The 144179-nt window shown below is 42.1% G+C and overlaps 2 protein-coding genes across 10 annotated transcripts; both read left to right on the forward strand.

Moving 5' to 3' along the window:
* The first annotated feature begins 6457 nt into the window (after positions 1–6457).
* On the forward strand, positions 6458–17911 carry KBTBD8 (kelch repeat and BTB domain containing 8). The gene is made up of 4 exons (XM_069865429.1): positions 6458–6586; positions 9759–9969; positions 10606–11720; positions 14256–17911. Exons 1-4 carry the CDS (start codon positions 6571–6573, stop codon positions 14717–14719), a joined length of 1806 nt encoding a protein of 601 aa, XP_069721530.1. The 5' UTR covers positions 6458–6570; the 3' UTR covers positions 14720–17911.
* A 6681-nt stretch (positions 17912–24592) lies between these two features.
* On the forward strand, positions 24593–68698 carry LOC138725137 (monocarboxylate transporter 2-like). Of its 9 annotated transcripts, none has more exons than XM_069865731.1 (6): positions 24593–24736; positions 29673–29935; positions 30160–30417; positions 57355–57498; positions 62713–63588; positions 66365–68697. In XM_069865731.1, the coding sequence occupies exons 3-6, from the start codon at positions 30201–30203 to the stop codon at positions 66655–66657; spliced, it is 1530 nt and encodes a 509-aa protein (XP_069721832.1). In that variant the 5' UTR covers positions 24593–24736; positions 29673–29935; positions 30160–30200; the 3' UTR covers positions 66658–68697. The 9 variants fall into 9 exon arrangements, with proteins under 9 accessions (XP_069721832.1, XP_069721831.1, XP_069721830.1 ...); XM_069865730.1 differs by having other exon boundaries at positions 24607–24740; positions 29670–29935; XM_069865729.1 differs by having other exon boundaries at positions 24610–24736; positions 29391–29935.
* The last annotated feature ends 75481 nt before the right edge of the window (positions 68699–144179 follow it).

A 144179-nucleotide genomic window follows, 5' to 3' on the forward strand; every position in this document is an offset into this window, starting at 1 on the left:
AAGCTAGTTTGCTCTTAACATTCTTGGCTTGTTACAGGTGCAAGACGTACTTTGTTTTGCTCTCCTCTGTCTCTAACTATCTGTGCTCTTTGGGAAGGGTCCATACCTTTCCTGCAGTTGAATCACATTCTGGTTAGCAGCTGGATTAGTTTACATGTACAGTGGTGCATTAAGGTCCTGGCTCTTAATTGCTGGAGCTGGCTACGCCATCAGCGACCTTTTCCCTTAGAGGTCTGTATGGGGTTTTCCACGCAAGCTGCAGTGTTTTAATACAATGCAAAAGTAGGTAGAAGCAAAAATGGATGGAGGAGAGAAGGGGCAGCAAGAAGTCATTATTCTGTTCTGTTTTTACCTCCTCCACCACCTCAGGTGGCTGTTTGATGTGGGCCCTCTGGAAGCAGAGAGGATATAGTCAGAAGGGTTTGGAGATGAAACTACTTATTGAAATCCCATGCTGGAGACAAGGTTAGAAACATACCTCTTCCTACTCTGCAAGGGGCATATGCCCCATTTCCGTGTGGTTTGTTTTCAGAGCTGCCAAGAAGCCTGGTGCATACGGGTCATGCTTGCTGACAAGGGAGATTTCAGAAGCTCCAGGTTTGATATGTGCTTTTTGATTCGAATAGCTGGGAAGGCAGTTATTTTTTAAGTGATGCTTTTATGAATAAGAAATTAAACATGCACAGATGTCAATGGAACACCAACAGGAATACTTTACCTCCAAAGATGCTAGAGGTAATTCAGTCTCAGTGAATGCTCTGTTGGCAGCCGGGGCTCTGATGCACATCTCTAACAGCCAAGAGATGCTTAGGGGTCCTGGCATATTAAGGAGGGATCACTATAACAATACGATTAGAGACTTGACAAACTGGAACAGGGCTCATATTCTAGCCTGCTGTAACCCAAACGGTGCTGTTTCCTTTGAGAAGGCTGTTGGGTTATACCTGCTGAAAAATGAGGTTTCACTGGGACCAAATTTGCTGTATCTCCTCTTTTGGGCCCCTGTGTTGATCAAATCCAGCAGAGCACAGATTTCTCATCTCTGCGCAGGTACCAAGCCTTCTGTGTTGGGCTCTTAGGAATTGAAGACTGCTCTAGCGAAACTGTATGTTGACAATGAATGAATGGGTATTTTGTTCTGAAGTGACTGCTCCAGAATACATCACTGTCACCTAAACAACGCCACTCACCCAGAGTTTCAGTAGCTGCTGGGACTTGTTAAAAACAGCTGAGCTTGTCATTCTGAGATTAAGGAGGGATTAGCTGTGTGATTTCAGTCAGCCTTAAGAAGAAGGTTAAACACTTTGGAAGGAGGAAGTACGTGTGCGTGTGTGTGTGCACATGTGTCTTCCAAAACAACAGATGGTTTCAATAAAGTTGCTCCTGCTGCTAGGAAGTGGCACTTCTCGACATTAGCAGAGCCATATCTCATCAGGGTTCTTGTTTCTACCAGCCTGTCTCAGCAAGGCCAAATCCACTGTACAGTATGGGGTAATCAGAAAAGGCACTCCAGTATCAGCCCTATTAATTGCCCCCTGCCAGCCTTCCCTCTATCCTGAAGTAATGCCCACTGTGCTCAGCGTGGCAGGATCGATCAGCTTTGAAGGGCAACTCCCCCTAATGATCTGCAATTCCCCCAACTTGAACCTCAGCAAGAATGGTCTTTTTAAAGATTCTGCAAGAAACGTGTGATTTTTTGGAACCACTAAACAAAAGCCTCTCTGCTTCAATCAATGTATCGATGTATTAAATTATTGTGCAACTAAATTAATGTGCCTCTTGGTGACAGAATTCCAGAAAATGAGCTGTGTCTTATGCACTAAAGACAAACTGGTAAAAGATTGTTTCCCAAGGACAGATTGTTCCACAGTGAATATCAAGATTTTTCCAATTAAAATACAGGGGGCTTTCAGAGTACAGTAGTATCAACTGCACTTTCACAGATTCACAGTACGAACTAACACATACAAATAACCGAAGAATGGCAAATATTAGTAATTCAGACCTCTTTGGGAGCTAGCAAGTAATATAATTTTTTTTTTACTACTATTGTATTTAAATTTCATAGTTAAACAATTTTACTGGAAATTAATGTGTTTGTGTGTGCATTTTAGTTTTTTTTTTTGAAAAAATCCCACACCTTCAAGACATTAATAAAAAATGGTAACCATTCAAAATGTTACTATGAAAAACTAAGAAGTCTTGTCAAGCTTCTGCAAACCCTACTTTCCTCTCTTTATGCGGCTGTCCCTCCCCTTCCTGATGCCCTCCACTATTCAGTGAAAAAACACCACACAGGGAATGTCCAAGAAGCAGAGGAAAAAAAAAAAAAAGACTACAATGATCTTTTCATCTCTTCCTACAATTTAAAAGTAAACATGAAATGCAAAATGAAAATAGAAATATTAATGGGGTTTAAAATTATTCCCTTTTAAAGATGCTTCAATGAACCCCTATTCACATTTTTCTTCAAATTTTGGTTCAGTTGCATTTATTATCATCATTTTTCTTGCAGGAGAAATCATTAAAAGTCCTGCCCAATATTGTGTAGCACGAGAGGGAGCCTCCAGAAATGCTCTGTGCTTCATCTTTTCTGCATCAGAAGCAACGGTGATGGTTTGGGCAGTTCCCCACCAGATGATCTAAACCAACAATTTGCCAGAGATCTGATGCTCTCTTGGTCCCCACATTGAAGGCAGATGAGCCACAGTTTTCTAATTAACTTGTTCTGTAGGTGTAGTACAGGAGGGAAACATTTTCAATAGATTCATTGTTTGCCCAGACATTTTTTTTCTAGTATTTTCTAAGTTCTCAAATATCTGAAAAACTGTAATTTTGTTTTCTTTCTTTTCCCTATTTTCTTGCTTTGCCTCATGACAAAGACACTCATTATTCTGAAGGCAAGAATCCCAGAATGAGCAGTGCCAGTTCTGAGTTCATAAGGGGGGGACAATGTTTCTAATCACTTATAAAGTATATATGTGGACTTTGTGTTCCTTCTCAGATGTTATTAGTCCATCTTTATTTTTGAACTTTTGGAATATCAAATGAGAAAGACTACTTTCTCCATCAACGGTTTTCAATTTTTTTTTTTCCAAGCTCCACCTGCAGAAATGATAAATTAGGTGTGAAATTAAACCATAAACGAAAGCACCCCAGTCCCTCAATAACCAGGACATTTTGGATTCTAGCAAAATCTTAAAATGGTATCATCAGCTTCAGTGCATCGCTGGGCAGAAGAAGAAAACAATAACCCAACAAACCCACACTACCAGAAATTATTACCATACTGATAAAGGAATTTAGATCAATAAGTCTCCAAGGGCTTCACAGCTCCTCATTTTCTCCTAGAAAGGCAAAATCCATGAAATCAAATGATTTCATCAACAGTATGCAGTAAATTAGCGCCAGCGCCAAGACAAAAACCCAGTTCTCTGACTTCTAGTTCTATACTCAAATACTGGGCCTGCATTGCTTCCCATGCAAAACAAAGACAGAAGAGAGAAAGAAAAGCAGGAGCCAAAATGAAACGGAGCTGGAACTTGCTAAGCATCTTGTACTCTCTGAAAGAACTGGTTCTAACGTTTTTGTGCAATGCAAGTGCCATTTAGAACACCCAGCTTTAACATGTGCAGTGACTGCCATGGATTTCAGAGCAACATGCTTTTCATTCTGCACCTGAAAGATCCCACAAACAACATGCAAAGCAAGGTGAACAAGCCTGGTCCCTGGACTTCCATGGGAGTGCAATGCTGTGCTAAATGTCCCGAGTGCCAGGGAGTGCTCATGAAGGTTCACAGAGAGGAGAGCCAGTGGCAGTGTTTTACATTTGAGAGACTTCAGACTAAGAGAAAGTGCTGATATCAATGCCTCCTAAAGAATATTTAAATGTGTTCATATGGTAATTTACTTGCTTCACCAAAAATCTTACAGAGGTAAGCTACTTCAAGAAAAGCTATTGCTCCAAAATACTGGTTCAATGCGGTATCTGTATTTAGAAACATTCTCCATTTTTTTTTCTGCATTTTGAATGCTAGTACAACCCCAACCTAAGTGTCAACACCAAAGGAAATTAACTGTATCAGGCAATGTCATTTGCTAAAAGGTAACAGTGGAGGTACTCTCCTTCCCTTCGTTTTAGATTTCTAGGGACAATTTCACAGGCCATGCCATTGCTGAATGGGGAAATTGGAAAACTGCAGAATCGATTTGCAGACGTGAACTTCTATTTTCTTTTACACCTCCTTCATCAGAGTCTCTATCGTTCCTATGCTGTGTGGCATTATTATCGGCAGCAGTGGGGACACCACTGATAATTGCTGAACTAGGGAAAAGCTACGCCTTTCAAGCGAAAGGAAAACCACATAAGTAACAGTCAGAGGACATGGAGTGGTACTATGCTTGCCTTTCAATTCTTCTGCTTTTGAGCATTGGTAATGGATCCATACTACATTATTTCTGAGAGCTAAAAGGTGTATTTTTAAAACCCATTTTAAATTGGGCTTTTGTTTGCATTTTTTAACAAAATAAAATTCTGTGAAAAAAAGCTGTACTAAATCTATTTTGATTAAAACCAGAAAAATAGACTGGACTTCTGAATGCTTCTGGTATTTGTTAATTATTCTTTCATTAATTCTACTTCATGAAGGAGGGAAAAAAAAACCCTCCCACAGTATACTTCTGGTAATGACTCCATTACCAGGTATGAGACCAGTGGCTTGTTGCTACAGAGAACTGGAAAAGCTGGTGACTATCGGCCATTTAATCTCTCGGGTGGAAAGAGAAAAACATGTTTTGTGATGGTAAAGGTCATTGGCAATGAAATGGTTGCTTTGCCTTGCTTTGCCTGCTGGCATTACTCAGCTGCTCTCTGCGTAGGGCTGGTACGGCTGATCCAGCTGGTCAGTGTGCTGGCGGGTACAACACTGGAAAACCAAAAAGAACACCCAGCATGACAAACTTGCAGACCAAGAAGCTGATTACAGGTTTGTCATTAAAAGTTAATCCAGCTTTGCACAGTTCTGGGTATGACATTCAGACCCTGCCCTGCCCCAAACATGTCCTTGCAGCACCAGCATGGTAGCAGGCATTTTCTTTCCTGCCTTTTCTAGTGTTTTTCCAGTGGCAGCCATAGTGTTGTCCTCAGTCTTCACAGAATAGAATCATATAATCACTCGCTTGGAAAAGACCTTTGAAATCACTAAGTACAACTATACCCTGTCCACTATTAAACCATAACCCTAAGTACCTCATGCACCCATCTTTTAAATCCCTCCAGGGATGATGATTCAATCATATCCCTGGGAAGCTGTTCCGGTGCCTAAGAACCCTTTCACTGAAGACATTTTTCCTAATGCCCAATCTGACCTCCCCTGGTGCAACTTGAGGCAATTTCCTGTCACTTGGGAGAAGAGACCAACACCCACCTCACTATAACCTCCTTGCAAAGAGCTGTAGACAGTGATAAGGTTTCCCCCAGCCTCCTTTTCTCCAGGCTGAACAACCCTAGTTCTCTAAGCCACTTCTCATAAGACTTGTCTCCAGCCCTTTTGCCAGCTCTGTTGTCCTTCTCTGGATGTGCTCCAGCCCCTCAATATCTTTCTTGTAGTGAGGGGCCCAGAACTGAACACAGCCTTTGAGGTACGGCCTCACCAGTGCCAAGCGCAGGGGCAGAATCACTTCCCTGCCCTGCTGGCCATGCTGTTCCTACCACAGCCCAGGATGCCACTGGCCTTCTTGGCCACCTGGGCACACTGCTGGCTCCTAGCAGACAGGCTGTGGGGAAGCTCTGATCACCCTAGGAGCTTGGGGGGCAGGAGATCCAGGTCACTGTGGGTGGAAGCGAGGCAGTGCAAGGCTTGATAAAGCAGGAACTGGAGGTATTATACAGAGAGGCCATTTCTGCGGGATCCCCCTGGAGAGCACTTTCATAGAATACAGAATGGTTTGGGTTGGAAGTCACCTCAAAGCCCATCCAGTTCCAACCCCGTGCCACGGGCAGGGACACCTCCCACCAGACCAGGCTGCTCAAAGTCCTATCCAGCTTGGCCTTGAACCCCTCCAGGGAGGGGACAGCCACAGCTACCCTGAGCAACCTGTGCCAGTGCCTCTCCACCCTCATTGTTAAGAATTTCTTCCTCATGCCTAACCTAAATTTTTCCCTCTTCCAATTTAACACCAGTCCCCCAAGCCCTTGTAAAAATCCCCTCCCCAGCTTTCTTGCAGGCCCCGCTTTGGCTCAAGGTACTGGAGCCGCGTACAGGTCCCTGCCCTAGGGCCCCAAAATGGCCGCCGCCCCCGAGGCGCCCGCCTCCTCGTTGCTCAGCGACAGGCGGGGCCCGCCCCAGGCAGCCACGGCACGCGAACTACAACTCCCATGAGGCTCCGCGGCGGGCACTACAGCTCCCAGCATGCCCCGGCACTACATTTCCCGGCAGGCAGCGCGGGCGGCGGCCAATCGGCGCGGCCCGGGTCGGTCGGTGCGGGGAGCGGGCGGCGCAGGGGAAGCGGTGCCGGTGACATTTCCTTTCGGGCCGCCCCCTCTCCCGCCGCCGGAGCGGGGCCCCGAGAATGGCAGCGTTAGGAGGTCGGTACGGCCAGGCCGCGGGGGCGGGCGGGCGGGAGCGGTCCGGGAGGGGTCGCTGCTGAGGGCGCCGGGCCCGGGTGCTGAGGGGCCCGCGGGGCCCGTGTGAGGGAGGGGATCGGGGATAGCTGGGCCCGGGGGGGCGAGGGGTTTGCGGGGTAGGGGGTCGAATGCCTGAGCGGTGGCCGTGGGGCTGGGGTTAGGGCCGTAGGTGAGGGCCTGTGTATGGGGAGAGGGCAGGGGTGTGTGAGAGGGGCAGGTGTGGGGCCTGAGTGAGTGTGGGGAGAGGGCAGAGGGGTGTGGGGCCTGAGTGAGTGTGGGGAGAGGGCAGAGGGGTGTGGGGCCTGGGTGAGTGTGGGGAGAGGGCAAGGGTGTGTGGGGCCTGGGTGAGTGTGGGGAGAGGGCAAGGGTGTGTGGGGCCTGGGTGAGTGTGGGGAGAGGGCAAGGGTGTGTGGGGCCTGGGTGAGTGTGGGGAGAGGGCAGAGGGGTGTGGGGCCTGGGTGAGTGTGGGGAGAGGGCAGAGTGGTGTGGGGCCTGGGTGAGTGTGGGGAGAGGGCAAGGGTGTGTGGGGCCTGGGTGAGTGTGGGGAGAGGGCAGGGGTGTGTGGGGCCTGGGTGAGTGTGGGGAGAGGGCAAGGGTGTGTGGGGCCTGGGTGAGTGTGGGGAGAGGGCAAGGGTGTGTGGGGCCTGGGTGAGTGTGGGGAGAGGGCAGAGGGGTGTGAGGCCTGGGTGAGTGTGGGGAGAGGGCAGAGGGGTGTGGGGCCTGGGTGAGTGTGGGGAGAGGGCAGAGAGGTGTGGGGCCTGAGTGAGTGTGGGGAGAGGGCAAGGGTGTGTGGGGCCTGGGTGAGTGTGGGGAGAGGGCAGAGGGGTGTGGGGCCTGGGTGAGTGTGGGGAGAGGGCAGAGGGCTGTGGGGCCTGGGTGAGTGTGGGGAGAGGGCAGAGGGGTGTGGGGCCTGGGTGAGTGTGGGGAGAGGGCAGAGGGGTGTGGGGCCTGGGTGAGTGTGGGGAGAGGGCAAGGGTGTGTGGGGCCTGGGTGAGTGTGGGGAGAGGGCAAGGGTGTGTGGGGCCTGGGTGAGTGTGGGGAGAGGGCAGAGGGGTGTGGGGCCTGGGTGAGTGTGGGGAAGAGGGTAAGGGGTCTGTGGGGCCTGAGTGAGTGTTGGGAGAGAGGGTAAGGGGTCTGTGGGGCTGGAGTGAATGTTGGGAGAGAGGGTAAGGGGTCTGTGGGGCCTGAGTGAGTGTGGGAAGAGGGCAAGAGGGTGTGGGGAGAGGGTGGGGCCGTGTGGAGTCTGAGTGCCACCTGTCTGTGGGGCTGGGGTTAGGGCTGTGGATGAGGGCTTGTATTGTGGAGAGAGAGCAGGGAAATGAAGGGCCTGTGGTGTAGGGTGCCTGGGAGGTGCCTGTGGGGCTGGGGTTAGGGCTGTGGGTGAAGGCCTTTGTGTGAGGAGAGAGCAGAGGGGTGAGGTGTGGTGCTGGGCTTTGTTAAGATGGAAGGAGGGATATCCCTCACCCTGGTCTGTGTGAGGAGAGCTGAGCAGGAGGAGTGAGGTTATCTGTGGTAAAGGACTTCCATGAAGGTGGGTACGTGGGAGTTGGCAAGGCAGATGTGTCCGAGAAATTAATGGGAAAAGTATTTTGGGGTGGTGTCTGGGAGGAACAGTTAAAATTTTGAGGTGGCAATGAGGGGAATATTAAGAGAGGAGAAAGCTGCTTTTGATGGGAAGGAGAAAGTGGAATTGACTGGGAAGGTTTTGTGGGGTGAAAGCTGTAATGTGGATTGTGTCAAGGATTAAATAGAAAAACTGGAATACAGGACTGAGTATCTATCCGGGCACTGCAAGCTGCCTTGATTGCATGTGCTCATTGCCTGAGTGACTGGCAGGGTCAGAGAAGAACTATTTTGCATCTTTTTGACTGTTAGGAAGTAGATGAAACTCTTCTGCAGTGGTAGCTACATCAAAGTTTTCTTGTACATCAAACCTTTTCTGTGTAGGAAGCTGTGGAAACGATCTAGCCAAGTATTACTTATTTGGAATTTGCTAGTGATTAACATTGTTTCCAAACAGGCAGAGATAACAAATTCTCCCTTCCTTAACGATTGCTTGGTTTTGAATGTTCTGGCTGAGTACTGTGATAAATGCCCCTGTTGTAGATCTTACCTTCAAGTATTTACTACTGTATTTGGAACAAAAAAAAAAAAAAAAGTATTTTGAAGACTTTTCCTGACAATGCTTTGAAGAGACATTGCCAATATTTGGCCCCCAGCCTGCCATGGGAAATGTGTGCCCAGTAGCAGATCCTGAACAGTTTAATTGTGGCTGCTCTGTGCCTGTCTGAATTCTGAGTATGAGCTATCATAACCGCTACATATTGTCATGAGTCAGAATTTAAATCTCCTATTCACCATCAACATTGCTATTTGCTGTCCTCTTTGCCCCTTTTTGTTGCCCAAAATTTGTTGGAAGCATTCTCTGTTGTAGTCAGCAGCTTTACCTGAACTGCAGCTCTTAGCACCTAATGTTTTTCTTTTGAGCACTCCTTGGTAGTTGTTGCGAAAAAATTTTGCTGCTGTTACGAAACAGATTTTTGTGCTTGAGATATTGCTCAATTTTCACTCTGGGATTTACTTCATCAGGCATATCACACGTTACTCAGAAGCATATGCACCACTTTGTATGTTTTCACAATGATATGCAAGCTCCTCCCGAGTAATTTTAAATGGCAATATTATTTTATTTGTAAAGAAAAACATGTAACTGTAGATACACATTTGTGTGAATTTAAGTTTGTTGCCCAACATATTTACTGTAGAGCTGTTACCTCGTGAGTCTACGCCATTAACCATCCCTTGTGTAAGTTAGGGACCAGTTCCTCTTTCAGTGTAAAGTTAAGTTCATACACATAGACTCTTATAATGCTGATGGGAGAATAGGTGAAATTATTATATTATATGATTTTATTCTTCTGCATTGGGAAAAGAAAAAAAGTAATTAAAGTATCTTTGTCTTTACTCAGCCTGGAAAATGTTAGACTTGCTATTGATGGATGGTGACAGTGAGGAAGTAAGGAATATTAATTTGTGCCAGTTCTTGTTTGTGCATGGGTTTGTTTAGAATGTGTGTTTTTTGGGGTTTGTTTAGGATTTTTTTTTATTGAACAGTTTCAATTTTGCTTTTTAGAACCAAGTAAGTTTTCACAAACACTGAACGGAATTCCTTCTTCAAGTACAGTTAGCAATGGAATAGACCCTTTCCATGCTTGTAGTATTCTTCAACAGCTTAAAACCATGTATGATGAAGGACAATTGACAGATATCGTAGTGGAAGTGGATCATGGGAAAACATTCTCCTGTCATAGGAATGTTCTTGCTGCAATCAGTCCTTATTTCAGGTACAGTAGTAGACCATTGTTCTAATGATTAAAAGCAGAATTGTAAAAATCAAAATTGAAAATCACAGTTATGCTGATGTTTTGTGTAACCGTCCATAACATAGTGCTCCTAGTAAGTAGGGATTATTGTTCTCTTAACCTCAATGAACTGTCAGAGTCTGTTTATCAAAGGGGAGTTTTGTTGGAGAAAATGTCACATACTTAAACAACAAAGCAACAAAATATGCCTTTAGGATTGAGAGCATCTTGGATACAGTAACAGTGTATTGAAACTACTTGTCTCATTTTAAAGTTATATATTCTAACCTGCTAGAATATGCGTATGAAATAACATGTTGAAAGTTGAGAGCAGAGGCTCATGGATATGTCAAGAGCCTTGCTTGTAAACTGAGTGAATTTTAATATGGGGTTTATGAGCTGAGTGGCAGGCTGGGATTTCTTGTTAAATTTTGTTTCAGTAAGGCTAGAACTGATCTTTTATTTAGGTACCCAAACAGGACAGTGTAACATCAGTGATAAATGTATTTGTGCTGATATAAGGGCAAATGCATTTGGATTAGTTGTTTAGTATAACTTCATTTCTTATACCTGTAGATAGAAGGTAATTACAAACTGCTAAATGTTTTTCTTTTGTAGATCTATGTTCACTAGCGGCCTTACAGAGAGCACCCAGAAGGAAGTTCGTATAGTTGGTGTTGAAGCAGAGTCAATGCATTTGGTGTTGAACTATGCATATACCTCCAGAGTAATGCTGACAGAGGCCAACGTTCAAGCTTTGTTCACTGCAGCTAGTATCTTCCAGATCCCTTCCATACAAGACCAGTGTGCTAAATATATGATCAGTCACTTGGACCCACAGAACTCCATTGGGGTGTTTATCTTTGCTGATCACTATGGTCATCAGGAACTCAAAGACAGATCACAAGACTACATTCGTAAAAAGTTTCTGAGTGTCACCAAAGAGCAAGAATTTCTTCAGTTGAGAAAAGACCAACTGATAAGTATACTCGACAGTGACGATTTAAATGTAGACAAAGAAGAACATGTTTATGACAGCATTATAAGGTGGTTTGAGCATGAACAAAGTAAGAGAGAAGTGCACCTTCCAGAAATATTTGCCAAATGCATCCGTATGCCACTGTTGGAAGAGACATTTTTAGAGAAAATCCCTCCCATGTTTGCACAGGCTATGGCCAAAAGCTGTGTACAAAAGGGACAACATAGTGCCAATGGCTACACACAGCGGCTTGGAATGACAGCTTCTGAAATGATCATATGCTTTGATGCTGCCCACAAACACTCAGGAAAGAAGCAAACAGTGCCTTGTTTAGATTCGGTCACAGGGAGAGTGTTTAAACTATGCAAGCCACCAAATGACTTGAGGGAGGTTGGAATTCTTGTATCTCCTGATAATGATATTTATATTGCGGGTGGTTACAGACCAAGCAGCAGCGAGGTCTCCATTGACCACAGAGCAGAGAGTGATTTTTGGATGTATGATCACTCTGGCAATAGGTGGATTCCGAAAGCTCCTTTGTTGCGAGCCAGAATAGGCTGCAAATTGGTTCATTGCTGTGGTAAACTGTATGCAATAGGTGGTCGCGTTTATGAAGGAGACGGGCGAAACTCACTCAAGTCTGTGGAGTGTTATGACAGCCGAGAGAACTGTTGGACAGCTGTCTGTCCAATGCCAGTAGCAATGGAGTTTCATAGTGCTGTGGAATATAAGGATAACATCTATGTTTTAGAGGGTAAGGTGGTTTGACTATATGGTGTTTTATTGGATTTGGGGATTGTTCAGTCCAACTGCACTCTCTTGAGCACTTTGGAAAACCCAAGTTATCTGAATATTTAAAGAGTGTCCTGGGACCATGGGCTGGAAGAAAGATGGGGAAAGCAGTAGGTGCAGAAGAGCTGCTTGAGTTCTCATGTCCTGGGAATGTGTCAGTAAGTTGTAGTATTGAGTTATTGCACAAATGGCACTTTTGGTAGTATTCTTAGTCAACAGGATAGTATTTAAATTTTGCTGTGCAAATTCTTTATCTGGGTGAACTGCACTAATGCTGAAGAAAATACATTGTCCTATGAAAAAGAACTTCACGTTTTATTTAGCTAAGCCTGGTGCCTGTATTCTTGGTGACTTGTAAGAGCCAATTAACCACCATAGGCTTTTGTTTCCTCCTACCCTGCTTTTTGTAGTAGTCCTGGTAATAAGAAAGATGATTTATCTCTTTCTAGTTCACTCTGTTTCTTTGGACAGTAATTATAGTACTACCTTTACCTCCTTCCTTCTAGTAAATCATCAGACTCATTGGTGTGTTAGATAGTACTTCTTAAATGAGTAAAAATGATCATTATGGGAGTGGATCAAATAATTTATTCTTTCTTTTTTTTAATTTATGAAGATCTTGTATAAGACTTATACGTGTATGTATGCATGAGCCGTGGAGCAGTCAATAGTTAAAAGTGCAGAGACTGCTCTATGAAACTGTAGTAGGAGTCCCAAGAAGTGGAAAGAAAGGAAGGATGTGTGTCTGGCTTATGTTTTGCTAAGGGTCACCTCTGTAAACACCTACAGAAGCTGGAGTCTTAGATCCATACCAGCTCTTTCCTTGGGTCTCTCTCCATACAAAGCTGGACCACAGGAAAGAAATGGGATTGAGGTTGTCCTAAGGTCATTCTTATTTACCAGAAGAACTCAACCTGATTTCTTGACTGCATTCCTGTCATTCAGTGTGGTTGTTGGGCTTCCATGCAATTTACAGGATTTTCTTCCACTTTTTCTGTATCAGGTTTGACTCTTGTTGGTTATGGCTTTAAATAATTCTGTTACACCAGCAAGTTTTCTCAATCTCCGTCTTCTATGGGATCAGCCGTCTGCTTTAGGTGGTTAAAAAGAAATGCTGAAGAATATTTAACTTGGTAGAGTATTTGTTCATGCTTTAAATGTTTCTTAGAACTACTAAAAAGTGGGTATTATATTCTATAGAAAAGAGTGCACCTTGTTTACAAGTTTTAGCTGTGCTAATTCTGTGTTTTAGTGATTTAAATGACAACTTGATTCTCACATAAATAAGCAAGCTACTTCACTGTGCTAATTAGCAAATAGTAAAGATTCATGTTACAGAAAATAGGCAACTTTTCTGTTTGAGCGTGGTAGATAAAACCTTGGTTGAGTTGCACTGAAGTAGTATAAAAAAGTTAACTCTCAATTTTTCTAGAGGAAGCTCGTAAGTTTGAAGTAGTCAGTAAGGATTGATAGAGTGTTAAAATGCCAATGGAACACAAGTGTCAGTCATAGGAGATTACACTGCAGAACAAAAGAGAATAATCAAAAAATGTATTATCTGTAAGACTTGATCTTCAGCTATGATTTTACTGTATTATTTCTCTATTCCTGCTTATCCTTGAGGTGTTTGGTTATACAGCAGCTTGGTTAGAATTCTTAAAATAGCCATGTGAAATTACATATAATCTGATTTATACTAACATTTGGCGATTGTTAGACTTTTCTTCCCTAGGCTTTTCAAAAGACAAGGTGGTCTTTATCCATGTTCTTTTAACCAAAATAAGATGAACGTGAGCTCATGTGCTTGAGCTTTCAGTCAGCTGAACTTCTGTTACGTACAGTCTGTAGATGCTACTCTGAGTGGTTGCCAGAAGAGGTTTTATAATCTAATCACAAAACTAACGATGAATCAGTAGCTTCATGCAAGTATTCACCTGGCATCCTTTTAAGCAAATCAACCTGAATGTGTAACCCAGTCACCTGAGAAAAGTAGCTTCAAAATCTGTATGTAGTACAAGACATAACTATTTGCTTAGATTTAACAGCTTTCAGGCACTGAATTGTAAGACTCTCCAGTCTGCAGGAGACACGTTGTGAAGATGCTACATAGCTAAACAAATACTGTAGACATTTCAAGACTGGAATCTTGAAAACTTTTGTCCCATATTATTAAGCATAGTTTAGAAGTAGTAAAGGATAACTGGGAAATATGCAAAACATTGTACTTCTGATAGGCTTCATGATTGCTCTTTTCCAGCTAGAACAGAAACTCAAAGTAGATTTTATCATGCTGTTAATGTTTTTGTAATGCACTTGGAAGAAAACAGGCGATAGTGCTGGTTTTTTGGGTTTTTTTTTTTTTTATGGGATCAAGTCTTTTAAACATTGGTAGACCATTTCTGTCTGTGGAAGAACATACCTGAAAGCTTAGTGGCTGCAGAATTTGCTGTTCTGGAAATGAAGCATAAGTTATGTTTTATTTTTCCTGTCTTTTCAGGGGAATTTTTTCTCTGCTATGATCCTCAGAAGGATTACTGGGGATTTTTGACCCCTATGACTGTGCCTAGAATCCAAGGCTTGGCAACTGTATACAATGACTCCATCTACTACATAGCTGGAACCTGTGGAAACCATCAACGTATGTTAACCGTAGAGGCCTATGACATTGAACAAAATAAGTGGACTCGAAAAAAAGACTTTCCATGCGATCAGTCCATTAATCCATATATAAAACTCGTACTTCTCAAAAACAAGCTCCATCTGTTTGTCAGAGCTACTCAAGTCACTGTTGAAGAGTATGTTTTCAGAACCAGCAGGAAGAATTCACTCTACCAGTATGATGAAGTTACTGACCAGTGGCAAAAAGTGTATGAGACTCCAGATAGGCTCTGGGATTTAGGCCGGCATTTTGAATGTGTTGTTGCTAAATTGTATCCGCAGTGTCTTCAGAAAGTTATTTAAATTTTATTTTCCAGTAACAGGCCTTAGTGATTTCAATGGTGATCTGATGCTAGAGAAAACATGTCTTAAAAGAAAACAAAGAAATTCTGTCAGTATTTATTGTAAGCTGAAGCGGGCAGTTTTTTTGTCTATGGGGATGGGTGCTCTTTAAAGGTTGCAGTCTGGGGAGAAAATTACTGGTTCAGTTTCATATTTACTGATATTTTCTTGGGAAATGAGAAGGAGGTTACAAAGTGCAATTATCAGCATTTTTTTTTCTGGTGAACACTTAATCATGTCATACTTGAGGGGTGTTTTTGTGGTAAGAGCAAATTAAGTGAAAGAGCCAGGATAACTATGCACTACAGTGAAAGAAAATCTAGCATTAATAGCTAAGGGTGTCCAACATGTTTTGAAGTGACTTTTCTTTTTTTCTCTTTTTTTTTTAAATACGGGTAAAAATTGAGGCAATATCACTAAGGTTTTTTTAATTGTTATTTTGATTTGAAAGTGCATAGAGAAATGGTAGATCCTGATTCATAATTATCTTTTTTTTTTGTACTGTTTTTGAAGTCTGCTAAGATGTTTGTGATGCTGTTTGTGCACTACAATTTACGAAGAAAATCTCCAATAAGAATTGGAACATGGAGTACCTTTGCTGCAGACGGAAGCCTGTTCAGATCACTGCACCACTTCCTGTCTGTTGGGTCTTGTTAAAATTGAGCTTAATGATGGGGGGCAGGAAATCCCAACACCTTTTTCTGCCACATAGATGTAGTGCTATAAAAAGATTTTTTTTTTTTTTGACACTGCTTAAAACCTTTTTTAATCCCATAAAGGGCTTTAACCCAAAAGTTGATGGTGCTAGTACATTTATAATACTTGTTTGTCTGAAATGGGCTAACTTTATGCTACTGTTAAGACAGCGTATTATTTTTCACGGAGTGTGTGTTTCTGTCTTCAGGCCCTGTCCTGTCATCAAGTTGTCTTTTGTAACATAACATTTTTACTGCAGTGGTGTTCTTGCACAGAATGGTGACAGGATATGGCCTTAATACTGGTTTGTTTTTTTTTTCCTTTGTGTGGAGTGTTCATTGTCTCCACTAAAGTGCAGTGCTATGTGCAGAGTTGGCATGTGCACCAGTAATTTGGAAAAGTGTGGCTTAACTTTAAAATTGTTTTTCTTTTTTTTCCTGCAATGAAGCCCTCAAATTCCTTTTATTTCATTCTGATCTATAATGTGAAAATTTGCACTACTGAGCTGTCTTCATTTTCCAGTATATTAAAGCAAAATTGTCAGCAAGTGTCCATGGCTTAAATAATCTTGGATGCAAACAGGGAGTAGGGATCCAATATATTGCAACACTTTCCTCAATGTATTGAAAATATAACTTATTTTTAAGAAGTAACTAAGTAAGTTTAAAGTTCAGCCTCTACTCCAGTAGTGAAAACTGGATTTAAAAGGGAAAAGATGAATCCTAACGCTTGTATCAGCTGTAATTTACCAGGTTTCACTTGTTACAGCTCTAATTTTTGCAGAGCTGTGAGTATGTTATCTCTTCCCTATTTTGTCAAATTGATTGAAGTGAACCAGTTAACTTGAAATGGCATTGGCCATCACTGGCTGTAAGTGCTTACCATTATCTGGCTTAACAGCTGATATTTCAGTAAGCCAAATATTTAGCTCATTTTATCCCTCTGGCATGGCTGAGTATTTGGATAATGTTTGTTTATTATGTGGTCTTACTGTTTCCAAATGGAATCTTTCTAATACACAAAAATACTCTTCTGGTTCTATTAATTCTTGCACAAAACCTTTAAAAGGCAAAAACAAACAAAAAAACTGTGAAATGAAAAGGAAAAAAAAATAAATGCCACTTTGCATTACATACCTCATCTTCCAGAGATTCACCAAACCCCTTCTTTCAAATGTGAGCGCCTGAATTTTTTTTTTCTGAAGTTGAAGCGATGATTCTTGCTAAGACTGTATTTTCCAGCAGTGTTGAGGTGTGTTGTTTCTTTGGTTTTGTTTGGTTTTCTTCTGGATACTGTTTTGTGTATCTACATAGCCAAGAATAAGAGTTTTTTTTAAAAGTACAACTGATTTAATTTTTAAAATGATCCTTAGTCCTTGGCTAGCTCTTTGCGCTGCTGTAGGCCTCTAGCTGCAAGCTTTCTGAAGCACCCTCCCTAACAGTGTTGCATTTGTGTGTAAAACTTTTTTTTTGGGCAAAGTGTTATGTAACTTTTTCTTGTTTTTTGTTTTTTGTTTTTTTTTTTTTAAGCTTGGTTGAATATTTACCAGACTTCTTGCTGCTTTTTGACAATCTTCTATATTTATTTAGTAGAACAAATTTCAATATATTACTTGAAACTATGAAATAGAATTGAGTTAGCAGTTGACTGGTCATGTGATGTATAGAAGTACAATTTGCTGTGGTTCATTCTGCAGTAGGTTTGTTAATTTTGTTTATCTGCACTAAAGTACGAAGATCTCCATTCTGTTCAACCATATTCAAACTGAGGGTGTGATCCAAGTCTGTAATGTGTTTAAAAGCTAAATCCTGGAACTTGCCGTGGGAGTAGAATATACTGAATCTTGTGCATGATGAGTTTGTTGAGACAGTAATGTAGCTGTGACATTTTGCCAATTCTTAAATGCTTCTCCGTTTTGCTGAAAGTCAGATTCCTGGTCAAGTTTCGCATTAGAGTCAGGCTTAAATAAAATTGCACAGCACAGAAAAAAAAAAATTGCACCAAAGGTACTGATAATATTTAAGCAGTAATCTGTATGTTGTCCCCACTTGGTATTTTTTCTGCATTAATTTCCCCCCCTCTATGAAATGAATCTCTAGCATTGTAAGGACTTACATGAGTGTAAATCTCTTTTCAAAAATTATTAGTTACTTTAGAAGGAAACATTTTATCATTTCCACTTTATTCCAATCAGTAAAATTTAAAATAACTAAAAGTGATTTTGGTGCAGCAAACATGCAGTGTGTGTATGTTCTACATGAAATCGAAGAGCTCCCTGTTCATAAGGCTGTTTAGAAATGGCATCCAACATTCAGTGCTCAGGTATGTTAGTAAGAAGTACTGTAGTCCTATGAGGGCAAATGTGTGGATTTTTAAACATTTTGCCATAATTGCACAATTTTGCATTTTTACTTAATGTCATGTTATGTTTCTTAAAATAAACCTATTGTTGAAATACAGAGGAGTTCAGCTGGTTTTGTGATAAATCTCTTCTGTGCATTTTAGTAAATTTCTGAAAATTAACCCAATGATACAACTTTTTGATGCTTGTCTCTTTTCTTCTGTCTCTGCACTTGTGTGTCTCAGCTGTATGTAATGTTGTGTTTGGGTTTGTTTGAGGCACAACTACAGTTTCTTGAGGTGCTTTGTTCTGCTTTCTTATTCTCCTGGCTATTTAGATTTGAATTCTTATTTGCTTTCACACAGGTGATGTCATTTTTCGTCTTCCTCTCTGCCTGTGGCTGGAGCTGCCATCCAATGGGAATGTCAAGTAGGGCTTTCCAGTCTATAATGCTGTGTATTGGAAAAGTCTGAAACACTTTGTACTGAATTTCCCAGCATCCTTGCCTAATAGGGAAGTTACTTCCCAGGTGGTAAAAGAGATGGAGAGAGCACATGGCTGTTAGTTGCAAAGGAGTCTGCCGCAGAGCTGAGAACAAAAGGCCTCCTCTCCTCTAGCTCTTTAAGCAAAACTCCAGTATTACAGGTGGCTTCTGATGTAGGTATGAAGCTTAGCGTATTTGTTTATTGGAGAGCCTTTGTTGCCTTCTAGAGGCTGTCTGATGACTTGGGGCAATGGGAAGTCATTGCAGCCTAGGAAATCAGCATGAAGTTCTCCTGTTTGGGAAGGCACTCCTAGTGGGGTTGTCACAGGCTTTATTTCCACTCTCCCATCCCCTCACCCCCTGTCTGTGAAGTCTGCTTGTTATCTAAAGACTGTTCCCCTGGCAGTTTGGTCACAGCAGAGACCATTCAGGAGTGTGGGCCAGTGGTGGTTGTGTATGTTCAGATGAGCTCTGCCACTTGTGCTCAATAAATCAGACTGGGCTGGCAGGCTGATGTGACAGATGGCTCATGAGCTGTGCATTGTGATACCTGCCTTTCTGAAGTCTGTTGCATGATGATTCTAACCTTGGGTGAGTTTGTGCTGATAGATCCAGGCTGCTGGTCACCAGCTCAGAATGTTCCTTCAGTCAGAATAGCACCCTCTGCAGCTCTCCAGTAACAGCGCCCAAGGGTCCCAGCCTCCTTGTATAATCACTGGTTTATTTTGTGTGATCATCGTTCCTTGTATAGTTTAATTCCTTTTCTCCAACTTATGACAACAGATACCAGACAATCCTAATACCTTTTGTACTTGCAGCCTTCAATTGCTGGGAAGCCACCAGAGCAAAGGCATTGTGTGCCTTCCTGTGTTCCTGTCAGATCTACAATTGCTCTGTTAAAAATCAGAGATACCTTCCCTTGAAGATGTAGCAGGGAAAAGTGATGAAGCCAGCACAGAGGAGGTAGGCTTGCTGTTTAACTTACTTTAGTGGGGGGATAAGTAAGCCACACATGCTAAACTTATGCGCATTCTCTACTTGTTTCCACATCTAAGAGCTTAGCTGGGGCCATTAAATACTAAGGATTGCTATTGAGCAGACAGGTCTGACTAGATTTGACTGTACTTTAATGCTGTCTCAAGTTTGCTAATAAAATGGTGACTAAGAGTCCAGATTGTCCACCCCTGGCATGGAGTTTGTAGCTGTAGTTACCAAGTACTTGAATGGTAAAAACATCCTAACCCAAGTTTCCCTCTCTGCTGCCTCCTTTGTTTGGAGCACCTTTGCCCTGCCCAAAACTTAACTTGTAAGGGAAGATCCTCTTAGTGCCGTGTTATGATTTTGCAGCCATGGTAGACTAATGAACTGCTGTGACTTAAAGAAATGGAGAAAGAGCTGAAGCTGACAAGAACAAAAAAAGAGACCTCCCTCTGTGATCCTTAAGGCAAAAAGTTATATCAAAGTGAAATAACAAAAGACTGCAAGAGAAAGATAACCAAATTGCATTGGCTTCCTGGAGACAAATTAACTTGGGGTATATAGTTTGGACAAAATCAAAGCTTCAGAAGCTAACTGGAAATTATTTCCTTACAAGGAGTTTTTCTAACCAGAGGGGAAAATAAACTGAGCAGTTATAGCAGAAGCCTCAGGGAGTGCCTCACTCTTCAGATAGATCTAAATGTTTCTTGTGCTCGTGACTCCTTCAGAAAGATGTCAGTGCATCTGTAAGTTCAGTAGCTGTTATGTGGTATGCAAAAGATGTTTATGGAGATGTCTGCAAACTTTCAGCAAAGTCATTAAAGCTATATCAAAGTGCTCTGAGTTTGGAATAGCCAGGGAGAGGGACCAGAGCCAAAACTGACACAGGAACAGTTCAACCATGTTTTTTGATTCTTATTTCTCTCTCATGGCAAAAGAAAAAAAAAAAGGATAAATGAGTTGGCCCCTGATGGCCTCGATTTCCTAGCGTAGCTCTTGTGAAATCCTTGTAATGCTTGGAATGCATTAAAATTTGAAATAACGCTCAGCAACAGATGAGAACTTAGCATGGTCAAGTTAACCTATTCAGTTATAAGGAAGGCTAACAGCTAACTAAGGGAGCAGTTTGGCAGTGTTTTTGCAAATGATTATAACCTCTAAGTGTCAAGAGGATTTTCCTTTGGACACTGAAGTAAATTCTGATGTATTTTGTGAAGTGAAAAATAGACGGGCACTTCAAAAATTGGTTCTGCCCTGGTGTGGGTGGAATTATTTTCTGGTCATGTTGGTTTTCCTTTTGGACATGTTTGGAAAGCAAGGCATGTTATTTTGGAAGCACTGTCTTCAGGAATGGAACACCTACACCCACCCAATCACACCCCCAAACAATGCAGCTTTACTCAAATGAAATGATCCTTCAGTTCCATGTTCCAAGGCAGTCTGATTTCATGAATCCATGCTCTGATTTTTCGTATCCCCAAAGCTATGAAGAAGTACACTTGCATATGCTACGTGCAGGGGAATATCCCACAGTTGGGCACTCATGTGCAGTCAACAGTTGCAAAAATAACCAAGCCAGCCACTGCTTTCTCCTTATCTCTTGGCAGCATATACTTTCCTCTCTGCCTCTTGAAGAGGGAAGTGTTACACCAACAAAGCTTGAACCTCTCCCTTTATTAACATCTAGTTAAGATCCCATGTGGCTCACTGCTGATTTACGTATGTCTGTGCTTTACACAGATAATTATGCAAATATCCACTGCAAGAGGCAGGTACTTATTAACTTTAACTAAGTTTACATGATCAAGCTACAGTTTAATGAGTTAGTTCAGGAGCAGCAGAAGTAACTGATTTCTAACATAACTCTCCGTAGTGGATGTTGTGAAGCATAGCAAAGGTTTGTTTGCCAGCTTTCCCTTACAGGAGGTGGCAGTGGGATCTCCTTCCTTTTCAGCCAATTAATTGCACGCAAAACCTCTATGGACTCTTTGTCTTTCAAAGCTTTGGCCCTCCACAAAGTGTAATTTAAACCAGACACCAACTCAGAAGCTGATGTGTGTGGTAGCAGATAGTGAGCGTGATTGAGCATGTGTGTGAAACCTTAAAAAAACCTGTGAAACCTGTTTCCTTATGGAAAAAAAATGCTAAAAATGCCCACTTAGAGACCATTTGTCTGGGTTTGACTGGTTTTGAAGGGCTAGGCTATTTTCTGCACTCATAAGCCTTGAGCAAAGAAGGCATAAATCTTCCTGAAGAGGATCAAAAGGGAATAGATGAAGCATGATGTCCTACTCCTTATAGTACCTGAGTGATGGTGAGGCTTTTCCAGTACGGACGGACCATTGCTGCATGCAGTTCTGTGCAGGTGGGTCACAGCATTCTCCTGATTTCTACAGCTATGGACCAGGACACAGCCTGTCCCCACAGTTATAACAGGTTAACAACAGGACGCTGTGTGCCCTGACAACCTCAGTCACCGTCTTCGAAGTGTGGAGTCTGACCTGTTAAAAGACAGTATGTGCTTATTTAGGTCTTTTAAGTGTCACTGAGTACTAGCAATGATAACATATCTGTAAATCATCAACCAAAATAGTTCCAAATAAATCCATTTCAAGTAATGCTCTCCATTCTTCTGTTCCTCTGTCTCCTTAGACCTGCACGTGACCTCTGTTCTGCAGCCCTTGCTGTCACAGAAAGCTGGCAATGTCCAGTCCAAATATAAGAAGAATGAACTGTACACTTGGCTTGTGCCAACTTTGATTCTTTGTTTTTTTTAATAATACATAGATAGTTTTTGGCTATCTGTAAACTCAAGTCTAAATTTCATTAGATTAATTAATTAGAACTCAAGATGGTATGTGATTTATATCCTTCCAGTTTGATTCTATTCATATTTCTTCAGTAGAAGATTTCTTCAAACATTCTGAAAAGTTTAGGGGTGAGAATATTTGAACAGCGAATTAACCTTCTCCCACAGCCAATAAATGAAATTCTACTGTATTTGATCTGCAAATTTGCATCTTATTTCTTAAACAAAAGTAATAGAGGGCCACCAAATTAATCAGGGCACAACTTGCCCTGAGTGAATCCATGTTGGCTGTCACCAATGACCTCCTTATTTTCCATGTGCCTTAGCAGAGTTTCCAGGAGGATCTGCTCCATGATCCTGCTGGCACAAAGGTGAGACTGATTGCCCTGTAGTTCCCTGGATCTTCCCTTTTTAAATAATAGGGGTTAAGTTTGCCTTTGTATAGTCAGTGGGAACTTCTCCACACCTCCACAACTTCTCAGATGTGATGGGTAGTGGCTTAGCAACTTCACCCGCCAGTTCCCTTGGGACCTGTGGATTCATTTCATTGACTCCCATGGATTTGTCCACCTGCAGGTGCCTTAGATGTTCTTGAACCTGGTCTCCTTGTACAGAGACCAGTTCTTAATTCTCCCAGCCCCTCCTCCAATTTGTATTTTGATTTGGTAAAGCACCAGTCTGAAATGGCTCGGAGCCAATGGACGTCTCAAGTGTCTACAAGCAAAGGAGAAGGCACGTTTTTTGGAAGGAAAAGACTGGCAGTGCAGTAGCTACTTAGTTCTAAAAGTCTAAAGAAATTTCACCTTTTGCAATGCAATTAAGTTTTTTACAATAACATTATTCCTAAAGGTGTAGTGTTGAAAGAAGTCACCTCTGTGAACTCTAGGCCTAGTGTGATTGCAGCCTCTGCAATACAAAGATTCTGATGACCTTTTATGGGACAAAGCACAGAGGACCACATGCATCTCGAGTAGTCTGTAATGAATTCTCATAGCACCTTTAGCTTCATTTAAAGATTTCTTCTTTTTGGAAGACACAAACCCACCAGATACATTTATTATATATCTGATTGTAAAACGTTTTCAGAAAGAATAACAGGTTGAAGCAGTGACCAGAGGTAGAAAGAACTGAGCCATAGGATTGATCAGACCACGTTATGTCCAGCTGGTATTCTCTCCCTGACAGTGAATTAATGGTGGATGCTTGGGGAGACAAGAATGGAGCTAGCTGTCAATGTTCCCCAGTCTCCAGCAATTTGCTATCTGCAATGCCAGGCATGATGTCTTTGTATTTAATGGCCCTCCATGGATTTCTCCCAAGAATTTATCTTAAAGTCTTTTGACCACTGGAAACACTTTTACCATGCTGTTACTATTGGCTGGTAGAAGACCCTTTTAAATGGAAGATGTGGTTTATGTGTGCTATGTTTGCGAGAAGCACATTTGAGCTGGTTGCAGCAGTACTGGTAGCAGCAACATAAACTGGGAACTAGCGCAGAGCTTGAAGCATTCCATGTGTCCTTGCAAAGAAGATATTTCCACTGGGGCAGTACAAAACAGCATGGATGACTGCATGTGGCTACAAGGTAGGAAATATGGGCTGTAGTGGATGCTGACTTGCAAAGTTAGCTTGGATGTGTCATTTTTCTCTTTGTCTCTGTTTACCTTTCTGCTGAGTTTTCTGCTCAGATTGGATAAGAACATTATGCTGGCCTGCCTACAGACAGCTTTTTTTCCTGGTTTTTTTTTCTTGTGCTTTAGTGTGTTGCAGTGTCTGGATTATAAACACCGCAGGGGAATGTTTTAAATCCCCCAAATGGGGATTTGCAACATAAGTCTTGTGGAAACATTCCTACTGAAATAGGGTTATATAAACCTCTGCAAAGTGGGGACTTGTGTCATAGACACTGCTCGCTCACCAGTCCAAGTCAACTGCTTGGTTACTGGCAAGAAATTCAGGAACTTTCTCTAACCCTCCCTTTGCTTCAGGGTGAAATTTGCTTTGTGAAAAGTGTTTCTGTGGCCTGTGAATCCCTTCATTTGTTCTTGAGTGATCAAAATAAGTCTGATGCAGGATTTTAGGTGACCAAGAGGTCATGCGAGAGAATTTCAGCCAGAAGGTTGAGATTGTTTTAGCAGGGTGGGCAAAGATAGGGGCTCTCTGTATGCAGATTCCCCTGGCAGACAGTGGGAGCAGAGCCTGCAGAAACACATCATGAAGGAACAACAAGTTAATATGTACAGGGATGTAGGGTGAGGAAGGGAAAGGGATATCTGACAAATGATTTATTAACATCCACAGAGATCGGGGAGATGCCAGCACTCTGAGTACTGCAATTGGAGAGTTTGATCTGAATTTATCCCTGGTGGGTGAAGGGCCATCCCTGTTGGTGAAAGGTTAGTTAATGTGGGATACTGTTGCCTTTGGATGTAACTTGAAGGGTCGGGTCACAGAGAGTGTTGCAAGTTACAGAAAGGTTTTGCATCTGAGGATACAGCCTCTGATCTCAACCTTTGATCTCAGCTGCGTCTAGGGTGGGGGAAGCGTTCAGTAGATGGCTTTAAAAGCTGAGCAGGTCACTGCCAGGGGAGCCAGCAACCAGAGCGACTCGGAGGGGAGTCTGAGCAGTACCCACCTCTGCCGAAGAGCGAGCAGTGCCAGTGAATGACGGTTAGTGAGTTTGTATGTACAGTGTGTGGTGGCTTGCTTGGGTTGAGGGAAACTTGGCACCATGGAGTCTCTGGATCAACAGGTGAAGCTGCATTGGACTTGTGTTTGATTTTTTTTTTTCATGGTGCTCTCATTTAGCGGTGAAAAGAACTCAGCCAAATAAAATAAATGCCAAAAAATAATTAAGAATAGACCCTAGCTGATTTGGCTTACAGAGTGGAGGACTGTCATGGTGATCGTTGGTTTCAAAATGCAACAGTTCAACAATCTAAGGAAAGAAGATGTTAATATCAACTGGATTGAGTCACAAGGACCTTGATTGTGCAAGAGACCTGAAAAGTATTTATTTTCATGTTGATGATAGTAGCCTCAGCCAGTTTTCTAAATAAGGGAGAAGAACAGTGGTTAAAGAAGATCCAGATGTGACCAATGAATAGCTAACTAAAAAACTAACAGGTATAAAGCAGGAAGTCAATAGGGAGTAGTGGACAGACAAATGGGAAGTCCAGACATGTATAACTTCACAAAAAGGAAATGGGGTTAAAATGAGAGAGCCTACAAGTCAATTTGAGTCAGACCGTAGCTATGCAAAAGCAACTCTCATGGTTTTCCTCAGCTACAGGAAAAAATGAATGCGGAGGTATGGGGTGTATAAATGTTCTCTCCATAAAGCAAAGATAAAACCTATCAAGGATGGAGTGAGATGGGATGATCTCAAAGAGCTGACAAATTAAATTCCATACATAATGCAACTGGAGAACAACAAATGAAATGTAATGTCTTCATTCATTTAAATATGACAAGGAAAATTATATGTCTGTAATTTTACTCCAGTGGTGTGGTAGGGCCTGAACAATATTGAAGGGGGAAAAGCAAGTGTGGTCCCAGAGATAAATGGGCGTTGACATAGAAAACAAGTGCTTCCCAGAGGGCAGTTTGGAGAACAGTTGCTAAAAAAAAAAAAATCAAAACATAAAATAACTCCTTGAAGTGGATATTGGAGAAGGAGCTGCTATGGTCCCTCATGGAAAGAAGAATGTAGAAGGTGAGGGGCTAATGCAGAGAATCTTCAAGATGATAAAGACCTGGCTAAAAAGGTGGTAATGCAAGGGGTTAATCTCCCATGAGACAATGGTCTTGGGCTGTCCTCAGTGCTGATGTCCCCACATACCATGGGGCTGCCACCGGAGAAGTGTTGGGACAATCTGGGTGCGTTACGTTACTGTCAGTTTATTATTCCGGTTACTAAATCTGTTAAAATAATCCCTACATTTCAGTTCCTCTAAGTCAGGCTCTGGAAGTCTTGTTTTATAGTCAGGGAAGTAAGAGGCAATTGATGTGACTTATTTTTTTAGTCCACACTACATTTTCATTTAACTGCAGTTCCTCTTTTTTTACTCTGTTATGTAAGACATTTTCCTGATATAGAAAAGCTGGACAATGAAGCTGATGCTGTAATCTGATTTTATGTTAATGTCTTCTCAATAAATCTCCCATTAAATGGAAAATGAAATGAAATGAACAAATATGTTCATAATGTAGGATTTTTAAAGGTGGTGTACAATTAATCAGTTTTACAAGCAGAATGAATCGATGGTAATAAAAAAATAACCTTTCTTATTAATCCCTGAAAATACATTTAAAGTTTGGACTCAACCTTTTAAAAGGACTCCCAAAAAAAGATTTGAATTTGGGCCTGGAAATTTTTGCATATCCTAAACATTGTCGATTGTGAATACAAAACATAACGTTAAATGAGGAAATGTCCTCGCTATGCTCCTTTAATCAATTTTATTTTGCTTAATTTCAGAACCACTAGAACATACAAATATTTTTGTGAGCTTGATATTCTCTGTAATATTTTAATAGTCTAAATTGAGTAGAATATCCATTAATGAAAGAAACTATGCAACAAAACACACATTTCATAAGTAATAAAATCTCTTAAACACCTTGTCAATGGACAGTCATTCCAATGTGTCCACTATTACTCTTTAACTTTGATTCGCATTTAAATTCCACCCTACAGTAACAAAGTGGAGTTAATATAATTCTAAAAGACAATTTTTTTTTTTCTATGGAAACACTTAGATGATAGGGCTAATAGATTCTACATCAGAATAACTTGTTCCATATATTCTGGATGCCTGTAATGGAACGATAATGTTCCATGAATTTCTGTTGGACCATTTTATTACTTAATTTGAGAACAGGAGAAACTTTTCAAGTACAATCTTCCTTTCTACTGAAATTATAACATAACATCCCTCACAGTGTAACAGGACTCTTTCATTATCGTTTATTTTTGTTGTAAAAGACTCCTTGGTTGGTCTTTTCTTGATATAGTAATGAAATTTCAGAAAACCCAACAACTTGCCCTTCTGGATGCTATACAGGTAGAAACTGGAGTTCTTCAAGACAGGATTTATTAAGCGTTAGCATTTGGGATTAATGTTTTCTCCAGTTTTCCTCATCAGCTTTGGTCAGAGGTCTAGGGCTGACAAGTTTTTTTCTCAATGTTAACAGTTGAGTAGTCTTTACGTGTACATTTTCCAGGTATCCTTTTGAGCAACTAAGTGAAGAATGCAGCAGCTCTTTTCTCATTTAGATAGCACCTCTGAATGAGGGTACAGTGTGACATGGGTTTCTATGCCCATTTCTCTGCATGCCAGACCTGCTAGCTGGGGCACAACACAGCTCTCGTGTGTCTGCAGAGGTCTTGCCCCAGACTTGAGGTGGCAACATGCCTGAAAAACATAAGCAGTAGTTCTGTCTGCTTGGACTTGCCTGTGTGGACAGGTGCCTGTGGTAATACCAGACAAGAGATGGAATAAACTGAGTTTAATTTACAGGGCCATTAGGTAAAAGGACTTCTTCCACCACACATTTCTCTCATCTTCCACTGAGGATCCTCAGGTGAATGTCAGTGGAGCAAAGCTTGCAGCCACGTGTGCAATACAATCGCTATGTGCTGTTAGACTGGATCTGACCACAAGTCCTTCTCATCCCCAGTGGCTTGTAGTGGATGCTGTGGAAGGCGGATGAGAATGATGTGTGATGGTCTTTCTCCTGAGTAACCTTTGAGGGCCCCAGAATCAGTGGTGATGCCTTTGCAACACTGAGCTTGGGCTTAACTAAATTCCCTTAAATGAAATGTAAGAGGAGGTGAACAGCCCTAACCTCTGGTAAAAAACCAAACAAACAACCCCCCCAAAAAAACAGTGAAGAAAGTTTATGATAGAAAAAAGCAACAGTTGTCTTGGGGAGTGGGGGGGGATTGAAATCTTTCACTAGAGGTCTGGTATGTACTTTGCAAAGGGCTTCCTAAACTCATTCCTGTATTTCCTGATGTATCTAGAAATCTCACCCGAAAGAATACCAAAATGTGGTATTCTCTGTGGTTATTCTGTTTTCCCTTTCAGCACCTTAGTTGCCCCCAAAATAATAGGCAGTATGAACACAGGTAACCAAGAGAAGGTAGGTTCTCTGTTCCTACAATTGTCCTTAAGGAGAGGGGGGAAAAAATACAGCTTCTTTGCCTAGGTGAAGTAAAGGCTAAAGGGGGTATGATAACTCTCAGTAAAATCATCAAAGGATAACACCAGGGAAAAGGAGAAAGCCTTGGAGCTATATAACACCATCAGCAGGAAAACATTAAAAAAGAGAAGTAGATAAAGTTTAGTTAGACGGCATGTTATTAACAATGAGAAGTGGGAGTTTCTGGGACAATGTCCTCATGAGAGGAGCAGGGAATAAATGCTTACAGCAGTCTGAGAGTTTATGAACCAAATCTCATTACATTTATACTGTGTTCTTGAACTGGCTTTCAGCCCCTCATCTTAATGTGTGTTCAACTCACAGGCTGGGGGTGCCCCAGCATGCTGCTGAGGTTGGAAAAGAGATAACGTGTTTCTTCCTACTGTACATGCAACAATTGTCCAGATGTAAGGGAAGATGGAGCCTGTAGTGAAAGGGCCCCATGGTAGTGTTTTCACTTAACAGCTCTAAAAGTTGGTGAAAGCAAGCAGGAATTCAAGAGTATATCTGTAGGCATGTCACTAACGTAAAATAATAGGTTTTTTTCTCTAGTGTTCCAGTAGTGTCCTCCTCCTTGTAGTTCAAACTGCATCTCTGAAGAGGCAGCAAACTCTCAAATAGATGTGCTTTTTCTACAGTCTTTCTTATTTTCCTTTTTTTTTTTTTTTTTTTCAAGATAAACAAGGCTTCCTCCCCTCTTTCCCTACGATAGCTGGCTGCTGCCTCTAAGCTTCAGCAAAATGTATCTGGGTCTGCTTCTTCCCATGAGCTCTGAGGATTCATTTTCCAATCAGCTTCCCTGGCTTCCAAGTTTAAGATACATAAAGGCAATAAGCCAACCTGTTATGAGTCACCTTCCCTGGAGGTGTTTAAGGCACGGGTGGACGAGGTGCTGAGGGACATGGTTTAGTGTTTGATAGGAATGGTTGGACTCGATGATCCGGTGGGTCTTTTCCAACCTGGTTATTCTATGATTCTATGAACAAAGCAGGTGCACCTACCTGGCATACTTCGCTGTAGGACCTTTCTTGACCTTGAGAGAAGATGTGCAGATTAACTCCAAAGAGGCACATGGGTTTTACTTTTCTTTTTACCCTTGTTTTATTTTAACAGTCAGGAAAAAAGGGAAGAATGCAAATGAGTGAATGCCCTCTTTGATATGTGTGGCTCCTGAGCATAATCTGCTAACCTGGCAGGCACCAGGCACAAGAGGGATTGCTGCCTCTAAGTAGGAAAAAACTTCAGCCTCTTTTTGCAGGCAATTGCTCGCAGTTTGCTCGTTGGCTCACGGGAAGCGAGCAGCCAAGAGAATCTTGTCCCTCTCCAAAACAGGGGAACTGGATGCACTGTGGGGCTGATCGCCTGCTGCTCACATAATGGCAATTATTCTTTTAAGCAGGGACAACCTGAAATCATAAGGTTTTCCACCCATATCTGGAAAATACACAATGAAGGATTTATCCTAAAACCAGTACAACTGTGGCAGCTGCTTCTCTCTGGAGGGACCGGCTGAGCAACAGTGACAGGGGCAACCTACAGAAACCATCTCCCAAGGTGAAGCACCGAGCTCCTGGCTGAATGAGGAAGAGAAAATGGAAGCATTAACTTCAGTTCTGAATGGGGTCAACCCCTGAACACAGAAGCCACGGGAGTATTTTGAGGGTGTGTATTTAAAGGTGGAAGGGCTGGACAGGGATGTTGGAGAGGGAAGAGTGATTTTTGTTTTGTTAGAATAGAAAAATAAAACCATTAATAGCCAGCAAAAAATCAAGGCTTTAAGAGTAGGTGATCCTCTGTAGCTCTGAACTGTTTTACTACACTTTAAAATGATGCCTGATTACACAATATGCATATTCTCTAAAATGCACATGTCCTTTCCTCTGCAGGAGAGCGGAAGGTGGTTTTTGCTCTGAAATTGGTACTGACCATGTCACCTCCAGTCTCTTCAGACCTGGGCTACATACCCCCTGATGGTGGATGGGGGTGGGCGGTGGTGTTTGGAGCCTCTATCTCGGTTGGGTTTGCATATACCTTTCCTAAAGCTTTCACGATCTACTTTAAAGAACTGCAGGCTGTTTACAGCATCTCGTACAGCCAGATTGCCTGGATAACATCCATCATGTGTGCTACCACCTACGGAGGAGGTAAGTGAAGCAGGCTCATATCTTTCTTTGGAAAACAAGAGATCAGACCTCTCCTACAAAAGAGGAGAGGAGAATATATTCCTTTGTGAAAGTTCTTGGAAAGCTCTAACTGCAAGCCTGGCTCCCTGTTTGCTGCTGCTGATCACTGGCAAAACAGAAAACCAGCACTGCTGAGAATTTTATTGACAACGTATATGTCACAAATTTTTGTTATATCATCAGAGATCTTGCTATGTGTGGATGGAGGCTTGGCCATGGTGGAATTACTTGAGTCCTGAACAGTTATTTCAGCATATTTAATATTGCATCTTTTGTTCTATTCATATTCTTGGCTTTATTTGTGAAACAAAAAAGTGTCTCTTGTTGTCATGATTGTGGAGAAGATTCTGGTTACTCAGTACCTGAAGTTTTGCTGATGGAGAGGCATAGCACACGTGCATGTAAAACTTGAGCTAGTATGTAAATAGGTTTTAAAATATTCCCTAATTCTGTTGCTAAGATCTTGCTGCAAGTCCTTTATTACAGGATGATGTTTTAGATGCAGAATCTTTCTGAAAGGACAAATGTGTCCATTGTTACTTCAAGTTAAAACATTCACTGAGTACTCGCACCTCGGCTGCAAAAGTTGCCATTGTGCAAAGGCTGTGGGAAAGACATTGCTTGTCCTCATAATGAAATCACCAAGTGGATAATCTCAGAGGGATGTTTGCCTCAGGTACTGATGCTAGGTATCAGTCTGCTGCTTTGATCTGAGAAGCTGGTGTGTATCTTGCTGTTAATGGTTAGTATGGCACCACATTGCTTTTAGATTGCTGATGCCTGAGAGCTGTGGCTGCTGGAAGTTATTGCTGGGCTCTTAGCAGACTCTTTGTCCTTCTTAGCTTGTTTTGCAATAGTGAAATGTAAAAGGATTAACAGTTAAGAACACAAGCATGGCCATACCGACTCGCATCTACCCAAATCTGTATTCTTCCTCAAATAAGGCCAGTGACAAACACTTTAGGAAAGGCTGTTACAAACAAGTTGTAGATTAATGGATCCTCTCAGTACCCCTTGCCCTCAGGACAGTGCAGCTTGGAGGCTTCCTGGGGAACACACTATAAACGTTGGGGAGCACCCTGTGTACAGAAGTCACGCATGCTCATCTCATATAATTTAGGAACTGATTTTACGTGGCAATAAAAAAAGCTGTTTTGGTATCCATTTTGGGATGGATTAAGGTGAAAGGAGAAAATTTCTGCAAGGCTCGCCTGGCACTCGGGCAATGATACACATCTCTCTGTCAGTGCCCTGAGCAACGTGACATCGTGAACAACCTGTATCTTTACTCTTTTGACAGCTCATGCCTAGTCTCATTGAACATGCGATTCCCCAGATGACTGCGTGCCTTGAAAAGCTGGCATGAGAGCAAGTGACTCTTTCTTACTGATTCAAATCCAGCCCTTGTCAAGGGAGACTGAAGGCTCCTGCTGCCACCAAGTCAGCAGCTGGTCTCAGCCCATTCCCAGTGGGCAGGTATTGACGTCGCTAACCCACTGAGGTGGACTGGCACGCTTGGGCTTGGGGATGTACGTGACCAGATAGGTGTTAGGGATGAGTTGCTTCCCTGCTTGCAGAAAGAGCCTTTCCAGGTCTGACTGGAGCTAATTGGCTTGGCAGTGAGGGGGCTTCTTTGGGCTCTTGGGCGTTGGTCTCTACTGCAGATGAACAGGAAAATTCACTTCTAGGGTTATTAAATCTGCAGCTCTACTGAGTACATACTTCCCTATGAAATAATGAATGTGTGTTCTGTAGCCACTGTTTGGCTCTGGTAGCTTCACTTCAGGAGCTGAGAAGGGCTAAGGGAGTCTGAACGAGAGACTGAAAAGTGCTTCACGCTGCGTGGGGCTGCTTGAGGGGTCCTCTCCTCAGGGTGGCTGCTAAGGGTCCTCTGAAAACTGGATGTCTGAAACTGAGCACTGAACATCAGAGATACCTCAGATTGGTTGAGATTTCTGCCCTTTATAGTTTTCCATGTTCTCTGAACTAGGGCCCTTGACATCTGGATGAAGACACAGGGGAGAGTAGAGCAAAGGAGCTGCTTCAGTGATCTTCATGGGGGATAAAGCCATTACAGTATAAAACTTGCGGTTTTCATCATTGATCTTCCCATCTTTAAATATCAACTTTTATGAAATCTCATTGCTGCAGAGCTGTCACTACAAGCTACAGCCTTGTGTGCAAGTGCATGACTTTTTCAGATATTGCATGTAACAACTGGAGGGTGTCTGCATAAGCAGGAAAATAGGAGATGCTGTGAAGCAAAATGACTTTTCCTTTTCAGCATCGCATTTGCCTTTACGTAGAGTTTGGACTAGGAATTCAGCACTGGCAGGAGGGTCCTGCCTGTCCCATTTTTCCTGGTGTTTCCCCAAACACCTGTGTTCATTGTTGCAAGAGCACCCTTCCTCTCTGGCAGTCTGTCCTGAGGCAGGTGGTAGCTGTTGCTCTTCTTCTCACTCAGTTTTTAAATCACTGTATCATCTGGGGTAAAAAAAAAAAAAAGAACACAATCAGCTATGAAAGAAATAGATCTTGAAAAAAAAGTCTTAGCAAGAATCCCTATACAACAATTACAAACTCTTCTAGAATTAAGGAAGATCAATTATCTCCTCTGTTCTTGTGAATGATTAATAATTCTAAATGTTTCCCTGTCATGTTCCCAGCTTTCAGTTTTTGTTTCCAGTAAATGGTTTGACATCTCCATAGATCTGAAAGCAGCAGCATGCTAATAGGAATAGAAGAGGGAATGGCAATAACAACAGATTTGGGAGTTTCATCTCGGGGAATAAATATCTTTAAGTGCATAAGTAATTGAATACTCAGTTTGATCTTCCTTTCGGCTACACCAACATAAATCTAGAATATTTCTGTAGCATCCACTGAAGCTGCACACTGTGTTTGATAGAGGAGGAAAGAAAGCACCAGCAAAGCCTGCCCAAGGGGGTTGAGGGCATCCAAAAGATCCCTTCAGAGAGAATTATGTCTTGAAACACTAACTTTAGTTTTACAATATTCAGAAAAGCTACAGCTCACAGTTTACAAAGTAGTGTTTTAGGACGGCATGTTTTCCTTTGCACTAGAGTAATTAAGAAAAATAAAAACTTCAACAGACATTCACTCAGAAATAATATTCAGTGTTAAACTTTGGCTGCACCAAAGTCAGCAGACACCTTGCTGTTGCCTTTAGTGGAGCCATGATTTCATCCTTTAGCTGCAAATTTTGATCTGCTGAGCTATTGTGCTAGAAGCCTGGGAATTTTCAGCACCAAGCACGGTATTTAGGAAGGGAGGCTGAGTACTAAACAAAATTTCTAGGACTAGTTCTGTGTCTGTAAACACTCAGTTTCACAAAGGTCCCCAGGAATGTTAAATGATGAAGTCCCTTGTAAACATGACCTAGATACCAGGAGCATCTTTGAAGCCTTTCTTATAAGGAGTTATTTCTGTGGTGCTTCAGGGGCTCCTGGGAAGGTCAGTCTGTAAGCCTGTGACTACAGCAAGCTTGAGCAAATACTACGCTCAGACCAAAAGTCTCCTCTCTTTGATCTTGTGGGGTAACATGGATGTATAGTGTCAAAAGTTCAACAAGCCCCTAAAGAACAATCTGTGTGAGACCTTGAAAGTTAATACTAAAGCATCATGCTTGATCTGCTGGACAATGGTCAGCCAGAAGGGCAATGCAACACAAAAAATGCAGGCACAGGAGCCTGGCTGAGTTTACCTACAGTAATACTGAGTATTGCATCACCCTGTGTTAAGGGCAGAGAGGGCTGATGTATCTCGAGTAATGTTATACTTAGCTAGTCACACCGCATGATTCATGAACCAATCTTCCCATGTTTGATTCTATTTGTTGTTTCTGTATCCCAAGATTTAAGTGAATTTGGAAGGTAACGAAGGAGCTCGCTAGGTTTTCTCCATCCTATGAAGAGGAGCTGGTTATGTGCAGAGTGGCTGCAGGTGTTATCCTGCAGTCCTGCTTCCCACCCACTCCCTTGCAGTGCCTGGCAGCCTCGCTGGTGACAAGAGCTGCCTGGTATCAGCCAAGACTGGTTTATGCTTGGTGCATCCTTGTCCTTGAAGCAAATCAAAGGTGCTCTACATATGTGCAGCAAACAGCTGGACCTGCTCCTGGAATGCTGCAGTCTTGGAGAAAAGTTTCTTGGGGAAGCTCACAGTAAGAGCAGAAGCCCTCATGGAGTTACGATCGCTAGTCACAACAGGCTAGGAAAAATACCCAAACAGCAAAGCTCCAGCTGCTTTTTTATTGTAGTTCCCTAAGGCTTTAATTGTCTGTCCCTCTGATGCCTTGAAAACTTCAGGGAGGTGGGGTTAATTTTTGGAGAAAATACTTGCCTTATGTAGTGGCTCTGAGTACTATGATCTGCAAACAAGAGTTCAAGAGAGTGCTTGCAGACTGACGTGACATTCCCCTCTTCCCAAACCGAGGAGCTGCTGATCCTCAGTTCAGACTCAGCCCACACCATGCAGTTCCAGCTTTCTGCTGTTCTGCAGTGGGACTTGCTCTATATGGCATCCCATAACATCTCTCCTCTCTCCAACACCAGGGAGGTTTAGTGAGGTCTAAGCTCTCCACCTTGCTGAAGTGTTTTTTCTGGCAGCCCTGAGGCAGGTTATCCTCTTTCTGTCCTGTTGACAGCTATTTGAGAGTTTCTTGGTGGTAGGACAGCCTTGGAGATGGAATGGAGACAATGGATCTTCTGGATCCAGATGTGCTGCAGTGGCTCAGAGCTCTGCCTTGGAGAAGGTGCTTGTGAGAGTGTTGGATGTGTTTGGACCCTGCAGTCACAATTGGATTAGCTTTGACAGTTTAAACTTCAGGTCTTCACTAACCTCAATCCTTTTTGCTGAAATGAGTAAGGGAATTCTCACAGGAGTGTATTCATTAGAAGTCACAGAATGCCCATGGGCCCAGAGGAGATAAACCCAAGCCCCCATGCCTGGGCTGCAATCCTCTCCATGGCACAGGGTGCACAACAAGCATCGAGAAACTCTCCCTGTGTTTTCAAGCTATGAGCTTGTGGAGATCAGCTAAATTCATTCAGTTGCAAGTAAATGCAGTAAACAAACAGGTCTAAGACATCCAGCAGGCATTATGTGGAATATGTGTTGGGATAATTTAGTGCAGGGACAAACGGTGTACCTGGAAACAACCCCAAGGATAAATCCTTTATTGCTGCCTTTCTAGTACATTACCATCATTTCATATCTTTGTAAATGAAGGAATGTGCAGGATCACATGAAAGTAATTAAGTAAAACTGGGTTTTTGCAGTGATTCTAAGTTGGCTGAAATGGCAGAGGATGCTGTGGGCAGAGGGAGCTGCTGCCTCTGTTGCTGGTGCAATGAGGTATCCCTGATGGGGTCAGCTACGCCGTGACAGCATTGAGGATCTGTAGGGTGGTACTTATGTGATATAGTTTGCACTTACAAGGACTCCCCATCCTTAACAGGGCAGAAATGTAAACGCTTTATTTTTTTTTGTGTGCTTTTGCTTTGAAATTCGAACAGGTAGGAAAGGCAGACCGGAATAAGCCAGAATATAGTATTAATTTTACTTAAACCACACTGAAGTGCCTTTCTTTGTTATGTCTTTACCTTGAGAAAAAAGGTATGGGCTTGTTATCCAGGGGTAAAACCTTACAGTAAGGAAACCAAGGCCTGAATCTGGCTATGGAAAACCTCAAGGTGGGAAGGCAGAGGCTTCCCTTTGCACACCGTGTCCTCTGGTAAGGAGTCTCTTTTACTTTTGGTACAAATAAAGTAGTGACCTGCTCTGCTGTGGCTAATGTGTAATTACACCTTCAACACAACCTTCTGTCCCAGCTGTTTGTTTGCCTGTGATTGTGTGTACAATTTGAGATGCCGCCAGGCTCTGCGTTCAGCAATCTTTGGTAAAAATATCATAGTAGTGCTGATTTTCAATCATCCAGGGCTTGGTGTAGCCAGAATTCTGCCATAAAATTAATAGCTAAATTCTCAGTGCTTCTTCAGGTACTTCAACCACGTTGGTTTTCCCTTCCTATACAGTTATTTTCCAAATATAACAGAGCAAGATCCTGCTGGGATTGAAATGTAAATGAGATGAAGATGCAATAACAAAGGAATAATTTTAATTCCCCCAAGAAAACATTAGAGTTATTAGACTTAGATTAATTATAGCTATCTTTTTACCAACACAAATGTTTTGGTTTGAACTGCTGATTAAATTCCTGCAACAGGGGAATAAACAGAAGAGGTAGTGTCATTGCTTGGTTGATTTTTATCATCTCCAGGAAACCAGCACACCCAACAGTGATGCTTCATGCACCTGGCTGGTTTGACAGCACAGACACAGAGCTGGAGCTGTCTAAGAGGTTTGCTGGCTCTGCAGGGAGTTCTTTCATGTTGCATGAATCCCTCTGCCTGTCTTGCTCAGCAAAAAAACCCAAGTTCGATATTTCATAACTTTGTGTTCTGACCTCTCCTTGACCCCTTGTAAAACATTACTCGGTGGAAAGCAGAGACACGAGGCTCTGCCAGTGTGCTGGGTGGTTCCTAGCAGCAGCAGCACAGACATCCTTGGGCTTTGTGTGGTGTCACCCCACTGCCAGCTGCAAGGATGCGTGGGTCTGGTGACCCTGCCCACAGCAAAGCATCTCACACAGCAGCGAAGAGGCTGCATGAAAATTAAAGGTTCCCCCCAAAATAGCCATAAGGATGTCAAAGGATGTGGCTTGAGACCCTCATGCCCCATCTGGAATATGAGTGGGTGCTGTGCTGGTGGGGGGCTGCCCCCATCCCTCCCACCGCTTGGTATCCTGGAAGCCATCAAGCAGAGTTAGGTTCCCTTTAATTAAAACCTCAAGCATGAAAATATTAGTGGTAAATCCCTGAATGCTGGAGGTCTTGTGGCTAAACACTGAGGAATGTGTTCTATCAGCCCAGTCATGCTCAGTGTGGGGGGATAAGGGTAATTCTGTGCTCGCCGGGCAGAGAACTATTGATCTTTCCCCAGGTTTGCACTTTGTCATTGCTTCTGGCTGGGGCCCAGAGCCAAGAATTTCACTGAATTCAGACCTTTTTCCAAGTAATAATCTATATTGGAATGGCTTGATCCCTTGGAAAAAGTTAAGAATATTATTAGGAATATAAATGTGTCTGCCTATTTCCAGAGGACTGGGATTTCTCTCTCCTAAGACAGATTTCTCTGAGGAAAGTAACAGTGTCACATCCTGGGCCATGGGAAGCAGCCCTTCCGTTTTGCAGGCTATTGCTGCTTATAATCTCATTCATTCAGAAGATCCATTTTAACAGGTTATAGATTGGATTTCACTGCTGATGCTTCTTATAAGCAAGTGGAAAATGACAATGGAATAGTTTTGAGAAATGTGGTTATGCCATGCAAGTGAGAATCACAGATGCTTTAATGAAGTGCAGTTACCTCTTTAGGTGCTCATTTACTCAGTGCTGTTTTCATAGAGCAGACCTAGGTATGGATTTCTTTTTTTTTTTTTTTAATGTGGAAGCAATTTCTAAAGCCTTTAATCGATTTTCAAAGATTCAATGATGGAAAAGCACTATTAGGGTTACAGAGTTATAGCTCCTACCTTTGGCTGAAATAAAATGCTTCAAACAAAATTCTTTCCAAATATCAAAGTAGTCCACTGAGAATAAATAGAAATGTTTTCCATTCTCAGGGGATCTCAGTTTTTTTCCTTTTTCCTTTTTCTTTTTTCAGGAAAAGAAAAAGTACTCAACTTGTCAACACTAGTCACTTATTTTGGTGACTTTATATTTTAAATATTGTTTATCAAACCTTGGGCTTAAATAAGTGAAGCCTGTTAGTTCACTACATTAAAAAATCATGACTATGGGAAATGTCATGGAAATCTTTGAAAAGACTGAAAAACGGGCCCTTCTGGGGAAGAGAGGAAGAATTTCAGACTCTGCCTTGCTCCTGGCCCTTTTTCCTGCTTTGCCCCTCTTCTTTCACAGCTCTGGAGTGGAGCCTGGGAATACAATAGCAGTCACTTATTTACAAGGAGTGCTGCGGCAGGGAAATGAGTAATTTGAAAAGGCATTTTGCAATTTTAATCAATTTCGTTGCCACTTGCCAGGAAATTAAAAAACCTGCCCTCCAGGAAGCGTCTGCTGTCTGCAGATGAGTGAGTGGAGCCTGGCTCTGGGGATGGGGAGTTGCTGTGTTCTTGAAACAGAGGGGGAACACTCACATAGGCAGCTACTGTGAGATGAGACCAACCCTCCCCAGATGGCTAGGAAGTCCTTTTTGACCTGGTGAGCCCAGGATTTCTGCTGGCAGTTCCTTCCTCCATCCTCAGGCTGTCATGCTTTGCTTGCCAGCATCTCATCAGCACAGCAACACAAGGGCAAAGACTAATTGATTTCAGATGTATTTTAGAAATAGTTTGTTCTCCCCAGTATCTCCTGCTGCAACTACTTTCCTGCTTTGGTTTGAGTCTGCCGCCAGTTTGTGAGAACATTTACCCAGCAGATGTCATGCCAGGGTTTGTTGCAGAGGAAATTCTTCAACATTACACCAAATACAGCATTTCTGCAGGAGGAAACTGTCCCATCTTCCAGCCAAGGTCACAGCTGGAGTTGTAGCTGCTTCTTCATCCCTGTGCTCCCAAGCATTTCCATCTGCTCTCCCCACCCTCTGCACTGATGCAGAAGTGCCCAAGTTCACTCTCAGGTGTGTTTATTTAGATTTGGTCCAATTTGTTGTTTTTAGAAGAACACAAGAAACAGCTGAAGAAACAAACCTCATTCCTGTTTATTATGAAAATTCCACTAATATAAACCCATATCCCTCTGTAGGAAAACAGAGGAAAATAGTCCTGTCCCCTTGACCATCCCCTTGTTCAGCTGCAGACAGAGTTTTCATACTGGAGAGCCTTTAATTGTGTCCTGAGATAGCTGACTCCCTGCTACTGCACCCTGTGCCTCTGTGCATGCGGGACTGTGCATCATAGAAACGATGCAGTAAAACAGGTATCCTTAGGGCCAAAATGCTGGTCTGAGCTGTGACAAAGCAAAGCTTTCCAGGTCATGACGCTGTGACCCTGCATCTGAAAGTAACGGTCTTCTGGTTGTTTTAAGTTTACTTGGTTTCACAGGAAGAAAGAAATAGTAGGAATAAAAAAATCTCACAGATACCTTGTAGGGAGATGTTTAAAGCTCTAGAGTGACTGTACCAGGAAAATTATTGAGCAAGGCACTGATCCCCTCCCTTCCATTGTTGCTTATTTGTATATGTAGAAAAATGGGTTTTACAGTAACACAGGGTCTATTTTGGAGCCTTGGAGGGAGGATGGAAACAGGGAAGCAGAGAGTTCTTTCTTATTTTGTTACAGATTGATGTGTTTGTACCTGAACCAAAAGTCTCCCCATTCCCTGGGGAGGGAAGAGCTGTGTACAGGCCCAGAAAGACATGAGAGGGGAGAGCGGCAAAGCCTTATGGAGACCCTCCCAAGCACAGCAATTTCCTCTTTCCCAGACTCTCTGGGAAAGGCTCCTGGCATCCCCCACAGAGGGTGCAGGCAGGCTGGGACCTCCTGTGTCAGGTGGCGTGGGAGCGGGCAAGCCCACTGACCCTGCAGCATCACCCCATGGGGGGCATTTGGCTCGAGAAGCAGAGGAGGAAAAATGTGAACAGCAGCAGCGTTTAAATGCAGATTCTGAAAACAGCTGATTTCCACACACTTTGCTAAAGTGATTTGGGTTTTGACTGCTAGGTTGTATTTTTTTTTTAAATAAACTGAATACAGATTTATAGGGAAAAGTTGCTGTCAGCCTTAAAATACTGAGATACAAAGGGGTATGGAAGCCGTGCTTAGAGAAACCAGGAAAAAAGGGCTGTATTTACAGTGGAGATAGTGTACTTGATTTATATGAAAAACTTCTTTTGCCAAAATGATTTGTAAAATCTGCCCAAACCTTACCCTAGTCTTCACAGTTGCACATGATGGGAAAAAGGAGGCTGGAAGCCGAGTGAAAGGCGACACTCGCTTGACATCTCTATATGAATTTCCCCCAACTGGGTGAATGAATTCCTCCAAGACCCACGGGGCTGTTACCTAAGCCAGAAGGAGGCAACGTTGAGCAAGATGCTCACATGGCAGTGGAACTGCAACTTTCTAGTGTGAGTAACATTTCCCCAAATAGACTTCAATGTTAAAACTAGACTATACAGCAAATTGTTGAACAGCGGGTGGATGACTGCACGAGTCTGTGATGATGTGGTGGTACAGGAACAGAAGAGCAGGGTGCAACTTTGTAAGGAGCAGAAAAGAGGCTGGAATGTTGATAGAAACAACGGAAAAATAATAATGACTTCCATATGGAGTATTGTGTCCAGTTTTGGAATCCCCAACATAAGAAGGATATGGAACTGTTTGAATGGGACCAGAGGAGGTCTACAAAGATGATCTGAGGGCTGGAGCACCTCTGCTGTGAGGACAGGCTGAGAGAGTTGGGGTCGTTCAGCCTGGAGAAGAGAAGGTGGTGGGGAGACCTATTAACAGCCTTCCACTACTTGAAGGGGCTACAGGAAAGCTGGGAAGGGACTTTTCCAAGTGCGTGTGGTGAAAGGATGAGGCAGAATGTCTTTAAATTGAGGGGGGAAGATTTTAATTAGATATTAGGAAGAAATTCTTTACGGTGAGGGTGGGGAGGCACTGGCACGGGTTGCGCAGGGAAGCAGTGGCTGCCCCTTCCCTGGAGGTGTTCAAGGCCAGGTTGGGTGAGGCTTTGAGGAGCCTGGTCTGGTGGGGTTGGAACTGGATTGGCTTTAAGGTCCCTTCCAACCTAAACCAGTCTATGATTCTATATAAACAACTGGTTTAATTAACACCCGCAGGGTGGCTGGGTGCTGCCTCCCACACTGCCTCAGCTTGGGGTTCTGAAGGGGAAAAAGGGAAAAGCAGAAAGGCAGGTAAAACCCAGTGGACTTTTGTCTGTGTTCATCTGCCGGGGCAGGGTGGGAGCCCTCCCATTCTGTCCCCTCCCTCCCCACTCCATCCCATCCCATTTCATCCTGTCCTGTTCCATCCTGTCCCGGCGGTGGCTCTGCAGGTGGGTGCTGAGGTTGGGGAAACGTGGGGTCCCACGTGCGTGTGGGGCAGCTCCCTGGGCACACACGAGTCATTTTTAACCAGCCACCACAGGGCATTTCTGACCCTCTCCCACTGTCTGTCCTGTGTGGATGGCAGGATGCTGATTTTCTTTGCATTAATTGGCTGCACAGATCGGCAGGGGTGGGGTGCGACATTAGAAATGAATAACTAGGTTGAAACTCCATTGGGGCGATGCTGTTGTTGCTGCAGGCTGGGGCTCTGGGAGAGCAGTATCTGAGCCTTTGCCCTTTGTTTTTCAGGGCTTCCCCAGGAGTGCTGGTCGGCTGGCCGCTCGCACAGCCACCCCATGCCGTCCCCCGATAACGTGGGGCGAGCCCCCAGCCCACCGGACGGTGGCTGGGGCTGGGTGGTGGTCTTTGGCGCTTTTGTTTCTATCGGCTTCGCGTATGCTTTCCCCAAAGGCATAGCCATCTTCTTCAAAGAAATCCAGGATTTCTTTGACACGTCCTATAGCGAGATCGCGTGGGTCTCCTCCATCGTGTTGGCCACGACGTACGGTGCAGGTGAGTAAACCTGCACCAGCCCCTGCGGCGTGGGGTGTTGTGAAAGCAGAAAGAAGCCAGCAAGCCCGGCTCTGGGACGGCGTACAGGGAAAGCAGCAGTGTCCATCTGCATGGGCACTATCAACAGGTTTGCTTTCTGATCGCGTTTCTATTATCATTTAGGGAAACTAAGTCATATGTGGAGCCTAAAGGGGCCAAGGGACAGTTTTTCAGAGGTAAATTGGTGTTGGCTGGTGTTTTCAAACAGGTTTTGTGCCTTCCAAATTTCTTATTTTTTTTCAGTGGGTGCCGGTGTCTTTTGCTTTCTACGGGTACATTTTTGGTCTATAAGGGACTCCAGGTGGTTTTGAAAATGCGGTCTGTGGCCAGTTAAGTGCTGATATACCCTTTATTTCCAGTTGCAGCACCTTTGTTGCTTTAAAAATAGGGCTTATTTCATTAAGACGAATTTGGGGTGTTACATGGAAGCCTTTAAAAAGGGGTGCAATACCCCCTGCACACCAGAGGCTGAGCTACACGGCACACCCTGTTGCAGTGTGCCCTTTCCCTTCCATACTCCCTGCTGCAGGCTGTGTTGGGGGCTTTTTCTTACACTGCAAACAAAACGTGTCCTTGGCCCCTTCACACAGCACCTCTGCTCCCCTAAAGGCAGGCAGCACCAGCCCTGATCCTTGTATCTGAGTGGCATGGGGACGGTTGAGCTGTTTTGAAGAGACTCGTGTCCTCTTGCCTTGCTTTGACCCAAGTTGGTAACTTTGCACCCAAGAGGTTGTGAAGTAGTGGTGTGAGTGGCTTTCTGTGGGCATCAGTGCAAAAGCCCTGAGGTGAGGACAGGCTGGTGTGAAAGAGCTGGGTCTGGGTTTCAGCCAAAGGTGATCATGGAGTAGAGCAATGACCTAGGTAGCTGCCTGTTTATCACGGCAGCTTGTAATTACAGCAAAGAAATCGACAGTCAATCATTCTTATCAGTTGCAAACCAGTGCCTATAACTTGGCTCTTTTTTTAAGATTTTGATATCACTTTCATGACTCGATGAAAAAAATGGGATGCCTTTGATTAAATGTGCAATTGGAGGTGGACAGGAACCACTCTGTAATTACAGGAAACTTCATCAATGTTTATCCTGGCTATTTAAGCAATTCTGAAAATATTTTTTGTTTTTAAAAAGGCATTTTTTTTCCTTCCAACCCTAACTATTCTATCATTCTATGATTCTATGATTTAGATGCTACTTAAATGCTATTTTAAAGGGCTCGGATAAATTATGTGGAATGCCCACATAATAAAAGGAAAAGCAAGTGGCCCATGTCTTTGCTGTGTTCAGTTGCTTACAGACAAGCATCTAGGAAGCTTCACGTTTTAGAAGTCAAATAGAGATGATGAACATTTGGTACCAGAATTATGTGAATGAGTAGAGGTTGCTGCAAATGTTGTTGTCTGGTACTAAAATTAGGATATCGCTTGATAGGAAGGCTGCAATTGGTGTTTTAAGATAGGTGAGTGTTCTAAATATGTCCCGTAGAGAGCAGGGAGCTGCTTTCCCTGATGGCTGGATGCCTAACACATTTCTCTCTGTCTTTCTAGAAGCTCAGGGCATCTTATAGCGCAATCCTTCATATTTGAGCACAACTGAGTGAGGAATGTGCTCTGCAGATTAACCCTGGACCTGTCAATGCCCTAAGTTGCTTGCAGGGGTGTAGCTGGGGTTCTTGATCCTCTCAGTGTGCAGGTCATGACCGACAGGCTGGTGCTGGAGCAGGTGAAAAGCTGCTCTGATCGCCTCTGTCTTCTCCAACCTCCAGACTTCCCAACCCACTTTCTTCTCTTTCTCTCCAAGTGTTCAAGCCAGTGCTGTGTGCTCTGCGTCTGGGGTGTTGTAGTGGACTTCTATCCCAATTAACTGAGTGTCTCCTGCCTTTTTTGCAAGGAGCTTTGACTTTACCCTCCCTTGTACTATTACACGGTAACACGGGGGATGATACAACCGGGCACTGTTAGACTTAATTGCAGGTGTCTGTACCTTTGTACCTTCCCACGTGCCTTGCGGTTGCTCAGATATGTCCATTTAATAGTCCTCCCCTCCTCTTCTCTGCTCTTGAGATATGTGCTTGAGATTGCTCTTGATTTATGCTTGTTTGATCATCCCTTTCTCTGCAATGATCTGAAGCACCGAGTCACCCAGCAGCTGCAGGCAGGGCTGAGGTGGGAGTTTGCAGGACAGGGAACAAATGAAACACCAGTGCCCAGGAGCGTATTTAACACATCTAATATGATTGACTGAACATTTAACGCCAGAGTGGGTTTGACTTATGAATGACTTCAGTGATTTGGAAATTCTCATGAAAGGCACAGGGCTCCAGTTCCTGGGAGCTGCCAAAGTCCTGCTCTGCCCTTTAGGGCTGTTAGGATGCCTGTGCAGCAAAGCTTGATTTACTCTACTGGAAAAATAAGAACTAGTTTAACACTAGATTTTTTGCTAATCTGCTCTGAAAGGAAATAAATTCTAAAAATGCCAAAGTAAGCTTTCAACATAGTCCTCATTAACCAGAAGTGTTGCTAAAGCAGGTAATTATTACTGTGGCTTCTCCATTCCTTCCCTTCCCAAACTGGTGGTGAGGCAGGATTGTCACAGCCTGCGTGTGGTGCAGGGGTAGGTGGGCTACAGCCACGCAGGAACCACGCTGGGTGCACCGAGCATCTCCTGTGTCAGGCCCTGTGTCCAGAGGTGGTGATGGGGAAAATGGTGTGTTTACTGGTGTCAGGTGTGGGCATCACAGTCACAAAAGGAGAAAGCCCCAAACCTTCCTCACCTCCCTCCCTCCCCCTGCTCCAGCAGCAGTGAATGACCATGATTTGGAAGGTGTTTATGTAGGTCGAATTCTTCCCTCAGGAATTGCACAGGCTCCACTGTTTGCTCAACTGGGTTCAGGGAACGGCTGTAGCATCGCCGTCCACTCCCTGGTGTTTGGCCGTGTCTCTGGGCTGTGCCAGGGCTCCCAGAGCCAGGGTTCAGGGTGGTGGGGCTGGCATCTGAGCATGGGGATGTCCCACATGGGGATTGACCCTGCTGGCTCAGCTCCCTCTGTCCCCAGGAGCTTGGTGCTCCTGTGCTGCCTTTCACCTTGGCAAGGTGCGGAGGGTCTGCTGCTTTCACTAACAACAGCTTTTGTTTTCAAACACCCTCCGGAAACAATCCCTCATTTCGTTGGCATGTTGGTGTGCGGACTTGTTTTTAGGCTGTGCTGGTTACTGTGTAACAGAGCTTATGTTTGCATTTCGTAAATAATGCAAAGGAAGCGTATTTGCTGAAAATACTCGGATGAACTAACCCTGATCTCCACTGGAATAGCTCTGTTGACTTTGACAGCATGGATGCAGATTTACGGTGACCACCTGAGGCTTTGGTTTGTAACACCAGAGCAGTGCCAGTTTTTCAGACTAAGACTGAAAAACCACCAGCCAAGACTGTTTCTGCCCTTCACTTTTTGCTGAATTCCCCTAGGGTGATGTTTTACACCAGCCAGGGCTCTGGCAATATATATTGAGAAGTTTTAATATGTCTTGTCTCCTAGTTTCTTAATCTCAACTAGGTTGCAGAAAACAATTCTGTCACTTCTATACAAGTAGTAAAACAGATTAGTGTGCAGTAAAGTGGATAGCCTGGACTTTATGAGAGGGTACTTGTAGTTCTCACTGCTGTTCATGTTCAGCAATTCCCCATTTTCATTTGTAGAGGGCAAAATAGGAGGATGGTTAGTGAGGACCACAAGTGAACATTGCTCTTCTCTGATGAAATACTGCAGAGTGAAACCCCGTCAATCTGCTAAAGAAGGATTTCTGTTTTGTAATGTTTCTTTCTTTTTTTTTTTTTCTTCTCTTTTCTGGTCCTGGGCAAAAATCTCATTCCTTACCCAAATAAGAAAAGTATTACAGAACAAAGTCTTTGCTGGTTATAAAGAAAAGGAAGCAGGATCTGTCCATAAGGGACCAGAGGAGATACCCCCATCCTTCCCTAAAAGTTCTTTCATCTGCACCTCAGCTCCCAGGTATCAGGTTCTGGGGATGACAAGGGCACAATGTGTAGAACATCATAGGGCCCCCGCTATGCTGCTGCATGCCCTTGGCAGGGTTTCTTTTTGCAGACTGCCTCTTGGGGCTACGCTATGCCAACAGAAGACCAAGGTCTTGCCTCATGTGCCAGCATGAGTTTTATTCGAGGAGACAATCTTAAATAATATAATTGCAAACCTGAAAGCCTTTGGTCTTCACACCTCCTGACTTGGGCCATGTGTCCATGTCATGTTTGTAATATCAAAACTGAGATGCCCTTTTCCCATTTTTAAGGGTGATGCATTTCAAGGTAGGCCACAGATGACTCTCTGGAAATAACCACTATCCTGGGAAGGCAGGAGGTGATTGAGCTTCCAGGAAAGAAAACACGAGCAATATTAATTTGCTATATCCCTATGCAGTAGTGGGGGGAGCAGTCAAACATTCAAAAAATAAGGAATACTGTTGCCACTAATCTAAAAGCAGCATTGTTCTTATAGATGTTATGGTCTTCTCTAGAGCTGCAAGAGAGGTGAGATTCATGGGAAACAGTGATGTCTTTTATTATGGCCAACTGTTAAGAGTTTGAACAATGAGCCAGCTTTCTGGCACATAGGCCAGAATAGAGAGAACAATTTAATACCTGGGTCAGTATCTGCATTTTCAGGTTTTTGTTTTTTATTGTGACTGCATGGCCAAAATGGCCCTTTCATCATAGTAATGAAACCACAAGAAATCACCTGGGTGAAACTCAGAGACCAGATCCTGATGCAGAGTAATTTCAGCTGATAAGCTTGACTAGCTGGGGGTAGAGCAGAATACACCTGCCTGTTTTTTTTCCCCCGGTTTTGAAGAATCTCGCTATTACTTTTGCCATTGTTGTGCAGCTAAGTCTTGTGCATGTTTGTACACAGTTTCTGGGTGTAAATGTGTGCTGCTTCTGTTGCCCCTTAGTACCCATGCCTTGTTCAGTATGCAGTGCAATGGGGTCTTGGTCTCAGTCTTGCTGTATGCTGCTGTAATGCTCCCTCCAAAATCTCCAGGGTGCTGTTCTTACTCGTCCAGATTTCTGTAGCAAAGACAAGAGGAGAAAGCCACCTTTTGCAAACATAAGAAAAATGAGAGCGTTTCTGAAGTAAAAGCCTTACCCTGAAGCCAGGCAGTGTTTATTAGTCTTGTTATTTATTATTTATTGTTTTGTAATTTAATGAAATGTCTAAAGATTTAATTCTGGAGGTGCTCCACAACCGAGTATTTTCTCCAAAGAAACTTTCTCCCAGAGCTCATAACTGTGAAGTAGAGCATCTGCTAAAGCAGCAAGGAAGAGATTGGGAAGTTGAATGTCAACCATTGACCTTGAACATTTAATCCAAAATTTTATAGCTGTATTTTATTACACTGCTAGCATGATAAATTGCAGTGACACGTTTAGAAAGCACCTCACTACATGCAGTGGCGTGAAGCTATATTAAAAACTGCAGAATCAAACTCATTATTAACTTAATCAAAACTGCCAATGGTCTCTTCTGGTCTGGTCCAAACTCCAACAAAACCTTCTCTGCCTCCAGAAGACCTCGCCCAGGGCTTTCCACCAATGCCGATTGCTTGCAAATAGTTGTGAATTACCACAACTCTAAAAGTGGAAACTGAGGCATGGGAAGGGAGGTGTGGTTTCTTTTTTTCCAAGGGCAAAAAACAAGTGCATAATGAAGCTCAGGCCTCAAGAGGTGGAACCTCACTGCAAGCCAATTTTGGCTCAGGCATTGCCTTAAGGACCACAGCACCCCAGCAAGATGTGCCTTGATGGGTGGAGGCTTTATCAGCTAAAAGGTCAGTGACAGGGGTGTCTGATAAAGTTGTGTTGTGCATTGCCTAGCATTTTGCAGCAAATTTTCTGTGTGTACAGTCCCAAATGGCTGGGCATCCCCAGCTGTGTGGAGCATCCTATGGGGCTGTTGTCCAGTTTAAGACATAATCTCTGCAAGACTTGGGTCCTTTTGCAAATACTGTGCTCACATGCTGTTGCTGTTGTTTTCATCCCCTGCTGCAACGTGTACTAGGGCTTTTTTTTTTGTTCTGTAAGAAAACCCAGAGTCCCAAGCCTGTGAGTCCCCACACAAGTGGTTTCCCTCCTGAAAAGCAAAGAGATTATCCTCGTGCTTGATGCTTGGGTAGTTTCAATATGGGCTGCCTGTCTTTTTCTATAACTTGTTCTTAGCAGAGAAGTATAAAGGTCAGTACCTGGGCAAGGTTTGCTTTCAGAGATGCTCAGTCCATGTGGATGCAATGTGGATCTCTGATGCTTAGCTGACTGCTCGCTGGTCTTTCCATGAAATCCAGCACCTATGTCCTCTGGTTCATAGTTGCGTCTGACTACCCTATGTGATGCCTCAGTCACCCAAGTGTCTGAAATGACATGAGCACCTCCTTCATCAGCCCTTAGTGTGGAGCAAGGGCTAAGAGAGCTGAGGGGGAGAGGAGGGGAGGACAGGGGATACTTGCAGTGCTGCATCATGTGTGGTCTCTCTCTGCTTATGCACTTACAGTGTTGGTTCAACAAAAATTCTCAAGTAGGGCTTTTGCTGCGATTTCCCTAGGTGTGTGCATTTCCATCCAGATAGTTTGTGTAGGCTAAAAGAAAAAAAATATCTCTGTTTATCCACAGTGGATACCCAGCACCCTGTCCACAAGGCCCAAGCCCAGGCAGGTGCTCCCTGCGTATGTATCGCTCAGCTGCCCAGTGCTGGGCTTCACTCTTTTGATTGTCACCACCTCCTGGAGTCCCACCAACAGTCAATTAGCCTCCCTGTGTCATTGAAACAAGACATCTTCCCACACTGGGGTGATCCCTGGGGTAGCAGCACCATTATGATCCTGGATTTTGTTAAGAAGGCCAGGTGAGGAATAGTTTGATTTCTGTAATGGATGGTGCAGGAGATTCATATACTTCTCCTGGCTCTCAGAGATACACTTAAGCCCTGCAAGGTCACTATATATGTGCTTATATTTTTTATTTTTTTAAATAGCCCTGTTCTACTTAAGGACGATAATAGCACTATAGGTTCAGGTGAAATATTTTCGTGTTCGTGGACTTGGTCACAAAGCTTTATCATTTTGTCCTTCATTGGAGCTAGCAAGGTCACCAGGCAGCAGTAATAGAGATGTGATAGGCTTAATAAAAACCAAGATTAATAAGAACTAGGAAGAAGAAAGTGAAGACTTTTGGTTGGGCATCTGTTAATTCTTTGTATGCAGGTGTTAAACCCAGAATTCTCTTGAGATAAGTTCAAATGTGAAATCTTCTCCCCCCAATCAGTACAGGATGCATCCTCTGTGCTGCCATGGGACAGAGTTTGGGAGCGTTGATGCCAACTGCCCTGCAGTGTTGCAGCTTCTCTGGCCCTGGATGGCTCTCCAGCATCACTGGTCTCTTGGTCAAATTATGCATGATTTCCAGGAGCTGGACAAAGCCCTTTAGAGACCATGCCCATGTAGGGGCTGACTTGGGGCTGAGTTGCGAGTAGAGCATTGTGTTAAGAAGGCTAATGAAAGGCTGCTGATCTCAGGGAATAGGCGTTTCAGCCATGCGGGGAGGGTGTGTTCTGCAGCTGCGCTTCAAATGACGGAAGAGATAAAAGTCTGTGGTCCTACCAAAGCAAAAAATTAGCTAAAAAAATGATGGAAAGAAATTAGAAAAATGTGAAGTGGTGACCTTCTGAAGGTCAGCAGCTGTGATCTGCTGTGTGGGTGAGATCCAAACCTGCAGCCCAGGGAAACCACTGAGTTGCCAGCAGATGTGTCCTTGGCACCTGCAAATGCCACTCCCTTGCAGGAGCAGTTATTTCATTGCCTAAATATGAAGTGACATGAAGGACCTTGGCTCCAGCCCTAATTTTGGAGCTGTTGGCCCGTGGCGCCTCCGTGTGCCGCAGGAGCAGCGCACGTCAGCTATGTAATCTGGAAATTGAAATGCCCAAGCACTGATCAGATAAGATTGCTAGATAAGGAAGAGGACACTGTCTTTCTGAGGCTTGGGCCTCGTCTGCTTTGGTTTTCTTCCTTTTTTAACATCAGGATGCTGCTGTGGCAAATGCATGTATTTCTGATGTGAGGTCAGGGTCTCTGGCTTCCCAAGGACGTGCCTGGTGGGTGTAGGAGAGGGAGGGCTGCCACACCTTGGTTCTTGCAGCAGATCATTATCACCTCTGCCTTCTCAGCTGGAGGTTGTGCTAATCCTGCATGGGAGATCCAGCACTACAGAGCCTGGACCAACCAGTTTGATGACCAAATAATATCTGTCCAGGCAGTCTCTCCCATGCTCGGCTGATGCAACTCTCAGGGGTTGTGCTGAAATGGCAGCTGTTACTCCCTTAATGTAAGGAGCATTTTTGTCTCCTGCGGAAAGAAAGGGAGGCAGCTTTTGGTGACTGGTTAGTTGTTGGAGCTGCTATTTCATATGCTGGGCTTTAGCCTACTCATTTAAAAATTATTTGTAGTGCATCAAGGTGGTTTGGGGGTGGACGGGTCTTTGGAAGCTGCCCTTTAGAGACTGTCAGAGGGGTATTTGATACCATGGTTGTCACCGGGGGCCTTTGCTCACTGCTGCTTGTCCTCCAACAGTGACATGCATAGACATTTTGTCTCTGGTAGCGCTGCCTGCGGAAGAGCCAGTTGTGTGTGAGCTCTTCAGCCATTGCAAGAGCATACCAAACCATCTGAAATAACTAGCTGATACTAGTAATACACTGTATTATTACTAGGTACCACCAATTCTTCTCTGGTGATCTAGAGCAGGGATGCGCAGGGCTTATTTAACAAAGCTCAGCTGGTTCTCCCAGCCCTGGTGACAAATACTTAAGAGCATGAGCCCTCCTGGTCCTGGACCTTGCATTTCTCTTCTACCAAGGGAAAAGACTTGAAAGGCTACAGGGTTTCTCATCCCTTTCATTCTGCCTATGCAACTGCGCCTGGTGTTTTCTCAGCCTCACCTCTCTCCTGGGCTGTGCATCGTTACCGGGTGCAGATTGCTGACGCTGATCCTCTTCACCTCAGGAGGCTGGTGGATTCTGGCAGCATGTTAATAATGCAGGGGCACTTGCTTTCATTTGCAGGGTAATGAGGAGGTTGCTCTGTTACAATGGGCTGGTACCCTGGTGGATAAATTACGAGGCCAAAGGCAGTGTTGTTATTCCACCAAGGGAATGAGATTATTATTGAGGAAATTGCAGGCCTGCTTCTTTCCTTGTTTTACTACTAGTGTAATAATAGACTTTGTTTTATTAGTATAAATGATTTCCCCCTCCTTCCTCCCAGATGAGTATGCTCTGCTCCTTCTTACATCCCAAGTGACTCCACATAGTCAATGCCAGTCATATTGTGCTGAGTTCCTTAGGATTACCTGTGTTTTCACAGCAGTTTGGAAAATATTTACTATTAGGGCAGTTCTCTAGGTGCTGTCCCATGTCCCTGTGCAGTTACAGCTCTGTAGAGCCACTCGGCACTATGGAAAAGGGAGAAAAGCAGAGCTGCACATTGCAGCCCCAGCAATGGGGACACCGCTGGTTCCAGATCTGCTAGCTCTGGAGACCTTATAAGGGGCTATTTTAAAGTGTTGCTCTATTATCATCTGTGTGGCCATCAAATAGTCTAGCCAGTAGCTCTGTAATGTTTGCAATGGCTCTTTGCCACTTTACACTGTTGGAAGGTCAGTCTTGTGAAGCCTGGAAAAAATTCACGTTGCATGGAGGCCTCTGGGTTATGAGGTCTGTATTTCAGGGTCTCAGCTTTTATCTGCTTCTCTAAGAGCTCTGCACAGAAATATTTCAGCAGAAATTCATCCAAGCCAGGTTCCGCTTGAAAGGGGGAAAGCTATTTCTCTTAGTATTAGGTTAAGTTAAAAAAAATGACAAACCAAACTTTACAAATAATAGATAGATATACAGATACAGTCAGAATTATTGGAGAGAAGAATGTTTTAGTCATTGTTAAAAATACATTGATATTTTGCACTGACATTGGAAGTTTTGCAGCTCATAAAAAATTCATAGCGCTTGCTGAAGAAACAGAAAGGCAATTCAGGTGGCTATTTTTTGAGCACTGTCATACTTGCAAGAGTTTAAGCCGGTCTGGATTGATATTTCTTGTTAAATGCCACCTCTGCCTTGTGATTCTCTCTGGATCATAGTTCAGTGGCTCAAAAAGAATAGATGACAAGATGGCCTGGCTTTGTGGAGGAGAAGAAAGGAGAGTCCAGGGTATTTTGCATTTCTTTATGGTTTTCCAATCTCCTCTTCAGGACCCTTTTCACTTCTGCAAACACAAAACTCAAGGTGAAAAGTAATTGGACAAGCTAACAAATGAGTTAGGGCTTGCTTTATTTCCCACCGGCGAGTTACTGTGTTTTGCTTGCCACCAAGATCAGCTTCTCTGACATGGCCTTTCATGTACCAGCCAGCAATGAATGGAAGTCTGCCACAGGTATGAGAAAAGAGGGGCTTTATACAAGACAGGCACTAAACCAGCATGATTTATACGGGCTGTGGATAGCGCTTTACATTACATCAGTCTTCTAGTATAGTGCCATGATCCTAGCATCATCTTTTGGGAATATTTGTTGCAAACTGTTGCTCTCCAGACTGCAAAGTTTTATTGCAAGCAGAACATCCCCTTTGTGTACATGCTGCTCTGCAAGGGCTTGGGGTGCAAAGCAAGGCGTTTCTGAGTGGGCTTGCTCTTACCGAGGGGGTGGTGGTAGCTCCACTGGAGAGCATGTCCCCCAGCAGTACCCTGTGAGCCAGGGGAGGTTTAGAACCACAGGCACGGCTCAGCAAAGCCAGCAGCAGGATGAGACTGAGCATCCCCTTGTGCCCTCTGCTCTGTCAGGACTCCCCCTTGCAACGGAAGGTAAATGATGGCCATGGCTGGAAGCTTGCTGGCGGGGAGGAAGCAGCTTGCTGGGCTGTGGGAGTGGCTGTCTTGTTTCCTAAGGCTGGGTGGGTGGAAACACCATCCCTCGCTGCAGCAAACTACCAGCTGCTACCATGTGCATGTCAACAGCCTTATCCTTGTAGTGTATTGAGGTGTGAAGAGGTGATTAAATGTTACTTCTGATCTCCTCATTAGAAGTTGCACTGCCATGGTGGTGGGGTTGTGGGGACAGCACTGTCTGGGTGACACTAGTCATGTCTGCTCCATTCCCTGAGAAGCTGTGCTCTGGGGACATGCTTAGCAGCTGAGATGGCTTTCGCTCCTCACTACAAATTTTCAGGGACTTAGAAAGTATTTGTGTGGCTGCTTCTGCAAGACTGGTAAATGGCAGCTTTCTGAGAGCTTTTCTTGCTGTTTCTCTTGCCCTGTCCTCATCTCACTCTATAAATAAAGAGGCAAAAATCACCCCGATTCCTGTTAGCTTCTGCCATTGGCTCATGGGAAGGAGGGATGATTTACTCTGGATGCCAGGACAGGGAGCCTGTGGTTCTGACATGTTTGACCAGGCAGGTATTAGCAAATAAAGGTGCCTTGGGATCTAAGCTGCACACGTTGTTACCATAATTGGTTTCTGTGTGGTGATATACAGCATCTTTATTCTTTTCATGCAGGCTGAATAACTGGTAAATGACAGGTCCCGCTTTTCAATTCCACCATGTTTCCAGGGGCTGTCACACTTTTAATTTTTTCAATAGCTGCAAGCAAAGCAGTAATCCTGTTTTCTATTTCCCACAACTGCGATTCTGGCTTTGTTATTCCCTCTTCTTAATTCCTCTGCCCTGACTTGAGCTATTTGATGTTTTCCAAAGCTCCCCAGGACACTGCTGTTAAAGTCATCTAATGGCTGATGGCTAATTAGCCCCCTGTGAGAAATACAACACGGAGGGGCGTGTGGCAGAGCAGGGCAGGAGACGTGCATTTAGATCTGTTGGGTGTGATGCTGATCACTGAAGACGTCTGGGCAGGGTGAAGGTGTCCGTGTCCGTGCTCTGTACGCCTGCCCAAACTGGCAGGGTTTGCGTTCTGAAGTGTGCAAAGCTTTGTGACATATTGCGTGCGCTGGTTTCTGCCAAGAGGTGGGGCAGCTTTTGAAAGGCTGCGCCATTAAAACCTATGGACGTTTCTGGAGGTCCAGATGACTTGAGTGGAAGTAATTTTGGGGATGTGATTTTGTGTTTGCTTCAGTGCATTTGAAAGGTCTGCTCAGGACTGTTGCAGAACCTTTGGCCTGTGGGCAGCAGCTCAGGGAAGTTTGGTCTCCCAGCTTTAAAGCTTTGAGTTGGATTCTCTAGTGTCTGATGTACGTCTAGCTGATGCTTTCCCTGCATGTTAGTGCTCATTGCAGCCTTCACTGTAGATTTTCCAGTGTCTGGAGAAGTCCAGATGCTCTGCTCCTGTTTTCTCCTCTAACTCGCTGGACTTAGTATCTTAGGGGTCTCTGACACCCAGTCCTCTGTAGTTGACACTGGTCAAGGAGATCAAATGCTGTCACTCACAAGCATGTGCTGTTATCTTCTATGCTGTGCTTTCTTCACAGAGCAGGCTCACAGTGCCTGGACTTAAGGTTTCAGGCTGTGAAGGAGAAAGGCTTATGTCACCTCTGAAGTTCATCACCATTCCCTGTGAGCTCAGCCCAGCCCAGAAAGACAGCACCTTTGAGACCACAGCTCTCCCACCCAGCCTGGCAAACAAATGGGACCTATTATGCCCCTGTAAAATTGATAAGGTCATAGCAGCTGAAGGATGTTTGCTGAAGGTCATGCAGACCTGCGTAAAGCATTGCAATTGTGACCTTGTGGCTTAATAAGTGATTACTGGGAAGCCGTAATGTGGTTGAAGACACATTGATGTTCATGAAGGGTGCCCCAGGGGTACAGGAAGGGTACTATCATTTGTAAAGCTAGTGATCAGGATATGAACTTTTGCTTTCATCTACTGCATCCTTTACCAGAGGTTTTCCCAGTAGCTGAGAAGCAGAGCAGAATATGTCCCACTCTCAGCCCTTTCTAGTTCAACGTTTGCTGTCGTGGTCCAAACCCATGAATGATGAGTGAAACCACAATGACAGCTTCTGGACTGGAATGAGAGGGACGTGGATCCATATTCTTCCTTCTGAAGTGGATGCTGCAAAAGTGGATGTAAGTGAGCATTTTGTTTTACTTTTCATAGCAGGGATTTCTCTCCATAGGAACAGCCCTCAATCAGAGTAGGAGGGGCATTTTAGCAGAAATCTTGTGGGTTTATATGCCCAAAATATGAAAGCCCCCTTCCAGCAGGAGGGGTAATTTGAACCACATTTTCTTAGTTGAGTAATTAGATTGATTCTAGAGAAATGTGTACATGTGGAAAATTGAAAAATGGAATTGTTGCATGCCCTTAGGCTGCAGAAGAATGTGTTGGTGCCTTTCTGAGGAACACTGGCTTAATCTTTTGAATTACAAGATGCACTGAGGCCGGCTCGAGCATGATGCAAATCCAAGCCCTGATCAGGAAAAACTTAGTGAGAAAGGGGTCCCTTTCCTGCTGTGCTGATCTGACATATGTTTCTCTTCCCCCAGAACTTCTCATGGAATTCTGTAATGCTCTTTGCAGCAAAAAGACGCGTGCGTGTTTAATCCAGCTACAGGATTAGGAGAAAAAACTCTTCATGTAATTATACACTCACAGAAATTTTAATTGAATGGTGCATTTGATGGGACCAGCTCACAGATCACACAGTTACAGGGATGCTGTTAAAACTGTGCCTATGTGCATTTCGTTTATGAGTGTTTTGACCGTAGACTCTAGTGCAAAGTGTAACAGATGAGAGAATGGGCTTCATTCCCTAGATTAAACCAGTCATACCTACGTTTTTTTATTCTTGCTTATCATAACAGCTGAGAACTTGTTTGGATGCTGTCAGCCATGCTGAGGAGAGATATTGGGTTTTTTGGGTGTCTGGCTGCTGTGCTGTGGTTTGCAGGGTCTGGAAAAAGCTCTGGTGCTATTTCTGGCTGAGATTATTTAAGCAAAGGTAAATTATCTACAAAATGACTCTGCAGTGTGGTAGATCCCACAGTCGAATTCTTTAGAGATACTTGTAAGCCTTAAGTACCCTTTCCCGGTAACCTGCATGTGGACAGGGTGGGCTGTTTGTAACAGAAGGAGTGAAGACAGACAGGCACACTGGGCTCTGGAACATCATTACAGTAGCACCTAAAATAGTCTGGCAAGAGAAGGTAACAAATGCTGCCTGTATCCCCCTGCCCCATTTCCAGCAGAATCTTTGCAGCATTTTTTGCTCCTGGTTTTTGAGTAATACGGACTCTTTTTCTTTTATCCCGTACCTTCTGGACTGCTTACATGCTCAGTTTGCTTTCTCTTCTTCTGACTTCCCAGCCTAATCTAACTTCAGAGTTGGCTCTGCTTTGAGCAAGAGGTTGGTCCTGAGACCTTCAAAGTCCTTCTGATGTATATTGTTTTGTGATTCTGATTTTTACTGGTCCTCCAGTTGGTTGAGAGTGCAGTACACAATACTTCCCTTCTTTCCTCCGTCGCCTAAAGCTGCTGGCATGTTCCGCTTCCTCAGATTTAAATGCTTCCTTTCAATGTGCACAGTCTTTATTAAGCTGTTTCCCTCTTTCATAATTTTGCACTTTCCTGAACCACCTCTTTACATAAATGCAAGACCAAACTGGTTCTTTTGAGCTCCAGCTAATCCATCATCCCAAACTGTTCCTACCTACATGGGCTGCTATTAAGATTTAATTAAGAGCTCTTCTGCTGAAGCCTCGGTCCTGGTTGGCAGTATCAGAACTGCATTAAATAGAGGCATTAAAAATGCAACACTATGCATGATATCAGCCTTGTAACATGAACCACTGCTCTGCGTGTATGGTTTACTATCATAATAAATCAAGAAGTTCCTATACTGGCATCCTGTGCTTACCAGATCTGTTATTGCTGTTTGCCTTCCCTGATGACACTTTAAAGTCCTGGAGGCAGGAGCCGTCACTGACTACACAGCCACTGTGTGGGACGTGCTGCCATCGCCACGCAAAGCACATCATCTTTCCCTCTTTTTCTATTTTCTTTCCTAGAAGCTGCCAGCAGCACCTCAGGGGCATTGATATTGCAAAGTTTTATCTGCTTTGTGTTGAGCATGCCCTTCTGTCAGAAGATACCTACCTCTTGGACCATTTTGCACTCTTTCCCCAGGTCCCATCAGCAGTATTTTAGTGAACCGCTATGGAAGCCGACCTGTGGTTATGTTTGGAGGCCTGTTGTGTGGCATTGGGATGGTCTCAGCCGCCTTCTGTACCAGCATCCTGCAACTCTACATCTGTGTGGGCTTCATTACAGGTAAGAAGAAAGGATCTCCTTTGCAACCACACTTTGAGGTTCACTTGCGATGGCTTGGGGTGTCCCCACTCGAGCACCTCAGCCAAATGCAATGGGAAGCTGATGAGATAACAAGCTGGCGGGACAAGGGTCCTGGCTTATTAACTTCTCCAGATGAATTTTATCCAAGAGCATATTCCCTGCTAAACACTATATTCCTGGCTGAACATCACAAGTGGGATCTTAGCAGGGGGTGTGCTCTTTGCAGATAAGCGCTCTTGGCTAGAGGCAATGGTGAGAAAGGCCATCAGTGCCCTCAGCCCACACTGAAATGAACACAGGCTGAATGTGCTGTCCCCTGGGCAAGGCAAGCCCTTCAAGATACAAGCGTGAGGAAGAAAGCACCTGTGTTCCTGTATTTCTGTGTGTTATCTTCCCTCTATGAGATATATGAAATGAGATTTCAGGAGGTTACTTTAGTTTACTTGCCCTTTGCCTGCTTGTAAGGCTAGGAGGTCCTTTATCTGAAAATAACAAGTACTGGAGTTGACTGAAAATATGTAGTGTCCTCCCTGTTGAGAAAAAAACCCACCAACCCTCTATTTCCTTATTGAAGTTACAACCTGAATTGTCTGTATTGAAATATGCATTTGTATATTGGAAACTCAAACAGGAGAAGGCATAGGCTCAGTCCAGCACCTTCAAACCCTGCAGGTGCTGAGTTATTTCTTTTCAAGGTAGATGGATTAGAGTTCTCCACCTGTGTGAGTGTAGATGCTTAATTGTATGCAATGAAGCTGGTGAAGGGGCTGGAGAACAGGCCTTATGAGGAACGGCTGAGAGAGCTGGGGGTGTTTAGCCTGGAGAAGAGGAGGCTGAGGGGAGACCTCATTGCTCTCTACAACTACCTGAAAGGAGGTTGTAGAGAGGAGGGTGCTGGCCTCTTCTCCCAAGTGACAGGGCAGGAGGGAATGGCCTCAAGCTCCACCAGGGGAGGTTCAGGCTGGACATTAGGAAAAAAATTTTCACAGAAAGGGTCATTGTGCACTGGAACAGGCTGCCCAGGGAGGTGATTGAGTCACCTTCCCTGGAGGTGTTTAAGGCACGGGTGGACGAGGTGCTGAGGGACATGATTTAGTGTTTGATAGGAATGGTTGGACTTGATGATCCGGTGGGTCTCTTCCAACCTGGTTATTCTATGATTCTATGATTCATTTCTGTTTGATTATTTTGGCTAAAGGACAACCAATGTTTTTCTCAGTGCATCTAGGACATCTGCCTGAAAACACAACACAATGAGTTTAAAATTGGCTTTCGAGGTTGCAAGGTGTATGTTTTAATGAATGTTTCTTATCTCTCTGCAACTGCATTAAGTGTTGCTACTTTCTGAACATGAAAAGTGCGAGCTCAATGTTTAAAATCAATAAACCAGCCACCAGCAAGGTAAATTGGGACAGAAAGTTTGTCACCCTGTTCTCCTACACCAATATTGCTTTATTAAATGTGGGATCTCCATGTGGGATTCCCTCTCTTAAACCTCATTCTTTCTAAGAGAGTCATTGTAGTTAGGTGAAATTGTGCTAATACTGAATGAATAAATCCTGCAGATTCCTTGAAAGAGATTCCAGAAACAAAGAGTTGAGAAATAAAAATAACCATTGTCTCTCATGGATAAATTCAATATTTAGTGATGTATGAGCTTGCAACATTCCCTGCTTAACAAATGTCCTCTAACAAGTTGACTAGTACTGGACTAGCACATGGAAACCATAAATGTACTGCTAAAAATATATTGATTTTGGTGAGCAGAAGGGCTCAGGAAAGGAACAGTGCTGTAGGAAGGCACCAACTCCTATTTTCAAAGGTACTTGGCTAGAAATGTGCCAGGAGGGAATTTTGTGTCTAATCCCAGTGGGCCTAGGACTTGTGAAGACCCTGCTCTCTCTTTTTTTGGTCCTTGAATATCTTTGCAGACCCAGGTCCATTGTCCAACCCAGAGAGCTGATAGCACGAGGTGTCCTCAATGCACACGTGTAACCCTCTTGCCAGCAACAAGCTGCAGGGTCAAATTGCCTCCATGTCTCCTTATCTTTAATGCTATGATGTTTCCTCAGAGCAAAGCACCGTTTTTGTTGTATGCGTCTTTTCTTCCTGCTTGCTGAATGAGGGCAGCTGTAGGGATGTGGTCTTAGCTAGTAAGGAACCCATCATTGCCAGGCACAGTGTGTGTGCCAGGGAAGGAATATTAATTTGACAGAGAAAGGGAGATGCTTGTAATCCTGCTAACATGCTTGATGCCTCTAATTACACTTGAAATGCTTTCACTGGTCAGGCCTAACATGGAAGCATTCAAGGGCAATTATGAAGCTGCCTACTTATCACGCGGCTGAGACAGCATCACTGTAGTAGGACAGAGACTTCTGTAAAGGTGATTTGCGATGACTGTAAAGCAACCTGTAAACATCACACTTTATAACCTCCTTCCTACTAGCTTGAAAAGGAAACAGACTGATATAAAAGACTGTGCTCGTGTCATTCACAGGGATGGAGAGAAAAACAAGATTGTTGATGCTGGGAGGTCTCTTCTACAGTCCTGTGCCTTTGGCTTATTAATAGAAATCCCTTCAGAGGAGCAGAGCAAGAAGTATCTGTTTACGGCGGAGGGATTAGACACAGCAATCTCAATTGCTTTCTTGATTATGACTTTTTCCATTTGCATGCAGAGCAGGAATCAGGGTCTGCTGTTGGAAGCAGTTCTGTCCTTGATGGCGATGAGCTGCGTGCTGCACGAGGCACTTCGTATACACTATAAAACTCATGTTCTCTTACTCACTTGTTTCCCTATAGTGCTTAGAAAAAGAAATGGGGTTTGCAATCTGTCAACCTGGATAGATGCCAGACTGGGTACATTAAATAGGTGTTTAGGCATGCAATCTCTTCTTCAAGTTTCAGGTAGAAGCAGCAAATTTCAAAGCTAAATACAAGGTAATAACTGGTCAGAGTTTAGTTCAATCTGTACCAATTAGACCACCATAAAATAAAATGGAACCTAGGGTGTGTCATGTTTACTAATGAGACTAGGGTCTTTACCTCAACTGATAATATTGAGCATTGTAATACCTGGTAGTAACTTTCCTTGCTATTAAAAGTAAGAATAAAATCAGTGGCTACACAGCTTACTCCTATAGCACCACTTATTTCCTTCTCATATGAAGGGGTTGTATTTATTCTAGGGAAGGATGCTTCTCCTGCCATAGGCTTGCTTCTGTTCATGCAATACCACATACAGACCTCTGTCGTACCTCTAGGGATAAAATGTGTTTACTTGAGTAACAATTTCAGCCATGGAAAAGCTGCTGTGTTTTCTGAAAACTGGAGTAAAATGGATTTAAATATTTCCAACTAACACCAGCCAAAAGCTTAAGGTAAATTGAAATTCCAATCAGTCAATTAGAAACTCTCCAAATTTAATTAATGGGAAGAGCATGAGGTAATATTAAATTAGATTTGTCTGACTGACAAATTAATGTTCACATAATAAAAAATTCGAGCTGATTATTGTTTAAGTGGGTCGCTGGCATCTGGTCTGATTTTCTTTTTCTGCAGGACACGTGGTAGGTCCCTACCAAAAATGATTCTGTGGAAATAATGGTGGATTTCTGCCCTTACCTACCAGCCTGGGAAGTGATGGAGTTATACTCAAAGCCGCTGTGGTGTATCTAAGTGCCATCAAGGGCGTTCTCTATGCAAGGCTGTATTTTGCCTCCATAGTTCTCAGGTCTGCCCTCTCATGGGTGTGAATTTGGTCCCTTACGCATTATGAACCCGCTGTACCTCCCAAAGACAAACCCTACCAAATATATGGATGATCTAGAAAAGTTCATGCTGAGAATGTGTTTCATATAAAGGCTGATTTTAGTCTGCTGCCATTTCAATTTATTTTTTAATGTTATAAACTTCCAAGTAATGTAAAAAAATTAATCTTACAGCTGGCAATAATCACAATTTTGTAAAACTGTTCAAACAGAAGCTGTCCAACATTGGTTAAATTCTGCTGCATCAGTTGGATTCTACTCTATCAGCGACTAATGATAGTGTTCCTTAATTAATTTTGAGGACCTTGACCTTTCTAAATTCTCTTCTGTAAAGCAATATGCCTAATTATGTACTGCACAGTTAAACAAACTAATTATATAGACTAATGAACAAGAAAAAATCTGCATGACCCTATTTTCAGTATTCGTGTTTCTGCTATAATCGCTTCAAGGATTTACATTTCTGCTTTGTTCTAATGTGGCTCATTCTTTCCTGGATGATGGGATGAAAAATATGTGGTATGATTTTTGAATGTCATTTTGGCGGAGTTCTGAAAATTTAACTTTTGAAAGAAATACTGCACATCATAGAAATATTAGAAAACAAGAGATTATTATTTGCTAGTGCTCTTGAACTGAGCCGTGGAAAGTTGAGACCATTGTGGCATTTGGTATCTCTGCCTTCAGATTTCACCTGTGCAAGAGGAGCAGGCTAACTGAGTTAGCAATGCAGCTTTATGATACCATTTATATATCTAAATGCAATAAATAAATTTTGATTAAAAGAAGTACTCTAGGGTCCTGTTTAATAAGCATCTTCGGTAGCTGTTTTGCTGTGTACTTGCAGACCTCTTAATCTTTTGTATTAGACCTGAATTGCTCACACCACCAAATTAGTAGTGTGATGAGAAGGGAGATGTTATTTTCTGTGCAGGTCTGTCAGTCTACCAGTAGTGTTGGGCATCCACTACCCATGGGGAGGGGCTGCCATCCCCAGCCACACAAGAGAAGGATGCACTTTGGTGGTTAAAGCTGTCCAAGCCAGAACAACCTTCCTCACACTAGGAGGTGTCATTTTTTTTTTAATAGAACCATCTTCTCCTCCAGGGTTGTTGTGTCTGGACAAAACCAGCCAGCATTTGTTGAGGGTATAATTTCTATTTCTTTTGAAACATACTTTTGCCGCCCAAGATATTTTCAGTGCAAAAGGAAGACACATTCTTTGACCAAAGTGCCTTTCTCGAGCCTGCTTCCTCAAATACAGCTGCCAGAACCTTAGGGGTTTCTGGAGCAGTATTTTCATTCATACTATGACGTTGAAAAGCCACCACTGAACCAATTACCCATGAATTTGCCTAAAACAATGATCGGGGAAAAATAGGGCTTGAATCTTCCTTTCAACTATTTTTCTCTCTTCCAGGATTTGGCCTTGCTCTTAACCTCCAGCCATCAGTGATAATCATAGGGAAATACTTTTTGAAGAGAAGACCCATCGCAAACGGTCTTGCTATGGCTGGGAGCCCTGTGATGCTTTGCACCCTGGCTCCCCTCAACCAGTTCCTATTTGACAATTTTGGCTGGAGGGGCAGCTTTTTAATTCTCGGTGCAATATTATTACATTGCTGTGTGGCAGGAGCCCTCTTCAGACCCATTGGGGCAGACACAGCATCAGTTAAAATGCAGAAAATTGAGGAAGGAAAGGAGACCCTGAAAGAAGAGGTCACCAAGGATGCCATGGAAATGAGTAGTCCCGCAAACGTCCCCATGGAGACCAAAATGGAAGAGGAAGGAGAAAAGGACTGTTGTGAAAAAATCAATCAGTACCTCGATTTTTCCCTCTTTAAGCACAGAGGGTTCTTGATTTACCTCATTGGAAATGTACTCATGTTCCTGGGGTTTTTTGCCCCCATTGTTTTTCTGGCACCCTATGCAAAGCACATCGGTATTGATGAATATTCAGCTGCTTTCCTCCTTTCGATCCTTGCTATTGTGGATATGATAGCCCGACCTACTACTGGCATCATTGCAAACAGCAAGTGGGTGAGGCCACGGATTCAATACTTTTTCAGCTTCTCCATTGCTTTCAATGGTGCCTGCCACCTTCTGTGCCCACTGGCTTCTGGCTACACAGGGCTTGTCGTTTACTCCGTCTTTTTCGGCTTGGCCTTTGGCATGGTTTGTGCCATGCTTTTTGAAACACTCATGGACCTCGTGGGAGCTGCCCGGTTCACAAGTGCTGTTGGCCTAGTCACCATTGCGGAGTGTTGCACAATATTGCTGGGACCCCCTATTGGAGGTGAGTGTATTTTCTTCCTCTGCTTCCATTGCATTGTCACTTTAACTTCTTGCAAGCGCAGTTCATAGGAGGTAGTTCTAAATGCATTTTCTCTGCTTCCCACCCACTGTTTTTCCACTAGAAATTGGACAGGGAAGGCAGGTGCCCTGTGTGTCCTCCAGCATTTCTTCTTTACTCCTTTCTGTGTAGTTCTCCAGTTGAAGTGAAGAGTCTGGAGAGTGATCTTTTAGGCCCTGATCCTTTCAAACTCTTAAACTGAACTAGCAGAGTGGGAATAGTGCAATGCCAAAAACCTCTTCTCTTGGAGAGCCTGTTGCAAAAGGCTGGAGTTCACCATGATTTAAGCACAGTAAAACACAACAATTCTATGAAATCCTCTTGTTGACTCCAACCTACCATTTTCCATTCACCTCTAAGGCTCTGAGTGCTTCCACTTATGGATATTTCAGTCATCTCAGAGCACCTTATAGATTTAAGTTGTTCAGAAAATTATAAAAGGTTTATTTTGGGTGGCATGGCTTGAAACATCAAAAGACAAAGACCCTCAAGTGTCCTTGTGGACAATATTAATCTCTAGCTGGGCTTACAGGCACCTGAAAATAAGTGGGAGCAGCCGTCTTCTGTGATTTTTAACAACCTTCACTTATTTCCCTCTGTTGTATGTGCTTGCTTCTTTTACTATGAGGAACACACTGTATCTGGAAGACATTGTATTTGAATCTGGCATTTGGCTAAAGTACTGTCCTTACCCAATCTGAGTTGGTTGTGGATTAAAAGCGTTAATAGTTGACATCCTCTCAGTGTATAGATATCATCCTATCTACATGTCCTGTCCCGCAATTTGCAATTCACCTGTACACAAACTAGAATGACTAGTCTGGAAACTGGTCACCTTTAAGTTTGCTAAAATGTTAAATTACGTTGTGTGTGCTGTCTATATTTGGATGTATAAAAGTTAAACTCTGCTAATTCTTTTGATATAACAGTATTGTAACAGACTTAAAGAATGCACAGAAATAAAGCAGTTAAAGCCCTTTATCTTGATTCAAAACTGAGATCTGGCTGCTTCTCTGTATGACACATCTTGCAGAGCCATTTAATTCTTCATATTACCATGTAGCTCATACAGTGTGACAGAAGCAGCTGTATCCTCTTGCCGTCTTAGAGTCTCGTGATTTAATTAATGACAAACAAAAGAAAATGCAATTTAAAAATGACCATTTTGTGAATTATGTAATTTTCTGTGTGGAAGATTAAGTTAATGACCAGAGACTGCTAATGAGGCTAAAACAGTTCTATGTAATAATCAGTAATATTAGTTTTGTAGGGTTTCCCCCAACAGTTTAATAAGCAGCAAATTTATTGGTTCTTTGGCATTTTAATAACCTGCTGCAGGGTTCTGCTTTAATGAACTAAGTAAATTGTTCCCAGTGTGTTTTATGACTTTATCTTATTCTCAAAGGAAAAGAGGTGAGACTATGCTACTGTTGAATTTTCCAATACTCTACTCATTAAAACTCTCATTGAAAACTGTTTAGGAGACCTCTAGGTCATCCTGATAAGCAGAGAAGGAAAAATTGATGTGATTAGCATTTGGTTGATGTTTCATCAGTAACATGAAAAATATAGTGCATTGAAAATGGTGTATCAGGATATCTAGGAACGATTCAGGAAGAGCTGTTGACCAAAACCAGTTAAAAATTGTTATTTTTGTGATCAAGAAATCTATTTGGTGGCCATAAAATCTCTTGTTAGTGTAATGCAGTGGGATAATTAATCATCAGCTTTGCAACATTAGGGATCAGTCAGAAAGTAATTAAAAGTCCCTCTTTTTAAGGAGGAGAACATGTTCCAAAAAGCCAGAGTGCTAATGGATGTTAAGCCAGTTTCAAGGAGGGCTGTCTGTACTGTGAAGGCCAGGTGAGGAGTGGGTCTTACTTTAATTAGGATTTGGAATGTTAAGAATGGTCTATGTTGCACCAGTAAATGGGAATTAATGCTCAGGATCATAATGCCAGTAAGATTTGCATTACATTTTGACATAAGGGAGAACACTGACATTTCAATTAAGCCGTCTCCCCTCAATTACTCTGTAACTCCGTAGCAGAGGCATTAACCTTTGAGAGGAACCCGTCACATTTGTCTTGGCATTGAAATTATCCGACATTGACAGCATCATCTTTGCTTTCCCTGGAACTAATGTTTTCCAGTTCCACACGGTGCCCTTTCATCTTTAGATCACGAGTATAAATGCAGAAAGGGCAGCTGTGACCAAAAGCTGGAACCCCTCTAATGCTGGTGAATGACCCATGGTGGAATAAATTGGAAGATCTTTGTCAAGAGCCCGAGATGAGGGCCAGTGGCCAGGGGCCATCTCATGAAGGCCTTCCCAGTAGCTGCTGCTCTTGTTGGCAGCCTAAGGGCTACCAAGTCAAGTGGACATCCTTGTGGTTGTTCATTCGAGTCAATGGAAAGACTCTTTTGCAAACTCCGTGATCAGAGGACTTAGTTTCTACATGGGAAAAACAAGTGTGCCTGAAAAGTCCAGATACTGGTCCATACTTTGCTTATATCACAATTAACCGGCCACAGGCTATGTAGTGGAACCTATGTAAAGTATTTGCAGAGTATTTGTGGAAGATATCAGAAGTACAGAGGATGTCTTATTTTATCCTAAAGCCACAAGGGTGTCACTTCTGATTTAGGAGCTGAAAACACAATATTCTAACCTTTATCTCTAAGTCTGTTTGTTTGTTTTTAAATATATGTTTTACAGGAACACTTATTGATACCTTTGGGGACTATAAATATATGTTCATTAAATGTGGAGCTGTGATGGTCCTGGCAGGAACCTTCCTCTTCATCATGAATTATTACAATTACCGTATGCTTACCAAGGAGGAGAAGGAAAGAAAGGCAAAGGAAGAGGACCCTAAATCTGTAAGGACAGAAAATGAAGGCAGAAATAACTGGAACAAAGAAGCCACACAGGGTGGGCCTGAGCTGGAGCCTTTGAGAGAGGAACAAGAAGGACTAAAGAAGGAAGTGAATGGCACAAATGAAGTTTAAACCTGTTCTCATGAGATGAATGGAAAATTACTTCTGGATTACTTGCTGACACCAGCTGTGAAATCACAATAGGTTTTTAAATTTTGCCCTATCCTGTGCCATGTCATCTTTGGTTTTGGAGAAGACTAGAAGAGAAAAAAGTCTAGTTTCCTATAAAGTGCTGGGACACTCAGTGCAGTATCCGTTTGCATGGCCCTGCAACATTTTTCTTCAGATATTTCCCATTTCCCAGAGGGGCTGACTAAGGTTGTAACTAACACCTCACTTTTATTCCCTGTACTACAGCTCTACTTGGTAAAAAAGGCCAATGGCCATCAGTCAATGCAAAGCCCTTCCAACAGCCTGAACAGGCTTTGCATTGAGTACTGTGGTGGATGGATCTTCTCACCATGCAGTCAAAACCATTTGACTCTGACTGCAGTGTCAAAATTATCCCAGGGACTTGGTGCTGCCTTCCACTGGCAGCTGCACTGTGACTTGCACCTCTGTCTAATGGAAATGTCAAACAGACCTTACAGTGATCTTAAACAGAACATGAGAGAACTGCTTGAATAGAATGAGGACACCACATGCCTGTGGGGGTGACGTGGCAACAAGGCATCCTGTCCTTGTGGCCAGAGCATGCTAGGAAGGAACTAACTTGAGGTGGTTTCTCATGGCTTGACCAGGGACTTTCTCAGGGACTTCAGCATTTAGCAAAATGCCTTAAGAAAGGTGGCATTATGCAGGGAGCCAGCACAAGACTGATGAGCTACAGGAGTCCTTTTTTCAGGTCCTTTGTCTGTCTAAGAAACTTACTCTTACAGGGCTTCAACTCTGAGAAACATTCAAAGAGTGCAAAGTCTTTAAAATCTTCCCTAGAAGGTTACACAGTCCTTACCATCCAGTACGTGAGTGCCTTACCACTTTTAGCATGCTTTTTCTTTACAACACCCTGGTGAGGCAGTAAGTATTGTTACTATTAATTGTATAAATGAAGAACTGAAGCACAGAGGAGCTATGGGCATCATTTCATCAGTGAATAAAGTTGAGGCATGCCAGAGCTGAAATGGGATTCACTGCCCTGAGTTAGGTGTCTGAAAGCCTTGCTGAGCATGGACATCCTCCTGCTAGAGGACAGGAAATACTGTGGATAGCAGTGCATTAAAACCACAGCCCTCTCTGCAGAGCAATCATGCTTACTTTGTGCTTCATACCACTCAGGATTAATGATTTTAAACACTATCTTAGAGCTGTGACCTTGTGCTATACTTTTTTAACCAGTTAAGTTGCATCCATCCCGTAGGGCATCCAAACACAGCTGCCTCCTTTTATGTCTGGGCAAAGTTGAACACCTCCTTGTGGCCTCATGCAATTCTGTTGTATGAAATAAAATTTCCCCAGGTCAGTGGTGGAAAGCTGGAGCTGAGGCCATGTAGGAGGCTCTCATCAAAAGGTGGTAATATTGAGCTGTGAAGATCTGGACTGTGGCAGTAAGCTCTAATGTGTTTTACAATAAGCAGCTGTTGCCCAAGAGCCATGGTTGCTGAGCATGGCATCATGTAGTTGAATCATCAGCCTTTTGTGGATTTAGCTCCAAATGACTGGATAAAAACAAGGACTTTTCTGGCAGATCACCCAAAATCTGAAGCTAACACCAGTCCAAAGGCTAGTAAGTCTCCTCTCTTTGTTTCAATGGTACCCTTATGTGATCAGATAGTAGTTTTTCATGACTTCATCACTGAAGAGCTGTATTTAATTATTACTTGTGTACACACTGTGAAGAATTGCTTGTAAAAATGCTTTCATAAGTACGCTATACTCTTAAATTGAGATCATTCATATCTTTTTGTACAAAATCTTTTCTGTAAAATCTTTTATCCTTAGGTAGTATCTTTTATTTTCTCTGAAAAGAAAATCTATTCAATATACTTAAGCTTTTGCTGCTGTGTTTTTAATAATCTTTGTTTCTGTCAAATATACCTATAGTTTTTCAGTAAGACAGACATTTTAGAGAGTCCTGAACATTTTCCAATGTGCCTTCTGGAAGCTTTCATATACTTAATAAAATTCTTCTAAAAAATGAAATGAGTTTACATTTACCCATTGTGATCTGTAAGGTAATGCTGCCTTTCTATTCAGTAAGGAATTTATCCTACTAGGGTTTCTAGTCCTGGTTCCATGAACAGGATAATACAACTCTTGGCCATAGCCTTTTATTCTAGGACCACCCCTAGAAGCTCCTTGCCACATAGTTTCTTTGACTTTTTCAGTGACCTGGGCCAGCCTCAAGTTGTGTGGGTCCGTGCGCCTGAAAGCATCTGAGGATGACCTGGCAAGAATCTGATCAGATGTTTTTCATACCTTCCCACCAGGTCATATCAATTAATTCTAGGGTCAATGGCCCAGATCCCCAGATCTTCTTAGTGCAGGAGCTGATGCTAAGCCTCCTTGTCCAGAAGAAACATGGAGCAAGCCTTTTAGATCATAAAACCTGGTTAATACAGATAAAGTTTTCAATAAAAAGGCTTTCTGTTCAGCTATCTGTGAAAATCCTCTGGAAAAGAGACACCTTTGTTAACCTGTCCCTGAGGGCAAAAAAACGCTACATTGGCTAAGTGGTTCTTTGCAGCTTCAGAAGTCTTTTAACATTAAGCAGCTACTTCATTTAATCTCCTCAACCTCCTGTCACAGAAACATATACTGTCTTCAAGATTATGGCAATATTCCTATCACATAGGAAGCCAGACTATTGTAATACAATTTTAGTGATTATGACTAGTTTTCAGTGGCTGGTGGCCTGCCTGTCCCCTGGTCCTCTACCTCCTGCCATCACTGAGGTTCAAAACTCTGATCACAACATCTCACTAATCAATGCAGGAAAGCAATGCCAAATAACTGTAGACTTTTAAACATGTCAGGAGCCCTAGAAATACTTCGCTGAGTCAAATTCCTTGAATTCAACACTTTGCAGGCTCAAGCTGTAATCCAGGCTTGGAAAGCTCTCAAACTTTCCTAAGGGCATTTTTAGTTTTTATAAATAATAGGTGCAATATGAAATATCCATTAGAAAAAGCTCTTCTGAAGGAGTAGAAGCTGCCTGTGCACCTAGTTTAGTGATTTGTGTGGAAAATTGAACACAGTATTCATACTTATATGCATGCCTGCAGCTGGAAAGCACCTGTCTAGGAAAGCCAAGAGGTGAGTGTTTTACTATAAACACACATATTAGGCACATGGGGCATATTTGGGGTATCAGGCATGCAAGGATGATTGCAAAAATTTTCATTGGACTGCAGTTATCATGTCTTTAATATTTCATTAGCTCATATCCTTATTAGAAGCACTTGCTTATTGTTTCCAGGGTTGCTTGAACTTCTACAAGAGCCTAATTTTGTTACTAAACCATCATTCCCAACAGTCACAAAAGAAGCCAACAGACCAGGCAGCAACACAGCATGCTCTGAATCCACATTCTGCTGGGGATGCCAGTACCCAGCACTCAAGGAACAGAGTCTAAATTGAGGCTGTCTAGTTAGGTGAGCACAGGAAGCTGTAGTTTTCACACTTGTAACCATTACTGGTGTGTATTTATGCTGCTGTGGGCTGTCCTCCGCGCTCAGCATACAGAGGGGCTCATGGCCACAAAGGGGAAAGATGGTCACTGGTGATATGTGCAGCAATAGAGCCAAATATAATTGCCCTCCTTTTAAAAAAAAGAATGAACCGTGCTCAAAGTACAAAATACATGAAAACACCAGAAAAGTCTGGAATTATGAATGAGTAGAAGTAGCTTGGTAGCAACATTAAAAATAAACAAAGAAAAAAATCAAGTGCCAGCCTCTGTTTGAAGTATGCAATCATTTCTGACCACACAAGATTATTCAGATGGAGAGTTCCTGTGGCAGCTAATGCCAAATTTATTTGTCCGAGTGAAGAAAATGCCTACCAGACAATACAGGTGCATCCAGATTACACTGAGGAATGAATTTAAAAGATTACTTTCGTGCCCTCTGTGGCAACAGTGACATTGACTATAAAATAGTACTATTTAGACTTATCAGAACTGTGTGAGGTTGTTTTGATGAGTGATATTCACAACTGTCAGCAAAGCTTCTCATAATGGCAGTGCAGCTCAGAAACAAAGCCTCGATTTGCCGTGTGCTTTGGCATTCGCTGAAGTATTGCTATGCTTTTGTTTGCATTTGCAGAAAGGCTCATTTACATTCTGACACCACAAAAAAGAACATATATAGGTAAATGTCATCATCTATGTCAGCACTGTTAAGACCCTGCTATCACAGGAAACTGCATCATTTAATTCCTTTTAAAACCCATACAGCTCATTGTCCTGCAGAGCCAAGGACCTGTCAAGGTGTGACCCTGCTATGACATTTGTGCCTGCAACTTCAGTGTGTTTGCAGAAGGATGATATTTAAAAATAGCTTTCTTTTTAAGAATTTATTTGTTTATATGTTACTATTTTCTGAAACATACTCTACATCTCTTCAGCTTTAGTATTAATGATGAAGCTGGGCTGAAAATGCTTCCTCTAATGACTTCACTTTCTTTTATCTTCTTAAGCTACTTTATTCAGACATGTGAACTTCATACTGAACTTGACTGTCATAGCATGTTGTTTCTATACCTTTTAAAAACGTTTCCCCTACTCCAACAATTTTTAAAGCACTAAAAAGTAATTTAAGAGTTGTAGATCATGTTTTAGTCAGAAATTCAAGATGCAATTTTGCTGGCCAGACTAAGAAACATGTTAAGAGTCCAAGCCAGACAGAGAAAGCTTCAGAGGAGCAACACCTCTTGCAGTAGGGACCAGTCAATTCATGGAAGGGCTAGCACCAGCACTGAGGTTTGTACCCTCCAAATGCAATAGCTTCTTATAGTGTTATCTAGTGTATTGCATCTACATTTTGATTTCTCCCAGTTCACAGGTAACTTACTGATGGATATTTGGCCCTAAGTGTCCAAGGCTATCCCAGTCAGCAGTCTTGTAAACTGAACACTGCAAAGGACCTTCTCTTCAGAAACTACATGTCCAGCACTGCAGAAACTGCTTCTCTGCAAAGGCTTATTAAAATCGCACAAGAAGCCTGCATTTAGCTCAATTAGTCTTTCCCAGGCAGCACTGTGGGAAAGGCTAGAGGCAGTCCCAGCAGAACCCCATGTAGTTTGAAGCCTTTTGGTGAATGCAGCTTTGTGCACTTCTGTTTTTTGCCTTACTTATTAAGGCATATGTGCCCAGCAGATTTTAGGAGGGATAAGAAGGAAATATGGCCATTGCTAGAAAGGCAGCTAATAAGTATCTTATGCTGGAAAGGATGAGGGTGACCCTCAATGCACACACAGGGCAGAGTCCTGCATTTTGCTCATAGATACAGTAGCCGAAGTCTGGATTGACTTCAAACTATCTGATAGCCCTAATGGTGCAAATGCCTCAGCTGGAACTGCCAATCATCACACCATAATCATCAATAGATGGTCCATTTTTCACTACTAACTCTCCAGCCCATGAATTTGTCATTTTTCACATTACTAAATCCATGGGAAGAGCAACATAGAGAAACATGGGCTTCCTGGGGGCTCTTCAGAATTTTTTTAGACTTCTGTTTGTTCCATGAAAAGTTGTCCCACCAAAATGTGTCCCATGAAGAAATTCCTTCCTTCTGTGGGAACACTGCTATTTCAGATAGGCACGAAACAAGCATGTGCTTCTACACTTTCTTGGTCAAAGTCATTGGCTTCTGAGAAGGGGAAGATATCCACTCACCAAAGATGCCAGCTTAAAGGTCTAATTCTGACTAAACTTGGACATGTCAGATTCCATGTATATCCTGAATTCCCTTTAATGTGCAAAGCAGAGGAGTTTGGTGCCTGCTGCTAGCAACAGTTGAACTGGTACAACTGAAATGAAATAGGGACAAGAACTTCCCTCGTACTGCAGGGTTTGGCATCCCCTTCCTGGACAGATGAGATTCTTAAGTAGTTTTTAATCAGTATGTAATCAGCCTCAGCCATTAGTTATGCCATTTGATCACAAAACACAACTCCAGAGAGAGATCCTTAGGATATCTAGGAGGATCCATGCATTATTAAGTGAAACAACCTCAGACTCTACCTATCACCCATTAATACTATGTATAATAAGTGCTTGTTGAGCAAACTTGCCAAGTCTAATTATCCTCCCTGCAGACTGCAGGATTTTTTTGGCACTTCTACAAGGCTAATGGAAACCACAACAGGCCTGCTTCTGCAAAGGCAGCATGAGGAAGGAAATCTCTCTGATACGCTTCAGGCTTTCAAGTCCTACCTTGTGTGAATATTTGCGTGTCTATGCTCCAGCCTCACACCAACAGGCTGGAGGGGAAATCCATAAGCTGAAGCCTTGCACTCAGGGGTGGCATTCCTCAGTGATGTCAGGACTGATTTGTTAAAAGACTGCAAACCACTCAAACCTGGTGATAAGAGGGATCCTCAAAGCATCTTTGATGGTGTCAGGTGGGTCCTAGCCAGGTGCCAGTCACAATGTGACATGGGACTCTTACCTCAGACCATAGCTCGAGACTGAGGAGGCAGCATGACTTGCTTCTCATGGGTGGGCTCTCCTTTCCACTCTTCCAACCAGGACAACCCCCATTATATAGTTTCCAGGTCATGACCTGGGACATGATGTACGATGACTCATATTTCTTATTTCTTTGGGCTTCATTTTTTTGAGATCTCTTAGTGTTACTCCTAATAGTCAACTTCACCCTGAGATTGTGAGTATTTATGTTGGAAGAGTTTTTGAGCACATGTTCCTTCATGAGATGTTGCATTCTCCAGAACGTCTTTCAAGAGTCCATCGGACAACAGTGCTACGCGGTTGATATGAGGAAGACGAATGAGTCCTCATATCCAAGAAGTTAATAAAGACGACTGTGCTGATTAATTAAGACTAGGAGTAAAACCTCCCTACTGCTCAAAGGGAGGGCTACACCTATGTAAGCCTTCTCCAGCATGGAGTACAAACATGTCATCTGTGTTATGATATTCAGTGGTCTATAGGGAAGAAACATCAACTCTGCAGAAACAAGCCTCTATTTGGAGGCCTCCATCAATGAATTGGCTTAGAAAATCCCAGATATGCAAAAGGCTGGTGTCCTTCTCACTCAGTTCAACATTTTGGAACACAGCCTGACTGTTGGTTTTTATACGCCTAGTTTTTATTAGCAAACCATTACCAAACTCTTCTTTTTCTCTCTCTCTTTTTTTTTTTTTTTAATAAACAAAAAACTGCTGTCAGTGCAGTGGCTGGAAATACATTGAATTAATTCACCTAGTAGGTATTTATCCTCTGACTCCGGTGTTACTCTTCAAAACACAGTATTGAGTGGTACATTCCAGTACAAAACATGAGGGACAATTATATCATGCTTTCAGCTAGAGAGGATCGTAATTACACACTATATAATAGGATTGCGGTGAAGCAGCTTTGTAATTACAGTGTAACTAAGCTGTTGCTAATTTACTTGTATTCTGAAATGTGTCTGAACTTAGTAATTAGGGCCAGTACATGATGAAACACTAGCAATATACTTACCTTCACACAGTGTATTATTTTTCACTCGTATCTATCATGAACCTAGATATTTTCCAGGGATTAATGACAGGCTGTGAAAAGTTGATAGCCTGAAGTTCAGCAGAGAGCCATTAAACTGGCCTGGTCATTAATCCCTAGAAAATACCCTGCACCAAGGTTATTATAAGGTGAATATGGAAAATAACATTCCTCACATGTTGACTTTTGTCTTGGCTTTTATGTCTTTGACAGTGTATAGGTACAACACCCCAGATGCAAGTAGTTCCCTCTCCCTTGTATTTGGATGCATTTAATGATAAAGAGGATGGCTCCTCTTTAAGTTCACCTTTGTACACCACTGAGGAATGCCAGGAAAAGACCCTGAATAGACAGCTTGTATCCCAGCAAGTCTATCTCAGTCACAGTTGTCTGGCAATGCTTGGAGGTTAATTTTAGGCTGAACCTCCATTTTCTGAAATGTGTAATTCCAGCTTCTCCGAACTGAGAAACAACACCAGTGGCCAAGTAAAAATATCCATTACCTGGGGAATACGTAAAAAATACCGTTTCATCAGTCATCCTCCTCACATGATTCCCTCCCAGAACTGAAAGTGGTAATGAAAGTAATTTAACACACATCTATAATTAATTTACTACATTCTTCCTGCTGGTGGCAATCCTCTTACCAAGGAAAGCTCATGAAATTGATCTTAATGCATAAAAATAGAGATGGAAAAGTGTTAAAGGCAGCTAAGTGTGGTTTACTTCTACGCATGTAAGCAGTTAAGCACTGTTTGGAGAATATTTTGGGGCTCATTTAGTAGGAGACATTACCTGTGAGAAACGATTGCAAGCGCAGAAGATGAGCAAGGATTTCCCCTCAACACATGCCATTTGCAAGCACTGATGAGAGCAGCAGATCTTTGCTCCTGGAGCTGCGCTTATTTTCATTAGGTGAACAGAAATGTGCATGTAGGTTTAAAGAGGCTTTGCAGAAGGGGACAAAGCTCCCAGACTGCTAGATGTAGCACAGGAACCACACCAGAACATGCAGATGTGTCTGGGCACTCTGTGGACTACGCACTCAGTTATCTGTCCACACATTGCATGCAGAGAACAGATACCATATGAATGTGACAGAGTCCTATGGATGTGTGTGCATGCTCTGTCTAGGGCTTCATAGTGGCTTAAAGCCATCCTGGAGTTGCTCAGGTCCTTCTCTGTTAACCATTATAATCTCACCAGCTGTAGCTTTTCACAGAAGCACGGAATCACTAGGTTGGAAAGACCTCCAGAATCATCGAGTGCAACCATTCCTATCAAACACTAAACCATGCCCCTCAGCGCCTCATCCACCCGTCTTTTAAACACCTCCAGGGATGGTGACTCAACCACCTCCCTGGGCAGCCTGTTCCAGTGCCCAATGACCCTTTCTGTGAAACATATTTTTTTTATGTCCAGCCTGAACCTCCCCTGGCGGAGCTTGAGGCCATTGCCCCTTGTCCTGTCCCCTGACACTTGGGAGAAGAGCCCAGCTCCCTTCTCTCCACAACCTCCTTTCAGGTAGTTGTAGAGAGCAATGAGGTCTCCCCTCAGCCTCCTCTTCTCAAGGCTAAACACCCCCAGCTCTCTCAGCTGTTCCTCATAAGGCCTGTTCTCCAGCCCCCTCACCAGCTTTGTTGCTCTTCTCTGGACTCACTCCAGAGCCTCAACATCCTTCTTGTGGTGAGGGGCCCAGAACTGAACACAGGATTCGAGGAGCGGTCTCACCAGTGCTGAGTACAGAGGGAGAATAACCTCCCTGGACCTGCTGGTCACGCCGTTTCTGATCCAAGCCAAGATGCCATTGGCCTTCTTGGCCACCTGGGCACACTGCTGGCTCATATTCAGTCGGCTGTCAACCAACACCCCCAGGTCCCTCTCCTCCAGGCAGCTTTCTAGACAGACTTCTCCTAGTCTGTAGCACTGCACAGGGTTGTTGTGCCCCAGGTGCAGGACCCGGCATTTGGCCTTGTTAAACCTCATGCCATTGGACTCTGCCCAGTGGTCCAGCCTGTTCAGATCCCTTTGCAGAGCCTCCTGACCCTCCAGCAGATCCACACTTACACCCAGCTTAGTGTCATCTGCAAACTTACTTAGGGTGAATTCAGTCCCCTCATCCAGGTCCTTGATAAAGACATTGAACAGAGCTGGACCCAGCACAGAACCCCGGGGAACCCCACTTGTCACTGGCCTCCAGCTGGATTTCACACCATTTCCCACCACTCTCTGGGCCCAGCCATTAAACCAGTTTTTCACCCAGGAGAGTGTGCGCCTGTCCAGGCCAGAAGCTGAGTTTCCTAAGCAGAATGCTATGAGAAACTGTGTCAAAGGCTTTACTAAAGTCCAAGAAGACCACATCCACAGCCTTTCCCTCACCCAGTAAGCGGGTCACTGTCATAGAAGGTGATCAGGTTAGTTTTCTGCACATCCACAAGCCCCACACTCAAGTGGGCTGGTGTCTCCTATCCTCCCAGTGTCTTTAGAGCAGTAGACCACCTCTTGGGACCATCAGGCCAATAGGAACTTGTCTACAGACCATGATTCTGCACTTCCCAAAGACCCTACTTTAAAACTCAGGTGATGACATGACTTTAACATGAGGTAGAAAACCTAGAAAAGCAGAAGCCCAGAACACAGAATACTTCAACGCTTCTGTAGCAGCTATATAAATATGTATACGAATAAGTAGGAAGGCTTTTACATGTGTCTTCCATCACTGTGATCTCCAAGCGAGAGAGAATACAGTAGCTGTACTCCGTTTGTTGTGCCCCCCTGCCAAGGTGCAGCACAGCCTGTCCTGCCTGCACTGCAGGGAGGGAAGTAAAGCCTTCATAGAAACATCACTGCCCCAAATAAAAAGCCCCAAACAGCACGGTAGAATTAAGGCAATGTTTTCATTTGCCTGTGCCTGCCTGTGCAAGATTGTCTACTGAATGGACACTTGGCCTCTGCAGCCAGAGCTGCCCATTGCAAGCACGGCCAGGTGAGGAGGATTCCTCGGCAAGGCTTAGTGAGAGGCGTTTTTTACAGGCTGCTTCCCCTAAGTGCAAAGCTGTTGACTGGCTTCTCTTTAATGCCAGAAAAAGCAGGATGTGCCGGGGAGAGAGGCATGAATCAGCTGAAGGATGCATGCAGACAGCAGTGGGTTGCTGCAGGACATTTATTGCCTTTTGGCTGTCACGCCGCTCCTCGTCACAGGACAAGAAATCTTTTCAGTTCTGGCACCCGGAGCTGTTAGAGGGACAGCCTGTGGCAAAATGTAAAAAACAGCTCTGAAGCCAGCAAAAAGGATGCAGGGTTGCCTTGAAATGCTGGGGTGCGAGCCCTGAAAACCCATTTTTCACAGTGCCCCTACGGCAGGAGCCTGGGAAAGCATTTGCCTCACCAAACCCCAAACTGCTCTCCAAGGAGATACAGGAAAGTTACTGAAACTGGGGAGCTCCCTTTGCACAGGTTTGCATTCCCAGTTTATACTGGCACAAGCATGACTATCTGCCAAGCTCTGCCAGGAGAGCATCTAGAGGTCCCTGCCCAGCCCAGCTCATGACATTAACTACTACACTGTGCAAGACCTGGACACCTTCCTCCCTTTACCATCAAAGTGACTTTAAAAATGGAAAAGCCTTTAGTAAATCCTTTCATTAGCGACATTACGGAAATTCCAGGATACATGAACATAAAATAATAGAATGAACCATGGTGTCCTGAGTTGTATGGGACCCACAAGGATTGAATCCATGTCCTGTCCCTGCACAGGACAATCCCAACATTCAAACCATGTGTCTGAGGGCATTGTTCAAATCCTCTGGAACACTGTCAGGTTTGGCACCATTACTGCTTCCCTGGTGAGCTGTTCCAGTGTTCCACCACTCTCTGGGTGAAAAGCCTTTTGCTAATACCTGACCTAAACCTCCCCTGGCACATCTTCCTGCCATTTCCTCTGGTCCTGTCATCACCAGAGAGAAGAGATCAGTGCCTGCTCCTCCTCCTTCCCTTGGGAGGAAGCAGTAAACTGTGATGAGGTTTCCCCTCAGTCTCCTCCAGGCTGAACAGACCAAGTGACTTTAGCTGCTCCTCATATGGCTTCCCCTCTAAACCCTTCACCAGCTCTGTAACCCTCTCTAAACTTTTCAACTTTGTGTCCCTTGATACAATTTGCACATTCAAAGTTTTCTTATCAAGCCCAGAAAACATTAAGGAAAAACATAGACCTTGACTCAGCCACGGGAAAGCTCAGGTTTTGTCATGCAAGTCAATCAAACCAGCACAACATTCCTTCAAGTTTCAGTATACATCATATGGAAAGGTTGAGGCCAGACCTGCCCTGGGTGGGGGACAATGTGACTTGCTACTGCTCTCTTGAGGAGCAAGGTCTCTTTCCTTCCACAAGCACTTGTCAATAGTGAGGCATCACTGCAGGGGACAGACCTGCTTTTGCCAAAAAGGAAAGATTTCACCAAGAGGCAAGGGGAAAAGAAAAAAAAAAAAAAAAGATTCCCTGGCTGAAAACACAATCTGAAGAGTGTAAGAGTGTAGCTGTTTCTCGAGCCAAAATACGGACATTGACTACGGCAGCACAGTGGCCAGTGAGGAGCACAGGGCAAGCTGCTATCCTTGGCCAAGCTTCACTACCATGTGAGAGACGCCCTGAGACATGCTAATTTCCAAGATTTCCAAATGTGAAGAACATCAGAGGGGCCCTAGTTGTGCTGTTGGTGGGAGGAGAATTAGATCAGTGTTGGACATCTAAAGAAAAAAGGCAAACCCACCCTTTCTTGAAATTTCCATGTCCCTCAGCCTGGTTCCTTCTCACTACACAATAGTAACATGCTGATTTGGTTTTTCTGACTTTCCCTGAAGTGGCTGTGGTTTTGGTGGCAGTATTATTTGTTGTTGTTAGATGCCCAGCTGGGAAATAGATTATGGGGTGGTAGCTGCTGTATGGGCAGAATGAAAACCAAGTGGGATGGGAAGGATGTGATACGCAAAACATCCTTGAATTAACTGTACTAGATCAATTTAAAGTTTTCTTAATCATACATTCTCTAATTAAGGAAAGGTAACATTTTATCTGGAAAGAGAAAATCATTGCCAATTTCAAAGGACAATGATGGATGAAATGATTTTCTGAAGTTTGTAGGCTTTTCTCTATAGACTTATGTGACATTCATCAGTAAATGTTATTAAGCAAGGATTGCTAATGGAGCACACAGAAATATACAGCAGTGCTGTGCGCTTTATCAACTAATAAAAGAAAGCCCTTAGATTAAGGATGTGTGAGCATATATAATCACATAAGCGATGCTCTGAATGTGTGGTTTCTGTTTGAGTGACTTGTCAGCATTATGTAGAACACAAATACGTGCAAAGACTCAAAAGGCAGTAGTTTCGTCATGATTAGTCTTGCAGCTTGAGAATAGATTAGTGGGTTTTGGTACAGCACAACTCAGAGGGAAATGATGACTCCTGACAAATCCAGTATTATACAGTCCTTCAAAGTATATAGTATTCATTGTTTTGCCTATTTTGAAAGGTGTTTTGGAATCCTTCTTTCCTCATGGCTCCTATGAGCAATGGCTATAAGGTGGCTGATTTTCCCAATTGTCCTTTCAGAGATTGTGACCGAGAAACCAGAAAGTACATAGCAGGCACTAATCAACTGGTGCGCTTCTGAGCAAGAGCTGCTTTGCTATCTGGCTGATGGCATGAGTGTGAATTTTGCTTAGTCAGGAGAGGAGCATTTTGCTGTTTGAGAGGAACCATACTTATTTCTTTCAAAGAAATAATGTCTTTTTTCCCTTCTTATTACTAGCCCTGCGAATGTTATGCATGAAAGTCCATCACTTTTTCTTTTTTTTGGTTAGAACTAGAAAGAGAACTATTTCAAACAAATGAAAAGTACTTTGTGTCTGGCTTTATCTCCCCTTCTTCTGCATTTTCTCCTTCCATCAGTCACAGGAGGAACAAGATTGAACACCACAAAGAAACTAAGTATTCAACAGAGAATAAAAATGGAACAATTGATTTGAACCAGAATCTAATGAAACCTAGAGAGATGTTTTCCTTATTTGTCCAAACAATTCTTGTTAAGAAGCCAAACAGAGGAGTATAGGAGAAAGAGCTCTGCTGCAAGACAAAGCAGTGCTGCAACAGAAAGGGCTCTTTAGAGAGAGAGAAAATACATTCTGGGGTGTTACAGAAAGGTGAAAAGTATCTAGGTAGAGAGCCCCCGCTCTGGGTTGTGGTGCTGGGAGTGACATTCCCACAGGACACCCCTCGCCTGCCGCAAGCAGAGGAGTGGGAGCAGCTGAAGAGCAGCGGCTTTGCCGCAGCCGCTAGAGATCAGCCTTGCCCTGCTCTTGATCGCTGCACTGAAACTCTTTGCTTGCCTTTGCCTTGCTCAGTCCCTCCCGACCTTCGCTTTTTCACATCCAACTTCTTCTATTTGAATGTACATGCTCTTTTCAGTGCATTTTCAGATTCCTCTGTGATTTTCCCCATCGCTTTCAACTTGGGTGTCGTTAATTCACCCACAGCACAATGGGGACATTTTCTTGCAGTGAAATTTTGTGCATTTCTCTGCAGATGAAATGCAGAACTCCCTCTCTTTCCCCAGATTGTTTGCTTTGCTTTGTCTGGTTTTTTTCATACTACAGTCTTATAATCGTTTAGAGTTTTGTTTCCACTCTTCCCTCCTCCCTGACTCCTGTCTCCTGTCAGATGATCATGTTAGTGCTATGCCTTACGCTTCTCCTCTAGATACATGCAGATCTGGAAGGGGGGATAAAAACTCGTGAAGGATATTTTGCTTTTCTGCAAGAGCACTCCCATTCCAATCTGCTCTCTCACCCTGTATGCTTGGGGAAGGGCTGCTGGGCATCCATCCTCCATCCCACCCCACGTCCCCTCCACTTCACTTACGCACAGGAGATACTGGGGCAGTGCTGTTGTGCTGCTCAATAACCAAAGTAGCAAAGACGTGTGCAGTGACCCTCCAGAAGGGTCTACTCATCAGTTTCTTCCCCTGGAACATCTTCGGATCCTGTTTAGTGCCACATTCAGGCTAAATGCTGCAATTAAGCTCATGGTTTCCCTATTTTGGATATTTCAGAACTTCTCTGATCATCTCTCATTCTGCACCTCAGAAATACATTGAATGTGATGCGCTGAGGTAACCAGCCGTGACAAATTGTCACTCAGACATGGGAAGCACGTGGAATACAAGAGGATGTCAATGTCAGGAACTGGGCTTCAATTGCATTGATATTACAGGAGCTCAGATGTAAGTTTGACTTGGGCAGAGCGTTCAACCTCAGGATTTGTCCCAGAACTTTACTAAATATCTGGGATTGCCTTGCTAAACGAAGAGCACCAGACTAAATATGCATGCCTCTGTGTGCACACATTCATGTTCATATGTGCATCTCACATGATATGCATGTTTTGGGTGTATGTATCACTATTAGAATGAAATATTTTATCTGCAATAAATACTTTTAGTTAACAACAGTATCTTCTGGAAAAATGTATAGCAATCCTCATTATTCCATTCTGCAAAGACCTACCTGTGGATTGACTTAAACAGATGAGGCTGCTGTTCTGATTCTCCAGCTAAAATGAACCAACGGGTGTGACCATGTGGTATGCTGAGGATAGATGTGGGCTCAGCCTCCTCCTGCTCTGAGTTGGCCTGATGTGGCAGCTCTGGAGGTGCATGCTTGCCTGAGGTCACCAAAGCTCTGGAAACGATGTTCTGCAAATACCTAAGTGGGTAAGTTTGAAAGCTACTCCCTTCAGGTGCTGGGAACTTTCCTCCAGCACATCTCTGGAAAACAAATCCAGAAAGCACAGGAAGACAGAAAAAAAAACCTGTAGAGGTTTTAGTGCTCGCAGTCTTCTAGAGGTGACAGTTAGTGTATATGACATCAAATGGCTCTTTTCATACTAGAAAGACAGTTATCAGCCAGCCAGAAATTCAGATTCTGACACTTGTAACTACCTTAACCTGGAAAGCCTAAAGTGCTAATAAAAATGACAGCACATGTCTGCTCAGTGTTGGAAACCAGACCAGAAGAGGAGCCAGCTATTCTGCAGGGACCATAAGCCAATAAACCAAATTGATCCCAGCAAACTTGGATGGACACTTGAGAATCAGAGGCAGAATGGGAAGAGTGAAAACTGAGGGAAGAGGGAACAGTGCAAGAAGTGTCAGTCCAAAATAACCTTCATGGTTACCCAGACCAAGAGCTTTCTCCTGCTTTCACGTATGGTATATGGGAATGTGTCATTCATATACATTCATTTAATGTTACCAAAATCCTTGTGATTGCAGGGAGCAAGAACGAGCCCTGCCACTGTAATATCCATTCCTGTGTGTGCACAATACAGAGGATTTTACAAGAAGGATTGTAATATCTGAGAACCTAATCTCTTTCATAGAGAGAAAATACCAGGAACCATTGGACTGAGTCCCAAAAGGGATGTCACTGCATTTAATGTGTGTTTATGCAGCTATTTAGAGGCAAACGAGAAGCAGTGATTATGTATAGAATAAAATGGAACAACAAATTGAGATTGTTTTAGCTTCCGCTCTATCTGATTATCCAGGAAGAATAACAGACTGATATGCTCTGAACAAACAAAAATATAATAAACCTAAATGCTCTGGTCCTTGGGGGATTCATCTTTATTTGCTGCATGAAACAAAGAGGGACGACTAAAGAGATTTGTTTCAAATCACTTGGAGGCTTGGCATCCCAGGCTGAGCAGGTCCTTCTGTCCACCTGTGTGTTGCTGAAGTTAATGGGACTTCAGTGTCACTTCTCTGCTCTTTGGCTGAGAAAAGTCCTCAGTTAACTGTAGCGCAAACAGCAGCAGCTTTGGAAGTCAGCTCTGGCAATTAATGGGAATTGTGGCATGGGAAAGGGATGCAGCAAAAGGTATTCCTCCCCTAGCCACTTTTAACAATAGGTTGAATATTAGACATTGAACATTAGGTTGAATAGTTGAAGCTTATGCCTCAGGGTTCCCTGACTCAGATGTCTGCACAGTGCTGTGAGATGCAAGCCAGAAGCTGAGAACAAAAACCCATTACAGATATAGCCAGACAGAGTGGAAAGCAGGGATTTATGGGGAAAGTCAGTGATCTTTACAAACCCCGTACACAGCTATGAGGAGTCGTAAAACCCTGAGATGGCTGGCATGATCACAACATAAGGTGTAACTGGTGATACTTCCAGAAGCCAAGTTTTAAAGAAGGGAGCAAGTTGTAATTGGGCATGAGCTCCTCACTAGATCCATAACATGACATCTCAAAAAGACTGAAATCACCTACCCGTAAGCTTTGCTCTCATAGAACCCTGACAGGTGCACAAAAGGGATGCGTTTGGGTAGAACATGAGTTGCTGAATGAGCTCTTTGAAGCTGCGTGATTTCATTCATCTACCTTTAGTACACACCAAGGGATCACAAATCACTAATGAGCCTCATTCCTCAGTGCACCAGGTGTTGTTACGTATTACCAAGGCTTAGGTAGTACATTGCAAGTGTAACATCTCAGATGAGCAACAGAATAGCTGGAATAACTACTTTAGTGGTAAAGGTGAAGGATTAGTAGCTTTCTTACACTGCAAAAAATCCTACATCAACAAGGTCCTCGTGACCTAAATAATAACTGACACTACCAGAGCAGGCAGTAAGACTGCATGAAATAGGTATTTCGTGTAAGTGCAGCCATCAAACAAACCGGGGAGGTCAAGGTAAATCTTGTTTGCCCCCTGTTCTCTTTTAGGGCCATGCTGGTGTGGGCACCCATCTGGGCGCAATGCAATACAGGAGCAAGACATTCAATTAATTCATCCCCGCTGGCCACTGGAGCTTTGCTCCCTCCCAGCTCTCTGGGGAAATAGTGGTGCTCTACATAAGACAGGAAGGCTGAGTATACCCTAAAAGCTACAAAACCCCCCAGAAATGTGGCTTAAATGATAGATTTTGGTCTTTCTCATGAAAATACAGGAGACCCAGTCCCTCAGTGTTTCCACCTATTAATCTATCCCTAGATATATTCCTATATGTTTTTGTAATATTCTTTTGGTTTCTCCATTACATTTTATAAGGAATGAAAAAGTTATGTTTCCCTACAATACATGTTTTGCTATAAATACCTTTCCAGATGTACTCAAAAAACAGCCCACACATTGATGCAGAATAGGAAGAAATGTTCCTACTTAGAATTAACAGTATTATTTTTCAACTTGCAAAATTATCCTGTTAAATACAAAGAAAGGTCAGCAACATAATTCTTTGTTCCTTTCTCTAAAAGGGAAGATTCATCAGAAAAAAAAAAAAAAAATCTGTAGTTTCTGCAAACACGCTTTAGCAAATTTCTAAATGAAGAATGGCAATAGTTTTACAAAGCCTGGCATGAAAAGGTCATTCATGGAAAGGAGAGCCAGTAATGCAAAACCTGAGTGAAACAGAAGCAACTTAATAGAATATGTCAGAAAAGACTGTTCAGCTGTGATGATAACAAGGCTTCTGCATTTCTTTATTTTTTAGCCTGTTTTCCCAAACAAGTGAAGTTCACACAGTCATACTTCATGTACCACTATGTGTCTCTGTTATCCTGTTGAATCCAGGGGGCTGTCTGCTCCAAATTTTAAAGGGAACAGCAGTTTCAGAGGCAACTGTGATACTCTGGCTGTCATGGAAAGAGGCGCTGCTGTTCCCACTGGTGTCAAGGCTGCAACCAGACCTCATCCCCACCCGGTCATGGAAGAATCCACGTAGGGAAAGGTCATTCTTTACCACCATCCCAAATCATTCCTGACATCCCAGTCTGACATGTTGGGGGGTAAAGGCATGAAAGTGAGATATTCTAAGACCACACTACAATGCAGAGACAAAATAGGTAAACTAAAGACCTCAAGCAATTCCAGCAGAACAGCTATATAAATCCAGAGTCATGTATGGGAAAGTAAGCCTAACCTCTCCTGAAACCACTTCCAGATTGGAGTGACCCTTTCTTCAGGCTGCAGTGTTGCCCCACATAGAAATTCACATTCAAGTCAGTGCTAGGCTAGATTTCATGGATAGGTCAGGATTCATTTTATGCTGTGACGTACAGATACCCCTGACACTGTTCCCTTTTCCCAGCCCCAGTGACACCTCACATTACCCTCCATGATTTTGGAAGCATGAAGGCAAGCATCCTATAAGAGCAGCACAGTACTTCTGTGCTATCCTTCGCAAGACAGGGGAGAGTGCTGGAAATATTTGCATGGGTAAGGAGAAAGCTGATTGAATTGAGAAGCAGCATTTGTAACCCTGATCTGAGGAAATGCCTGTGTTTATCAGACTATTACACCCTCCATTTATCTGTCATCCCTTCTTCAGCTGACCAGTGAGGTTTTACATTGGTCAGATTTGGCAGGCTTCATTTTGTGTATTTAATTTTCCTTGTCATCCTTGCAAACAAATGCACGTACCACACACTGACTAGTTTATCTATATACTGCATACAGACTATCATCTCTTATGAATGCACCAAAAAGGTCAGAGTATTCAGCTTGCATTGCAAATCAGCACCAGTTATGTACTCTGACAGCACCAGATGTCGGCTCCAAAATGAACTGCATCTGTTCAGCAGTACATGAGGAGCAATGCATGTGAGGATGAGACCAGACTCTTGAATGGTCCCTCAGAGGCAGGGCTGTGGGCTTGCATTGCAAATGCAGGAACAAGTCCATCTGCAGACAGCTTTGGACTTCTCTCCTAGGACTTGTTGCTCTGCTTAAGCAGAGTTGAGAATGAGCACTGCAGGTAAAATACAGCAGTCAGACAAAATAACTGACCTTGGGTCTGACCTGATCATGGCAATTCCCTTTCCTGGTTTTTCAGCAACTCAGGGCTGCTCTTATTTTTCCATCAACTGTTTCTTACTCTAAATCTTGCTCCCCAGTGGTAAGATGGCATAGCGAGACACTTCACTTTATATCTACAGCAGCCCCTTGCTCTGCATCTTGGCTAGAGCTGATGACTTCTTTCCTGGGCTTTGGGGGCCAAGGAGGGGCTTAGACACTCAAGTACAGGTGCCTCAAGTCACATCAGCAGGTGATCAAGCTTAGTTGAAGTTCAGAGTCATGATATGCATCAGTCTTTCCACCTTAGCTGCTTATCCCCATAATCCTACTCCTCCAGAAGAAAGATGGCTCTTCCCTAACAGGCCACTGGAAACATGTTGGAAAGACCAGTCCTAACTCACCCATGACTGATAAACAATCCAGAGGATCTATTTTGACTCTGTTGGTTGAAGGGGCACTTGGGCTACCCTGTTATTCAAGTGCAGAAGTCTGGAATGGTTTTTGCAGTCTGAAGAACCTCGTTTACACATTGTTTCATGGCTATTTCAGTAAGATCTGACCTGACTGTGACCAGGGTGATGGGAGCAGGACCCAGGGTTTAGCTGAAGCTACAAAGCTCTATGTTTGACCAAGAAGCTCCTCCAATTAAAACTTTTATAGTGTACTTGCAAGCCAAATAATTGGCGCCCTTGAGATATCCATGGCCCTCTATAGATTCCCAACTTCTCCATGTAAAGTAAATTGCTAGTAAACAGTAACTGCTACATCCAACAAGCATTTCAGAATAAAAGCAGTAGCACAAAACGGGAAACACATTATCTGTTTTAATATTACTTGTTCATAATTATTAGAAAATATAATGCATTTCAATATCTGTGACACACTTTCTCCCATCCTTCAGAAGAGGGATGATGTTATAGACTCAAAGTGGTTTCCTTCATCCCATCAAGTCCTCAAGTACCCTCTTGCTCCCAGAGTGCCAGTTTTCACCAACACAAGGGGAAGAGCTGGTTTGGTAGTGACAGTCAGGGCAGGGCTATCTACCCAGCCCCAGACCACCCAGCTTGCAAGGGGTCCTCAAAGGCATATCTTTTGAGCTAATTGTGCTCCTTGGGAGGCTTGGCAAAATATATACTCACTGAACATGATGAGGATAATTTGACTTATTTTGCCTCTTTTATTTTTTTAAGATAAGGGCAAGGAAGGTTTTCCTTTCCTCCCTTGCACATTGCACCTGACATGATAAATCTTAGAACAGTAATGAGAACAAGTTAATATGGGACTATATTTTCTCTTCTCATAATGAGCTTTGTCATAGAAATGGATTGATTTTATGTCACTTTCTGTTCTCTTTATAACTTTTATGGGTGGAATGAGGTAGCAGAATTTTATCTCTCATAAATTCAATAGAAATTCGCCTTAGCCTACGTAACTCTGTTTATTTTGGCCACTTATTTCACTGCTCCCCTGTTTACAGCCTGGGAAAGAGGGGAAATGGCTAATCAATCAAAATCTGGAATACTGAAAAGGTCACAGCCATCCACGATACCACCATCCGTTGCAACATTAGGCATTTCCCAGCTGCAGCATCCCTCCAGATGTGCCTTGCTCTGTTTTTCCCTGCAGTTTCCCCAGGCCTTGGAGGAACTGGGGGAAAGGAAGATCTTACCTAAAGGAAACCCAGGCACAAAGGATGGGAGCAAGAGGTTTCTGCCTCCCCTCCAGCCAGAGCAGATGTCCCGTCTGGCACATGGCGAGCAGCGCGCTGTGCTGCAATGAGCCATCAAGCACAAGTATGGCAAAGCTCCCATCACATTGCTGGTATCCTGTCACAAATTTTGTCAGCCCCTCAGAGGGAAAATGTATTAACTATTCACCAGCTCCTTCAACTGCGCTTCCCTGCATCCCCAAATCTTGAGACTGTTGATCGATTCTGAATCATTTCCCTGTGAACGCTGCATGGCCTTGTCCATCCTTTCCAAATCTCTTGCGTACCACTTTTTAAAAATGATCTTTCCTTCCAATTCAAAGGCTGCGACTGTGACAGAGAAGCAATTTTCTCCCAGATACACACAAATAAACAAGGGCCTGAACTTCAGGTATTCCTCCTTGGAGAGCTAAACCAGATACCTTTATGTTCATCAGTGTTCATCTCTCGTTGCACAGATTAATCAAAACCTCATTCGAAATGGAAGCAGGGAAATAAAAAGGGATTTTCACTTTGTGCAGCTGACTATATGCAAAATCAGCTGTAAGGAATAAAGCAGGACAGTTATCTTCTGCAGCCTGCAACAGCAGGGTGGCAGGTATGGATGGATGGAGTGTACCTGAGCAGCCTCAGTGTGTACTAAGGAGTTGGACTAGTGCCTTCTAGGTAAGGATGTGGCCTCTAGAAACCACGGTAGATCAATAATTTGGACTCAGAATCCATTGGCACAGAGTCAGAGCTCAACTCTCTGAAAATTGTGACCCTTTGCAGCAAAACCTAGTAAAATTCCTGGAATAAGAGACAAAAACATTGCTTAATGGGTTTTTGCATGATAACTCTTTTAAATGGAAAAATTGCGTAGGAGAAAAATTAATCAAGGGAATTGCAATTTTGCATTTTATGTGATAAGAACAATGGGGGAATGAAGGGAATGTGTGGCTGCTATTTTACGAGTTGAGTTGTGGAAGCCAAGCTCCAGCTTTGCTCCCATTAGGCATTAACATCTGGAGATAAGAGTTTAAATCCAATATTGCCTTGAAAATAATGCATAGACACAGCTTCAGTTCACTGTCTTGGCTGCATATTCACAGCTCACCAATTTTATACCCATTCTTTCCCTCTAAATTATTCATCCTGAGCATCCTGCATTATGTTTTCTTTACATCATGTCACAGCTGGAAATGGAGGAAGATATACTTTGTGTATCGTATCTGGTTTTGTCCCTGCTTTCATTGCAGGGAATGTGTGGCACATTCCCTGCCTCCTTTTCTTCCCTGCAGAGCAGTGCAGGCAGGTTTGGGGTTCCTCTACCTTCTCTAACAGAAGAGTTTCATACCTCTCACGTTAAGGTGGAAATGAAAAGTGAACAGTTTGTATACGAATGGTCACAGGAAGCAACAAATGCATCCTGGATCATGTTTAGCTCAGGAAATCAAGCATGCTCCTACTTAAGATTCTCTCCAACCTGCATTGCTCTTCAAATAAAAATAAACCTCCACTCCCACAGAAAACAACCTAAATTATGTCAAAGACTCCTTCACTTGTGCACAACATCCTTATTAACCACGTTGAGCTAAACCACCAGGCAGGTGTTTCTGCTGCTTTGCAGTTATATCCAAGAAGGGCTTCCAAGCATTCATTAGAAAAATTCAAGGTGTTCCCCCTAGCTCCTATGTCAAGATATGCAATTACTCTAGGCACTACACAACTGCTTTGCTAAACAGCCTCAAACACCGTAGAGAGGGAGGGAAAGCTAAGACAGATGCAGGGACATGCCTGGGAAATAAGGCTGTGGAAGGAGAATCTTCCTCTCCTGACATACTCTTCTGTCATTCGAGATTAACTGCCCTACATCAGCACCTCAAAATCATCACAGTAATAAGAGATCCATTCACTGTTGAGGAGGATTAAGTTTTGTCTTTTAATTTAAAGAGAAACTTAAGGAAATGTGAAAAAAATAATTACTGCTGCAAATCCTGACTTAAACCACTAGAAAATTTTAAACCTCGCTGTATAAGGGGAAGAAATCCTAGAGAGAGAAAAATTATTCCAACAATGCCAACGTATAGACAAATGGGTATCATATGGCTTTTTTGAAGGCACGAGGCTTGGAAATTGGAAGTCAGCTTTCACAGAGAGACAGAGAAAGAAAAGAATATTTAGATTCTATGATACTAATATTAGCAGGTTTGCAACACTTTTCCTTCCACAATGTAACTGAATAAACAGCTATTTATATAGGGTATAAATATATTCTGTGTGTAAAATATATACCTTATATAAGTATAAACACTGCATAAGAAGATCTGACTGTATGTTACACATGCACACAAGGAGTAGGCAAATAAAGAACTCAAAGTGCTATATTTAAAACCACAAAATACTGTTTTTTCTTAACAGCAAACTGTGTGTGAGTTCATCTCAAAAGTGTTGGGAATAAATGAAATTACTAGATTACTAGAATTAATGCAAATAGAACAAAAATCCCATCCCAGTAAGCAGTGATGATTTAATTCTGAAACTGTTGTTGTTCTTACTACTGTGGGTTCTGGATTTTGACAAAGTCAAAACTTAGACAGAAAAAACCTTCTAACACCATCCAAACAGAGCTGAGAGGCCAGAGCTAGGGCAGAGCCCAGGGGTCTTTTAACCAAAATTTGTTTCTGCTCCTGGATGAATCCTCAACACCTACTTAAAAAGAAGCAGGGCAGGAAAGCGCGTGCAAAAACTGAACTGCTGGTTCCAGGACTGTGACCATTTGTTCTGCTGCATGGACTGTAGCACTGAGCACATAAATCAGGCAATTGACAGCTAATTGGCTTGTCAGCTCAAAATGTTCCTTGCTGCAGTAAGTAGTGGGGGTGGGAAAAAAAACCACCTGGGAGTCAGTATAAATTTTTCTATATGCAAAGCTTTAGGGTAAATCATATTTTCTTGGCAGCTAATACAGAACTGTCCATGGAGCCATTCAGCACAGCTCCATTACTGCGTGGAGGGTCTCTTACATACTGTTCACATACGAATGGAGTTATGAAAACGTGCTGTCATTTATCAGCAACTTTCAATTTGTATCTCTGATTTAGCTAGGATGGGATTTGGCTTTTTAAGGGATTTTTCACAGGCATTTGCAAAGTACCAGACTATAGCAAGTTGTGAGGGACCTAGAAACTCAATAACAATTGTTACTGTAGATCCCTAACAGAACGAGAGCTCTCTGAATGAGGACATTAAGAAATGCTCCCCTGCAAATGCTCTTTGAAATCCTCTTGCAAAAGGTCTGGTTCTTCTGCAGTATTGCTTAGTTATTGTAGTTTTATAGCATGCCTATAAGGAACAACTCAGGGGACACTTTGAGTGAATACTTTCTAAATCAAGAAAAATGCCTGTTACCCTGGTTAAATGTACCTGGAAGAGGTAAAGTGACCTCCTTGACTTGGTTTGCCATCTGTTGCCCAGCCTTTGCTGCAGTACACAGGTCCATTGGCATATCCAAGAGTCTTGGTTTGCAGGTGCTGAGCAACCCTGACGCATTGCTTCTCCTCCTTCTTCCTCAGCTTGCCCATTTGGAACTGGAGGACAACACTGATCTCCCTGGAAAATCCCTTTAGGATTGAGGGCTCATATTAATTTCAAAGCAGCAAACCAAAAAGGTGATGGCTTATGAATGAGGAGGGATGAGTGTAAACTGATCCCAGGGAATAGCAATTCACAAAGGGTTTATCACACCTTTTTGCAGAGCCCTATGGGACCTCTTGCATCTATGTCTTCGAAGACAACTTTCCTCAAGCTCCTCATTGTCAGCAATCCTTAGGGCCCACAAACTGCATATCAACCTGCTGGGCTAATCATGCTTGTTTCTTCATTATCTTCTCCTCTTATTGGTTTGTCTTGTTCACCCCTCTGCCCAGCCAGGAAGTGATTCATGCTGGGGCAGTCCAGGTAAATGGGTGCACACACAGAGAGCTGATACCATAATAAATGCAGTATCAGCACAGAGAGAAAAAGGAAAGGACTTTGAGAGGGACCATGGAGTGTTAACTTGACAGAAACAGCCAGTAAGGTGATCGTATAATTTTAGTTCTCTTTGCTGAGTATATGGCATGAAGATTCCTCCTAGCTTCACGTCATCAGAGCTGAAAATTTAAATAAAACTTACATCACTTAATACTGCCTTGAACACGGGTGACATTTATTTGCCTTCCCTTTTGCTTTCCATAAAGCCAGTTTTGCTGTTAGATTTGTTTGTTAATCCTACAAATGAAATTAAACTAAGGCTGTTACACATAAAGTGTTTGCATGGATCAGATCTAATAATGTCATATTGTGTTATTTTATACAAAATGATTAGCTAGTAATTGGCTTAATAGAGGAAAAAATAAACAAAGGTCTCCATGAAATAGATATTTCACATTCCATGCATGGCTGAAGTTATGCTAACTGTACAAAGAGCATCAGCAACTTCATGCTGGACGCAGCCTTATTCCCACTTGAATCAGCAGAGATATTCCAGTGTTGGGCACAAGCTTGGATGCAGCATGTCATGGATTAGGTAATAAGCAGTTGATGTAATTCACTGTGGTTTTACTGATGTTGGCACTGCTGAGCTGAAAGTAGCATATTTCAGTAATGAGCACATCTCCCTAGAAGGGAGTTCTGAGTGATGCAGGAATATTCCACATTTTGCTTTTCTGTTCGCATGTGTGCCAACTGTCTCTCCAGACCTGCTTTCCTTTGCTACAACAGCATCTGTGGTAAATGGCTGTAAAACCTTGAGACCTACAATTCTGGTTCATCACCCTGTAACAGCCCTGATCATCTCCCCACACCTCTGTGGTCTACAATGGCTCAGGTCCCTCCTGGCTGTGGTGTCCATCCATCCTCATAACCCTGTAGCTTCAAATCAATCATGAATCCACTGAGCATGAGTTTAGATACTGCATAATGTCAGAAAGACAGCACTGGGGCAGGTAAGGGTTTTTAAACCTTCTTATACATATAAAATCTTTTACATACTGCATTAAAATATTAAGCATCATTTTTCAGGTTTGGTGTCTGTTTAGAAATTCTGCTCCATTCTGCTAATATCAAGGGAAATATGTTAATCTACCCCAGAAGAAGATTTGTCTCTTGTTTTGATCAGTGGCATGACCAGGATATTTGTGTATTTTCTGTTCTAATGTCAGAGCGACTTGATGACATGCACAGGCTATTATTCAATAATGATGCCCAAATGGAGCTATCAGAAGGGTTATTATCAAGGTTATTAAAAAGCAATTCTTTCTGCCTTCAGAATTGCAGAGCTAACCATCATCTAGGTGAGGATGTGCGTATTAATCAAGAGGTTTCCTATGGTCTACCTAGATATCCTGAGCCTGGATAATGATTGATTTACGTTACTCTTAGATGAGCACGCAACCAACCAGGGGTGTTGAACATCTGACCAGCAGAGTTAATTCATAATGCTTGGCAACCATTTTGCAATTTTCTCACATCTGTTCTTTCTGGCTGAGGCATTAGATTTCTTTTAAGAGCCCAGAAAATGGCTTATTGAGAAATGTTTGTAGTGTTGTATTCCCTGCTATCAAATGGTAACAGTCCTACTAAACCCCCATTCACTTCAACGCTTTTCCATGAGGAATAACCCCTCTATATAATAATACACCAGATGCTGAAGTATGGAAAATGCCAATAATTTTTTAGCGATCATTTGAAGGGAGCTGCACATAATTGCATCCCTGTGCAAATCATACTTTATCAGGTAAATCACTAATGAGCCTGGAAGCACCATTTGGGCTGAGTCACTAACTTTAGGGAAATGTATTTAATTTCCCTTCTTGCCCTGCTTAGGTAAAGGGCAGCACAATTTTGCTCTCACATACCTCTAGCAAACCCCAAATGCAATATGACTTGCATCTGTTGCTGCAATTTCTTTGAATGCAAGCACGGCGATTCCACTGGCTTGTTCTGCCGACTCTGCACTATCAGGGCATACATTTCAGGTTTGGCAAAACTCTCACTGTGCTGTCAGGTTAACCCATACATCCAGTATTAAATTATTTCCCATTTGCTGTTCTCGTCATTTTCACAGGCTACACTTCAGCTTTGCTGTGCACTTTTAATGCTTTCAATATTGCTTTTTGCAAGTGAAGAGACCAGAGATGCCAAGACAAAGACGCATCCAGTCCTGCCCCTTTCCCTAGCAGCCTGAGGATGACATCATGAAAATTAAAAATGGTCACAAAATGCAGACGGGCTCCTCTCTGATCTATCCCTCAATTATGTTGTCAAGACTGATCATCCTGTCTCAGGAAGTCGTCAAAGGCGAAGTGAGCAGAACAAATGTGAGGATGGATTTAATAAAGTATCTCCTGAGAAGTATTGCTTGCACAATCAATAAAAAGCTTTAGAGGGGGGCCCAGGGCTTTTGGACAGTGATTGGAGTACAAGGAGCTGAGCTTCAATGAAATGGGAGGTACAGGCACTTCATACAGAGCACGTGGGTCTCACCTACTTAGGCTTAAGCTGTGCCTGGTAGTTGGTGGTGTGCTGATGAACACCCCTATGATCTTTTAAAACATTGTTGTGATGATTTACATTTATCACACTGATTTAGAAAAGCTGCCAAACGTGCTTAAGAGGAAGAGAGGAGGCATCATTTACGTGCAGAAAGATGCATCTATCAAAAGTAAAGAATATTCTGAATTTTATACTATTGATGGAGTCAGAATAGGGGTTCAGAGTAAATCAAGTAGAACCATCCAAAACTACTTCATTGGAAGCACACGTAAAGCCTAATGGAGAATCACCTCAAAAACTTACACCCTTTTACCGAATAATTGAGTGACTGGAAACACACATTTAGTTGCTGCTTCTGCTTGTAAAGCAAAAACTTCTAGAAAGCTATACCTCTTGTGTTTTGGCATAAACTGAGGAGAAAAGCACCTTGTTCTGAGGAAGGTTAGGTATTTTATACTAAATATTTCTTTGTATGGGTGGTCTCCCTGTTAGAAAAGATCTTACTACACACAGTCCTATTGGAATCTTACTTGTCATGACACTGCCCCATCCACCAAGATCAACACAGACATAATCACTTCTGGGAAAGCATCTTTACTACAAGTCAGACAGTGACTCAAGCTTCTACTTTGGAACAGCCAATTGATCCTCTGGGGAGGTATGAAACAATACAGTTTTGCATTCCCCTCTTCAGAGATGGACGCCAAACACAGATATCCCACCCTGCTTTAAGAATGAAGCCAATGAATAAAAAGGGAGCCCTGCTTTATGATAAAACCTTCCTGGAGCCCTGCTTTATGATAAAACCTATTTTTTGAGGATTTAGCAATGCCAACAGATGAAGAGTGCCCGGTTCACAAATCTCTCCAGGATACAGCCTTGAGGGAGCTACAAAGGTGCAGCACTGCTATGACAAACATCAGGGAACAGAGCTGCTGAAGGCTTGGCTGTGCGGGGAGCTGAGGTGTCCACAAGGCCTGATAATTTATGCCTTGTTATGTCTTAGTGTTGTAATTCACCAAAATAAAGAATTCCTGTAACAGAGATTAATGGCTGTCAGGCTGCAAAGTAATTTTTCAATATGAAATGGAGCAAAACTTACATTTTTAGCACAATTTCCCAGTTCAGTGGTGCACCTGGTGATAATTATGATTTACATTAACCATAACATCATCCTTCTTATATCAACTTGCCTTAGTGAAGAATGAAATAGGCCCTTGTTAAATGTTTCATGAAATAATTCAAATTACATATGCTAAAAATTCCCAGCTTCCTCTAGCCAGGCTAAAAATCAACAAGAATAAAAATTATTTGCTGTTGCTATGGCCCTGATTCTGCATTAAGAATTACGTGAGTGGAGCCCTAAGAGCTCTCATGGTTAAGTTAATTATAAAAACAGCTGACAAAAAAATTAAGTCCAAAACAATCATGCAAATGCAAAACCCATTCTCAGCCGATTTTCCATGCACTGAGACTGTGTTCGAGATAAATTCTTCTAGAGGAAAGTTATCTCTAGCAAAAACCAAAAGAAACAAAAAAATCCTACTGTCCCTGAAGTCAGCAAAATTCAACCCTTCAAGACCACCTAATTAATTAACTTCCAGGCAGCAGTGCAGTAGCAAGGCAAACTCTCTAATTTGGTGCTTTGCTAATCTAGGAAGTGAGGGCGTCTCTTGTTCTCTAACGCATGATGAAACACCTTCCTAGTGGAGTTTCCTGATGGTATGAAATAAACAAAGAAGTTGCAACAAAAAAGACAACATTCTGTCCTTGGCATTTGTGAGGAATGCAAATCATCTACATGCTAAAACATTATAGCAAAAAAAAAAGCACTGAAATAGTGTGAATTATTTGCCTTAGAAACACAGATAAATGAAATACAGAACTAATGCAGCCCTAAAGAGCAGATAAATTAATTTGAATAATAGGATTATGATTGATGATTTTCCTGTTACAAGAACAAGTTTCAATTCTGCAGCCTTTAATTATGCACTGGCTTGCACAAAAGCCACTCTGTTCCCATGTGTGAAATATCAAGACTCCGGACAGGATTCAGAGACCTTGGACACTGTGCTTCAAAATACTCCCCTGCTTGGGGTTCTGCATCTCTGCTAAAAGAGGTACCTCACCCAGTGTCTTACCAGGACTCCAGAGGGCTGGAAACGCTCATCCGTCACACAGTGCTGTGAATCCACAACTTCAACAAAAGCAAGTATAGAGTTCTGCATCTCAGGAGGAACAATGCCCTGCACCACTACAGGTCAGGGGCTGACCAGCTGAAAAGCAGCTCTGCGGAGAAGAACCTTGGAGAACTGGTGGACACCAAGTCTACCATGAACGAGCAATGTGCCCTTGTGCCTAAGAACAGCAAAGGTAACCTGTGGTGCATGGAGAAGAGTGTGGCCAGCAGGGCAGAGGGAGGTTCTCCTCCCTGTCTACTCTACTGAGGCCCCTTCTGGCATCCTGTGTCGAGTTCTTGAGTCCCTAGCTCAGGAAAGACAGCCACTGGAGAGTCCAGTTGAGGCCATGAAGATGAGGGGACTGGAGCATCTCTCTTAGGAGGAAAGGCAGATAGCCTACTCTGTTTAGGCTGAAGAAGAGAAGATAGAAATCTCTTCACTGCTGATCAATGTCTGAAAGGTGGGAGTCAAGAGGATGGGGCCAAACTCTGTTCAGTGGTGCCCAGTGACAGGACAAGGGGCAACAGGCACAAAACAGGGTGCAGGAAGTTCCACCTGAACATGATGAGAAACTTTCCTGTGCAGGTGGTGGAGCACTGCAACAGGCTGCCCAAGGACGGTGTGGAGTCTCCTTCTCTGGAGATATTCAAACCCCTCTGGACACCTTTCTGTGCAGCCTGTTCAAGGTGACCCTGCTTTAGGAGAGGGGTTGGACTGGATGAGTTCCAGAGCTCCCTTCCAACTCCTGCCATTCTGTGATTCCCCATAAATATGTTCTATTTTACCTAAATAGTTGCTGGAGCACCTGCTGGAGACGAGCGTTACTTTTTTTTCCCTTGTGGGCACCCTTGCTTAGACTCCAAGACCATTTTCAGCCTCTCACTCCTTATTTGGGAGCCAATTGCTCTTTGAGTAGGAGTGACTGGATGCGGCTCACCCCAGAGCAGTGCAGTGTTATTGCGTAGTCCTCAACCCTATAAACATCCCACAAGGTTGTGGCTTGAACCCTGCACCAGTCAAATGCTGCAAACTGAGCTACGAAGCAGCAGCACCTGCACTTGGCATTAATGACACCCAGCATTGCCTCTGTGACAGAAGCAGGTTGGTACAGAGCTGCTCTGGTAGCAGTTGCCCTGCCAGACCATCCCAAAGCCCTATTTCATTTCCTCCAACTCACTTGGTCCCTATCAACAGAGATGGGTAATAGCTCGGTTCCACTGCCGCTGCCAGAGTAAAGTTCAGCATTGAATCATTAATTAGGATGACTGGATACTCTGGGATTTAAACTAGTGATTAATGAGCCTTTCCAACTCCAGCTCCATGTGAACAACTATCTAGTTCATGTTATATTTAATTTATTTTAAAAAACTCTCACCGAGACAATATATCTTGCTCAGAAGAATTAGCGGAGGAAGAAATAACACTCACAGAGCATTTATAATGTTGATTGCAACTTTATATTTGCACTCTCTGCACTAATTCGAATGGCTCCTTCAGAAAGACGACATAATTCATGGTTTAGGGGATTCTTTGAAAATCTCTTTAGAAATGGGAAATGGATAAGGGGACATCATGATTTGGTATGGTAAACAATGCAAAATAATTCAAACTAAGCAAAAATAACAGTGCCTTGTTTTTCCTTAATCTTGGTACAAAGCTCCCATTCCTTTTGCAGTAAGACATGATATTCTGTCAGACCAATCCATCTCACCACTCTTAATTATCTTACAAAGTAAGTTTTAATTGTATTATTTGCATCATGTAGGTGCTGAGACATCCTAGGTTTTCTGGGTGTTTATTTCTTCCTTAAGTGAAGGTTCCAGTGCAAGGGTGCATGGCAAGTGCATTGGAAATAGGATTTTGAATTAATCTGTTCAGAGCATTAATCCACCTCTAAGCTCCCTTCACTCCTGTATGATACATAATCGAAAGCTGGGATCACGGCTGCTTGAGCAATGCTTTCCCTTACATCTGTATTCAGACACCATGAACTTGAAGGCCACCAGTCTTAACTAATTCCTCTAACTATGTGTTCAGTGATCTCCCCACCAGGAGTCAGTCCAGGGTCTCTGCAAATTTCCATATGTTTGAAGTTTTGCTCTCCTCTTTTATCTTTGTCTGAAAGCTGTCAAAACCCAGCTACAATTTCATAGGGTAATGAGAAAGATTAAGGAACATACACATCTGTCACCTAAATACTTGCAATAAGGAGAACATAAAATAAATAAAATTAAGATCCCATAAAAGCAACAGCAGTCACTAAATTGCCAGCACTGTCGCCTGCTGCACTGGGTTAACTCCTGCACCCCTGAGCTGCAGCAGCACTGCCTCTGCAAGCCCATGCACCAGCACCTCCTGGGACATTTTTATTATGGCCTGGCTTGTGTCCGGGGATGTAGATGGGCTGGAAGGAGGCGGGAGGGTTAAATCTGCTCTCTATCCAGTCTACTCCCTTTGCAAATGGGATGTAGCCTAATCCTCTTGTGATGCTCCTGCAGTTCTTTCCCAGCTGTTGGCTCATCTTTCATGTAGCTGCATGGAAAACCCTGAATTTCAAATAATCTGCAAAAAACAAAGTAAAGTCTTTATGCAGTTAAAAATTCCACCAATACTATGCTGAAAATATTGACATTTTGTTCTTTGGGATTGCTCTAGCATCATCTCTGGAAACATCACCAGCCCTCAGTTTCCCATATCTCCACAAGACTGAAGAGATCAACCTGAGTCTGTTCATGGACAGTAGAGCTCCAGGTACATGGGGCACATGGTTAGGCTGCAGGGCATGGGGTGTTCATGCAGCTTTCTCCATGGGAGGTAATGGAGATGGTGGAAATGGGCTTATTCTCCTACACTTAAACAATAAAGTCCTGGAAAAACTCTTATTTGCAACCTTTACCCAGAAATAGTTAAGCTCCTAAATTGGATCCATTATGACCCAAATGAAGACGCATACCAATAAGCTAATTATGTTTCTTACCAAACTCGTGAATAATTAAATATTTTATTGTGATGTTACAATTTGTATTTATTATCCTTTGCTAAGGAGAGAAAATAAACATAATGAGGCCTGTTAGTGCCTCTCTTCAGAGAGGAGCCTATGTTACAGACACCTATATAATTTGAACCAATGGTGATTAATGGGTTTAATTTACTCGACTTGCATTTGCTGGAATCTGTGTGGGGGAGAGAGAATGGAACTCAGACTGTTAAAATCCTTTTAATTAGACTAATAATGCCAAGTTTGCATGTGTTAACTAGGGTGTACTATTAATTAGTTTTAGTAGGCTGTTTTCTGAAAGGTGGCACTGTAGCATTTAGGCATGTCTTATGATCCCAGGAGAGCTATTAAGATGACAAACAGAGCATGACATTACATATAACTGCAAACAAACAGCCTTTAATCTTTCTGGATGAAGAATTGGGGGTAATTGATGGACAAAACCTTTTCTGCAATATAGCTGTCTCTCTCTCTTGTTGTCTTTACTAGGTGTTATTTGTTTGGCTATGGCATAGGATGTGCAGAGCAGTCCATCCTCAGCAGTGGCAGGGCTGGAGGTTTGTTGGGACCCGAGGCGCAGAATTAATAGACAGTAGAGAGCTTGGCCACAAGTGAGGTGCTCACTGCCAGGGTTTCATGGCTAAAATTGCTCCTCCATCCCCTGGAGGCAGCAGGCTGGACAGATTCATCCCAAAGGCAAACACAGCCTTTCCCTTAGGAACCTGGATGCTCATCCCTGGCTGCACTGCAGCAGCTCTTGTGCTTATGCTGGGGAGCTGGGGACAGCCTGGAGGCTCTCAAGGGGCAAACGGAGAATACAAAGGGCAGATTTGGTCTCTGATCAGGCAGCAAGCCAAGCAAAAAGCACACTACCAGGTAGGGGTTACATGTCATGGTTGAGGAGGGCAGATGTAAATCTCTGGCATAATTTGGTTCCAAATAACATGGAGACAAGAACACATCTTTCCGTACAACTTAATTGCTGGTTAGCACACAGGGTTGTGGTTTTGGTTTTTGGGTTTTTTTTTGGTTTTTTTTTTGTTTGTTTGGTTTTTTTTTTTCCAGGGCTCTGTACAATCTGTGGGCAGGTGAAGTTATCCCCAGTTATATCATGTGAGCAACACCATAAGCTGTAGGCAACCCCAACCCAGGGTCACAACAGTAGCCAGGTGGAGCACAGGATCTCCAGCTTTCAGTAATGTGTATTAGCTAAGCTGTGCAGCCTTCTGGGTGTTCTCAGACCACAGGAGCAATAAAATTGCTGCCTCTTTACTGCTATGAACTTGAGTTCAGCTGCACTGTCAACAGGCATTTATAACAGCAGTTTCACTGCTCGTATGGATGTCTAAAGGATTGAAGATTTCAATCTTCACTTGGCTTTCTCTGTCCATAATGAATACCTGTCAGTGTACTAATGTGTGGAATTTGCATCCGTATCCGTATCAGCATTTTGAATGCAGGACAAGTGGGGATTGTGCAATAAAGATCCATAGTGAAGACAGGAACTGTAATAATAGAGGAAAAATGTCTTCAGTCTATTCTTTCTGCAGCCCTGCCATACTGTCTCAAAGAAATACAGGCAAGTATGTGGTTTACGTCCCTGTGGGCTACCAGGCTTACTCAGCTATAAGGACAAAGAGTTTGCTCCTGCTTGAAGAAAAGAGGAGGGGAAGAGAGGGGTTTCAGCATATGTGCCAGGTCAGGACTTTGGAAGCTCTTGCAACCCTGTGGGAATGGAAAGATGCATTTCATACCACCCTAAAATCTACATGCAAAGGTGTCTGGAGTTACCCAGTTTAGAACATCGGCTCTACGGGATCAAAGGAGAGATCGATACAGCTGTGGAAAGATTATCTCTGCATCTCCCCTGAGGCTGGAGGCAAGCAGTGTGGGTTTGGGACACTAGAGCCATTACATGGATCCAGAGCAGAGAGTTACTTAGGAACAAAGAATTTGGGGTTAGATTCATGGCATGAACACTTTAAAATCAATAGTATTACAAATTGGCACCAATATCAGGGGCAGGGTTAGGAGGGAAGGGTGGAAAAAAAAAACCCCAAACCTTGCTCTTCACTGTTCTGTGCTGGACAGAACACAGAGACACCTGGCTAGGTTTGCTGTTCCTACTTCTACTAGCCATGCTTAGATAAGAGTTATGGCTCTGGGCATTTCTTGCTTTGCTGTTCCTTTACAAGAACTGCTTGTGAAATGGCTTTGAGATGGCACCAAAATGAGCCCATTTGGAAGCTGGAGCTGGCAAGCACTTCTGTGTTGGGATACCCCAAGTGGAAGCAAGGCTGGATGGGTGCTGCTTTTTGCCCCAGCCAAGCATCCCTGAGCCATGGCATCAGGGCTTGCACAGCAGCACCCACACCTAGAAGAGCTGCCATCCTGCCCACAGTTCAACACATGAGGCTGGTTAGTGCCTCTTCTGAGGATAAATAGTTATATACATGTAATCATTATAAGTTTTTAATTTATTTCTCCTACCACTGAAAATCATACAACATTGATCAGAGTGAGACCCTTTCTAGCCTAATATGCTCTCTCCAAAGTGTCCAGTAACAGATACCCTATTTCTTACAATGCCTGCTTGGTCTTGAATTATCCAATGTCTCCAGTTGCTAGAAATCTGGAAGAATGATTCATTTAAGGGCCTCCAATGGAATTCTCTTCAATTAATTTCTCATTGTTTTTTATTCCCTTGGTCCTGCAGTAACCTGTGGCCATGAGTTCCACAATCTCATTATGCATTTACTTTTTTATATTTCTGCCCAACAGTGTCACATCATATCTCCCTTCCTCAGTCACATTGGTGAGAAATTGAGAATAACTGTTTCCTGACATTTGTAATAGTAAAAAAGGTTGTTTGGTTCTCAAAGGGGAAAACCAATTACATCTATAATAAGATCAGTGGCTTAGGGATGCTAAATACATACAAATTATATAAGTAAATAACTGCTTAATGCATGTTGTTTGATTCTTAAAAAAAAAAAAAACGGTATTGAATCTTAGGTGTGATATCCACCCAGGGACTCCCATGAAATAGTTGGTCTTAAGAATTTAGTAGAGCTCAAAAGCCAGAGATGTCACAAACAACCCCCTTTTGATCTATTGCTAAAATATATTGACAGGTTAAATAATGTAGTTTCCTACATAATAGGAAGCCTATTTATTGTTTTGGTTTCTATTTGAGTAGCAAGCAGATCGACTAGATACCTACTGTCTTGATAGAGGTGTCTAAAAGATTCCCATGTTTGAGGATGAGTTTCCCATGCTTTTCAGAGATTGATCACATTAATTTACCTGAGTGTCTCACTGCTCTCTGGTCTGTACAAATTAACTATTATTTGTTTAATAAATTGTCATATGTCTAGAAATTAACAGTATATAATATTTTTCCACACACAGCCACCTGGCCCTGTCTCTCAGATAAATGCTGGCTTTTTTTGTCCATTTTTTCAGAGAAAACATCAGTAAACCCATGTTCATAAATTACAATATACCTACCAGCATAACTGAAGCTAGATCATGTTTGAGGGGACCAGTCAAGCTATGAACGGTGCCATATTCTGCTTTACTTCTGCAGCCACAATAAAACCACAAATGCGCCAACCTTCTCTCACAGAAGGGCATAGAACTTAAATTGAGCTCTCGCTGATGCACGTCCTTTCACTCTCTACTTCAGCTGCTCAACTCAAATATTCAAAATGTACTCCCAGCTTTGTAGACTGTTTGCTCAATTCCCACAGAAAATCTGCTAAGTTGTTTTCAGACTAAGCAAAGGCAGATCAGGAAAGCAAAGCCTCAGAACTCAAGCCTGAAAAAACCATCATGTTCCCACTCTCTAAAGCAGGAGCCAGGGCAGATACGTGTCTCAAACTTCACAAAGACTGCCGAATAAGTGAAACGTTTGAGTCAGAGGAGCGCATGCTGGCAATGCTCTTTGATCTATTCGCTAATCTATCCATGGCAGGCAGCCCTCTGCATCTTAAGCACAGGTTTCCCTGCATCCCCCACTCCCATAGTTTCAGCATCACTTAGATGAAAGCTGGCGCTATCATCCTTCTGACCAACTGTTATGCATTGCCAAGGCAGACTCTTCTAGGGTATATGTCCATGTTTCAAACAGCATAATTCACACTTAGATTGCTTGTTTCCCCCACCATGACAAGTTATCCTGATTCAAAGCCTGCTAAAACCAATGAAAAGGCTCCCCACAATCTGGTCTGGGTCAGACCAGTGGGTTTTGCTTCACATCCCCAAACACTGTGGTCATTTACTGTGTCAACATCTGCCACACCATGGAGATATTGAAACCATCAGCAGTCTAGTCCATAAATAAGCAGAGGTTAAATTGAAGCAATAGCCATAGAAGAACAAAACCATAAACAATTCTGAGAAAGAGTGGCAGGTGTAAAACAACAAGGCAGCAGGGAGGAGAGAATGTTTCAGGATATTTGCAGATCCCTTTTTGCTGTGTTTCAGCCCACATCTGAGCAGCTTGGGGTTGCAGCCCCTGGGTGCCTCTATGGCATCAAGTCAGATGAGTAGTCACTACTTAGCACAGGTGAAGATCACAGCTGAGCCAAAGATGCAAATCTAATTGCCACTACAGCAAACCCTCCAGTAACACCTTATTTCATTTATTTTGAATGAGCAGCAAGTGACTATCAAGACATTACCTGACAAGTGATGTGCCTAGGCAGTGCACTGGCTTCCTTCAGTGATGAGTGGAGGAGTTAGTAGCAAATAAACCATTTACCAACTGCTAGGCTATGAGCTGGCTTTTCAATCAGACCTTGTCGGCCTAAATAGTAACATATCACTCTGAAGCAGTGTTCTGGGATTTGAAAGGAGACAGACTGCTGATTCTTCAAGGAAAATGGGATACAGACATTCATTTCTGTTACAAGTATATCACTGTGGTTTACACCTGGTGCTTTACACACAGCCCCAGTTTAAAACCTACCTTGCAATGAAGAACGAACCAATATGTTTCTCCCACAAAAGAAATACAGAAAAAAGCATATTTTGTTTGGCCCAGGTTCCTTACCTAGCTGCAATGAGACCATGGCCATAAACAAAGTACCCATCACAAGAAGAGGTCACAGAATCACAATAAGCATTTCTGACACATACCCCACCTTCATGCAGGGAGCAGACAATGTTTTCTCTGTGAGCATTTCGAGCACTCAGATTTCTTATCCTGAACTGGGATAAGAGGAACTCTCAATTACACTTAGACTAAGAAAAATTTCAGTCTGAGTTAGCTAGTTGTTGATGTTTATGATAAGAAGTTTTGGCCTTAAAACCAAGCAAACTGTGGATTAGCTAATGTTACAAACCACAATGTTATTTCACATAACAGAAATAATTTTAATCTTAGAAAATAAAAACAAAGAAATGAAACTGTGTGCTGTTAAAGCATCTTCCAATTCTAGTATCAAAGACCCAGAGGACTCTTCGTTCAAAAAACCTAAAAATTACTCACACTAACTGTAGGCTAGGCTCTGTTTTCCAGGACCAAGTTTCCCAATAGATTAAATGAGAGAAATACCAAGTCCTTCAACACAGATGAAGAAATATGCTTATTTTTAATCCCTCCTGGCAGGTAAAAGTACCTATCACAGGAGGAAAAAAGACACTCAAAAGAAAATACCAGAAGGTGGTTATGATAATAAGCTGATTTTCATTACAGTAGGATTATATTTTAAACCTTTGATTAGACTCTTAAAATTTCAGAACGTGCTTCTTCAATCCTAGATTTATAAAAGACAGAAGAAAAACAAGAAGAGAAAGTAAAATCTTACTCCTGTGGATGAACCCAGTTTTGCTGCACAAAGATGATCTTATTGTAAATTTCTTAATTACATTTAGATGACATATTTACTTCTGATTATGACTAGACTCACGCACGTCTTCATTTAGGAAGTGCTGCTGGAGTTTGTGTGTCCTAAGCACAGGCTCCTTGAAGCTTTCCTAAGCAGGGTAATTTTATTGTACAAGTTCTCTTGTAAAAATTATTGTCTTTCGGGATGTCTAATTAAAATAAAGATGTAATAAAGAATTTATAGTTTTAATTAGAGCATAGATCTTAAAGCAATTATAGTGTGATTAATAATTCCTTAACAGGCTTTCTTATTTGAGATGAAGAAAAAAGATTTGAGCCTCATGAAAAATCAATATACATTACTCAATTACATTAATGAAGCTACACAAAGTAGTCTAGGTTCCAATTAAACTGTTCCTTATGTTAAGCTGGCAATGAAGTCTGCAGTTATTAATGAGTCTTGATCTATTTGTTTAGTCATTGTGGGGGGTTTTTGAACTCTAGGGTTTGGGTTGTTGTATTTTATTGGAAGGATGCTAAACCAGAGATGTGTCTATGGCCTCGTATTGCTTGAATACAACTTCAGAGGACACAGTGAACAAGATCTGCTCCAGAATCAACAGAACTGAGCACAAACTTTGCATTTACCTACATCTAGAGCTAAGGAACAGCAGAGGGGCTGCTTATCAAGGCCAAGCAGAAGCATTGCAGGTCACTACACCCCTTTCCAATGATCTCTAGTCCCCACACTTGGTGGAGGGAGGTCAGAGGACCTCCAGGACCTTGCCTGAAAACACCTCCCTGAGCCAAACATGCTGCTCCCCTTATTCTATGCATAAGGATTCCTCCAAGGAGCACTGCAGGGCTGAAAGGTCAGCATTACAGATGTACCCAGTGTTTTGCTCCACTAGCTGCAGCGCCAGGGGCTGGAGGTCAGCAGCGTCTCCAGGAGCCGTATGCAGGAACTCAGCACAGGGGGCTTCTCCTCACTGGGCAGCACTTCACTTTTGTCGGGGAAAAGGAACACAGAGTCCCACGCTGCACCTGCACATCCAAATACTTCTCTGGCTAATGACGAACAGAAAGCTGACAGGCACAAAATTCTTGGGCCTGACTCATCCAAGCACTTTACACCATGCTTAATTTTAAGTGCACAGCGCCCAATAGCATTATTTATGTACCTGTAATAGAAAATAAAATAACTGAGAGAGGATACTATATATATACAATGAATGGTGAATTGAAGCTGAGCAAGAAATGGTTATTCCCTGTTTCTTAGAAAAGCAGGAGTTCTGGAGAATGCAACAGGTGTCCCAGGAACAGGTAGGAAAAACCAAAGGAAATATGATCCCAAACAACATCCTTGCAAAAGTTCCTACCAAAAAGATATTGTAAAGGCCAAAAATAGAAATTGATTCAAAACAGGACCAGGGAAACTCACTAATGGAAAGGTTTTCTCCTAATGGCTCAAATGCATGTTTGGTGAATCCCTTAATCAAGACATTGTAGAACAACTACCTAGACTTGCCCATCCTCATGTCCTTAATCGCCTGCAGCTGGTCCCTATCAGGGACAGGACACTCATCACACCCGATATGGCTGCTCTCATCTTCCTTGGTTCTTTTTTAAGAGATGGTTTTGTAAGAAATTATGAGAGGGGTTTGGGGTGGGATCAAGATTTAATGTGCAATTTATGTGTCATTACTGCAATTTCTACCCAAAATTTTATTTTACCTTTGGTTAATAACCTAGCTGAACTGGTAGAGCAGGTAACTAGATAAGTTCACATTTTAGAGATCAAATAAACTTTAAAATCAACAATGCAGCTGTATACTCCCTCATGCACAGACAGCTCCTCTGATCAAGCTGCCCAGCAAGTGAAACCATAAGAACTTGAATGTACTACAGGGGAAAGTGATGTCAGAATAAACTTCTAATTTGTCATTCTGTAATATGGATTGTGGCTTGGAAACTTACTAATTGCTCATTAAGAACACATTGTTATGAAGGAGGACTTCTTGGTGTGAGAAGAACAAAAAGCCTGAACCTGCAAAAGAAAGGAGCCATTCACTCCAAACAAATCTAGAGGACCTTGAAGTTTCATTATGTTGCGATCCAGCTGTAGGATAACAGATTTATTTTGGCCCTCTCAGCCTGGGTGAATTGCTGCCTGCAGACCTGAGCCTTCACTGATATCTGTGAGTGATGCTGCCCTACTGCAGCACCCTACAAGGGTAAAGATGCTACTAGAGCTACCTGCAGATTTCAGCATCCAGTGAAACCTACATTTTGAGACAGATTTCTTTTCTTGAGCACGTCCTCCGTAGTTCCCTTTGAAAACGCAGCTTCCTTCAGCCAAATGACTGCATAAATTCATGTTGATTTCAAAGAGCTGGTCAGGTTAAAAGAATAGATTCAGTAATTGCAGTGAGGAAGAAGGAATACTATTTAATTCCAGGTTAATGCCATGATTTGAGTGAATGCCTTAGAGCTGGTTTCAGTTACTTGAAAATCTGATTCTGAAAAACCCTTGAAATACTTCAAGAGGAATACAAAGTTTTCCTAAGATTTTCCTTTCATGTTCTTGTCTCTTCTGTTCAACACTTTTGGGTTTTCTCAATACTCTGTGGCTGCAGCATTCACCAAAGACACAGGACAGGGATGCAGACAGCACATTTCAGTTGCAAGGTGCACATCCAACCCAAGATATGTTGTTGAGCAGTCCCTCTTCCCTCTTGCCATCAAATATGGGCTAAAACCACACTAAATGTGGGGCTGCCGGTGCAGCAGAAATGCTTTGGGTGACAGCCTGGTTCCCTAGATAAGTGTGTAAATGAGCCAGAGTGGAAAACCATCACCTAACAGTCTAGTGAGCTGGTTGAAGTGCTACAGACATGCAACGTTCATTTGTATTTAGTTATAAATTACTGATGGCAGGATGGGCTGCTGTTGTGTGCCTGGCTGAGATAAACCCTGTATAAACCCCTGCAAGACTTGCAGAAATGTCCCATTTGTGCAGGATCTGGGACAAGAAGGCACCACGTGGGCCCAGGTTTGCCCAAGTAACAGGAGCTGTCAGCACTTCATGCCTTTCAAGGCCATGCCCTAGTTAGTGAAGAGAATTTCCAGGAGACCACGTTCTGCATCAAACCCTGAGAATGACTTTTAGCAAGGTCCTGTGCTCAATCTCTTGTCTCTAATTACTATCTTTGCTTAGCACACACCTTCCTCCCGTTATTTCTCTGCATATGCCTTTTTCCATCAGGAAACCATTTGCCTTGGCATGTTTTTTCATCTTCTCATTTACATGTCTCCTGCAAGACTGAAACTCCAGCATTGATTTTACCACAAGATAATGTTAATAGGATCAATAAACCGCAATGACTATATCAAAGTGTCTGTTCTTCACCCTCCAGAACTGCAGAAGGTGCTTTAGTCTTAAAGTACATCTAATACACCATCTCTCCCTCTTCTTTTCTAATCTTAAGCATAAGAGACTGTCTGTCTGCCAGGTAGAAAATAAATTATTAGCTTGCTGAAATAATTTAAACATTAATACCACTTCAGCACATATAAAATATTACTGATGCAATTAAAAAATAGAGAATAAGCTCAATGCATCTAAAAATGGGTGCTGTATGCCCTGACAGGAATAAATGAAGTCTGTTGAGAAGACTATTATAAGTAGAGATTCCTCCTTAGCCTAAAACTTTCTCATCTAGCAAAAATCAGGTGTCCTGTTTCAGTCAGGTTAGCCAATATTTAACAATATTTCTAGAGGAAGACTGGGAAAGAATAGGTTCAAAACAAGCTAGGTCCTCCGAAGATGCAGTAAGTGTAGTTTTCAATGGAGTAAAGGAAGTTATATACACTTCAGTTCCTTGGTTAGTTGTTCATGTACTGTTTCAGACTGATCATTTCTAAAAGGTCGCGAAGTAGAAATTGTCCAGGTTGCAGGATGGGACAAAAGGTTACAATAGAAAGTTTGCACTGGTTACCTCACGACCTATGCTGTGCATGTCCAGCAAGCACTTGTGTGGTCCCAAACAGGTAATCGCAGCCAGCTGACAAGTCATAAGAGCAGAGAGGAGAATAGTGTCATCTATCCTCTTCAAACAAAATATTTCCTTGAGGTTTTTGTATTTTATTTTTCCGTATTCCTTTTGATTCTAAACAGTATCTGACACTTCAACTCAAAGCTTTTTGGGGATTTAAAGACCTGAAACTCAATCTTGTTCTTTTTCTCAAGACCATATAAAGTGTTTCAGCTTTTTGACCAAAATAATTCCACATTTATCTAGCAAGTCCTGTGGCACTGGTGAGTTTAGAGGCAGTTCAGGGGCTCTGCACAGATGAACGCTGGCCTGAGCTGACACCAAAGGACACCTCTGTGTTCACGTGAATGGGAACCGGGGTTCTATCTCAACTAATCAGAACCATTTCATTGACTCATAAAGGTAAGCAGGTCTTACTCTGAAGAGGCATAAAGCTTTTAGATGGAGGCTATGAAGACAGTCTGGCTGAGAAGCAGCAACTAAAAATCATCACATTTCAGGTGACCACGTAAAAGGTAGGTGGAGGCTCAGACCCTTTCCCAGTAAATGCCGTGTAAAACCCTACCAGGCTGAGTAAATCAAACCCAGCAGACAGCATTTGTGAGACTTTACTGGAGATAAAGTGTGAGATTTATAAAGCGTCTGTGTATAAAGCATCTGTGTAGCAACAAAAGTGCTACCAAAAATTCTTCCCTAAGGATTCTTGTAAATCCAAACCCTCTAAAAACCAGATTTTGTGATTTTTTTCTATTGATTTAAATGGATTCTGTTATCCCTAGAGCATTTTAAACTTCTTATCAATGTATCTTCCCAGTTTTGTTTGTATACGCCAAACAAAGCAAAGGCCTTAACATTATCTCTACACATAATGAAGCAGCTTTATTCTGACAGTTTAAGTTTGCTTAAATTTAAAACAAAGTTAAAAACCTAGCTGAGTTATCATCATCATCCTAAGACAGAATGACACTTTGCCTCACAATTATCAGTTTTCAATCTCTATATTAAAAATAAAATATCTGGAAGTTTGAAGAATATATCAGCACTTCCATTCAAATATTTGAAGAGCCCCATTATAAAAATTCTGCTCTAAAAATAAGTTGTCGGTGAGGACAACTGGCACAGTGGGCTCAGTTACGCTGGTGCACATCACTAATTTGGAGAGGGAGGGATTTTTAAAGGTCATCTAGAGCAACCTGCTGCGCCATTTAAGAGCCAACACTTGCTCAGGTCAGCTGTGTGTTTGCCTTGCTGAATCTTGAAATCCTGGAATAATTTCTGATTTTCTCCAAATTTACCTTGATGTAAAACTTGTCTGCATAGCAAAACTAGGGAAATGTATCCAAATTAAAACTGGACACGAGAGTAAAATGAATTTGTTGAATCATATTTACTTTATTGTAGACATGGTTATGACTGGAAGAGCAATAATTTGATTTTTGTTTCCAAAGTAAATTAAGGTAAGCTCAACTAAATCCAGCCTAATTCTTTATAAGACTGTCTTCTGAGAGACTGAATGCAGTTCAGTGAGTAGGTTTTAAAAGACATTTTGGAATGGTTTGCCTCCAAGTTAGATCAAGGACATTACACATGCTTAAAAATTTACTTGAACCCTTTTGTGACAATTAAGAATCCTTTTTTTGGTCTTATGGATACCCTTTTTTTTTAACCATAGAAAAGTGGAATAGCTGGTTTTAAATTAGAATTTCATCTGAAAAAAATCCCCAATTAAACACTCAGAATATTGCTGGCTTGCTCTCAATGATGTCTAAGGGAGACAGGAGGAACAGACCCACTTTATTCCATGTGATTAGCCAGGTAACTAGAGGCTGGGACTTAATTTCATTATATAATTATAATTTCCCTTTATTTATTGTGGTGAGTTTGCTGCAGGCTGGCTTTCTAACATCACCTAACTGGCTCTAGAAAAAAGGGCAGGATGAAATAAGAATGAACACGATGTGCTCGGCTAAAAGGTCAAATTCTGTTCTTAGCAAAGACATTGGCTTCTGAGGTTCCCAGGTAGGCGCAAACTTCCCACCAGGGCTCTGGCCACTGCCTGGTTCATGAAGTCCTCAAAGAGAATTTGGGCAAAGCACAGCTGGAGAAATAAGTTTAACCTTTTAATAAGTGTCCAGTGCTAAGCAGATATGAACGACTTCCAAGGCAAAATGTCACAGCACAGCAACTGCGAACGGCAGGGAAGTCAGTGAAGGAAATCGAGGCAAATTTGCACTCGAAGAGGGAAACACTCCCATTTCTTCCTGTCTTCCTTCCCCAAGTAAGCATGCCATGCAATAATGGGGATAGCAGATTGGTCTCCAATTAGGAGAGGACTTTCCAGCTTACTGGCACTCGTAACTAATGGCAGTAATGGCTTTCCAAATTTCTAATTTGTATTTTTATTATACCTACAGCTGAGAAAAACAGATTTTTAAAATCCATTTTCAGAAGTCCTCTGGAATTCACTTACAAGCACATTAACCGAATTGTTTTGGTCTGCACAGATTATATAGATTTAATGCTCTTGTCTGAGGATAAGAATGCCCAGAAATGGCAGTAAGGGTGAGCAAAGGGCAGAGGGGGTGCAGTAAGAGCTCCTGTGAACACGCTGCTCTGCTGGGTGGCTGCGGGATCGCTCTGCTCCAGTCCAAAAGGAGCCTGCTTGCGTGCCAGGGAGGATGTTTTCCAGCACTGAGGGAGCTCTATGGGGAAAAGGCTGATCAAAGCAGTGATTAAAGGGGGATCTCGCAGGGTCAAACTGAGCTTCTTTGTTCTTCGGATTTTTTTAAGAAACATTTGCACTCAATAATGCTGGCTCTTCTCTTGAGGACACAGCAGCAATTAAACCCTTACGTGGCTAGCTAGACTGTCTGAGATTTATCTTAGAAATGGGAAGAAAGTGGTGCCTCTAGATTCTGGTAACCTGAATTCTCTCCATGTTGTTCATTTCTGCTCAAGCTGTTGGAAATTGTGTATTAAGCTGTATTTCCAGAAATACATTTGCAAGAAGGCTGAATATACAGTTAAGCCAGAGAAGGCTGCGTTCCCTCAGCCAATCAGCACACTCAATACAAACATTTTTTAAGAATCGTTATTGTTTCAGACAAAATTGCAGTAATAAAAAAAGCTAATTACACCATAAATACAGCAGTCCCCATCATGTTTGAGGGTGCGGCACCCACAAAATCTTGAATCTATGGAATCCTTGCGTGAAATGAAAACATTTTTTATGACTAATGAACTTCTAAGGACAAAATTGGTCTGGTAACCTGTACATAGGCAGGGAAGGCATTGTGATTTTCATAGGAGTTGTAAGCTTTAAGTGCAGTCTTCATCATTTGATAAAGATTAAAACACTTTAAGGATGAAGAGAAAAAGGCACAAACCCAATACACCATAAGAAATTATTTTTGTTTCTCAAAGCCTTTGTTTGCCAAATAAGAACCTTAAAACTGCTTAACTGTAGCAGCATCTTCTGAAACTAATCACCTAAACAAAGCCCACCTCAGGGGGCAGACAGATCTTGCTTTGGCTACCTGACTCCCTCTTCCTAACTGACCTCTCAGTGTCTACCCAAGCATTCAGATGTGGGATACAGGAGCTAGAAACTCACATACAAAACTAGATTCTTTCTCAACTCTTCCAAACATTGGCCTTTCCTACAGGAGTTCTTACATGTAAAGCATTGCTTTTTCACTCTGAAGGCCTGGTACAGGACACATCACTAGTCAAAGTTCCTACAAGTACACATTGAAAATCCCACGGTTTTCTAAGGTTCAGCAACAAGTTTTGCCAAATTTAATCAAGCATTTTTTTAAAAATTTATGTTTTTCTCACTGAAGCATCTCAGATTTTCTTTTCTCCTTTCTTGCTCTTTTGGCAGACTTCCACAAACTGCATCTTTGACACAGCAATGAAATGTGGAAAGGTGCCATTACCCTACCCTGTTACAAACTGTTAAGGAACAAAAAAGATTCTTTTCCCCCTGTGGTTTTTACAAAGAAGCAACTGTACTAGCTGGATAGAGAATTTTTTTAAGCTACATGTGAGTTTCAAAAAATACTGCAAAGATTTTGTTCACAAAATGCTTGACAACATGAGAATGATGCTCCTTCAAAATTCTGCAAAACAGTTTCACCTAGGTGTACTAGTTCCCCAACTGTACTGATGCAACAGTAGAATGATTCTGAGCAATATAACTATTTCCATCTGTATACAGCACCATTTGTACAGTCTCATATTTCCAGCTTGGAGTCTCTACTCACTTGTGGCCCCCATAAGTTTGCTCTCAGAAGTAAGCTGTCTCTCAAGGATTATTATTGACTATAACCAAAAGCTACTTAGAGCCCAAACAACTTCAGTCACAGCAACATTAAACCAAATTAAAATCTGACCTTTTACATTAGAGCTTGCATTTCCCAAGCATGTTGTCTTGCTCCACCACGTGGGAAGAAGCAGGGCTAGAAGGCACAAGCAGGAGGCACCAGGACAGACAAGACACCTGATAGCAGATGGAAGATGGCCTTTTCCCTATTGAGCCTTTAAATAACTAAGGGTAATCAGGTGCAGAGTGAGTTGAGTACTTGTGATTGGTTGAGAGCAGGGTGAGCTGGCCACTTGGGGTTGGTCAGGTTGCAAGTTTTCTCCAAGTCTCCACCATCTAACACTAATATGTGAGGAGGATCTATAGCCCATATCATGCTTCTTCTGGAAGGAGCAGCTGTAAAGTTGTTGCTTTGGGTTCAATGTGCATCGGCTTACTCCTACCTCAAAGAAATCTGCAGCAAAGCTCCTGTTGCCTGTGGTTGCATATGATCAGGCCAAGTTTGGATACACAGTGTCCTTGGTTAATAGGTGTTGCTATTCTTTCCGTAGAGTTACAAAGCAAAATGTAAGAACCAAATGAGAAGCCAGCTGTAATATTAACACTGCCAACACAGCCTGAATCGCAAGTGACTAGTACTCCCCAAACCAGTCTGTAATAAGCTGTACTATAATGTCCTTCATTTTATGCTGCTGTTCTGTCTGAATCACCTTACATGAGGCTGATGGATGTTTCAGTGGAGTAAAGCTCTATTCAGTATAAGTTTGGTGGTGTATCCATAATGAAATGACAGCTTAACACCTAGAGGAAGCCACCTTCTTCCAGCACGATTGTCCAGAGTGATGAAGTTAAATTAAATTAAATAAATAAAAGTTAATTGTTCTCTCTCCCTGAGGAACTTCAAGTACTGAAAAAACATGATCTATAGAGTACAAGTAGACAGTCCACCCATCTTTCCACCAGATTATCCAAGAATCAGGTATGAAATGCCATATCTTGCACTCAAGTAATAGATTCTGAAGAGGAAACAATTAATAATTGCTAGGTAATATTGTCACAGCCTGATTAGGTTACAGAGAGTAATACATGTCCTCAACTAGCTTGTAGTGGCAATGAAGACACAGCAAGATTCCCTTTCACTGAAAGCAAATGTTAAAACAACATTCATTATCTTTTCATGAAAGGGAAAAGAACCCAGTGACCTTGGCAGAATTTCTGTCTCTCCTTCTCCCTCTTTCAAATTAAATAAAACCAAAGCATCATTTCCCCCACAAGCCTGTTGAAAAACAAAGACCCAGCAGAAAGAAGCATAGGCTTTTTAACCATTGAAGATGTTTTAAGATTGGCTTTCCCTACAGGGATTTCAGAAGCTCCATTGCAGCCACAGCAAGCAAATGAAGTGAAGCATGGGCCACTGAGTCAAAGAGGGAATGAGTGCAGACATACTACAGCGAGCTATTTTAAGCCATCATCGGAGATCTGTAGCGAAGCTCTCCAGTGGCCTGCTTCTAGCTAAAAGGCTTCCACTTGAGTGTTTCAGATCATGTAAGTTTGTTTAAGATGCATAATTCATGAAGGGTACATAACACCATCCTTGAATAACTTTTCACTCACCACCTGCTTGACAGGGAGAGAGCTGACAGAGTAGTGAGACTTCAGAAATCTGACATTAGCACGCTATGTGTCCCAGGAAGGGACAGGGATCACTCCACTGTCTTAACCCCTTTGCTGCTATGAATGCCAAGGAAGCCAATTACACTAGCTAATTCCATGATTAGGACTATCTCCATCTGTTTTCATTACCATTAATGTAAGAGAAAGACAAATGACATGAAGAGTTATAACTACTTACATTACAGTCCTTGAAAAGAGTGTGTAAAGAAAATGTCTGATTTTATAGGCTTAAAAAAAATCTATTGCACACTGAAGGCCAAGTATGACCATCCCTACGCAAGGCGAGTACTACCTTGCAACTCAAATAGTCCCACTGAAATCAATTTGGGATGATATAATGCAAGTAAGGAAAGCACCACCTGGTCTTTTGGTAGCAAAATAAGATGTATAAGGAACAAATCTTCAGGTAAAATTAATGTGATATGCCTCATTGTGGCTAATGTAGCTGTACCCATTTGCATCAGTCTGGAGCCCACTGTAAAAGTGTGACTGTCATAGAGCACTAGGGTTTTAGTTACCAATGGTAAGTAGTATGTCCTTCAACTTTATTGGCCTTATATATTTGCCCTACTTTATTTTGTAGATAAAAACCCAACTGTGACCTGATAGGCAATTTAGGAATGATTTATGGACTTTGTCTTCTATTGGTAACTGTTTGGAAGTTGTTACGTGACAGAAGGGAGGGATTTTTTTTTCTAATTTATTTTGGGAGACAATGGTTGGAGTAGGACTGTCATACATTGCTTTCCCTTATAAAATTGAGAATATTTTTTAAGAAGGGCTTTAGAAAAAGGGAGAAAATATAAAGCAAGACAAGAGATAAACAGAACAGCAATTGACACAATAGACAGGACAAAGGATCTAGCGTTTGGTAGAGAAAGAGCACTGCTTTCACAATTTACTGGGCCAGCATATTTTATTTCATAAAATACTGGGCCAGCAGTCCAACAGTGAGCCTTGCCCCATTCCCACCCAAATCCCAGGCTCTTCTCCCTAAAATTCCATTTATTTTGGCTCTTTTATGACTGAAATGCGTGTCCTGCTGTAAACCTTGATGTGACACCTGGATTAAGCACATACACTTCTCCCTTCCATTTAAAAGGCAGAAACAGCAAAGGCATGTACACACAAACCTGGACAAGCTGGGTTTCAAAAACAGAGTATACGGGTATTGTCATGCCCCTGTACACACGGTCCCCAAAACAAACATTTCACACAAAGCAATATTTTGCCTCCTGTGTACTACAGAGCACTGAAGTGAAGCAGGACTTCCATCCAGAGCACCCTGAGCATGCACATTTTAAAAGAGGAGATTATTTTCCTCTCAGGAGTTCAGAGAAGTTTTGTAATTGGCAGCTTACATGACCTCACTGTGATTTCTGCCCTACATCAGAGTGCTAGGACTACCTGAAAGTGATTTGTAAGTCGGAGAGAAATAGTGAACTACATGGACTGCTGTATTGACCTGCACTTTATCCATCCTTCTGTTACTCTGAAAGCTGGCATGGTTTCCTGCTCTTACAAGGGTCATTTGAGTCTTTTATCTGAGTCAAATCCTGCTCTTGCTTCCTGCAAGGCACACGAGAGAAATGACACTGAACATTATTCTCTCACCAGGCGAGAGAGATTATCCCTGTGACATGGGTGTTTCCTGTGGATAGCCCCAAAACCTGACGGCAGGAAAAAGCTGTCCATTCCTCATGCTGATGGTTCCCTGTTTACTGTGATGTTGTTTGGGGAGGTAGAAGTTGAGCAAGCCTACTCACGCAATTATTTTGAATCGCTTCCTGCCTGAATCTTCACAGAAAGGCTGGCAAGGCAGTAGGTGTGCGCAAGATGCTTTGGCTCAGGATTCCTTCTTCAGTGCCCCCAAGCCTGACCTAGAAGGGACACAGCTGTTGCTGGCAGGTGTTGTGTGGTTCAGCCCCAAACATGGGTAATGGAAACATCCCTGTGAAGAATGGGGACTGATTCTGGGGAGATGGGAAAAGGAACATAAGTAAACTCAGGAGTTTAAAGGTTAGGGGCTGCTTTTGTGCATTGCTGGTGTCACCAGTCAAGGGGATTGGTAGCAGAGCTAAAACCCAGGTTGCCTCTGGGCCACAGGCTAGAGAGCAAGCTGGAGTGCAGGGTGGGAGCTCAGCACTGTCTCTGGTTTTCAGGTTATCTCTGTTATTGCTGGGCCATTGTAGAATAAAACAGAATAAGAGTTGTGAGCATTTAAGTAACTTATGGACTTCTCCCTTTCAGAAATCATCTGTTCTGAACTTTATCTGCATGTTTCCTCTGACTTCAGCCAGGGGCAGGTACTGAAGAGTTTTACCAGCACTAATAGCTCTGTCAGATTTCTGGGGCAGATCCCCATTTCACCCAGCAACTGTCCTGCAAAGGTCCCACATCCACTTCAGCTGATTTGACACCGTATTACTTGCTGCAGCCCCTTTTTCTTGCCTGCTATTGGTGACCTGATTTCATCGCCTGAAGATTAGATTCTGCTCATATCAAAAAACTCTCTTTGTGCAGGACTAAACCTTCTCCCAAATGGGCCTATTGAAATTTATATCGAAGTAGTCTTTGAGAGTTTACAAAGTGTTATGAGATCAGTACAGATTTGACCATTACTTATTAATTGCTCAATTCAAGGAATAACTGTTGGATAGAAAATGGGGTGTAGACCTGGGAAAGAATGACGTTAATGAGATCTCAGTGACTGATATTTTGAAATATATTATTAAGTTTCTGCAGTGCAGCACTGAGATTTCCCAGTGTCTTTAGGAAAAGAAATAGCACCAATGCTCTTGTATCTCTTGCAGGGTAGAGACATTAGAAGTCAGCTCAAATGCACCCAGCCCTCTGCTAAAAATAAAGAGAGCTTCAGAAATGGCTTAGCAGGGTTATGCTCTGCATTGCCAAGGGATGGGGTAGCCTGGGCCTTTGTCTCTTGAAGCTCTGCTTTCCTCCAGTGATGTTTTTCCTCCTGCCTCCTCTTCTACCTAAATCCTCAGTCCTTGCAACTCCACCCTTACGTACAAATATGCTTTTTCTAAATCATCCCCCTGCCGTAATGTTAAAAGAAGGTAAGCATTCATTGTCTTCTCAGAAATGGACACTCAAGACAGGAGGCAGGAGAACTACATCTCATCCATTCCATTCCTTTAGAGATGCAACACACTCATAGCAAATGTAAACAAGGATGTTCAGGGACATCCCGCAACTGTGTATTCAGATGGGAGGATGTATGGGGAAGAGTGTACAGAAAAAAATATTTTCAGGTACCAAAGCTTATACTGGCACACATACACATAAAAAACTATTTGCAGCAGAGATATTCAAAGAATTACATGTTCAACCATCCACTCAAAGTCTGCAGACAAAGCAATATAAAATAATAGAAGTGCTGATGTGCACTTGTCTCTGGCATGAAGGTGTGAACAGAATTACATCTATCCCCTTTGACACACAATTATTCATGATTCTTAATGGATAAAATCAGAAAGTACAACAAAGCCCTTAAAACTGAGTAGATCCTAAGCTGGCTGACAGGAGGAGGGCTTTGAACATGTCCTTTCTAATTGCTGTTCAGCCCTTTAGCAAAAGGATTGGGAGAGCAATACACAGGTTCCCCCAAGTATAGATTTCCTTTGTGATTATAAGAAAGTCTTGGACAGAGAAAATCTGGAACTTTGGGAAGACTACTGCTAAATCAGAAACTAGAGAATGAGATTAGATCATCTCTGTTTCCTGAGGTACATTTTCCCATGAGTAGGCTAAACCCCATGTGCAACCTCTATTTGTCCAAGGGTGTTGTACAGAAGAGTGTACTAATCTTTACACGAGAGATTCATAAAGCTCCTGCCCCATGTGGTAACATTATTCAACTGACACTTCAGCAGCTAATAACCATCCTACTGTGGTATATCACTGTGTGAATACATTCAAATTTCCACTGTTGAATGCAGAAGAAGGAATAAATACAAGTAAATGAGAAAAATGTTCCTCCACGCTTAGATGCACTGAACCTGCTTTTTGGCTCTTACACAAGTTATGCTCGCAGATGTGCTTAGCCCATGACCTCCTCTGGGGCAGGGGGATGTGATGAATTGCTGTGTCGCTCAGCTGCGTGGGAAGGGAATGAAGCCCGTGTCTGGCAGCACTATTAGAGGTGAGACGAGATGAGATAAGCCTCCCCATCCTCAGCAGGGCTCCATTTGCAAAAAGAGGCCAATAACGTGGCAGGGCACACATTCTGCACAAAGCACTAGAGGTGCAGTAAACCTTGACGTACAGCATATATCCACATAGCCGTAAAGAGGTTAAGACTCTCTTGGTAGGAACCAGTAGACAAGAATGACTATTTTTCTCTCCTGACTGTCCCATAAGAGAACACAAGGAACAATTCCTCCTGCCTCAGTTAATGGTCTCTCTCCCAAGAGTTTTGTTGCCTGATTGAGGGCAATATTGTTTGTACAGGAAGGCTGCAAGAACGACCACAATCTTATAAGGAAGGAAGAGAATGGTCTCACTTCATCAAGACCATTAATGACAAAAAAACCCAATTAAATCACTAACTGGATCACTAAGTTTTATATAATTTTCATATTTGTTATGCTGTATTTTGGTATTTCATTCTTTGTTTGGTTCTTTGCAGAGGTTGCTAAAGATTTATGGTTCTATAAAAACATCAGGCTGCACTGTGTTTCCTCGGGTCCAGTTAAGGAAATCCAATAACATAGGAGTTTTGTGTTGTGAACATGTATATATTTCTCCCCCTGTAATGTTAGGCCTGTCAAAATGAAACTGATATGTTGAAAATGAGTCTGCTGAGGAGCCAAAAAGGAGAACAATTTTGCTAGAACTGGTGAAACCAATCAGGTAAGTATCAGAAAGCAGGAATTAATAGAGTGCTGTGCTGGCTGAGTAAGAGAGGAGCAGTGGGGTCCGACTGGCCAAAGAGTTCAAGATACTTGGAGTTTAAGTCTGCTTCTACTGACAATCTTTTGTACGACCTTGGGCAAGCACACTTTTTCTCTCCACGCTTGCTTCTCTCACGGTTTGTTTTGCCTTATCCATTTAAATTGGAAGCTCTTAGGCTGGAGTTCGGCTCCTAATGCGTGTTCAAACAGAAGGTGAATTGGAGAGACCTTCGTCTCCATTGTGGGGCTCAAGGTGCTACAGTAATACAAACAATAATAAAAAAGAATGAGTGATGCAGTATAATTGCATGAATAATAGGGTACCTTTTAAGACCATTCTTCCTGCCAGATCATCTTTGTGCTAATAAGCTCTGTTTACTCAGGGAATATTCAATAAATAATAAATAAAACCTCAGGCTGAGACTTTCCCAAGCACAGCAGGTGATTCAGATGCATTGTCTATTAAAATTAATGCAAAGGGTGCATCTAAATCCCTTTGCGTTCTCAGAAAATTCTTAGATTGACTATTTAATTTCCAAGCTAGGCAACCAGTGGGGTGGTCTCTGTATCCAGCAGACACCTGGGTAGAAACTACTGAGCAATGAACATACTTGGTGGAGAGCTCTTACTCACCTGAGCAGCCTTACTGATCATCTGGTTGCTTTTGTTCCCCTGTAGTCCTGTGGGAATCAATCACTGTGTGTCTACAGGGGACAGGGCTGGGTAACTTTTGCTTCCTGTGGATTATAAAGATGAACATATAGGGCAAAGAAAGAGAGATTAAAAAGGAGAAATAGCACCTTCCTTCCACCTAATATGCTATCTGCCTTTTCTATCCCCACTGCTCCAGCCTGAAATTGTGCTCCTGAGAGCATGCAGTGCTGCTTTTGGCAAGGGTCAGAGGGCACCCATGGTATACCCAGCAAACAGAAAGTTTAAAGCAACTCGGGGCCACCAACATTCCATTTCTATCACCAAATTTCTTAAACCTAGTGCAAAGGGGGAGGAACAGCACCAGGCTTATTGTACATGCCACATCACTATGTAGGACAGGACCGATGTGCTTCGGAAGGTGCTCACTGCAGCTTTGGTAGATCACTCTGTCTCTGTCAGCATGACAGATAACAGCCTCCCAACAGCTATAAACACATTAAAAATATACTTCTATTCCTGAGCAATCACACATCGATGCAGTGCTGTCTCACTGTGGAGAAGCAAAGAAGGCCGTACCTCTGGGAGAGCTGTACAAACATCTGCATCTGCTGCAGCTCCATTTTTCACTATTGTTCCTTCCTGACAATTTTGCCACCCTTGATAAAAACCTGAGCAAGAAGTAAAAATGAAATTATTTCTTCCTGACATGTGCATACATATTTAAGCATTTCTGTCACTATATGTTAGAGTTGCAGGCATTTTAACAATGCCGCTTAGTTCCTTGCTTCGCGCATGGCATCAGGTAGTAATATTAGGCTATAAGGTTTCAGAGGCTGAACAAATCTCCTTTTCTTCCCATTTCATATTGGCCATTAAACTTATATTATCAGCAGAATCACAATGAAACTGAGCAGTTTCTATAATTCTGTGAGGAAATGAGGCCAGCAGCGTCAGAGCAAAATACACATCATTAAGAGTGTTATGAGCAGGGCTCTGTTAAACACACATTTCTGTGAATATTCATACTCTATTTTTGGGGGACACTAAGCTTAAATTTGGAAATTTCAGTTGTGTCATTGCTTTTTGGGCCTTCTGGGATCAGAGCACCAACTCTGATGCATCAGCGCTCAGTGTCGTTCAGGGTATTTTTCTCTCAATAAACAAGGCAGAGGTAAATTGCTCTATAAAAAAAGACATGGTAGATGTGCATTTAAACAACTTGTACCTCACTTTTTAAGAAGTGGATTATTATTATGCTGGATTCATCATTAGAGGACAGACCAGATGGTGAACATTCAGAATATAGTCTCATCCCTAGAGTGTGTCTAGAACTACTCCAATAACATTACGTATTTTCCTCGTTTCCCCATTTGAAACTCCTTTTGTAGCAAACAGCATTTAGTTACCATTCACTGTACTGCAGAATTTTATTGTACTGGGACAATTTAAACTATCTTGGAGAATTCACCCGAAATTAGATATTAAAACCATGCTCAACATGAACTCAGAAAACACAAACCATGGAAATTATCTAGAATGCTCTATCTATATCTTGCCTTGGAAGCAGAACTGGTATATTTTGCATGTGAACTTAATGTTAGTTCATTAGTGCTACTTATCCTCAACCGCCCCTAGCAGCATCCCTGGATGGAGCTCAGCAAATGCCCCTGCCAAGTGTATCAAGCCCATTGAGTCTGTTTATCATAATTGTTTTGCTTGGAGCTCCCTTTCCATCCTGCCTGACTAGAGAATTTCATTAATCCAAAACAAGTAGAAATTAGAGAAATAATGATTTGTTCTCTGTTATTCACTCCTCAGAAGACAAAGACCTGGCCTCTTCTTTCAAGAAGGAATTTGCTTCAAAGTTAATTTATGACACTGAAAATGGAAAAGTTGTTTTTATGGAAAAAGCCTGCAAGCAATTCAGTTTCTCCCAGCAGTTCTATAATTACATCCTTCAGGGGGAAGGAAAGCAGTTTCCTCCCCCCCCCCCAAACAAAAAACTTAATCCTTCCAAAAAGCTATTACCTACAAAATAAATAAATGTATTGAAATGCCTTTATTTTTGCCCTGAAAAAATTGTCAGGCACAAGTCGAATGGTTGGACTCGATGATCCGGTGGGTCTCTTCCAACCTGGTTATTCTATGATTCTAAGTTAACATTAAAGTCTTCTAGTAACCCACAGATAATGGTACTATCAATAAATGAACCTTCCAGTCGATTTCCATGTTATTGAATGAACTTAATCAACTTTTCAAGTCAGATGAATCAAGGTTCGCACTGTTTTTACTTGGTCTTTCTTCTCCTCTCCTGTTGGAAAGAGGACAGATAGACCCATAACTGAATGGATGCATCTTCAAAGAGAATAGACATTTTGGCATGTCACACAATGCAAAAGAATTATTTCAGTCCTTCGCTGCAGAAGGACTGAGATAAAGTCTGTGTTTTTTTGGCTTTTTTTTTTTTTTTTTAATGAATCTACTAATTTTTTTTTTAACGAATCTACTAATTCAATATCACTTGCTATTGTCTCATGAGTATCTGTGTATATGTATATAAAATGAAGTACAAACCTCTCTTTCAGTCTAAAAGAGGAAAGGGGTGCAAAGGGAGGGTCATTGTACAGCTGTGCAGGGTGTGAGGAAGTCAGCCAAAGTGCCCCTTCAGAAATGGCAGTCTTCCCAGCCTTAAAATCTTTTGTGAAAAATAAAATATTCTATTACATTATTTTCCAATTTCAGCTGTCTCCCTTGTTGGGTTCCATGGTGGTGTATTTCCAAATGTTCAGAAATATTTTGCTGCTCACCATCTGCCTCAATAGCTGGACATATTGGACATCAACACCAGGACAAAACATCTGTGGCCCAAGGACACCAAGCAGCCACCAGTGTCATACCAGTGGGAATATCCACGCTCCAAATCTCTGCAACCTCGCTGACCAAAAAATTATGGGCAAAATAAACTCTCCTTCCCTACAAACTCCCCTTCCTTTTTTTGTTAACATCAATACAAAATTATCTTGGAAAACTAGGATGAGCTTGGTTTTAAGAGAATTTGTGCACTGTTGCTTGCTCCCTTTCTCTGTGCAGAGTGCTGGATGCTTTCTTGGTGGTGTGTAAACGAACCTTCATACCATCTCTTTTGTGACATGCATCACTATGACGTTATCTCCATAGGCATGACATTTGTTCAGCCCTTTCTAATACTTCAGCCTCCTTCTCACTAAAGTACTTCCATTATTAAAGAGGAAAAGTATTTCAGCATAAGGCTGAACTAGAAGCAGCAAACTGTCTTTGCACTTGGCTTAAATCAGGCTAATTAACTCTTGCAGAGGCCTGAAATACTGCAAACCTACTGCACCAGGCAGGCAATGCTTAACACTCTACAGCAAAAGCTTTTTGGAGAGCCAAGAAATGTAACCTCAGAAGTTTCCCCCAGAAATACACATTCATAGTTTTGGATGTCAAAAAATGCAACTAGTATTTTCAAATGTCATTGTTTGGAGTGGTGGAGTTCTTTCAAACATTGATACTTCCAAGATTGGACTCCATCTTTTGAATGTACCAAACTATCAGGATGGAGAAAACAGCAATGCTAAGGATAATTATTCAGGACTACCCACTTTACAGATCTCATCCTTGGACTTCATATCTTCACAATCCTGAGGTTAATTTACGAACAGACTCAATCAGACCAATATTTCCAACAGCAAATAATAAACCAAACAAGAAACCCCCAACAAATTAAAACCAGGATTCTTAATAATTATGGAGTTGAATCAAAAGCCATGAAATTTGAAAAATATGTCAAAATATCCATTTTCTCAGTTTGCATAGTTGTGAGATGTGGTGGAAATAACAGTTAAACAGACTAGGCTCCAGGCTGCTTTACCCAGATAACATGATTTCAGACCAATTATCCTGAAAATGTTCTGGCCTAAAACCCCAAGTATGCTTCATGGCAGCTTCCTGCTCTTATAAAAGTGGATGAACAACTTATCCAAATCTAGTGTAAAGCTGATGAAACATCTGGACTCTAGGTGTTGCTCTCACACAACTTCCTTGCTGTGAATCCCTTAAATTCCAAACAATTTTCCAAACAATTTGCTCAAACCTCTCTTTTTTTCAGCTTTCTACATGGTAAACACTACCTCTACAGATAGATACTGCTCCTTTTGACCATCAGGCAATAAATCCCAGAAATGGGCCATTGACATACACACACAGTGGCAAAACAGGAAAAAATGTGATCTGTGACCACTATAGCGTGAGGTGCCTGTACTTCAGCTCGAGCTAGAACAAAATCCCTGACTTTGGTACAGCCAGGAGGGAGGGAAAAAGAAAAAGCAAAGTTATGTAAGCCAGTAATTGAACTATCATGTCTCATTGCTTGCTTGCAGTCTCTCCCCAGAGAACAGAACAACAAAACACATCCCTGGGACAGCTGTATGCATGTTAATTGGCCGTGTTACCCTGGAAAGGAGGATCTGCTTTTCTTCTGTTAGACTGAAATCTGTTGGTGGGACTTCAAAGAATGCAGATAAACACAACTCTTGATTTCATTGGTGTTACATTGGTTTATATTACTGGAGGAGCCGGCCTTGTAGGCTTGCCTGTACACAGCTCAGAACAGAAGAAACATAAGGGTTTCAGGGTCATGTACAATAGCAATATAGAAAATCTGTATAAAATTACAACTGTTTCTAGAGGATACTAACCATGGGATTTAAGTAACTGATTCAGGGAGAGTGTGGGGGAAGAGCTGATATTTTCAGGTCAGCTAGAAGCTATCGTGTTCAGAAGTTAGAGGAAAAAATTGTTCATATTACTTTTATGAAACATGTAATTTTCCATCTCCCTTGCCATGCCTTAAGAGCTTAATTGGATGCAGTTGATGTAGACACAAGCCCAGCTCCTGTCTCAAGCTTGTATTTCCAAAGGTCACAGATTTCGTGCTGATACTCTGCATTATGCTATCATTTCCATGCGAACCTGAGGAGGGGAACATTAATTGCCTGTGACTGTAATTGGCTTCATGATGGTTGTCAGGCCAGTGGCTGGGAACACACACCCCAGAACAGCTGTCAAACATATAACCTGGCAGAAAGTCACCAAGTGTCAGGAGTGTACTCTGAACAGGACTGACATTTTCTATGCCCACCGAGCCTGTGCGATCAAGACAGATCTTCTGACATAATGATTCTCAAAAGTGACTAATTTGAAATAGTTTCAGCTGGTGAAAAGCAAAGATGCAAAGCATGCATAGTCTGTCAGTAGCAAGGTTCATCTTCAATTACAAAGGGGAAATGAGCTCTCTGAGAGCTATGCGTATTCAGGCCACGATGAGATCGCCGTGGTATCACTGACACAGCACTGACATTCCTGCTTAGTTTGAAAAAAGCCAAAATCAAAGCAGAAAGCCACTGGATAGTCACCAGGTACACATGGATTAACTGGCACTAACATAAGACCCAGTTTCTCTTTTGCTATGTCAAAATCAGTCCCTCTTTTGAAGACAGTAGAACAACTCAGATCAATCAAAATCTCATCAGACTGAAGTTGTGTTCTTTGTGTTACTACCAGAATTATCAATTCTGCTCTCTGCAGCCACTGAAAAACAACTGTCCTTGATGTAATATGCACCACAGAAAAGAGGTTTGAGTGTGTTTTGTAGATCTGTATCTGCCAGTTATACAATAGCAGCTCTGTGCTCTGCAAACAATTGCCTTTTCTTCCTGCTGGACCAGTCTCCACCTTCCCTTCACCTTGATGACATTCGTACCTTGGAGTACCACAGTGTATACTCCTTTCAAAACTATTATAGTAACCCTCAGCTATCAGTGTTATTTCTATTTTAATAGAAAATTCTGAGCTCCTTTGTTCTATGTGCGAGAAAGCCCCGAGTGAGAAGTAGCCCATCTCTCTCAGGGAGAGGATAGTCTAAATACACAAGATGAACAGGTGAGGAAAGGGAAAGAAAAGCTTTATTGATGGCCAGCAGAGACATTGGTAGTGAACTGGCCAAGGTCAAAAGGAGAACTCTATGCTGGAGCCAGAGAAATGACCACAAGTCTCTGCAAACCAAATCCAGTGCCTTCACACATAAATTGCTTTTCCAGAAATAAGTACCCTTTTGCAGAATTCAGCCAAGGAAGAATAATTCATCATGTGGTACCTAGTGAAGCTGGCTTTCCCATTTTCTTCTGAAGAATGAGATGGAGTGGGGACCAATAGGAAAGATGTGACTATGGATGCAGTCTTCTGGGTATTTGTTCAACTAGAAGAAACATGCTGACATTTCAGCTCCTGTCTAATGGACTTCTTAGGCATTGTTCTCCTCTAGCGTTGTTACAGGATTTTCCCTTGTTTGCAAGAAGCCGTTTACCACACTAAAGAAGAAGGTGAATTGAAAATGCAACAGTTAGTAGAAAGCCTTACTTCTGGAAGCCCAGCATACAGGAAAATGGTAAAAAGTCTGTTAACAAAATGACTATATCTAATGACCAAAAGGCCTTGGAAGGTGACATATTTCTCTGCGGTCATGGATTTATACAGTTTGTTGCATATTTCTGCTGCAAAATGTAAGACAATAATCAAATGAAAATCCTTTCAAAAACACAATTAAAGATTTAAGCTTCAAGCATGCAGGTAGTCACATGTACAATTTCAGATTTGAATTACATATTCTTCTAATTAGAGAACATTGCAAAGTAAATCCAATATCACTACTTCACATGAAGTTAATCCTACACACACCTACATATTTACACAATTGCTGGAGAGAACGTAAATACGCTAAACATACGCCATGCATATGTGAACATGTGCATCCTTAGAGACAGCTGCTTCTAGCAATGCAACACCAAAACATGAGAAGTACAGTCATATCAGTACCTCCCCCTCGAGTCCCACAAACTGGGTCACCCAACAAAAAAGCCAGCCCAAGAGTCCCATATGTTTATCACAGTGGCACAAAGACTCTTTTCCATGTGTGCAGAGCATTGTTTGGAGCAGATCACACTCATCAGTGCCACAGCTGTTCAGGAAAGTAACAAATGACTGAGCTTGCTTTTCACCTCAGTAAAATGAATCTTAATTATAGCAACTTGTTCACAGCATTAATCTGAAATACACTGTAAGGCTGAATGTAAATTACAAATTTAACTCAATTTATACCTTCAGCAGCTCTTTTCCACATGGTTAGGGAAAGTGCAGTAAAAGCATCGCCAAAATGCCTCTGAAGCCTTTTCAGCTGCAATAAGAGCAGGAAGATCCTATGCTAACAAGCAAATATACTCTTGGGCAGAGCTAAGGAACTTCATAACACACTGAGTGAAGCAAAGAGGAAGACTCCCAGATTGCAGATGAGGCCGTGCATATATTGCTTTGCCATTTGGACCTGGCTTCAAACTGCATGAGCTGGGAAACAGAGAAAAAGAACAGCAGAGCCATCACAGTGACCTCTCTGTGAACCTGAACTGGGTAGCGCTTTGCTCCCTTCCATGCTTTAATTCATATTTCTGTGCTGACTGTAATGCTGTGCCCTGGCCCCAGCAAGAATTAAATTAAATATTTATACTTTTGTGATGAGATACTTTGTTACCCAGTAAAACTTGCACATATGGAACTCTATTAATTTATGCTAATTCTTTATTTCTCCAGAAGAGCCTTAGCTCTTCTCTCATTAGCATTTGATCGTTTAATACAACTTTACAGCACACACTAAATTGAAGCCCATAATCTTTTGTAATTGAAGCTTCGTGTGCATTCATTGTCATTTTTCAAAAAAAAAAAGAGAAAATGAGGGGGAAAGGAGACATGCGTGGTGCCTTTGTGTGGCATGCTCGGCTCTGCAGGGAGCTGTTTACAATGCTAGATGGCTGGACCTGCCCTTGTTTGTGTTGAGGAGACATTTTCTATTGACCTCAACGAGCAAAGGAGCAGTCTTCTGGCATGTTGCCAGTGGCTTCCAGCTTTATTTGAGGATGGTGGTAGGAAAAGAAAGCAGAGGTGGCAATTTCAGCCCACAGAGCAGACATGCACCAAAGAGAAATCCTTCAGTTCACACTACCCAAGAGAGACTCTCTCTTACCTTTGTCTGCAGTCCTCTCTTGTCCTTGTTGAACCTGGTTATTACATTCCTAAAATTACATTGAGGTCTGGTATTACTGGGGAGGAAAATAGTATTTCTTCTCCTGCTATAACATTGCCTTTCCTCATCTGTTAGGCCAAATTCAACTTAATTTACCTACAAACCTAATGAATTGCTCTGGCTAATGCAGAATCTGTCCTTGCTAGGACCAATCTCTATTCTGATTCCATCTTCCTGGGCTCATCTGTGGGACTCTTCTAATGAGGAACCTTGCTTCAGTGAGCATTTCTGGCCATAAGCTGTAAATCAGAAGTAAACCGAAACATCTCCCATTTCAGGAAAAGAAGACAACGAGTGTTCTTCTTTTTTTTCAATACCTGGCCTCAAAGAGAAATCACCAGGCAACAGTGGGATGCAGAGCTGAGTTTCACAGTGTTCTAGATTCCCGTCCTCCCACCTTGCCATTAGCAGCTGGGGGTCTTTAGGACATTGAAGAGATAACTAGCCTGCTTCTGGACTTTCCAGCAGCGCTAAAATGAAAGTCTTTTAAATATCAAATAATACCATAATATGAAAATGTATGATACATTGAAGTAAGTGTAAAATTCATGCCATGGGGCACAGAGGAACAGCTTAGTGCCTCTTGAAATACTAGTTTGGTTTTTTTCATGTAGCAATGTTCATTTTGTTCTTGATGTAAGAAAACTAGAAGAGAGCCAACACTGCAACAATTCAAGGTATTTCGAAGTTTTCAGTGGTTCTGTGCATTTTATGCATGGCAAATTGAGGCTCAGCTTTATCTTGCTAAATCCTCTATATTATCTTTCATGAAAAGAGGAACTCACACATGCTTGTGTCCAGCTACCGTTGAACTTGAATTAATAGGAGCAGAAGATATAATGTTTAAATAGAATCTAGTAACAAGTTTCACAATGCAGACTGCCTGATTTTACTAGTATGAGTAGTTGCAGTCAGGTTAGGACCTTCTGACCCACCTGTGCCAAAATTATCTTGAGTTTTAATGTAAGAGTCGTTGAGTGACTGCAGACTGCAGTTTGGTTTTATACGTTCCTGACATTTACAGCAGCAAGGTTGACGGAAAGGCACTCAGCCTCCACCAGCACAGTTGAGTGATAGTTCAAAGCTAGAGCAGGGCTGAAAGAGCAGAATGCATCCAGCTGTGGAAGATTAATAATTGTAATGTACTCCTGTCCCACTATATCTTTGGGGAGGAGTTCGTGAGCACTACCTTAAATGTATCCTTAGAATTGCATGGAAGGAAGCACTAGACTGAATGCCATCATCAGTTCTCAGGGACACATTGACAAAGACGTAAACAGTGAAAAAGCTAAAAATATCCATTGCCCCAGTTACAGAAAACACCTGCAGCCAGCAGAGCACTTAAAACTCATTTAAGTCTCACTGAGTATGGTGGGAGTTAAAAACATGTCCACTGGCTGGTTTTGATTCAAGGAGTAAAAGACGACATTGTTATGCTTGTGCTCACTTGTTGTGGACATAAAGCAATGATTTCAACACCACGTACTATAACCTGAGCAAACACAACATATCAGCACTTTACAACAGGGAAAAAAAAAAGACTCTACATTTTTCAGTTTAAAAAAAACACTTGCTATTTAAATGCCATCTGCCAGCACTGAGGTTTATTTAAATTGTCAGTTAATCAATGCAATATATTTGAGCTAACAGTACATCACAGCAAATCAGTGTAATCACCTTCATCTTCATTTAAATTTAACTGGACTCATCTCTCAATTCTGCCCATGACCAAGTGGGAGTCAGAAGTGAAAAATAAGAAGTATGTTTTACCACATGGAGTTGTCCATGTCTTATACCATGAGTATTGCTGAAGTTCGTCCTTTTAGGGAAACAAATTTTTGTGTTCCAGGACCGCTCACTTCTACTACCTTTTTTCCTTGGGCAAGGAGAAGAGTAGATTAGATTACTCACCCAGAAATTAACAGCATGTTCTAAAGCTTGTCTAAATCCTTTATCAAACAGCTTTTCACATTTCCTTTACACCTGGCTCACCTAGGAACCAACTGTACCAATGTGTCAGCAAAATATGCTCAGGTCTCTATTGAGGTGACGGCCAGCTAATGAAGGCAGCATGTTTCAAATCAGTGTTCTCAGCCAGTTACACTATCTTTTCAAACACTGACCATAAAATTACACAGTAAGTGCCTTTTAAAGACAGTTACCGCATGGTTATTGCTGCTTTCCAAATTAGATTGTCATCACAAGTGTTAAGAAGTGAAAGATACAGGTAGGGAACCCGTTAATTCCTTAGCTCCGGCAGGTTGGAGCTCCCAATGCTTATCCATTTTGCATTAGCAAGAAACATCAGAACATCTCAGCTCCTCACACCACGAGGTAAATTATTCTTGGAGCACTGTACTTGGTAGCTTCAAGTTTAATTACCTTGTAATCTGCAGGTCGTGTTATTACTTTGTGGTTACATGATTTTTTTTTTTCATTCCTATTTATATAGCCTATAAAAGAAAGTGACACTGGAATGGATTTTTCTAAATTGGTCCCATGCATACAGTTCTTTCAGTGTCTGCAAAAATTGTGATTCTGCTCTCAGTGAGCGTCTGCTGCCTAAATCTGTATCCTGACTTAAGAATAAAACACCTACTAATGTCTTAGCAAGTCAACAATGTTTACAGAAAGCCAAAACAGATACTACGGTTGTTTACTGTATATTAAACTCACAGAAACTGGACATATATTTAAGAAAGGACTCATGTTGTTGCAAATATAAAATTCAGTTTTAGGTACTGATAGCTGTTTCTAGTTCTATTTGTTTAGTGTTCCCCAGTGGAGATAATCCAGAACAGGCTCATCTCAAAAGGTATATTCAGATCATGAGACTGATTTATTTTAATATCTTTTGTGATATTTCTTTATATTCAGCATATTCAGCCATAAATAACAAAATGCACAGACTGTTTGGTGGCAGAGAGCTAAAGCCCAAGCACAGACATATGGTCAGGTTCTGCATCCTTCTTTGTTCAAGAACTATTCTCTCATAAAACTCCAGAAAGAGCAGCCCTATACCTGGAATTTGTGCTAAACACTGTGTGAGTGTATTCACAGGGGAGAAGTGTATTCCTCACTAGTGCACTCCATCACTGTAGCAAGATGCTGAGTTATAGCCAAAGATGATCAAGGTGGAACATTTAAAGTATAAAATTGGTATTTTTTTTTTAAAGTATAGGAAATTATTGTGACAGTTGCTGATGGCCAGCTCTGTATTGCATTTAATTGTATAAATATTTTGCAGGTGTTCTTACTGTACAACCCACAAAAATATTAACCTTTGCAACAAAGAATGCATTGAAATTGTCTTTGCTGCATGGTATTTGATTAATGTTTAATCAATTAATTGTTTTTTATTTTAGAGGATCGTAGTGTGTTATTAAACGGCGTATAGTTTCTTACTATGTATGAAATCAGAAACATACATATTTTGCTTGCAGGCAGCATCTTTAAGCTTTCCTTTATCTTGGAAGCATTGCTAAGTTTTCAAATTAAATGTTACACATTTGTGCATGAATATTTTTTTAATATCATGACCATTTTTCTGATTAAGGTAGGAAGGAATATTTTCTTGGTAATGAGGACATTTTCATCCAAAAAAGAAGTTCCTTTCAAGTGGTTAGTAGAGAAATTGAGTATCTGACTCTTGCAATGCCTGTTTTATTTACTGAAGATGTAGTTACTCTGTTGAAGAAAACATTATAGGAGGCATATGATCTCTTAATTGGGCACTGGGCAATGCATTGCGCTTACTGGTAGAAATACTTCTTTATCTGACAGATTTAAGTTCCTAACAAATTTTATCCCCTTAACCGTCAGTTTTCTTTTGGATTACAGAACCATCTCCAGTACCATCTGCTCAGTAATAATCTGAGCAGCAAGTAACTCACAGGATCTGTTTAGTATGAAGTGTGGAATGATATGATGTGATTCATCGTAAATCTACAAATATGTTTCTCTTCCTTCCCTTCTCCCTCTACATCCTGCTTCTTTGTGAATCAGGAATAAAACCCACATGACCTTTGCAATATGAAGAAGGACTTGGGATTTCATTGGGTAAATCCTCCAAGCAGTTCTGCTTATTTAGGGGAATACATGGCTGTGCTTTCTCCCTGAGAAGCCACAATCAAGAGTGGCAATTTCCACACCTGAGTGAATAAATAGGTACTAACCAGCAAAATATGCACAAGTGAAATTCACAATCAGGACTTTCTGGCTAGAAAAAAGGCAAGTATTTTTCCTTTCTTCAGCTGAAGGGTTCTCAGTGCTTTACAAAATCCAGGGAAGCCTTCCACTGCATGCAAAACACTCCAAGGTTTCATCTCCCATATGAAGAAGTAATAGAGTAACAGGAAAATCTTAATATAGCATGAAGTAGACTTATTTAGGGTGCCTGCTAATTGACAAAGCAAGCCTCAAGAGCCATCTAGAGGCTGTTTGGCAAGAACCATTTTTTATTATTTGAGGAATGTGACTTATGCATTCCAGAAACAAAACTCTAGTTCCTTCAGGTTTTGCTCTTACGTGCACCATGGTAAATCAGGAAGACCTCTATAGTTACATCACTAGAACCTCAGCAGTATCGAGATGGTGTTAGAGAAATTGCTACCTTCACCACCAATACTGCTGTTTTACTAATGGGAAGCTGCATTCATATGCTGCAAGAAAAAAATATTGCAGAAAGTTCTATGTGAGGCAGAAAGCATGCGGCTTGATGCCTGTGCTCTTGTGAGCCCCCAACACATTCTATTATAAGGACTCAGTAAAGGAATTAGCAGATCTAGCCAAAACAGGCACACTGCTCGGACCTACTTCATTATGAAGCTATTACAGTCCTGATAGCACTGTCTGATCTCGTCTGTCTTCCTCTTAAGTCTGTGTTGAATCAAACAAAAAAACAATAGCGCTATAAACTGGGTCCAGCATTTGCAGTCAGAGAAAGAAGTTAAAACGGGGATGAGTTCTCTCCCACTGTTTTTAGGTAGCCAAAATGTGCCAGCTTTCAGGCAGAGTCACCTTCTCTTCGTATGGAATTGTGAGAGAATTACTTCCAAGGTACCTGCTTAGAAATAAAGGAGAGAACAGAAGGCAGAGGGGTTTGCAGGCACAGTGGCAGGAGTAGTTCTGTCAGATATTGCCATTTGCAGCTCCAGGCTTTTGTGGACTGTGTTTTTATTCAGTTTTCAAGACATCTGCAGACACAAGGCTTTTTTAATACTGCCAATTGAGCTAATTTTATGTCTATTGGGTTCACAACTCGATTTTTCAGAAAAGAGCAAGTAAGACCTTTCACTAAATCAGACTGAAACTCCTCCCTGACACTCTCTACCCTCCTGACAAGTCCAACAAAGTCCTACTGGTGTGTGTTGCTTTGATATCAATACATTCTCTCTTTATCTCAACAAAGAACTTGGACTTGGAGATCAAAATATATTTTGCCAAATCAAAACTTTGCACTGACATAACATATACCAAGTATACCTACTAAATCCCCTGTGAGTAGGAAGCATGTATGTGTATGAGAATAACACAACAGGTATATTATGTATCCAATTTAGAGTAAAGCATATACTTTGGCTTTGGAAGAATCTCCTTTTTATTTCCTGTGTAATTAATCTGCTGGAGGAAGTACTTGAATAGCAAACTGGGACAGCTGAAACGCAGAGGGAGTGGACTGCTGATGTAGCACCAGTAAAACTGAGCCCACAAATCTTTCCAGAGATATAGTGCAGTCTCTGCTCCAGGGAAAGGAGATTCCTGCAACTTGGGCTTATTTGGATTTTCTACCGAGGCTGAGTTTCTTGGGGAACCAAGAGACAGCAAGCAGCAGAAAAGGTTTGATTTTACGATGTGGAAACTTTCTAAACAGTTTCTAAAGTGATAACCCAAACAGCTGCCTAATGGATTCCCAGGGCTGCTCTCTTCAGGCCAGCACGTGCACCTGTGAGATCTCTGTACAAACATCGCCTTGAAAGCCACGTCCCAAGCGCAACTCAACTTTTGCATTATGCATGACTCTCATCGCTCTCACCAGATGCGGGTGGAGAGGGGAACGAACACAGATGCTGCCAGGGTAATGGCAGGGGCTTTTTAAATCCTGAGAGAGGGAAAGAGAGGTTTTATCAATACATATTATGAATAAGCTGAATTGAAATGTTTCCATAAGGGATTTCTGGCTTCAAGATGCATAAACTGGCTTGATAAAAATGCTTATGGTAGAAGGAGACGACAAAGAAAAAGGCTTAAGGGGCACTACTGTTGAGTGCATGCCAGCTATTCCAGCCATGTCTCCAAGTGTCAATGAAAACATACAGATAATACATAGGTGGGAGCTGAAAGTCACGGCCAAAGGGTTTCTCCAACAGAGATGTATTTTTCTGCACTTATGAATTTGGAACGCTGGCCACACAAAAAAATTTAGGAGTTCTAAACTTTGGACAAGCAATGGAATAGTAAGAAAATGTGCTCTTGTAAATGATGCCAATACACAAGTTCTGCTAATGATCGTCACTGTGGTGCAACAGCATTACAGTTAATGAAAAGGTATGAAGAAAACATATGGAAAACAGAATTTATAAGTAGAACATAGAAACAAAAACATGTACATATGTACACACACACACACACGTGTGCAGTATGAATATGAGGACAGCTGCTGCTGCTAACTCAGCTATGCTGCTGATTAGACATTGTGATATGTACTTTATCAAACAGGTGAGTTCAAAATAACACAAATGACTGTAATAACGTACCTCTGATACACAATACTCAGGGCTGGCCAGTAGAGAAAGGTAGAGCTCTCATTGCAGGAATGTATTCTGGGTTGGAACTTCTGTAAGTTAGTATAGTATAAACATGATTAGGTAAATGAGTTATAAATGTGTTTTACTTTTGCATATTGATTCAGTACATAAAACTATATAAACTTCAAGTCAGTACTAACAAAAGCTGAGAATAGCAGACCATCCAGTTCAATAGTGATCCTGCTTAAAATTTTTCAATGGGCTTTTGTAAAATGCAATTTTAAACTCTTTTCACCTAACATAATATAATGAACAATGGTGGTCCTCCAACAGAAACAGCACAGGCCGTACCTCAGACAGTCCTAGCATTTAACACCTCTAAATGAAGTTGCAAATTCATACTCAATATAAAAAATGTGATAGACCTCAGAAATCAGGTATATTTTTCTAACACTTATAAACACTTCAAAAATCTGTTATTTCCACATTTGCCTATATAGATGGAATTAATAGATATATTCCTCACTGTAGAGAAGAAATTATTCTGTGAAACTCATCTACGAAACTCCAGGCCTTAATGGGTAAACCATTAAGTATTCTTTACTCCACATCCTCAAAATAACCATACCTCCAGGTAAAGTCCAGCTGCCTCCACTGAGAATAACAAAAACTGAAAAAAGGCATTAGTAGGCAATAAATTATTGAGAACAAACCAAACCATCATGTAAACAGGATTTCATTTAAAAAGCAAGCTTTTGATGCTTTTTGGAAGCTTGAGAAACGAGCTTCTCTGGCTTAAGCCAAGTTGCACCCAGTTTGTTACATGTCTGGTTGCTTCTGACAGAGGGCAACATTTCAGCACAGACACAAAAAGCCTAAATCACCCATAAACACCAGCAAAATGCAAGAAATACAGGCAGATAGGAGATTAAAAGAAATATTGATATTGCTTCTGTTTTTCTAGTAAACTGAGATCAGTCTACAGGGTGGTCTAGGAGTGATGAGGTCAAGATTTGTGTTTAAAAATGAAAAACAGGCTCCTTTCCTTACCCAGGGATCAGTATTGTCATTCTCAAATAGTCCCACAGCAATTAGTGATATTACAGCAGAGTGCAGGTTGCAGGTGCATTTATGTTTAATTTCAGAGGAAGCATATCTTCAAAATAATCCACAAACACTTTGGATTTTTCCTTTGTGTAACACAACTTTAAGACACGACTTTTTAATTTTCCTGTAATGCATTCACAGTCCTGCTCAACCCCCAGAGAACACTGTGGGGTACACAACAACAGTAGAACTTAGAATATATAATAAAAATCTGTAGCATTCAATTAAAAGTATCCTTTAAAATTTGCTATGTTGCCAGCTACACTCAGCTATGTCCTTTACATGATGGAGACTGGCATGTACACTTTAGAATAGCTATTAGTAAATATAGAACCACCTGCCTGTAGACTTTTGCAGTATTATTTTACCTTGTTTAAAAGTTCCCATGTTCATAAATTATAGGCTAAGATGTAGTGCAAAGCCAGGAAAGTACTTCAGAGCTTTGCTACTTTCTTTACTTTTCTTTCTCTTGATGTTTAAATTTGAATTCTGTGTAGCTGACAGACAAAAACAGAGGAAAAACCCATAAGAATGAAAATTTCAGTATGTGCCAATATATAAATGAAAAGGTGTCGCAACTCTTTCTCTAGACCATAATCTTTGTAACCCTCTAGTTTTACCACAGGGAACTGAGACTCACACACTCCATCTTTCCCAGCACTATGTTTGCACCAGACCTAGTTATCTCGCTGAAGGATTTTCATCAAAATCAGATGTTTTCATCTGCTGTTTTTCATCCATGGCACCAGGTTGCACTGCATCAGATTGGCTTTTATCAGTTCACAGTCTTGTTTGTCATGCGAGGAAGTGCAGCTCAGATGTACTGAGGAAAAAATCTGTCCGAAAAAATCTGTCCAAAGACATCTGTCAGGAAATGTCTGTACTAGGAACAAAAATATCTGAAGCAAGATGGAGGGCCTAGGGTTTTTATGAGCATAAATTCTGGAGCATATTTTATTGCGTATTTTATGAGCATAAATTCTGGAGGTGCCACACAAGATAAGTTAAACTTCTATAATATTCCAAACTAGTAGGGTTTGTTTGGTTTTATTTTATTTCCTGGCCCTCATGCATCCACTGATATTTTACTGTTCATTTCAGGGAACAGTTTGCAGAATGCAGCCAATATTTCCATACCTGTATATGGCGATAGGATTATATATTGCAGGTCACCTATAGACTGCAAAATTGTATTCCAAGTGTATGAGATAGGATCTTGAAAACTAAGATATTGTTGAAACTAAGATATCTTGAAAACTAAGATCTTGAAAACTAAGGCAAATGGCTGGTTTGCACAGCTGCTATATGTATGAATTCTCCAGGGGAAATCATCTCCCACAATTCAGGGACTTAACTTTCCAAGCCAGCAGCAGCCTTCCCAGCAAAACCTGCCACAATCATAAGCAATTTCAATAAAGACAGTGAAGCTACCCAACTATTACTTTAATTAGAAAAATATTAATGTTTACACACTCAGCCCAAATTCAGAGAAAGAAGAATTACATATATTAAATTCACTCCAAAAATAAAAATTTGGAAGGAAGGTTACAGTTTGGTTTGACGCAGAGAAATGTTTTCAGTCTCACAAAAAAAAGGTTTCTTAAAATTTTGAAATCTTTAGTTCCAGTGTTATTCTCCTTAAAAATGGAATACATTTTACTTTGCTCTTCTTCTGTTTTGCCATTTCCAACTGGTGATCCTTAAATTTCTATTTTGATAGGACATATTTTTCCTGTAAAATTTAATGTAATTGTTTCTGATTAAACAATCTGAAAATAAAACCACATTGCTTTGGGCAAACTGAATATTTCAGATGAACCTAAAATGACATTTCTTTTAGATTTCCTTTTTTGTTGTTTGTAAAAAACAAAACACCAATAATGAAAAAAACCAGCCTAATCTAGCTCAGCCACCCTCAGATTACACCCCTCATCCTGGTTTTCAGCTTGGCTGACACTTCACAAGGATACAGGTGAGCTGAAAACAAGTGAGAGCATGAGGCTTGGTTGCCTCAAACTCAGATTTGCTGGAGGACGCTTATGAAATACAATGCACCAGTTCTACCTGTGAAATCTTTCAGTTCAGATTAGAGACACTAGGATTGGAAAAGTTCACTTGGGAGATCCTATTTCTTACTGGGCCAGTTCAGGCTAAAATTCATATGCTTTAAATCTTCAACTACTTCTTTACTTCAGCCTTCAGGTCTCAGGATAGGAAAGGTTGACCTGCTAGTGAGACATCTCACTTTAGAAGTCTCTCCCTGGTATTCTTCCTCTGATATCCCTTAATACTTTTCCCTGATGTTCCATGAATTTGTCTTTTCTTGTTTTCAGCTCAGTACCCCTTAGGCACAGACAGCTGTCTTCTGCCAAGACCAGAGCATATATGATAGGCATAAGATAATATTAAACATATTCTATCTATGGGTTTTCCTGGACTCTGCCTTCTGTTCCTGGGCTCCTTGCCAAACCTCTTGGCACATCCTTACCTTTTGCAACATCCAGAATGAATTGATGACTGGGGCAACTTAAATGATTGAGTAAAAGTACTCTTACTGGAAGTGACAACTTTGTTCAGGTCTCAAAACTGATGAGTTACTAAAAAAATCAATTTCCCTATTAGCCAGTCAATAAACTAAAGGCACCTTAGAGGTCATTGGAGCAAAAGCATCTCCCCCGAATTCTGAGCTGAGATCACAGCCTGTAACCAAAGATCTTCCTCCTCCGCTTGCTGTAGCACTCACACAGCAAATATCCCTTTTGTCTATAAAAATACAACAAACATTGAACCAATACCCTGGGATTCCAAGTGAACAATCCTTGGAAGAATTGCACAGAGAATATTTTTATCCCTTTTTTTGATGCCTTGCATTGCTTTCCCCTTTGCTCACAATGTTCTTTACCCAGTACTCCTTTTATGATAACCCAAGTTCTACCCATGTCAGGAATGGCTGACTACATTATGGAAGGGCAGATAAAAGCAGGAGATAGATAGATAGATAGTTAGATAGATAGATAGATAGATAGATAGATAGATAGATAGATAGATAGACAGACAGACAGACAGACAGACAGACAGACAGACAGACAGACTGACCGACCGACCCAGAGTAATTTTGGTCACAGCACTTTCAGTGTGAGGGATATAGGTGAAACACAGGTTTTTCAAGGCTTTCTGAAACCAAGTCGAAGCTTTAAAATCAATGCAATGTCATGTCAAAGGAACTGAATAACCTACAAAACAAGCCATGAAGGCATAGTTTCCTTTGAGGTACTGAATCTTTGTATGTACAGAAATACTCAGCAAGGGCTACGATGTAGTTAATCTACTTACTTCAAGTAGTTTTACAATATGGAAACCAAATACCAATTTATCGAATGAATGGGGAGCTAGACAAAACTTCTGACCCCAATGGAGGTTTCTAGAAATTTTCACTTTGATTCACTCTGTTTCCTAAGCATCTTAGTGTCTCCAAACCCTTAAGAATTCACCATTTCAGAATAGCTGTAAAGTCATGAAAGAGCCAGTTGACTTCCTTTGTATTAAAGAAAGGTAGGTAAATTACTTCCCCTAGCAAACCTTATAATATCATTTGATCTTCATGTCCTCTTATTGCTGTGTGGGGTAAATGTGCACTTGTCCCTTGTACAAGTAAAGGAGCAAGACTTTGTTATGCACAGAGGTAATTCTTACACAATAACCTCTGAAAGCAACTTATCTCAGTCACACCTGGAAAGGTCAAAGATTCCTTCACTAGTTACTGAATTTTTTTGTTGATTGTTTAGGGAAGCTATAGAATAATTGTGGAAAAAGTTGTCCTATAGCATGTGCAAACTTTCAAGCTGCATGGAGACGAATTGGGAGGAATGTCTTGCATTCCCTGAAAGTTTTCTGAGGTTTTTATGGAGGAATTTAAGCAGTGTATCTGTTAAAACATCTAGTGTTAAAATTGGTTTACCTCTTACAGAACTTCAACAGCTCTTTATATTTTGTGTCAGGGCAGCAGTATTCACATACATCAATTTTACGCATAGAAACAATCAATTGCTGCTTTTCTGACAAAACTCCATCACTGTAAAAATGTTCCATTAAATATCTGGTAATAATGTTCTAGAGAAATTCTATTGAAAAAACAAGTCTCTCTAAGCCAAACTACACACAGCATACCTGTAAAAATGTGAAATAAAATGGTCATGCAATATAAATATGTCTGAACTGGTAAACAATACTGTAGAAAACATAGAGAAGAGCTCAGTAAATAAGTTTGATCCAGGCTATAAAAAACTAGTGGCAATCAGGAAATGTCCGGTTCAGATGGTTGGCTAGAATGATATCAGAGAGATTGGCACCAGGAAAAAGACCTTGAAAGCCGTGCTCCCTTCTCATGATAGACTCTGCCAGCAGCTCAGGTTCCAGAGGATCTGTGCTGGTACTTTTGGGATATTTTCACATGACTTTTCTTATTAAAAATTAATCCTTATATCACCAAAATTCTGTCAGTGAAAGTCACTGAAATATTTTGCTTGTCTCTTTGAAATGTAAAAATGTTTTGGTTTTCAGGAAAATGTACCACGTATTCCACAGGGAAATCCACACCCATTTTCTAGCCAGTTCTCCCCATCAGCTGTCTCCTCACCAGGCCTCCCACCTTCCTGAGAATCTGGCTACAGGGAAGTCATCAAAGCAGACAGATTTTTCTCTCTAGTTGCAGGGACTGGTTTTGGTATCTTCTTTCATTCTGTTGTTAATAACTGCTATTTAAGTTTGTTTCTTCACTAGTCTTCAATTCTTTTTACTACATATTGTCCCTGATCTTTTGGGTTGTATATTGTTCACTTTTTCCCATGGTGGCTGTTACCTTGTTTTCCCCTGTATTGGTCACCGAACATTGTCTCTCACATTATTTATTATCTTATATCTTTGCTTTCTACTATAATAAATTCCCATATAACCTTTGATTCCTCAAGACAGGAAAACACAGCATCTTTGAGATGGCTGTTACCTTTTGAGTTTAGGCATGTGTGTAATCAAGTAATTAAATCCCCTGCTCTTTTCTAGGGTCTTCAGGTTTGCCACCACTACCTCTATGCCCCAGTTTTAAAGGAATCCTTAACATTAAGTTACAAAACACTGCCCAGTCTCACTGGGTAGGGTTTTCCATTATTCCCTTCTGAATCATGTAAATACTTCTTCTCATTTTGAAATGCTTCCCTTTTTGACTTGGTCCAGGAAAGCAAGGCAAATATTGAAAAAATTAGAATGGATGTGCTATGTAGCACTGGGAAGGTGAAGCTGAAGTTCAAGGGGACCAGGGGAGGCACAAGGGATTGAGCTAATGGCTCTAGAAACCCTGTACTTGTGGTAACAACATGGACTAGCTCCAAGGCTGCAGGGATTATTCTTCTGTATATTGCATGGTGCAACAAACTGAGCCATGAAGCACTTGAACTAGAAACTTCTCTTCTGTTTTCTCAGGAGGAGGAGGAGAAGGAGGAGGAGGAAAAAGAAAGTGTGCCTCACTCTCTTACTTCCTATTTCTAAAGTGAGAGTAATAATATTTATTTTCTATCTCCTTGTTCATGTTTAACGCTTTTTAGAATAGAGGCTGTATTGCCAGTAAGGTTCTTCATGATGTTCACAAAGGGTATGTAGTGACTGCTAAAAAAAGCTGGTTTAGAGTTATATGTACGATGAGAGTCCAAATGACCTTCAATGCAACTGTCACTACATAACTCTGGAAGCACCTTTAGAATTTGCTCTGGCTAACAAGCCTATTGGGGAGGAATTGTCGCTGTCATGCTCAGCAGCAGATTGCTCTGGATGGCCCAAGGACATGCCTGTGGAGATGTTTAAGGTTGCCTGGTCTTCCTCAGGCAGAAAAATAGTAATAATAAATGTGGAGCTTTTTCTGTATGAAGACTACATTGGCATGCCCACTCCCCTGGTGTACTCTGCTTTCAGCTTGCACAGTACAGCTTGTAAACCTGCATTCAGATCAGGGATGTTTGTAGGGGCCTTATGCAAGTGGCTGGTTTAGAAAATGAAAGCAGATCTGTAAAATCACAGTGTGTAAGATATTAGAAATGGAATACAGTTCTCAGGGGAATCTTCACTGAGGCCAATGGGATGATTCAGCTGAAAACGATGAATGGCTACTGCCCTTTTCTCCTGCCAAATAAACATTTCGTCCCTCACCACTGGAGCTGGGCAGCAGATGCAAAAATACAGCACAGAAAAAGAGTATAATTTGGCCATAAAGATGTTGCAATAAGTGTTGTTATATAACTGAAATGCCATCTCCTTTAGTGCATCCACCCACTCATTTTACAACCAGTTAATATTTTTCTGAACTTTCATGTTGTATTCTATCCTGCCGCCTCTGCAATCTTTTTGCCTATTTTTCTGCCAAAGCCACAAGAATAAAGCTGTCAACATTGCAACTAAGCCATCTTTCTTGTCTGGCAAATTGTCTAGTGGAGACTATAACCTCCTGGCTGCTCCACTGTATAATGTAAGTACCCTGTCTTAACAAAACAGAATTTAAATATTCTTTAGATACAAGATATCTGCAGGCATCTGTGCAGAAACAAGTCAAATATATTTCCTTGACATTTTTTACTTTTCTCCAGTGGGAATGGCACAGACATTCATATTAAACTGAACACGTATTGACATGCTTAGAGAGATGTTATATGGCTTTTCAACTGAAAAATCTCCAGGTATTTGAACTGCAATAATAAATATGGCTGCTCCTGAGGGAAGGAAGAAGCATCAAGAAAATTCCCCAGAAGACTATGATTAAGAAGCAAAGTGAGTCAATGGCATACAGTAGTTATGTTTTGAATGCGATTGGAATTTATGATTTCAATTAATGCCGGAGAACAATTTTAGAAAGTTATTAGCAAGCTATCGGCTACACAGAATGTGGTTCGTTTGTGTTTTCGTCTAGATTAGCTGTATCGTTGTGTTGTTTACAAACACAAGGCTGGATCCTCTGTGGTGTAAATTGGTGCCACAGAGACAACGGCTGCAGAGGAGCTATACAGGTGTGCATGGACCAAAAATGTGGCCTCATCTTTATGATAGGCTCTAGTATGTTGAAGGAGCTGAAATTTCGAATATGAGAGATCAACTAAGAGAAATTCATAAGGGAAGAAAGACTAATGTCCTTTTCTCTGCCTGTTCATTTTGTGTCCCAAGAAAG

The sequence above is a fragment of the Phaenicophaeus curvirostris genome, chromosome 11 (genome assembly GCF_032191515.1).
Source record: "Phaenicophaeus curvirostris isolate KB17595 chromosome 11, BPBGC_Pcur_1.0, whole genome shotgun sequence".
NCBI classification, from domain to species: Eukaryota; Metazoa; Chordata; class Aves; order Cuculiformes; family Cuculidae; genus Phaenicophaeus; species Phaenicophaeus curvirostris.

Bases quoted from the DNA above. Each gene is read 5' to 3' on its own strand.
- KBTBD8 (XM_069865429.1), top strand. The intron at 9,970-10,605 runs GTACAGTAGTAG...TTTCTTTTGTAG, and splicing joins GCAATCAGTCCTTATTTCAG to ATCTATGTTCACTAGCGGCC. The intron at 11,721-14,255 runs GTAAGGTGGTTT...CTGTCTTTTCAG, and splicing joins TAACATCTATGTTTTAGAGG to GGGAATTTTTTCTCTGCTAT.
- LOC138725137 (XM_069865726.1), top strand. The intron at 57,499-62,712 runs GTAAGAAGAAAG...TCTCTCTTCCAG, and splicing joins CTGTGTGGGCTTCATTACAG to GATTTGGCCTTGCTCTTAAC. The intron at 63,589-66,364 runs GTGAGTGTATTT...TATGTTTTACAG, and splicing joins GCTGGGACCCCCTATTGGAG to GAACACTTATTGATACCTTT.